Genomic DNA, 130,828 nt, shown 5'->3' on the forward strand with positions numbered 1-130,828 from the left:
AGACACTGAGACATGAGGATCATAAGTTCAAGGCCAGCTAAGTTTACAAGGTGAGCCAGAGGTCAATCTTGGCTACATAGGAAGACCTTATCTTGGAAGAAAAGAAGAACAGAAAGAAGGAAGGAAGGAAGGAAGAAATTTGTTTTTATTTAATTGTCTCTTTCTTATTTAGAAGTGCATGTGTATCTGTTGTTTGCAGCACCGAGCGGTACAATTCTAGAAAGACACTGAATGGGAGGCCTTTGTAACTCTGGCATGGCACATGGGAAAGGCTACTGCCTTAGATAAGATGCAAATCAGTACTGTGTATAATTTTATCTTGTAGGTAGGCATCAAACCACACCTAATCAGATACACACTCATTATCCGTCCTCCAGTAAGCCTTCTCTTCTCACCTTTTTATTATGTCCACTGAGAGTTTTGAGGTCATGCCTGGAGAGCTAAGACCCTGTCCTGCTTGCCTTGCTCCGGCCAGCACCACGCATAAATCCTTATGTGTCAGAGAGGCTCATCAATCATTTCCTTGGATGAACTGAGCTAGGCCATGCCTTTGAAGAACTACACGGAATACCACCTCTGAATCCTACTCTCAAGGAATGCTTTATGGTGGAATCATAAATGCTTAGAAAACTAGATGAAGAAGCTTGGAAGAAAGCCTTGTTACGCCAGATACAAAGTAGTCTCACAGTAAATATCAATTTCTTTTCTTCTCTTCAGAACCCTCCCCAAAGATTTCCATCAAATGATTAAAGTACTTGAGAGTTTACAGGATGAAAACTCACTTTCATCTGGAGAGCCAGTGAGGGCTTCCTGGAGGAGGTGTCACTCAATTTAGTTCAGTATGAACTCTGAACAACATGAACAATAGCACAGATGGGAAGAGTGTGGAGGAAAGAAAAATCCCGACTTAATCTGAGGGACGGTACAAGACTAGGGAAGGTGTGGGGCACAGTTTACAATTCTGAATGTCAGCTGAGCACGGAGGCTCACACTTGGAATCTCAGTATTTTTGAGGCTGAGGTAGGAGGGTTTTAGGGAGTCTGAGGCCACCCTGTGCTAAATAATGAGTTTCAGGACAGTCTGGGCTACAGCACAAGGGCCTGTCCTCTCTCCAAAAAGTCACCAGTTACAGGGAAATGGTCCAATGCAGTCAAAGTCACTGCCCCCATCTTCACATTAACATATGCTTTTCATATTAGCATATGCTCTCATATTGGCATATGCTTTCATAGTAGCACATCATTTCACATTAGCATATCATTTCATATTAGCGTATGTGTTCACATTAGCATATCATTTTGCACTAGCATATCTTTCATATTAGCATAGCTTCTCATTAGCCTTTGCTTTCATATTAGCATATGTGATCATATTAGCATATCATTTTATATTAGCATATTCTTTATATTAGCATATCTTCTCATTAGCATATCCTTTCACATTAGCATGCGCTTTCCATATTAAAATGAAGAAAGTCAATCTCTGGCCTGACCAGTGGATGTGATCACACAGGAACTAGCCAAGCCTCCATCACGGATGTGCAGTTACTTGTAATTTTCTTATTTTTTTTTACATAAATCTATCTATAGGATAAAATTCTAAATGTCTCTGCTAAATCAACAGTGTATGAAATTTAGGTTTTGAGACTTACCAAAGTACCCTCTATAAAAAGTGGTTTTCATTTCCATCCTAGTATGAAAAAAATGTATGCCTCTGGACTTTACATTTGGTATAACCAAATTTAGGGTCTTTGTCAATTTGAAGATTGTGGGTGGTTTTAATTTTACATTTATTTATTTATTTATTTATTTATTTATTTATCTATTTTATGTACATGTTTGTTTATGTATGTGGATTTGTATAAGAGCATGCATGTGGAGGTCAGAAAACAATTTGTGGGAAATTGGTCTCTCCTGCCACGTAGGTCCTAGGAATTGAACTCTGGTCGACAGGTTTGGTGATAAACTTTTATCCACTGAGCTGTTTCACTGGTCCCAGATATGGAAGGATTGATATCTGCCCTACTCAACTTTAACTATAAACTTGACACAGCCTAGAGACACCCAAGAAGGGAGTCTCAATCGCAGAATCACCCAGATCAAATTGGTTTATGGACAGGTGTGAGGGGCGGGGGTGGGGGTGGGGGGGCAGGTGTGTGGGGCGGGGGGGGGGAGGACAGGTGTGAGGGGCAGGGCGGGGGGAGGACAGGTGTGTGTGGGGGAGGGCAGGTGTGAGGGGCAGGGTGGGGGGAGGACAGGTGTGGGGGGGGAGGGCAGGTGTGAGGGGCAGGGGGGGGAAGGACAGGTGTGAAGGGGGAAGGACAGGTGTGAGGGGCGGGGGGAGGACAGGTGTGGGGGGGAGGACAGGTGTGAGGGGTGGGGGAGCATCTTGATTGTTCATTAATGGAGGGGGGCCCAGCCTATTGTGGCCAGCACTGATTTGGGATAATGCAAAGAACTCTAGCTGTTCTGTGAGCCAGCTCATAAGCAGCACCTATGATTCCTACTGTACCTCTCAGGAGGGAAGTAATGCGTGTGGAATAGCAAGCAAGCCTGCCTCCAAGTCCCTGCTTGAGTTCCTTTCCTGACTTCCTTCAGTGATGGAGTCCTACCTGTAAGCTTGTAGTGGTTTGAATATGTTTGGTCCATGGGACGTGTCACTACTAGGAGGTGTAGCCTTGTTGGAATAGTTGTAGCCTTGCTGGAGGAATTGTGTCACTGTATAGGCGGGCTTTGGATGCTGCTCCTATGCTAAGGCTCTGCCCAGTGTTGAAAGAGAGGCTCCTCCCACTGCCTTTGGATCAAGATGTAGAACTCTCAGCTACCCAGCATCATGTCTGCCTGCATGCTGGCATGCTTCCTGCTATGATGATAGACTGAACTTCTGAACCTGAAAGCCAGCCCCAGTTAAATGTTTGCCTTTATAAGAGTTGCCTTGGGCATCGTGTCTGCTCACAGCAGTGGAAACCCTAACTAACACAGAGCTGAAATAAACCCTTTCTTCCCCTGTTGCTTTTGGCCATCGTGTCTTAGCACAGCAATGGAAAGAACCAGGGCAACAGCACATTGTCATTTCTGTTGTCTGCTTTTATTTTCAGGCAGGGGCTACAGGATGGCCTAGAGCTTCCGAGCCCCTCCTTACCTCCTGAGTGTTTTAGGTCGTTTCCTTATTGCTGTATAATGATTCTTTATTTGTTAAGGAAATCATCTATTCGGGATATAGTTGTGGATGTGACACTATGTGCTTGCTGGGTTTTTTGTTTTGTTTTGTTTGTTTTTTGTTTTATTCAAACCAAAAGCCCCCAGCACTCGGGAGGCAGAGGCAGGAAGATTTCTGAGTTCAAGGCCAGCCTGCTCTACAAAGTGAGTTCCAGGATAGCCAGGGCTATACAGAGAAACCCTGTCTTGAAAAAACAAAAACAAACAAACAAACAAAAAGCCCAAATGTTCAATTTACCAAATGATGACTCAGGAGCCAAACACTGGGGTGAAAGCCTGCTGGCTCAGAGAGGCATAGAAAGCACCCAGCTCACCTTCCCCCTCCACTGATGTCCCAGAAGGAAAAAGCCTTTGTCCTTCTCCATGCTGTCTTAAATACCCTTCAACTCGAAGACCCTCCTTTCTTCTTCCTGGGTTTTCCTATGTTCACTCCCTGTCAACTGGTTGCTTGCTCTGCCTCTTGATCGATGGATGTCTATTTATTTAATCCTGTTTACAGAAAGCTCTTGGGTTAAAGGTGTGTTCTAGGGCTGAGCCACACCACAACAAGAAAATATTTTTTCTAGTTTTTAGGGTTCAATGTGATCAAATATCCTACAACATAAACCAAAAGGTAAATACTCTGGGTTGGACTGGTGGCACATGCAAAAATCCTAGCACTCAGGAGGCAGAGGAAGGTCTCTGAGTTTGAGGCCATCCTCGTGTATAGAGTGAGTTCCAAGCCACTCAGGGATACACAATACGACTCTGTCTTGAAGAAATAGAAGGAGGAGGAGGAACAGAAGGAGAAGGGGAAGAGGAGGAGGAGGAGAAGGAGAAAGAGGAGGAGGAAGAGAAGGAGAAGGAGGAGGAGGAGGAGGAGGAGGAGGAGGAGGAGAAGGAGAAGAAGAAGAAGAAGAAGAAGAAGAAGAAGAAAAAGAAGAAGAAGAAGAAGAAGAAGAAGAAGAAGAAGAAGAAGAAGAAGAAGAAGAAGAAGAAGAAGAAGAAGAAGAAGAAGAAGAAGAAGAAGAAGAAGAAGAAGAAGAAGAAGAAGAAGAAGAAGAAATAGTTTTCTGGAGCTGGGGCAACAGCTCAGACAGCTCACAGGAGCGCATGAACCTGGAGATGATCTGTATGTAAAGCCTTTGAGGTGACACACACACACACACACACACACACACACACACACACACACACACTGTAGTCAGCCTGGCTGTAACCGAGAGCTGTAGGTTCAGTGAGGGACCCTGCTCAGAACATGAGGTGGAGGGGGACAGAGGAGATGCTTGATAAAACCTGTTCTCTCTGAGCACGCACACATGCCTGTTTCACAAGCACTCACACACCGGAGAATAAATATGCCTACTCTGCATTGGGCGATAGGAATATGACAGAAGGGCAAGGAGAGAGTCAGATGTCAGGGAATTTTCAGAAATGCTCCGAAGTAGAGATATGGTCCCTTCTCCCTTTACAGCTCCAGGTCCCACCTAAGGCGGTTTCTACAGGCTGAAAGTGACTAATCCCCGCTCCCCCCTCCCCAGTCCCCCCCCCCCCCCCAGTCTTTGGGCAGGACCCAACTTACTGGGGTGGTACTGAAGTTACTGGCTCAGACATCCAGTCATTGTTACCCTTATCAGCCAGGAAAGGGCTGCGTTTCAGGAATGAATCCACAGTCTGGAGCCTGGAGGAGCCTGGAGGAGCCTGGAGGAGCCTGGAGCAGCCTGGAGCCTGGAGGCTGGAGCCTGAAGCTGGCACAGCACCATTCTGTCGCAGCATTATGGACCGCTGTTGAGTCTGACCGAACAAGAGAAAGATTGCCCCATCCTAGAAACGGTGGAGAGGTAGTGGTGGCACCGGAGAAAAATGAGGGATATCCCCAGAGGAAGCCTCAGAGTCCACTGGGGAGGGGGAGCACAAACGGCCTTTCAGGAAGAATAAAGAAGAGTGGCTGAAATCACTGTTATGTTCGGGCCGCAGTACACACGCTCCTCCTGATGAGGGTAACCTCAGTGGGGCCCGAGTGACTTGGTGCTGACCTCTCCTGACCTCGCTGAGTAACCACTGACAGACCTCAGGCAGTCTAGCCTCTTAAACGCTGATTCCCCTCCTCCCTTGGCACTGCCCTGATGCTTTGAAAACAGACACCCTGCCTACTTCTGGCTCTGGCCAGCATCTTTCCTACAGCTCTGCCAAGGGACCCCTCTCCAGGGACTGTGGCATTTCCCCTGTGTTCTCTAAACTAGTCCAGAACTTCTGGGCTCAGTGAGTGCCATCTCTCAGGTAGGACTACTGATGTGGCCACTGTGCATGTGGGTTTTTGTTTGATTGTTTTGTTTTGTTTTTAACTTCCAATTTTAAAAAACCTTTTGAGATTATAATTACATCATCTTTCCTCCTTCCAAAATTTTTCATGTACTACCACTTTCAAATTCATGGTCTTGTTTATGCAAATAATAAATATACTATCATATATTATGATATAATATGTGCTGTGATTATTTATTATAATAAACTACAAAATAATAAATATAATATAATAAATGTAATAAATATTATAATAATAAATATAATAACTTAAAAATAATAACTATAATAATATACATTTAGTATAAGATACTTTTTATTGTATTATATTCCTAAATACATAAATACAACCGTCTTAGTCTGTATAATGTTATACCTCTATACCCAACTTTTTCAGGGCTGACCATTTGGTATTGGATAATCAATTATTGTGCTCTTTCCAAGGGAAGACATCCCCCCTGCTCTCAGCTTTCCTTAGCTACCGACTGTAGCTCTCTATCTAATGTTAAGGCTCCACCCGCCATGGGTATTGGAGTCATTCCTGTCAGGCCATGGTTAGGCAGTCATGCTGGTGAGACAATGCGTGTAGTTCCTAACATTTCTAGGAGACAAAACCTTACCACATTCTCCCTGTTCCTGTCTGTTACTGTCTTCCCACACCCTCTTCCACCATGATCCCTGCGTGCTGGGCACAGGAGTTACCTAGTAGATGTATCAGTTGGAACTGGGCTCTTCAACTCTGTTTCAATTGCTTGTAGTCTTTTGTAACTGATGGTTTTTGTCTGTTGCAAACAAAAGTCCTTAAGGAGCAGGGATGACAACACCTGTCTGTGGACATGAGGGCAAATATTTAGAATGCAGTTAGGAGTTCAGTAAAGTGACAGTTGTAGATTCTCCTTCAAGATCCCTGGCTTCACTAGCCCTGGGTTGGCTAGGTGAATGGGTCTGAAGTCCCGTTAGACAGCTCCTGTTTCCTATCAAGGTGTGTGTTCCCCCGCTGTACCTGAAGGGTTATTGTGCCATGGTGGATATTGTTTTTAGTTCATGGGTGTCGTAGCTGAGTAGGACTGTGGGTTGCTTTCTCCTTTGAAACACCTAATCTGATAAAACTGAACCTCAGGACTCTGAAGTGGTTTACATCTTTCACAGGAGAAACTGAGGTCCCAGGAATGACATAGTTTCCTGGAGCAGAGTAGCTTTCCAGAAGCCAGTCAAGACCCGAGTGTGCTTTTATCAGAGGCAACAGGACACCTGGCCCAGCTGAGGCAGCGTCACATGTTTAGGTGCTGTATTCTTCGGCCCCAAAGTCTTAAAATTAAAAAAAAAAAAAAAGCATCTGTATTCTCTCTTCATTTCAACTATGTATTTCTTTTTGAAAAATTGCCTTCCATTAAATTTTTGACTAAAAGTATATGTGCTTGGCCAGCCATGGGGGGCATGCACATCTAATTCCAGCACTCGGGAGATAATCAAAGTTATGCTAGGCTGTTTGAAACTCACTCTCTCTCTCTCTCTCTTTCTCTCTCTCCTCTCTCTGTCTCTTTGTTTCTCCTAAAGTGTTCAGAAAAGTTAAAATTTATTTAAATTCCACAAACCATAGCCAATTTATTACCACTAACAAGAATAAGTAACTGTGATCAAGCCATATGTTGAACTTCATTCTCTTTATTAAGCAGGGACAGGTGCTAAGGCACCTCCCAGCACTGGGGAGGTAGAAGTAGGCAGATCTCTGAGTTCAAGGTCAGCCTGGTCTATAGAGCAAGAATTCCAGGACAACCAGAGCTGCAAAGAGAAACCCTGTTTCAACATCCCCCACCCCAAAGAATATATTACTACTATACGATAATACAGATTATGTATATAGTAGAGTGTGATATTTCAGACTGTGCATATAATATATACTTATGAAATCAAGGCAGTTAGATGCACTCTGAACTATAATCACTCCACTGTGTTGTAGAGATAAAATATATTTTAAACAAAATAGATACTAAAATGAAGTCTTAAGTATGACAGACTGAAAATACAAGCAAATAATAAAGGAAGCCCGAGTGCCTTTGTTTTGGGGTGTCAGTATGTTTGTGTTGTGAAAATCATACAGATACTGGATTTGCTTGACTCTCATACTTTTATTGCACATGGGGAAGCCAACGTTTTGGATTTAAGTGTGAAGTGAACGCCCAAACTAATGTCATTGTTAGATGAACAACAAAACTAATGTTGCACAGATGGGCAATGCCCCTCAGAAGGGCTCTGTGTACCGCTTTCTGACCGCTTTAGTCATTAGAGGAAAGGGCTGCTTAACAACAGGTTAATGATGGACAAACAAGCTCACTAAGGACGCGATTCTGAGGCTACAAAACAGTCTGAATCCACAGGAGACAAAACCAAGAAACTCTTCAAAACAAGGAGTCCCTCATTTCAAGAGACAGCTCCCCAGGGAGAGAACTGCCACAAGGTGTCCCCACACACAGAGCTTTCACGTGTCACAAATGGATGATGACTGGTGACTTGGTATGTACTAAGGAAGGTGTGGAATGTTTGGTAAGCACCTTTTTACTGACACAGTCCCAAAGAGTATAAAACAAGGACATCTTTGACATACAGGGGCACAGGTGTCAAGGGGACTAGACCCTTTCCCTAAAGTCCCAATTAGGGTCTGCAACTCAGTGGAGGTGTGTGTCCTTACAACGCAGTAGGCAAGAAATAACAGCTGGGGGGACAAATAAGAGCAGGAAAAGAGATGAGTCCCTCCAATTGGATTTCTAAACTGAGGTGCAAGCGAGTCATGGTTTTTCAGTGGAATGTGATGCCTGATGGCGCACACCTATAGTCCCCAGGCCACGAGAGACTGAGCCAGAAGTATTGCTGCCAGTGTGAGTGTGACCAATGCACATGCATGAAAATATTGCAGTGAGCTAAATATGTTATCTCAGCCTATGATCCCAGGACTTGGAAGGTGGAGAGCACGAAGGGAGGAGGAGGAGGAGGAGGAGGAGGAGGAGGGGAGAGAGTTCATAATAAAGTCCATACTTTTGTGATTAGTAAATGCTAATAAGAACCCGGGCCGTGGAGATGGCTCAGTTGGGGACCTGCATTCTGATCACCAGCACCCACATAAAACACAAGGCACACTTACAGTCCAGCGGAGGGGAGCAGAGACAGGAGGAACCATTGAGCTTGCTGACCAGCCAGTCTAGCCAAGACAGTGAGTTCTAGGATCAGTGACAGGCTCTGTCCCAACAAATAGAGTGGAGAATAACATAAGACACCTGACATTGATTTCTGGCCTTCAAAGGGTCACACATGCATGAGCAACTACACATATACACACATGTGCACGTGCACACACACACACACACAAGCCCGTACACACACACACAAGCCCGTACACACACACACAAGCCCGTACACACACACACAGATGCATACATACAGACATGCCTATACATATACACAATTACAATAAAGAATTTTAAAAAGAAACCAAAAGAATGAATCATAGGGTCTCAGCATGACATTGGGGCTCAGAAAATAACACCCCAACATTTAATAGCTGACATGCTAAGTGAAAGGAAAATCAAGGCTTGGGGAGCTGAGAGTCAAGTGATCCCCAGTCTTCCCGAGTTCTCACCTTCCCCCACATAGCAGGAGGCTCCCTCTGAGATCCCCATCCAAGGCTTAGGCAGACTCTTCAAAGAAATGCCTTGGTCTTAGACTCATTCCCTGGTGTCCTGTTAATGAGGGGAAATTAATCACAAAGAGACTGAGACCAAACTGACTTTTCCCTTCTATTCTGGAGCAGCCCCAGGGATGTTCTAAGAGGCTTTGTGACCAGCTTTGTCCCCACACAGCCCATCCTCTCTGTCCTATAACTTGTCACAGCCTTCACAGAGCACAGAGGAGCCATATCCCAGATACTGCCAGACCCCAGACCCAGTCATTCCCTATCAGTCACAGACAAAGCCCTCTAAATTGAGTACAGCCCCATTTCACTCCCCTCTGAGGAGAAGGGGCCAAAGAAGTTTCTGGATGTCCCTGGGTATCAGATAATCCCCTTTACTACTTCTTTTTTTTAAAAATTTAAAATTTATTCATTTTACTTATATGAGTACACTGTAGCTGTCTTCAGACACACCAGAAGAGAGCATCAGATCCCATTACAGATGGTTGTGAGCCACCATGTGGTTGCTGGGAATTGAACTCAGGACCTCTGGAAGAGCAGTCAGTGCTCTCCAGACCCCTTCTACTACTTCTTGCACAAAATAAACACAAATGTTTTTGTTCCTGATAATCTAGTGCCATTTTGTTTCCGAACCTGAGATCTGATTGTCCCTAGCTTCTGGGAGTTGGCTACCTGGTTTTGTAGGAATGCCTAGAAAAGGATCCACTGTCAGCTATGTGCCAGGAGCGCTGGTGCCCACCAGAGTCAGGGTACAGTGTCTGCCCCGCTTGCTTCTCCCACAGGGATCCTCAGAATTGCCACAGGCTGCTCTCTGGGATAATTGTTTTTCTTTTCACTTACCTCACCTCTCTCACGAAAGGCTTTATTGTCAGCACAGCTGTGAGCATTAGGATGAGGACAATTTAGGACATGTTTAGCTGCTGTAATAAAAACCCCTGTCTTTGGATTAACAGCAGCAAGTTCAAGAGGAACATTTGCTATCTTTGGTAGTCTAAAGCTGGGGAGAGAGCACATACTCTGGGCTCATGGGTCTCTTAGAAGTTCAATGTTTAGGTCTTGCCCCCACCATTCTGAGACGATCTTCATTTTCATACGCATAACTGGCTCCTCCCCCACAGTGTCACTCAGCCTGTTGCCTCTAAGCAGTGGCCCTCAGCCTTCCTAATATTACGACTCTTCATGTTCCTTATGTTGTGGTGGCCCCAAGCTATGAAATTATCTTCATTGCTATTTCATAACTGCAATTTTGCTACTGTTATGAGTCATAATGAAAATATCTGAGGTTTTTGATGGTCTTAGGTGACCCCTGTGCAAGACTTGTTTGAACCCCCAAAGGGGTCACGACCCACAGACTGAGAACTGCTGTGCTAGAGGGAAAGGGAATATGGCCAGAACCCAGCTTCCTTTCAAAGCTGTGAGCACCATCCTTCTGCTCATGCTTTATTGGCCGGAACTTGACCACGTGTGCTGATCAAGACTGCAAGGAGCCACGAAACATGATCCGAAGCCGGGAGCTCATAAGCCTGTTTTAAATAGGAAAGCCTGTTAGTTAAGGGCCCGTAGGGACAGTGAGAAGCCCTTCCCTAGGTCTTCTGCACTCCTCCCACATCCGGTTGTGTCCCTGTCAGCTCCACACAAGACTGCCAAGTCTCCAACCGGACCACATCCTGGATGGCTCACGGTGCCAACCTGGATGGTCTCCCAAAACCTCCATGGCTTTCCCTGTCCTTTTGAGGAGGGGCAACATCCATCCTTCCATCCATTCAGTTCCCAAATTCTGCATCATCATGAACTCTCGCTTTATCTCCTGTTCCCTAGCATGTAATAGACAACCTTCCCTTTCTTCCCAGGCCAGGGGCTGCTGTTAAGCACCCCTGACTCACTCTGCTTCCCTTACAGCCACGCGTTTGAAAGTCACACTAGGTCACGTGGCTTTCACTTGCTTTGATGCAGGTTAGTGTCTGAACTCAGAGATGGTGGTCACAATGTGGGTATCCCACATCGTGAGGGTACCTCGATTACACTGGTCTCTCCACATCTGGATCAGGCTATTTTCTCTGCTGTTCTTCCCCCTTCTCATCTGTGCCACAAATTCCACCCATTCTGCAGTTGACTCTAGGACTTCCACAGGGAGACTTGCAGGCTTCCAGCTTCCACAGCCTGGCTTTTATAAACTGTTTGGGTCTTAGTTCCAGGCCCCAGCTCTGTACCCCTGCTATACACACCACCCGGATGCTTTCTCCCGGAGGGACAAGCCTGAGCCAAGTTCCCTGGTGCAGGGTCCACTCACACTGCAGGGTCTGGTGCTGCTTGCTCCTCCCAGACATTCTACGTCCTATGTTAGACAGCTCTACTCTGTGTGGCCTCTCTTACTACAACACGAACTTCGAGAGGGTAAAGTGTTTCTGAGGAGGAGGCAGCACCCAGGGTGGTGACTCGAGTCCATGACCTGGGCTATGTGGTACTTTAACCCCCTCCCTCCCACACACACTGGCTGTCAGCATGACCCAGAGTCATCTCACACCAGTTCCTGCCTCACAGAGAAGCTACCACCCTGCACTATGGGATCAATATCTACAACCTGATCCAGCTTTAAAAATAACTCAGAGGTCTGACCCACTAAAAGCCTTCCCTCTCTAGCTGCATATGTAGCAGAGGACGGCCTAGTCGGTCATCAATGGGAGGAGAGGCCCTTGGTCCTGTGAAGGCTCTATGTCCCAGTATAGAGGAATACCAGGGCCAGGAAGCAGGAGTGGGTGGGTTGGGGAGCAGGAGGGTGGGGGAGAGGATAGGGGATTTTCGGAGGGGAAACTAGGAAAGGGGATAACATTTGAAATGTACATAAAGAAAGTATCTAATTTTAAAAAAGAAAAGAAATAAGTAGGAGAATGATAGAAAAAAAAAAGCCTTTCCAGGATCATCCATATGGGCAAACTCTTCCACACAGAACCTATGTGTATTTAAAGACTTCAGAAAACAGCCCCTCCTGCCACTCCCTGCCACCAGAGCTGTCTGGGGACTTTCCCTGAAAAATCAAGCCTCTTTTGGCTGGCTTTCTGTCTCTCTGCTGGGCTATTAGTGTAATGGGTCCCACTTTTCCTTCTGCTTCTTAAGCAGGCATTGGACAGAACTGTTGAGGTCACAGCCAGGAGCTGCCTGAAGATGAAGGGCAGGGCCCCTGAAAGCTCTCTGGCTGAGCACCCCTTCACCCCGCCTTCCAGCCTCATCTCATAGGATGCAGCTGTCAGCTAAGGCCACCGTGGACCCTTCCGTCATCACCATCTCTCTGCTTTCCAACTCATCTTTCCTCTCAAAGTCAGGGCTAGGTGGGCAGTACCAGATACTGTTTCTTCTGGGATGCTGCCATTGAAGGCATAGTTGGGTACACAGAGGACCTTGCACAGGGGCCAGGGTCAGAGCCTCATCTTCAATCAAAAGGAGACTTTCAGCTTCAGTGTTTGGAACATGAGCAGCTCAGGACTGGATAGGGAGTGGGGACAGAGAAGAGGGCTAGGGGTGGGGTTTATCAACACCTAAGACTGAGGATAGGAAAATGTAGCTCTGATGCTAGAGTGCTTGCCTAGTACACACATAGCCCTGGGTTTGATTCCCCAGCACTGCATAAGACCAGATATGGTGCTACATGCCTGCAATCCCAGCAGGTGGAGATGGAGATGGGAGGGTCAGAAATGGGCTACATGAGACTCTCAAACAGAGGAAGGGAGGGAGGGAGGAAGGGAGGGAGGGAGGGAGGAAGGGAGGGAGGGAGGGAGGGAGGAAGGAAGGGAGGGAGGGAGGAGGCAGGCTGGCAGACCTTGGGTCCTCTTCACTCCAGAATGGGAGAAGAAAATCCAGTAGCCAGACTGTGGGTGGAGTCAGTTTATTCCAAAGAGGAACCTAAGGCAGGTTCTGTGTGTCTGATTCTCCTCCTCACTGAGTCTATGAGGGCGACTGGGGACCAGGACAGCATTTAGAGCCAGGTCCCAGGTGTTCCTCCTGCCAGCAGTGCCTCTGCCTGACAGTGCTAAGAATCCAATTATCATCACTGGGCTCTTTGCTAATTGCAGTAAAAGGAAATGATAGCTCTGTCTTCTAGTTGCTCTCCCTGCCTCCAACCCACCCTCCAAATAACTTCCAGACTGATCTATCCTCTGTCTTTATTGATTTTTGGTTAGCATACAAGCAATGGGTTTTATTGTCACATTTTTGTTTGTTTGTGTTGTTTTTTTTTTCATTTTGTTATGTTTTTTGAGAGGGGTTGTTTGATGGTTTAATTATTTTGAGACAAGATCTGATTCTATAGCCCAGACTGCTCTGGAACTTACTGTGCAACTAGATTGATCTCCTACTCAAGGTAATCTCCCTGCCTCAACCTCTTGAGGGATGTAAAGGTGTATAGCATGAATTTTGCTTTGAAAGCACAGACGTGTTATAGGGACGTGTTTTCATTTGAATCCCAGGTGTGGGGTATGGGGCTGCTTCAGATTGTCCACACAGCTGACTATGATTTGCCTCATGCTCTAGCAGGGCTGTGATTTTGCCAGCCCTGAGAGGGGCATGATGGCTCCTCCTCTTCCTCTTCCTCCGCTGCTGCTGCTGCTGCTGCTGCTGCTACTAATGGTTGCTGGTTTCTGGCTTCAGGCTGCTGTTGTCGACTACTGTTGGTTGTTGTCTGTTACAGTTTATCAAGTAGTAGTGCAGTGTGCAAAGTGACAAGATTAGTGACAAGTGATTAGATGCCCTGATGGAGAAGATCAAACTTGCCCCAAGGAACTCAATGCCCTTAGTCAGCAGGGCCAATTCCACCTTCATTGCGATGTGTTCTACTCCCAAAGGACTTTCTAAAGTGTTGCTCCAGAAGTCAAACTTTATAAGGAGCACACCTGCAACCCCAGCACTCTGGAGCATAGGAGCATATGGCCAGCCTAGACTACGTGTATGTAGTAAGACTCTTAAGACTCTAAGAAATATAAAAGAAAAAAGGAAAGAAGGGGGTATTACTCAAGTGTCACATGCAGGTTGTTGGGCAGCAGAACAAGCTCTTGCTCCTGACCAACAGCTCTGCACTGAGCTCCTCAGCCCCCAAGTCCAGACTTTAGCCTGGCGTTCCATAGCCTTTACCAGCTTATGGGGCAGAATCCAATGGTTTTTAACATATTCAGAGTTGAGCAACTGTCACCATCACTACAATGGATTTTTAGAACACTCTTCTTCCAGAACTCTCTTAACCTTTTAGCAATCATTTGTCTTCTTTTTCTTTTCTTTTCTTTTTTTGTTTTGTTGGGTTTTTGGTTTTTCTTTGTTTTGTGGTGTTTTGTTTTGTGTTTTGTTTGTTTGTTTGTTTGTTTGAGACAAGGTTTCTCTGTGCATCCCTGGCTGTCCTGGAACTCACTCTGTAGATCAGACTGGCCTTGAACTCAGAGATCCACCTGCCTCTGCCTCTCTTTAATCTGCTAGGATTAAAGGCTTGTTGCACCACTGCCTGGCCATTTATCATTTCTTTAACCCACTCACTGGTACTGCTCCAGATATAACCACCAGTTTGTATGTGCACCATGTGTGCCTGATGCCTGCATAGGTCAGAAGAGGGCACAAAATCCTCTGCAACTGCAGTCATGGATGGTTGTGAGCCACCATGTGGTTGCTGGGAACTGAACTTGAATCTGCTGCAAGAACAAGTGTTCTTAACTGCTACTGTCCAGCCCCGGCCCTTTTTAGGGTGGTGACAATCCAGTTTCACAGATGCCACTCTACCTCTGAGCCACTACCCAGCCCTTTGGGTCCCTGTGTTTGCGTCTACTGGACATTGTGTAAATGGAGTCGCACAGCATGTGGTGTTCTGTAGATGGTTTATGTCACTTAGCATGCTTTATTTTGTAGAGGAGTGGGAGGGGGCAGATAGGGAGGATTTTTTTTTTCTCCCTGCAACACAATTTCACATAGCTGAAGCTGGTCACAAATTCCTGATCTATCTGCCGCCACCTCCTAAGTGCTTGGTTTAGAGGCTTGAGCCACCACACCCCATTTGGCAGAATGTTTTCAAGGTTCATAGTGTTGCAGTAATAGCATCCCAGGAGTCCAACCTTTCCATATGAAAGCACATATACCTCATGGCAAATTATAAACAATGCCTACTGCAGAATACCTCACAGGGAAAAGAAAAGATAAAAAGGAAAAGAAAAACTGGCCATGCCATGAACGCCCTCTGATAGGAAAGGAATGTGTGCATGAGTGCACACACTCCCACACACATGCACACTCAAACACACACATCAAATCCTACCAAAGAATCCAAGAATGAGTTAGTATAATGCTCATGGAATTGAAGCGAACTCCTTGAGCCAGAAAAATCAAGGCACAGAATATAACACGCTAACCCAATGGGTGAATTGCAGGTCTGGGAATCACACCTAGGGGCCTTACTCACGGTGGGCAAATGCTTTACCACTGAGCTATATCCCTGGCCCTCTAATCCAATTTTTGATGAGTCAACTAATTTTTAAAAATATATTATTTATATTTATTTCATGTAGATGAGCGTTCTGTCTGCATGTGTGTATATGCATGTAACGCCTGCAGAGGCCAGAAGAGGTTGTTAAATCCCCTGCAAATGGAGTTACATTTGACTGTAAGCTGATGTGTGGGTGCTAGGAATCAAACAGGCCCTCTAGAAAAGCAGCTGGAGCTCTTAACCAGCTGCCTTTCCAGCCCCAAATTATTTTTAAAAACATTCTTCCTTTGTGCCTAAACCTCACGCCCAAATCTGGAGAATCTTAAGCTGGGTTTAAAGACACCAGAGATGAATTCCTTAGGTCAGAAATCAGTCAATAACTCTAGAAGCCACAGGACAATCTCCCTTACATGCATGGACAATTTTTACATCTGTATTTGAAGGTTAGTTTTTACTGTCAACTTGCCTGGATTAAGAATCACCCGGGATTCTCTGCCCAAGCTTAAGGACCTGACGTTTCTAAGGAACCAGCTGGAGCGCCTACAGCAGTGTGTGGAAGATGAAGTCAACAGCGGTGTGGGCCAGGATGGCTTCCTCTTGTCCTCCCCATTCTTCAAGGGATTCCTGGCAGGATACGTGGTGGCCAAACTGAGGGCATCAGCAGTATTGGGCTTTGTGGTGGGCACATGCACTGGTATCAATAAGATGCTTGCCAGACTGTAAACTCCCTTGCTTTCTCACCATTTCCTATAAACCCTGTCCCACTGAGGGCTCTGGGCTTCACCCTCCTATCCTGCTGCATCAGTTGGCGGTGAGTAAGCCCAAGCTTGAGCTTGGAATAAAGAGACCCTAGTGCGTGCGATTGCAGGGGAGTCAGCTCTGAGGTGGTCTTTGGGGGTTCACAAGATGGGCACAACAATACAGCTTAATGATAGAATGGTTGCCTCATGGGCAATTCCCAGCACTGCAGGGGGGGGTACAGGAGAGAGGAGGGGTAGAGGTAGGGGTAAGGAGAGGGAGAGAGAGAGAGAGAGAGAGAGAGAGAGAGAGAGAGAGAGAGAGAGGCAGAGACAAGGCAGGATTGGGATTATAGCTCAGTAGGTGCCACACTTTCCTAGAAGATACAAGGACCTAGATTTAGAGCTGACCACACCCCAAATTAAAAAAAAAAAAGTGTGAGGGCAGAGCCCCCTCCCCCGAGAGCCAGCATTTGCCTGTGCTTCACTTTAGATGCTGAAGGTCAGACCCAAGGTCTGCTCTGCCATGATAAACCTAATCCTCCAAAGCCACAAACCAAGGCTAAATCCTCTGAGGAGTGAGGTAGCCTAGTGGGTCAAGTGCTTGTGGCGCAAACTTGACGACCCGCATCAGATCTCCAGAACCCACCAGATAAACAGGAGCAAGAACTGACTCCTGAAAATGCAAACTGTGGTGCGGTGCCTAGCCATATACACATCAATGTAAGTAAATGAATGAATAAGTAAATAAAAATAAATAAAAAGTCCTCCCTTTAAGTTGCTTCTGTCAGGCATTTTGTTAGACTGATGGTAAAATAACTAATATGGAGTATATACACACAGAGACCCAGGTTCGATCCCTGGCACTGCAATTTAAAACATTGTTTTGTTTTGTTTTTTCAACATAATATTTTTATTGATTCTTTGGGAATTTCACATCATGTACTCTGATCACACTCACTTCCCATTCCTCCCATGTCCGTCCCCACCATTGTGACCTCCCCTCCAAAAGAAAATAAAAGTTAAAAAATAAATACAAATGAAAACAAGACAAACGAACAAAACCCAAGTCCAATCTGTGCTATCTACACACTCCCTGGAGCATGGTCCAACTCTCTGGCTGCCCCTTAGGCAGAGCTCAGTGGTGCCCTCCCACACACACACCTCCACCAGAAGCCATCCGCTGTGGGGCACTAACTTCAGCCTTCTTAAAGAGAGGTGCTCGTTCTGTGTGAATAGTGTTCCTGAAAGCAAAGTGGGCATTTCTAAAAGCCACCAGACTTGCTGCAAGAATTACAGCAACCACACAAAGAAAAACAATACAAGAGCTAGATTCTTCGTGTGCCCAGGACAGCTTGCTTACACCGAGAAGTGGACCAGCTATGCTGCACAGACTAAGCCCAGCTTCTGGAGACAAGCTGAATGTACAAAGTGTCCTAAGTATGTCGAGCCTAGTTGCACATCCAAGTGAGATGCCTGGCTAGCTGCACATCCAAGTGAGATGCCTGGCTATTAAGAGACGTGAATCCTGGTCTCAGTGGCTCACGTCTTTAATCCCAGAGTGTGAGAGGCGGATCTCTGTGAATTCAAGGCTGACTTTGTCTACATAGCAAATTCCAGGTCAGACAAGGGCTATATGGTGAGACTCTGTATCAAAAGACAAAAGAAGAAGAAATGAAGTATCCGAGCCATCTTTCCTGGGTAAGCGTAGCTACCACCCCTCACTAGAGAAGCCTCTCCTCACAGCAATTGGAGATCACCACAGCTGCCCACAGCTGGATGCAAAGCGGAGATCATGGGAGCCCAGCCCCAGTGGACTCATCTATATCAGAGCGGCTGCATCTATGCATCAGGGAACATTGCAGAAGATGGGGTAGATGCAGGCAGTAGGGGCACTGGAAGATTTTTTGTTTGTTTGTTTTTTTGGTTTTCTGAGACAGGGTTTCTCTGTGCAGCCCTGGCTGTCGTGGAACTCACTCTGTAGACCAGGCTGGCCTCGAACTCAAAAATCCGCCCGCCTCTGCCTCCCAAGTGTTAGGATTAAAGGTATGTGCCACCACTGCCTGGCGCACTAGAAGAATTTTAAAAGCCAGAAAATCAGACAGTCTGCTGCAAACAGACAGTCTAGAAATAGCTGCATAAAGGAGACCAGAACAGTGACCAGATCAATGGGCATGTTAACGTGAAAGGAGAAAACTCATGGGTCCCCAACCCTAGACAAAGAGCTCTAGGCAACTAACAGTTACTCAGAGAAAGAAAGTAGCCCCTCATTAGTGTCCTATGCAAACTGATCCACCCTGAATCATATACACACCAACAAAAACAGATTCCACTAGTTGTATTTATGTATAATTGGGCACATGTGCGCATGTGCACACACACACAGAGAGAGAGAGAGAGAGAGAGAGAGATGTTGTAATAATAATCAAAGAAAAAGAAGCTATCCATCTGAGGGGAGAGATGGAAAGGGGTCGAGGGAGGGTAGTGGGAGGGGCTGGGGAAGGGAAGGAAGGGGAAGTGGTATAATTCTAGTTCAGTTTAAACCATATTTTAAAGTTTTGTTTTTGTTTTTGTTTTTTCAAGGCAGGGTTTCTCTGTGTAGCCCTGGCTGTCCTGGAACTTACTTTGTAGACCAGGCTGGCCTCGAACTCAGAAATCTACCTGCCTCTGCCTCCTGAGTGCTGGGATTAAAGGCTTGGGCCACCACTGTCCAGCCATATTTTTTAAAATTTATGAAACAGGAAAGAGAGGGTTGAGCATTTGAACTGGGAGGAGATAAGAAAAGAGAAGCCAGAGATCCAGTTCTAACTGCTTTTGCTATGAAGACAATCAAATCATAAAGTTGTATTCACTTTAAAAAAGAAAGAAAGAAAGAGAGAGAGAGAGAGAGAGAGAGAGAGAGAGAGAGAGAGAGAGAAAGAAAGAAAGAAAGAAAGAAAGAAAGAAAGAAAGAAAGAAAGAAAGAAAGAAAGAAAGAAAGAAAGAAAAAAAAGTAGCCAGGCATGGTGGCGCACGCCTTTAATCCCAGCACTCGGGAGGCAGAGGCAGGCAGATTTCTGAGTTCGAGGCCAGCCTGGTCTACAAAGTGAGTTCCAGGACAGCCAGGGCTATACAGAGAGACCCTGTCTCGAAAACAAACAAACAAACAAAGTAAGAAGGAAGAGGTGTCTAAAAGCAGTCAGTCAGGACATGCTATATGCATGTCCTAAAATATCATGAATAACACACTAATCCATACAAGGAATACATGCTAGCCCTAAATAAAATAAAACCAACAACCAAACAGCCAAAGCCAGCATAGCAATACAATGCCAGTAAGCAGTAGGAGCGTGAGTTCAAAGGCACCCGGGGTTGAATAGCAAGAAGGGTGGCGGCTCACTGTAGACTGTGTGCTTCCCGTGCCCTGGATCTGATCTCCAGCACCAAACGTGGGCAGAGGGAGACACAGGAAGAGCGATGTGTTGACAGAGGAGATTGATGTGTTGGCAAGCCAGGAAAGGCCGCGATGGCTGCCAGCTGTCAGAGGTCAGGGATCAGCTATGCAGAGGATTTTCCCGCAGTGACTCCAGGGAACCAGTCCTGGGGCTTGAGAGCTCACACTCCTGACCTCTGGGACAGTGAGAAGGCAACGTTTTCTTCCAAGCCGTGAGCCTGTGATCATTAGCTACAGCAGCCTAGAAAACGAATACACTCACTGTCCAAATATGGCTGCTGTGTTGCAACCATTATATCCCCATGTCACGGTACTCAAATTAGGAAGACAGAGTGGGAACAAGGAAACGCTTTTTAAAAAATTAGTTAGAAGACCTGTGTTTATGCTCCTTATTGTTTAACATGTTTTTAAAAGTTTAATTTAATCTAAAAATAAATTTTGTTTCATTTTGAGTCTGGGTTTCATATAGCTCAGGCTAGCTTGGAGCTTACCGTGCAAAATGAGAATGGCCTTGACCTCTGGGGTATCCCTGCCTCTGACTCCCAAGCTCTGCAGTCGCACACCCAGCCTCGGTTTGGTTCTTGTCAGTTTTGTGTGTCCAAGTTCACTCACTTATCCAGTCAACCATTCAATGAGTACACCTTGGTTACTGTCTTGGCTAGGGTTTCTGTTGCTGTGGTAAAACATCATGACCAAAAGCAGCTTGGGGAGGGGATGTTTCCTCTTGTGGTTTGTAGTCCAGCATCCCAGGAAGTCAGAGTAGGAACTCCAGGCATCAGCCTGGAGGCAGGAGCTGATGCAGAGGCATCAGTAGAAGCATGCTACGTACTGGCTTGCTCCTCATGGTTTGCTCAGCGTGATTTCTTATAGTATCCAGGACCACCAGCCCAGGGGTGGTACTGTCCTCCATAAGATGGGCCCATCCATACCAATCATTAATCAAGAAAATGCCCAGGCTTGCCCACAGACCAGACAGGGGGCATTTTCTCATTTGAGTTCCCCTCTTCCCAAATTCCCTGTTTCAAGTTGACATTAAAACTAGCCAGCACGCTTTCTTAACAAAAGAAAAACAGATAGATGGCTTGGTGGATAAAGCACTTCCCATGCACATGTGAGGACCACAGTTTGGATCCTTTGCATCAGAGTGAACACTGGTTTGGTGTGGTAGCCTGACTGTATTCTCAGACTTGAGAGATCGAGACAGGATCCTAGGAGCAAGATGGCTAGTTAGACTAGCCAAATTGGCAAGCTATGAACTCAAGCAAGAGGCCTTGCTTCAATATATAAGATGAAGAGGAACTCAGGGAGACACCCAATGTCAGACCCTGAGCTCCATGTGCACATGCACATGTGTGCATGTCCACCTGGACACACATGTGAACACACACACATACATACCACACACATACATACAAGACATTTTTAAAAGAAAGTTTTCTATTGGTGTAGATAACCAAAAATCCAGATTTTCAAAGGCTTGGGGCTCCAGTGTTCTCATGAAAAGATGGTGTTTGCCCCTTGGCTATGCCTTCTCTACTCACATAGCTCCTTCTCCTCAGAGGCATGCTGTCTACCATCCGGCAAAGCCTCATAGCTAGTCTCTGGAATACCAAGGGATAAAAAGGTTTTCCTGCTACATACTAAACTATCTCGTTGGGGCATCTCAACGGGGCCTACTACTGTCCATCTGTGTCTGGAGGCCCAGGCCAGGTTCCATGTTCCCTCCTGGAGCAGACAGGAAGAAATGCTGCAGATTTGCCTCTCACACAGCACAGATGCCTGGTCCACTGTCTGTGAATGTTGTACCACTGTGGACAACAGGAGACTGGTGTGAATAGTTCACTCTCCTTACTCCTGGGAGGTGGGGACCTGAAAGGGAAGGAAGGGCCCCTCCTGCAGGGAGGTTAGCCACATCATAGATCCGTAGCAGTGACTGGGGCCCTTGAAGGTACCAATTGCCCCCTGTTGGGTACGGAACCCTTAACCACTGACGAGGAGAAATGGTGGGCACTAGCCACACTGTCTGCTTCTGTGTTTCATACATACCTCACACATTGGAAGTTGTGAATGAGATGCCAAGTGGCTCACTCATGAAGAATGGTGTTAAATGTGTCTCATTGACACTTGTGGTGAAGCCCTCAATTTACATTGAACAACCATGTGATATTGGTCTACCAAACGTTAACTAACCTTACCAAGGGAAGAGCTAGTGGGCAGAGAGCACACTCCCAAACTTGTAAGCATCCTGCTGGTATGTTTCCAAGAGAAAGACATGGCAGAAATTGTTTGGCCTGGGCTGGGGAAATTTAGCTCAGTGGTGAGATGTCTGTCCAGTAAGCAGGAAGCTTTAGGTTCATCTCTCAGATCTGGGAAGAGAATGCTTTTGACCTCAGGAATGAATGATTTGGGCTAGGGACATGGCTCAGTGGGCACAGTTACTGTCCGAGCTCGGAACTGAACACAGTACCGCAGGCATTCTGAGCATGTGGTCTGTCACTGAGCTGCCCCAGCTCTCTGCAGTTCTACAATCTGTGAGATGCTCACACCCAGATCCCAAACTCTGGCTTTTGTACACAACTGATTTCTCACCATCTGTGACACGCACTGCTGTGCTGTGTGAAGCCAGTCCTAGTACAGGCCAAGAGACAGCTGTGAGGTCCTTGGGGACTTGATGTGAGTTATCTGAGAAGGTGTGGTGGGGTACGGGGGTGTGGTGTTTGTCTTGCCCTAGAGCTGTGGTTCTTAGCCTTCCTCGAGCTGAGACACTTTAATACAGTTCTTCATGGTGCCATGACCTTCAACCATAAAGTGATTTTCATTGCTACTTTATAACTGTAATTTGCTACTGTTATATGAATCATAATGTAAATATCTGTGTTTTCTGATAGTCTTAGGTGACCCCATGAAGAGACCATTCACCTCTCAAAGGCGTCACAACCCACAGGTTGAGAACCACACTGCCCTAGTGAAAGTTCTTATCAAAAGGAAGAGAAGAGCAGTCTAATGGATACCCTAGGACTGGCACAGTGCTGAAGGGCCTTCTGGGACTGTTGGAGGACAAGATTCACAACTGAAGTTCTCTGCCCCAGGCTGTTTCCCCAGACACACAAGTCAACAGCTGAACACACCCTTCAGCTATCTGCTCATTTGGAGACTGGAAAGTTAAACATTGCTCATACTGCGTTTGAGAGACTTCCTACCACTGAGACTCCTTGACCATTTGGGATGCTCAAAAGCTTCCAAGAAAGCATCATGTGACAGGCTGGGTGTTAGAGAGCTGGGACACTGCACCTGGATACTGCCACGCTCTAGTCTTTTTACTACTTGACACTCATTAAACAAATACAGATAGGTGGAGTGGTGGCTCGATTCCCAACAGCAAAACAAAACCCCAAAGCAAAGGATGTGAAGACAAACCTGGTATAAGGAAGTTTCTCTGGGGGAGGGAAGGGCATGAGGACCTGAAGAAGGGGCAGAGGCAGACAGACAGGAGCAGAGGCAGACAGACAGGAGCAGAGCCAGGAGGGCAGAGAAGAGGGGACAGAGGAGGACACACACACACACACACACACACACACACACACGGAGAGAGAGAGAGAGAGAGAGAGAGAGAGAGAGAGAGAGAGAGAGAGAGAGAGAGAGAGAGAGAGAGAGAACAACTAGGAACAGATGGGAACAAAGAGACAGAGAAAGAAAAAGAGAGAGTCAGAAAGACAGAGGGACAAAGAGCAGGGGTAGCAAGCAGTGCTTTTTATAAACCACTTGGTGCATCACCTGTACCTGGAGGTATGGTGGCAGGTGATGATGTAAGCAGTTGCTAGGTCCCTGGGGGAATTCTAGTGCCATGGCCTATAAGCTGACAACTTATATGAACAATGTCTTAGAAAAAACATGAAGGACCAAAGTGTGTGTGTGTGTTTGTGTATGCTTATGTAGAGATTATATTATGTATAGATGACATAAGTAAATTCTTATTGAATGACAAAAACACTAAGAGATTCTGGGTACTTACACTATGAGATGACATTAGAGCTTAAGCCCAGCAAGACTTGAGTATTTATTGCCACCCAAACTAAGCATACAGGCAGTGTCTGTATCATGGAAGCTGCCGAGTTGCACCTTTGGCCGACCTTACATGGTAAAGCTCTTAAAATAACAGTGCCTCTGATCCGAGCCTGGTGGTATGTTGTGGGTTGGTCTTATGCTCTGTGTATCCAGATGCTGATTCCGGGGCAGGACATCTAGTTACAGTCTAGACACAGGCGCTGTAATGGATATTGAAGACTCCCCTGTATCAGTGTGATGTAAAGAAAGTTCCCCAATTATCACTGATTGATTAATAAGAAGGCTGAACAGCCAGTGACGGGGCAGAGGAGATAGAAAGGCTGAACTTCTGATCCCGGTGAGGGAGAGGAGCCAGGAGAAGGATTTGGCCATGAGGCAGGTGGAGGTCAAAAAGCAGGACCATGAGATGGAAAAAAAGGGAAGAAGATTGGCCGTGAGGTCAGGCATGAGAAGGAGCCATCAAGGGAGTTCTCCATGAGCACAGACAGCTACAGCGGAGTGAGCCAAGGAGAGACTAAACACAAGTTACTCAGAGCGAGAGGCTGGCAAGTAGCTAGAGAGCGTAGAGGGTTAGGAATATCTGCTCAGTTATTGTTCTTAAAACGTGTTGAATAAATCAGTAGGTTTCCGACTCGATTATTTGGGAGCTAGCCCGGTTAGAAAAAACTGTCACTTTTAAATTTCATCGTATAATGGTGCATGGTCATAATCCTAGCACTCAGGAGGCTGAGACAGGCAGATGGGGTGTTCAAGGCCTGCTTGAGTTGCATAGCAAGACGCTGTCACAAAACAATTAGACAAAACAGAACAGAATGCCTCTGCCTTGGCTACTCACTGAAGTTCCTTTCTGACACAGATGACACTTCGGAGCTTAAGCATGGCCACTTCCCCAGGACGTGCACCACTATCTGCCTCTCTGCTGATTGGAAGCCTCTGTCTGTGAATTTTGGCCTGGAATGTGAACCACATCAAACTGCTATTCTGACTGTGGAACGGGAGTCACGGGAGCCATTCAGCTGCAGTGACATGATAGTGTGCATAAGAACATAGATGCTCTCTCTAAATAAGACGGAGCACCAATTCCAGTGGCAAGGACACCAGCTGTCACCTGGAAGCTGCAGTGGTGGTGGCCCTCAACCCCATTTGCACACTGAAAACCCCTGGGGAACTTGGGAGAAACAATTACCAGGGCTTCCACTCACCGGGAGAGATGCCCTTTCACCTGTGGGTGCAGCACGGTGACAGAATCTGCTGAAAACCCATGGTTTCCCAATGCTCAGCTTCCTGACCCTGTGACACAAAGAAAAGTAACTCAAGGAATGGGAGACTTGCGCTTCATTTTAGAACATTCCACTCTGGCCACTCAGGATCACCTCTTCCAGTCTGTGGCAGGGCAGAACACTGTGGCAGGGACCACAGTTGGAGAAACCTGCTCACCTTGTTGTGACATGAAAGAAGGGGACACCCCCTCCAAACACACACACTCCTCACACTCTAATGTATGCACATATGCGCGCGCGCGCGCACACACACACACACATACACACATACACACACACACACGTACACACACACACACATACATACACACACGTACACACACATCCTAATGCATGCACACAAACATCCACATCCAATATATGCACACTCACCCACCCACCACTGGCTTCTTTACAATAGGCCCCACTCCCTGAAGGTTCTACTGCCTCCCAGTAGCTCTGTCATCTGGGGGCCGAACCTTAAATACAAAACCTTAAGGGACTTTTAAGATTCAAACCATAACAGGTAGCCTCTCTTAAGGGTGCTGCTGGATCATTCCATGACCCACAAGCACCCCGACTCGCTGACGTGTGAATTATAAACAACAGCAGCAAAACCAGCTGCCCACAGGACAGAGATTTAAGCATGTAGTCTTTGGGGGGAAGTGAAATCTTGAGTGGCCATTTTACTTCGGACGTAGCTCAAGAAGGAAAGAATAGTGAATAGTGCTGTGTCCTCTCCAGGAGTCTGACGACTGTCCGACCATGATCTCTGTCTTGCCTCACTTCTGGGGAAGATATCCTCTCGCAGTAGAGGGCTTTGCTCCAAGATCTCAGAGCTTAGTGGTTGGGACACCATTCCTGCATCATTTGGCTCTCTGATCACTGACAGACACTTTCAGGGTGCTCATGTGTCTGACTGGTAGCTGTGACATAGATGCCTATGACTGGCAGCCTATGGGACAGTTGTTGCAGGATAGCTGATCACAGTGTGAACTCCAAGATTGTATAGTTTACCGGAAAAACCTGTTTCTGGCTGTGGTGTGGCTCAGCCTTAGAATACACCTTTAATTCAAGAGCTTTCTGTTTATTGTAAACAAGATTAAACAAAGTCAGTCATAAGCCAAGAGGCAGAGCAAGCAACCTGTTGACAGGGAGTGGACATAACAAAAAGAAAACAGAGTAAGAAGAGGTCAGGAGGCTGGATAGAGAGACGCACAGGAAGTAGAGTGGAGGGACACTCAGTGATGCACAGGAAGTAGAGTGGAGGGACACTCAGTCTGAGGGTTTTGGAGATGGCATGGAGAAGAAGAGCTTTCCTTTTGGAATGTCGGCTGTGGAGGAAGGTCAGCTGGGTGCTTTCTCTGTCTCTCTGAGTTAACAGGCTTTCACCCCAGCATTGGGCTCTTAAGTCTTCATTATTAAAAATCAAACAAATTGAGATTTTGTTTTAAAACAAGCAGCTCAGAAATAGAGCCCTTGCCTGGCTTGTGTGGACTCGGGGTCAGATTCATAGCACTCAGCAGGCATGGAGGGAGGCTCAAAGAAATACCTTCCATCCACCACATTGGGCTCAAACATTGGTGTTTTCTGTCACAACCAGATGGGTGGACCAGAAGGGAAGATGATGTCCTAGCTCTCTGGTCCTCAGAAGGAGAGGGGACACTGAGCCCCACAGCTGCTGATGGGTGTCTCCTTGATTTCAGCAAGATGACATCTTCGGTCCTACTGCCAGAGTCTCAGTGACCATGACAGGCTTGCGGCCCTGTCAAGCTGGTGGAAACTTGGGGTCTTTGGTAATTATTAGAGTTTTTGAGCAGCTGTAGGAAGAAGGCATACACCGGTAGAAAAAAACCACAAATTTTTCCTGCTCATTTTCAGTGCTCATTTTCTCTTCCCTGTGAATGGAGGTTGGAACCCGAGGCCCTCAGCTCCAGGAAGCATCTACGGTGGCCTCTGTGGAGTCTCCCGGGAGCTGCGCTGTGGAAACCCCGTGTTTCCTTTAAGGGGGGACTGCTCTGTGCTGATGCTTTCACACACCCAGGCTCTTATTTTGCTTTCATTCTTTAAATTTTAGAGTGAAATAACCACAGTACAAATGCTACCATGTTAACTTTTTAAAATTCAGTTATTCATTAGGTGTTTGGTGGTTTGGGGCTTTGTTTTATTTTGAGACAAGAGCTCACATTACTCAGGCTTTGAACTCCAAATTGTCTTAACCCCCCAGTGTTGTACACACCATGCCTGGCGTAACCACTTTTGAGTGCGCAGTCTCTGCAGCCTCATGTTCATCCATTGGGAACTGAGACTACCCACTATCCATTTCCACTTTTAAAAAATATATCTCATTTCCACCTCTCAAGCTTTGTTTTTTTTTTAATATTTATTTACTTATTTATTTATTTATTTATTTAATGTATATGAGTATACCATTGCTCTTTTCAGACATACCAGAAGAGGGCATTGGATACCATTATATGGTAGTGAGCAACCATGTGGTTGCTAGGATTGAACTCAGGACCTCTGGCAGAGCAGTTGGTGCTCTTAACCACTGAGCCATCTCTCCAACTCTCCATTTCCATTCTTCCAGTTTCTGTACTAACGTTCATTTTGATTTAACATCAGGTCTCCTTTCTCCTCTCTTTATTTTTTCTCTTCTGGTTCTGAGAATTGAACTCAGGGCCTGTGTATGTCACCACAAACATCCTACCAGCAGAGCTACCTGGCCACCCTTTCCCTTCCTCATGGTTCCCGGTAGTGGCCCACTTTTTTTCTCAGTGAACTCATCCACTGGTGGCATCCTATAGACGTGGGATCAGACTGTGGGTTTATGTCACCTGGGGTAACATGATGCTTTACCCATGCCGTACCATGTGTCACAAGTCCCTTCCTTCTGAAGGCTGAATAACATCACATGTTTATATGCCATGTTTTTTATTTAAAAGGTTTGTCTTGGTTATTGTTATTGTGTGTATATGTGATATATTCGTGAATCTGTGAGTGGAAGCATGCCTCTGGGGGGGTGTGCACGTGTATGTACATGCAAATGAAGTCAGCTCTGGAAGTCAGTCTTCCCACAGTGGCAGTGATTCCAGGGGCCTAGCCTCAGGTGACCAGGCTTCTGCCCTGTGAACCATCTCACCAGCCCTTGCCACTGTCACTTATAATTTCTTTTTGATGGACTTTCAGACTGCTTCACCTTTTGGTTACTGTGAATAGTACTAACCTGAATAAGGTGGGGGTATCATTACCAATTTAAGGGCCGGAGATAGAATGTAGTTGGTAGAACTCTTGGCTGGCACACATAGAACCCTGGGTTAGGTCACAGCACCACATGAACCTGCATGTGGTAGGTAAATGTAGGGGGATTAGAAGTTCAAGGCCAGCCTGGGCTCCATGAAGTGGTTTTTAAAATGATACCAGCTCTCTCTCCTCTCCGCTCTGTGGGGATGCTTGGTCTTGCGTTCCTAATCCTCCTGCCTCTGTTTCCTAGGTGCTAGAATTACAGACATGTACCACCGTGTCTCACTGTGGTTCAATGTTGTTGTTTCTTTGCTGTTGTTATTGTTTTTTAGGAAGATTCTCATATAGACCAGGCTGGCCTCAAACTCCCCATATATCAAAGAATGGCTTTGAACTCCTGATCCTGCGCCTCACTTCCTAAGTGTTGGGTTGTAGGTCTGTGCTTCTATGCCAGGCTATTCAAAATGATTTGACAGGGTGGGGTGAGCCAGTTCTTGAAATGTAGCCAGGTTGGCCTTGCACGCACTATTAATGAATACCACTATATTTGTAGCGAGGAGAGCCCACATAGCAGAGCTTCCTGAAGGACTCCAACTCGCTGCCGCTGATCAGGTCCCCTGGCACTTTTGCTTGGGACCCGCCATCTTCCCAGGCAGGCTCTGCCATACCTGTGCTATCTGGATGTTTGCACACAGCCCACCAAGACCACCAGGCAGTAGATGCCCCTCTCTTCCAGACAGCCAGACCAATACAACTTGGCACTTGGGACTGGAATCTGCTCAGGGTAGATGCTGACTTCAGACTTGTCACCAGCTGCTTCCTTTCTCACCAGGAGGCTAGAGCCAAGAAACAGGCCAAGGGAGGTCACTGAACCTTGGCAGTTTAACCTTTGCACCACCACAGGCAGCCATCAAGTAAGCCTCGTCAGAAGTGACTTGGCCCCTCCCAGGGTTGGTTCAAGTGTGTCATCGAGGTTTCTCCCTGTTCTTGTCCCCACCCACATTTGATCTTCCCTTCCTAAGTTTCCATTAAACATTTGCCCAGTCTCCCAGAATACTGACCTGGGAAACTTCCCAGAAATCTGAATGATCCTTGACTCAAAATTCATGGGTTAGTTTTCAGCTTGCTTTCATTTCCCTTATTTCTGTCATGTCATTTCACCCCGCTATGGCCTTGCACAGACATATAAGGTATCATTGCCACAATGACAGTGGAGCAAGGCAGAAGAAGGGTTCGAGGTTACAAGGCCAAGGGGCAGAATTTACACCAGGACCACAGTCTGAATGGATGCCTCTGCCCAGACTTTGCATGCACCTGGGAAAAGATCCTCAAGCGTGACAGGCCTAAAGACCCCTCCTGAAGGCATCTTCAAAGCCCACCCCCATAACCTTCCCCAGCAATCCATGGACTGACCAGAGCAGTGCTCACACTCTGCAGGCCTCATCAGCTTCTGTGGTCGGCAAAAAGGAGGGATTTTATTTTTCAGCTGACAAAGTGGAAGCTGTCAGGAAAAGCATGCCTGTCACCCCTGACATCTCTCAAGCCTGTCACCCAAACTACACAGGAGATCCTCTTAGGAGTGACCAACCCACCAAAATAAAAGGCATAACTAAGGCCCTGAGCCCACTGTCTGGCAGGTTGCTGGCATCCTCTCATGCTGACTTCTTCCTTCCTTCCTTCCTTCCTTCCTTCCTTCCTTCCTTCCTTCCTTCCTTCCTTCTCTTTTCTGTATTGTGCTAGCTTTCCTCTCAGGGCTCTTAAGGGGACTCAGGGCCTCATGTATAGCTGGGCATATTCTTACTCCACTCACACTAATTTTAGATTTTGCCCTACTTTTGTTTTTAGGTGTCTTGGGAGGTGTTTTTCAGTGCGGGAGGGAAGATCAAACCCAGGGCCCAGAGCCCTCACCGTGTTAGCACTCTACCACTGGGCAGCAGCCCAGGCCTTTGACATCTTTTAAAAACCACTTTCGAAAGCTGGAGATGTAGCTCAGTTGGCAGATTGCTTTCCTGACATGCGTCCTGGGTTTGATCCCCAGCAACACATAAATTCAGATGTGGTCCCAGCACTCGGGACAGGCAGGAAGATCAGAAGTTCAAAGTTTCCCTCAGCTACAGAATGAATTTGAGACTAACCTGAGCTGCATGAGACCTTGTCACAAGCCAACACACACTGTCATTTATTCACCACAGTCCTCCTGCCTTTCAGCCCATTCAAGCTTGACTGTTCCTTTCTCATACCCAAGGTGCCTTAGACAAAAAGTACCTCAGGCCTCTGATGAAAGCAGTCTGTTTACTGCCACGGTCCAGCTTGGATGACAGCACCATTCGGTTGCCAAAGCTCAGGATCTAAACGGCCCTGCCTTTTACTGTACCCAGGCGGTGCAGGGCACTTCTATTTCCTGTGCTCCCTGCCTCTCTCCGAGCCTGTACGGGTCCTGCAGCCTGTTTCTCAGGGCGGTGTTCCTTGAGTTGAGGGGGGGTATCACGAGAACAATTATGGACCATGAAGGGGAACCCACGTGGCTTTGGCTAAAGCCCACACAGAAGATGGTGTGGGAAGGTATGAGTCCCGACAGTGGACAGCCTACTCTGCAGTGTCTTCCTTCATGTGTGGTCTGAGACACTCTAGGGCGTCTCTCTTCTGCTCAGTGACATTCTCCTGAAAATCAACTTGCAGCTTGCTTCTGATTATAAATGTTCATGAGTACACACAACATTGAAGATCCAAGGAAATACTGTATGAGATTAAAAACAAATCACTAACCATCCTATTGCCTAGAACCTCTGTATTGTCATCCTGTACATGAACAGTTGCTCCTGCATCCACAGGGAACTGACTGTATCCAGAACTTGAGATTCTAAAATTCAGGGGCTTCAGTCTCTCAAAGGTTCACTTTATGTGTGAGTGCTTTGGACATGGAACCAGTGAGGGGAATGCAGTGTGTAACAGAGTGAATGCAAAATCCAATGTCAATGTTTTTCACAGAATGCATTTCAGTTTCTCTCTCTGTGTTCTTGCCTAAAACCACCAAGTCCCTAAAGCAAAGGTGTTCTGTGCTAACTGGTTTCCAAGGGTCCCCTGGGACAGCAGTGGGACTGTGGCTTCTGCTGCAGGAGAACTGGCTGGTGAACGCAAGGGTCACCTAGGGTGAGGGTTGGACAGGCCCTGTTTGTCCTCTGAAAAAGGCCACCTCAGTCATACTGGTGACAAAGCGCCAGCACACTCTCAGTGTGTCCCCGGGAGTGCAGACAGTGTGTGCCCGTGAGTACAGTGTGAACATGTGAATACAGACAGGATGAACATGTGAATACAGACAGTGTGCCCGTGAGTACAGACAGTGTGAACATGTGAATACAGACAGGATGCACCTTTGAGTACAGACAGACAGTGTGTATCTGTGAGTACAGACAGACAGTGTGCATCCATGAGTACAGACAGGCAGCTTTGCCCATTAGCTAATATGGAGGAGATCAGGCCAGCAAGTCTCCCTGGAGTCTTTCTGCTCTTTCACACCATTCTGTCAGTGACTGGAGGAGCAAGTCTGTTGTTCTTTACTTGGCAGCCCTCACAAGTTTACTCAGACTTTTTCTTTTTTTTTCTTTTCTTTTCTTTTCTTTTTCCTTTTCTTTCCTTCTCTTCTCTTTTCTTTTCTTTTTTTTAATATTCATTCATTCATTCATTCATTCATTCATTTATTATATGTAAGTATACTGTAGCTGTCTTCAGACACACCAGAAGAGGGATTCAGATCGAGTTACGGATGGTTGTGAGCCACCATGTGGTTGCTGGGATTTGAACTCAGGACCTTTGGAAGAGCAGTCGGTGCTCCTAATCACTGAGCCCTCTCACCAGCCCCCACTCAGGCTTTTTCTGGCTGGTTTCAGAATAAGTCTGAAATGGACAACGGGCAAGATTATGGGAGGACAGTGGAGAGGAAGGAGCGATTTCCAGACAGAGGTAACATGAGTTTCTACACACCGGAAGGGCAGCATGATGGGGAGGGAGGTGGTAAGAGAGTACGTACTGGGTGGGCACATGGCTCAGCACGCAAAGGCACTTGGCACCTAACTGTGCAAACCTAACAACATGCACACACACACACACACACGCACACACACACCACATGCACACACACATACACGCACACACACACACCACACGCGCACACACCACACACGTGCACACACACACCACACGCACACACACACACACGCACACACACATACATACACACACACACACACACACACCACAGTGGTGATGATGTTGATGGTTTTACTTACTATATACTTCGATTTATTTTTATTTTGTGTGTATGAATGTTTTGTCTGCATGTCTGTTGGAAGAAGGTCTTATCTCCTGGGACTGGAATCCCGGATGCCCAAGAGCCCCACAGGATCAGTAGTATGTGTTCTTAACCCGCTGAGCCATTTCTCTAGCCCCATTAAATATAATATTTTAAGAGATAACATAAGCTAACATTAATTTATGTGTGTTTGTTTGTTTATGTTTTTTGAGACAAGTACTCACATAGTAGCTTAGAATCTGCTATAGCTTGGGTCAGCATCGGACTTGAGACTGCTTGCTGTTCTCCGTGCCCCGCCCAGTGTGAACACAGGTGAGTACAGCCACACCTTCTCTTGTAGTTAACGTTTATTGAGCACCTGGCTCTGCAATACAACTCAAATGCACATTGAGCCATCCTTTAAACAAAGTTGTCTGAGTAAATATTAGTGTAGTGTCCACTTCATCTTTGAGAAAAAACAACATGGCGTTTCCTCCAGGCAGTCAAACAGTTTGTTCAGGATGAGCTAAGAGGAAACCCAGGCTGGATTCAGAAGCGGGGTAGTAGTTTGCTTTCAACCTTCAAAGCAGTGGAGAATGAACCAGGAATGAAACGTTCTTCCCCTGGGAGTTCAGGGCTGAGCCCTGACCCAAAACCCTGCCTGCAGACTCTAATCCCAGATGTAGCCCCTGGGCAGGTTAAGCACTAAAGCAGCAAAACCAGACTAGTGGAGTAGCTGGGGGCCAAGGTCAAGTTTCCACCCGGTTTTCTTCCTCAGTGGCTGTTGACCCGGTAGTTACAGCTGCAACGACCACCCAGGGTGTCTGCACACTGGCCCAGCCCTGCAGGGCAGTCTGGGTGCCGCCACTGCTGGCTGTCTTTAAAGAGCATTTGTTACACAGTTGCTGAAAAAGGCCTGCAGACAAAGTGGAACAATGCCCCACAAAATGGAAACTCAGAAAAAAAGAAAAGAAAAGAAAACCAAAAACCATCAACACCTCTTCACTCCAGCATGGAGGAAGCCCCAGCTTTTGGCCAGGGGCTTAGGACTTGAGTCACTCCCGAGTGTGGAGCCTTTGTCTTCCAGGGAATTCTGCCATTTGTCCTTAAAGGCAAAAATCGGAGCCAGGAGAGTTAGACACATACCGAGGCCAGAAGGAGCAGTTGAGGGTAGGACGGAGTAGCTGAGGATCTGCTGCTGTCTGCATCCTCCCCCACACTTCCTGTGGTTCTCACCTCCTGTGGTCCTCACTTGTGTTAGGAGCCCCTGCCCCCTCTGCTTCACCCTCATTCTCCACACTACCCCTGCAAAGCCACACCCGAATAAGTAGTGCAATTAGGGCTTGAAACCCAGAGTCCAAAGCTTGTGCTTGTAACCACGATAAACCTTTCTTAAAATGTAGAGGATAGCTCAGTCGGTAGAGCGCCTGCTTTGCAAGCATAAGAACGTGAGGCCGCCAAGATGGCTCAGTTTATAAAGGTGCTTGCCACCAAGCCTGAAGACCTGAGTCTGATCCCTGGAGACCACATAGTGGGAGGAGAGAGCTGACTTCCACAAGTTGTTCTCTGACCTCCACCCAAGCACCAAGGCATGCATGACCTCATAAATAGATAAGGGAGAGAGAGAGAGAGAGAGAGAGAGAGAGAGAGAGAGAGAGAGAAATTTATTTTTTTAAAAAGCCAAATGTGATGGCATGTGCTTATAATCTCAGGGCTAGGGAGACGGAGACAGCTAAGTTCCGGAGGCTTGCTGGCCAGCCAGTCTAGCCTAATTGTTGAGGCCAGGGCTGTAAAGAGATCCTTGTCTCAAAAAAATAAATAAACAAACAAAAGAACTAACACATGCTCAAGGTTGACCTCTGGCTTTCGCATGTGCGCACACACACACATGCAAGCTATACTTGCATAATGCTCTCCTAAAACACACATTTAAGCACCTGCACACACATCAATGTGCACATACACACTCACACAAAATATATGGGGATGCGGTCACGATTTTACCTGCTCAGCAGCCTGGGCATCTCAACACATGGTTCAGGCTAGCTTTTAACTATGTAACTATGTAACCCACAGACTTAACACCAAAGCATTAGGCCTCCGGCTTCTTAGGGCCGGGCCAGGCTTTTCTTTATGAGAGCCCCTGGGTACCACATCGCAGGAGCTGTGCACACTTGTCCTTTCTTGCTGTCTTTAAGGCCTGTCACTCATCTGCTCATGAGAAACTTCAGGTGAGCAGCGTTGTTAGGGGTTTCAGAATGAAGACATCCATTCCAGAAGTTCCTGTGACTTAGATCAGTCACATCCATGCCACTGCGACAGCTAAGGCGGTGGTTTACAACCAGAATGTCCCACTCTGGCAGTTGGGGGCCCCGGGGAATCACATCTGTTCACAACCCATTGACTCTCCTGGAGTCATGACCCTGTCCAGCCACAGGGGGGCAGTGCAATGCTGCTTTGAGTCAGAAAAGCAGCCTCAAATGCTCCTGGAAGTCAACCTTCACCACAATCAGAACCAAGAGTGGCCTGTGAGGCAGTGCAGCAAAGGTCACAGCCAGGCTGCACCTCCAGCCCCCAAAGCAGACCAGAACCCCACTGCATTTTCCTGTTGAACTAAATTTAAGTTTTAGAAAAGGATACACAGTTCCTTGGAAAAGTCAGGTTGAAGGCCAGCAATACAGCTCAGAGGACAGAATCGCTTGCTTCATGATGAGCCTGAAAGCCTGAGTTCAATTTACTGTACCCACATAATGCTCAGAGTGGACCACTTCCACAAAGCTGCCTCTGTCCTCTACGTGTGTGCTGTGGCACACAAACGCCCATACTTCCACACAGGCATCATGTACACACACGTTCACACAATAACAATGAGCATCAGAAATTAGAAAAATCAAAAGGAACAGACCAAATATACATTAACAAAAGAGCAATCGTGACTCATACGATGTAGTTGCACTTGAAGAGGAGACCCCTGAGTCTGGCTCATGCCCAGGGCAGGTCAAACTCATCTTCCGGAGGATAAGTCTAAAGGGGGAAGGGAGGAGCCTGTGTCACAACCAGCAGCAGCAGCTTAAGGGAGCCCGGGTTATTTGGCTCTCAGTTTTGAGGGGCTACAGTCCATGGTGGAAGGCACGGTGGCTATGGCACCTGAGTCTGAGGCTGTCACACTGCATCCAGCCTAGACATGGTGGATGCTGGTATTCCATTTCTTCTTCCTGGTGGATTCAGTTGGTATTCCATTTCTTCTTCCTGGTGGATTCAGTTGGTATTCCATTTTTTCTTCCTGGTGGATTCAGTTGACAGGATGGTGCTGCCCAGGCAGGGTGTGTCTCCCTCCTCAGTTAACCTTTTCTGGAAACATCCTTGCAATGGTGCCAGATCCCATCAAGTTGACAAGATCAACTATCAAATAATGCTTATGAGTATATAATGAAGGAAAATTCTGCCCAGCACAAGGAATATGAATATGAAGTGGCTGTGTACGTGCTTGAAAGACCTGCCTCCCCAGGTTGCTGCTACACAAACACCACATCTTAGGCTGGTTTATAAAACAGCTGCTATTGGTATATTGAGATGAAACACTATAGACTTGCATACGTTGACCAATGCTATAGCTGAATTACGCCTTCCCTCCAATTCTTTTTGCTTTGGGGAGGTACTTGGGATCAAACTTAGCATATGCTAGATAAGTGCTCTAACCACTGAGTACACTCTCTCCTACAAGTCCTATTATCCAGAATGTGACTAATTAGTAAATAGAACCTTTAAAGGATTCATGTTAAATTGAGCTAATGGGGGGGGGGCTGGAGAGATGGCTCAGCTCTTAAGAGCACTGACTGCTCTTCCAGGGATCCTGAGTTCAATTCCCAGTAACCACATGGTGGCTCACAACCATCTGTAATGGGATACAATGCCCTCTTCTGGTGGGTCTGAAGGGAGCGACAGTGCACTCACATACATTAAATAAATAAATCTTTTTTAAAAATTGAGCTAATGAACTCTGTTAATATAATAACTTCTGTTTTTAAAAAAAAATGAGGATATGGTGATGACCATATAAGTGAATTAGCACACCCTAGAGTCATCCGAGAGAGAGGAACCTCAGTGGAGACCATGTCTCCCTAGGGTCCATCTGCTCATTGATGGAGGAGGGTCCAGCCCATGGTGGCTGCTGCCATCCCTGGGCTGGTGGTCCTGGGTTCTGTAAGAAGGCAGATGACCAAGCCGTGTGAGGCAGGTCAGCGAGCAGCAGCCCTCCATGGCCTCTGCATCTGCTCCTGCCTCCAGGTTCCTGCCCTGTGTGAGTTCCTGTTTCAATTTCCTCTCTTGGTAAACACCAATGTGGAAATGTAAGCCAAATTAACCCTTTCCTCCCCGGCTTGCTTTTGTTTTTGTTTTCGTTTTTTAAAAGATTTATTTATTTTATGTATATGAGTACACTGTAGTCGTCTTCAGACACACCAGAAAAGGGCATCAGATCCCATTACAGATGGTTATAAGCCATCCTGTGGGTGCTGGAAATTGAACTCGGGACCTCTGGCAGAACAGTCAGTGCTCTTAAGAGCTGAGCCGTCTCTCCAACCCCACCCCCACCCCCAACCCCACTTACTTTTGGTCAAGGTGTTTCATCGAAGCAACAGAAACCCTAAGACAGATACTATCTTAGACAGATATAGGCAAGATTCTGTAAAAATGCAGGGAGAAGATTGCATCTAAAGCCAAGGAGGGAGACATAAGAAAAATCAATGCTACCAACACCTTGATTTTAGATTTAAACCCTCTAGAGCTACAAGAAAGTAAATTTCTGCGGTTTAAGCCACTGCTTTTTATTTTGCCAGTTGGAGGCCTCACTTGGTGTAGCCCACGTTGGCCTGGAACCCACTTACTATGTGGCCGTATACCTGCTTTAATCCTCCTCCTTCAACCTCCGAGTGATGACAGGTGCTGGGACATCTACTTCAGAGTTTTTGCTTGTTTAGGTTTTTGTTTTGTTTTGTTTTGTTTTTTGAGTTTTGGGTTTTTTTTTTTTTTTTTTTTTTTGAGTTTTTTCGAGACAGGGTTTCTCTGTGTAGCTCTGGCTGTCCTGGAGCTAGCTCACTCAGTAGACCAGGCTGGCCTGGAACTCAGAAATCGTCCTGTCTCTGCCTCCCGAGTGCTGGGATTAAAGGCATGCGCCATCACGCCCAGCTGCTTGTTTGTTTTAAACAGGGCTCACTAAGTAGTGATAATTGACCAGGATCTTGTTATGTAGACCAGGCTGGCCTAGAACTCAGAGACTGTCCTGCCTCTACTTCCCAAGTGCTGGGATTAAAGACATGTGCCACCACACTAGGCTGCAGCTGAGGTGGTTGTTTTTGTTGTTCTTGAATAAAAAGATAAATAAATAAAAAAGGAAAGGACATGACCGTTCCTAGGTGTGGTGGAGAAGTTTATTATAGACTTGTGGCATAGGTAGAGGCAGGGACATCTGGGAGAGTCCATAATTGACATGACCAGGCTGAGTGCAGGCCATGTGTGGACAGGTGGGGGGTGCGGGGCGGGGGGTGGGCATAGGGGAAAGAGGGACCCTAGGTGCAGTAGCCAGGAGGCCAAAGAAACAAAAAAGGTAATCAAAATGGCTGGACTATATAGGGAAGAGCTTTTGGGGGAAGGGCAGCCCAACCACTGGGCTCGAGAGTTCAAGGTAGAAGGTGGGGTATTCGAGCCAAACTCTGTAACAGATAGGGACTGAAGGATGCTGGGAGAACCTGGCTGCCAGGTCTGATTCGATATATTAAATAGGTACCTAGTCATTGGTCCTGGGTTTGAAACTTAGCAGTTGTTAGTAATAAAATCTTAACAATGATTCTTCCAGTGTTCTAGAAGTCCTTTATATTAGCCACTTTTACAGAGTTTGATCAAAATCAAGCTGGGTTGTGGCAGATACCTGTAACCTCAGCTCTTAGATGGAGGCAGGAAGACTCAGAATTCTGCTATGTGATGAGTTTGAAGCCAGCCTGGACTACGAGGTACCCTGCCTCAGACACAGACAGACAGACAGACAGACCCAAGACAGACAGACAGACAGACAGACAGACAGACAGACACACACACACACACACACACACACACACACACACACACACACACACGACTCTCACCTGAACCTCAGAACCAGTTTAAGGAGAAAGGGTTTGCTTTCCCAGTTTGACGCCCAGTTTGGAAGGAAGGTTCCGTGGTCTCTTAGCTGAATGTTTCTGAGTGCAGCTGGAGGAGGGGCACCGGTGGCAGGGCATGGTGAGGAGACTGTTCACTTCATGGTGGACAAGAAACAAATAGACAAGAGGTCTGGGGCAAGATACAACCAAGAGTACACCGTAAGTTACTTCTTCTGCCAGGTCCCACATTCTAAAGCTTCCAGAACCCCCCAAAGCAGCACCGTCGGCTGGGTGTCCACCCCCTAAGCACAGCACTTTGGGGGAAAACACTTCAGATATAAACTATAATGTCCCATCACTTCTCCTCAAAATATACCTGCCAAGCCAGGCATCGTGGCACAGGACAGCAACCCCACCCCTGAAGAAGCTGAGTTTAGAAGTTTGAGACCAGCATGGGCTATGTAAGAATGACCGGCCTCAAAGTTAAAACAAAACCAAATCTGCAACCTAAGAAACACAAACACAGGCACACACACTCACACACACATGCACACAGACACACACACACACTCACAGACAAACACACTCACATATGTATGTGCACACACACACATGCATGGATGTATATACTCTCTGAAACACACACATGTACACACTTGTGTGTGCATGCACATGAGCCTAGATGCACATGAATGCACACACACACACACACACACACACACACACGCCGCATACACTGTTCCCTCACACACTCACACAAACACACTCTCCTTATCTCCAGTTAGCATGGAAACAGGCATAACTGAGTATCGTCTCTTGGGACTGAGCCCTTTGGCTGGCTCTGTCAGGCAGGCGCTTTGCCACTTAAGTCGTGGTAATTTCTGTTTGTAAGTCACCCTAACAGGTCACCCGAAATCTCAGTGAAGCTGAGGGAATACCACAGTGTTCTCCTGTGGCTTACAAAAGTGCCAGCTGCTAGCCAAAGCTCCCCTACCCACCCACCCATGCCAACCTCCACACAGGCCTGCTTTTCCTCAGCATGGCAGCTGCATTTCCCAGACAGCTTGTTTATGAGAGACCTGGAAATCACAGGTCAACCTTCTGTTGGTTCCACAGCCTGGCTCTCTCATAAGTGTAGGAGACTGCATGAATACCTGGTGTAAAAATGACTACTGAATGGCTCCATCCCCATACCGAGACTATTTGGGACTTTTCGATCCATAGAGTGACACCAGATTGTTGGCCCTAACTGTAGGAGCCGTTTCTGTCTAGATAATTGATTTCAGCTGCAGCAGGGTATTGGCCACCATGGAATGTAGGTGGCCTCTTCAAGTCACTGGTCATTTCCTCTTTCCTCCTTCCTCTTTCCACTCCCTCCCTTCGTCCCCCTTTCTCCCTTCCTCTTTCCCTCCCTCTCTCCTCTCCTTCCCCTTCCCTTTCTCCTCCCTACGGGGTGAAAGCCAGAGCATTACATAATCTCAGCCGATACTGCCCTCCCTCTGCTATGCCCTCACCCCTTCCCATAGTTCCCTAGTCTAATTCTATCTTGGAAAACAGGTCAGATGAAACTCAGAGACGTAGAAACAAAGTCACGACATGGTTAAGTTGTTTGCTTGGGTTCATGATTACAGGTGGCAGAGAACTGATCTCAGCATCCAGGGCAATGACCCCAGAGGGCTCCTTTCACAAGGCCGCCCTGGTTTTCTTTGTCTATTGGCAATAAACTTGAAGTGCTTGCGGACATCTTTTAGGGAGGCCATGAACGCTATGGGTTGTCTTTTTTGAAATCGATACTCGAGGTTCTGATAATCTAATCAGATAAGTAAGAATGACTCTTCTCAAAGCCTACCACAGGTCATGGCTCCTTTTCATGATATTTCTGCTCTGTTTGACTGTCTTGTTTTGTTTCTGAGACAGATCTCGATGTGACCTTTCTGCCCCCACCTCCCTATGCAGAACTGCAGTCCCGTGTCCACAGCCTCAGCTTCGTTTTCTCTTTCTTTTTCTTTGCAGAATTTCACGCTGCTTTTCCCAAACACAGACTTTGACTCTGCTCCTGCCTAAGCTTAGAATTGAAAAGTAGATTCTTTCAGGAAAGTCAAAGTAAGGCAAAGCACCGCTTTATGTGTTGATGAGCCTTCTCCTTTCTGAGTTCCACTGCCAGCGGGGCAGCCAGGGCCACACTGGGTCACAGGTACCCCTGGGGAAAGCAGGGAGTTTCTAGCTCCCAGTAAGGAGCAGGGAAGGTTTAGAGCAACACACAGCCCTGTTCCACTCAACTCTTTCCGTGAGAATGAACCAAAGACGAGAGGGTTATGGCTTTGGTATTCTGTCACTTAAACCCATACTATTGGGGTAGACCCCGTACAGATGTGACTTAATAATTTCTTTGGGGGTAAAGATGCCTTTGTCCCTTGTACCAACCCACATTTCCATGGGATCGTGACCTAGGGTTTAGAGTGTAACTTTCTCCCACTTGTAGCTCTTTTGAGGAGCGTCTCTCGGCAGAGGTCATGAGTCCACTGGACTTGCTTGCAGAACTTACTGATTCTTGGGTCACTCTGAGCAGGGCAAAGGGGACTGGGTAGATCCATGAACTTGGTTGATGGACTGGCTGTGTCTGGAGTGTCTCTGTCTAGACTTGTGCTTTCTAATCAAGTGGCACACGCCTATGCCTTTCTGCTGCGTGTTTTTCTTACCATTAGACTGACCTCCTTACAGTGAGCTTTCTGTAACTGAGCACCCAAATAATTAGATCTAAGGCAGAACTCTGAGAACATTGGGGACCAGAGCTCTGTGAACATCCAATCCCGGGTGGATTTTCCTTGCAGAATAGATGGCCGCCCTTGGTGGGCATCCTACTGCATTCTCTGACACTTGTGTGTTCTCACACATGGACCCTGGAATAGCAACCACAAACACATAGTGGATTGTGCTCTTCAGGGGCTCTGGTGTACAAAATCTCCCTGGAGCTTGCTGCTGGCTGTAGGCATGAAATATAGCAGGCGTGTCTGTTAAGCCCCATTCTAAAAGGTGGGCACCATTTCCAGCAGTGAACGACATATCAGTGTAACCAGAACTGGAATGCACAGTGGGTGGTGCTTAATTCTGTGCATCAGTTGGTTGGGCTACAGAATGCCCGTCTGTGGTCTAATTCCCTGATGGGTCTCTAAAGGCAGAGCTGGATAAATTGAGTTAGCAGATTTACCTTCTCTAATGTGGGTCGGGGTCTCAATCAGCAGTCAGAGCATTTTTTCCCCTCGCCTCGGAACTCAAATTGAAGATGGGGTGGTGCATACAGCTCTATATCCCAGCACGCTGGAGGCTACAGAGTAAAGCCTCATACAATAAAACAAGAGACTGGGCTCCAGTCCAGCTGGCGGGGGGCTTGCTTACACAGGAAGTGGTTGTCAGACTTCTGCACTGAGCAACCCAGAGCATGGTGGTCCACAGCCGGGACCCCAGCACATGGGAAGGAGGTAGCGGCAGGACGACTGGAAGTTCACAGTCATGCTCACTACATTGCAAGTTCAAGTCCAACCTGGGCTACAAAAGATCCTTTCTCAAAATTAGCAAAGCAAGCCCCGTAAGTGGGTCGTGGCATTTGTACTAGAACTATGATTCTGGGATTCCAGCTTGCCAGCTGTAAGCTTATCTGTTCCTATAATCAATTCCTTATACTAAATAAACCTCTCTGAGCTCTGTGTGTGTGTTGATGTGTATAAAATGTTGTTTTATTAGTTAGATTTCCCCAGAGAATTCTAGGACACCAGGTCTCTCAAGCTGATCTCTTTCGCTGATACTTCCTCTGCTCTCTGGTGGAGATGCTCTGCTGTGAGTGAGTCAGCTCAAGGTCATGTCTTAGCCCAGGCTTCTCCACCAGGACTGGATTTAGGTACTAGGGCATTAGCAGCACTGCCACGGAAAGAAGCCTTCCCACTCATCTTCAGGAAGAGGCCTGCCCAAAATTCTCCGAGAGGGTCTTCATCGTTCTCGGCGCTTCCTGAGAGCAATGAGAAAGAGCAGAGGGACTACCAAGGTGACATTTCTAAGCAGTTCCAGGCAAGGAATTTGACTCTGCTGAAGGACCTGTGTGTGCCACCCCTTTCAAATCTTAACCCTGCCCTGTTTAAAACAGAAGAACAAAACAAAAAAACCAAAATACCCCAAAACAAAATAGATGTGCCATGACTGTTTTTGTTCTATGATGCTGGGCACATGTTAGACAAGTATTCCACCAATAAACTCTATCAGTCTTCTTTAAGTCTGGAACATGCAGCAAGAGGTCCCTTCCAGAACCAACAAGGAATCAAAGGGCAGGCTTCAGCATCCGGTGGCTGTATCCTGTATGTTATATAACATCCAGTTATTCCCCTCCTGAGGCTCCGCAGGCTCCCTTTCAGTTCAGCAACGTGACTGAGCCCTGCTATGTGTAAGACGCTAAGCGAGATGCTGAGGGCAAGACTCAGAGACTCCTGTCCTGGAAAAAAACAGAGGCATTAGGCAATTTCAGTAAAGGGAAATGATGGGCGGTGATAGTGGAAATGTCAAGGGAGAAGGTCAGGGAAATCATTCTCCACACATGAAGTAGCACAGCAGTAAGGCTCGCATCTTAGACACAGGGTACAGGGGAACTGGAGGGGAGGGGCTGGCAGAAGCCTAATGGTGCAGGATACTGGGGACCCTCAAGGAGCCCCAAGCAGCTAGCTACCTGCCACCTGTGACTACCAAGCACTTGAAATGTGGTTGGTCCCAAGTAGGATGTGCTATGAGCATGTAAGAGTGGGTTCCAAGGGTAACTTCAGAAGAGATGGACTAGGATTCTTAGCCATGATACTGACTCGGTGTGGAAATAGTTTGGGTATATCTTTTTGATGTATCTACTAGAAAATAACCTAAGATAGGGTTTCATTATGTAGTCCTCCTTACCTGGAACTTGATGCGTAAACCAGACTGAGCTTGCACTCACAGTCACTCTCCCCAGGGCTGGAATCAGAAGTAGGCCCAAGCCTACTTGGGAAGGGGAAAATTTAAATGACATGTGGCACATATTTGATATACAGTGCTGTTGCAGGCAGTGGCTCATACCTGGGGTTCCACCAGGCAAAGCTCAGGCAAAATTGCAACTAATTTGAAGCCAGCCAGGACTACAGAGCAAAACCTACCCTGTTCTATGAAAACCAACGGAAGGAGTTCCGTGGTGCACAGCAAGGCTCTCTGCGTGCAGCAGGTGGAGGCCGGGAGTCAGGAGTTCAAGGCCAGCCTTGACTACCTGTCTCAAGTTACACAGGAGAGAAAGAAACATCTAGACTTCTCCAAGTGTACTGGAAGTCTTTAAAGTATTTTACACAGAAAAGCCTCTGTCAGGTTTCCCTTTTCCAAAGGGAAAGGCTAATTAGCAGGAAGAGACTAGAGACAGAACACCAGGGAGGGGCTGTGAGATGCCAGATTAGACAGGCTGGTAGCAGGGTAGGACTGGAAGAGAAAACTCTCTAGCTCTGGCTACAAGACTATGTTAGAAAACAAAAAGGAAGCAAATCCACAGCACATATAGGCTGAGAGAGTGGGTAGCAGGGTCAAGGCCAGCCTGTTTCAGGGAGACTTTTTCACTCCTCAGAATAATCACTAACTCTTACTCCGGAGGAACGGATAGGATGGATCATAGAATTCCCATCTTTGTCAATCAAAATGGTTAACCAGTCAGGAGTTCACAAGGACCACACTGAGCTGGGTGGTGGTGGCGCACGCCTTTAATCCCAGCACTTGGGAGGCAGAGGCAAGCAGATTTCTGAGTTCGAGGCCAGCCTGGTCTACAGAGTGAGTTCCAGGACAGCCAGGGCTACACAGAGAAACCCTGTCTCACAAACAAACAAACAAACAAACAAAAAAGAGAGAAACCCTGTCCTGAAAAACCAACAAAACAAAACAAAACAAAACAAGAAACCAAGGATCACACTGGGACAGCTGAGTAACAAAACCCTTATAACTTAAGAGAATGATATATGTCTCCACAAATCCATATCGACAGGAATAACTAAGGAGACTAAACTAGTCTTTCCTATAGAATCCCCAAAAATATACAACAAAAGAATTAGAATACCACAATAATTTGCCTCAAACAAGATTCATACAAGGATGGTAAAAATAACAAATCAAGAGGTTGGGGTAAGGAATCGTGGTGAATCCTAGCATTCCAGAGGCACAGAAGAATTGCGACCCCCTGGGCTATTTGAGTTCCAGGCTAGCCTGGGCTACAATAAGACTTTGTCTCAAAAAGTGAGCCAGGTGTTCAAGCAGGGGCCTTTGCAGATTTTCTCAAGAGCAGTGAGACTTTTGGGCCAACTAAAATAGTGACCTTATTAAAAGAAAAAAGTCATACCCTACTTACAACGCTCCTAAGTGACTAGCAAGTGTCTCTGCAGAGGTGGCCTGGCCTCTCACACTGCTTAAGGACCAGTTTATCTGTTATATCTAGAGTATCTCTTCCTGGTCTGAGTGAGTACAACTTGAACAAGTCCCTCCAGATGACAGGTCAGCCTTCTCTTGTTGGTCATAGCAGTTACATCATCTTAAAGCAATCTGGCCTCAGGTTCTGATCTGAATGAGGTCAGTATGAAGGTGAGATGGAGAATGGGTTTTAACACATACAACAGACTCACTGTGTATACCAAAGAAAAGTCTTTATTGTAAACAAGGTATAAAGTTCAACAAAAAATATTGTGCAAATTGTAACTCGTGATTTTTTATAATTTTTAAGAAAACTCTTCTTTCAAGGGTTCAAGTTTGCATGTCAGAAACCTCTGAGATATGGAAATAGTTTAAATGGGAAAGTGTGGTGAGGTTTTCACTGTGGATTTTGAATAATTTACCTTTGCGACCAAGTGTATCATCTGTCCACTTTACAACAGAAAAGAAATACTGTTAGCAAAAGTCATTGCTCTTGCGGGGGATACAGGTCAGCGATGAGAGCTCTTACAGAAGACATGCAAGGCCCTGGATTCGATGCCCCAAACTGCAGGTGTGATCACATCATGACACTTTAAAAAAGTCTCGGAGTTTCCCAGATGCCCAGACACTGTGGTGCTAAGAACATGACCACATTAACATCCTTTTCAAGGTAGAAGCGAATGTTCTAATAACAATTTTCCTACCTATCTACTCTGACATCCTGAAAAACTCCTATAAATAAAAAGACACTGTCCATCTGTAACGGTCATTAAACTTTCTAATTTGAAAAAAAAAAACAAAAAAACAAAAAAACCACAGTGTATGCTTGACGTTAAGTGTCCTTTGCTGATGACATAAAGCCAACTTTCTCAAGGAGTTATCTCAAATTCTTGACATCTCTTCTTTATAATACATATTTTCATCTCCAGATTTTTTTCTAAACAAAGTGCAGTGTATTTTAAGCCTACAGAAAACACATTGGTATACAATTTTCAAATCTACACAAAAAACTGCAAGCAAACTAAAATCTAAAGTAGAGTAAAATGCCTAAACTTTCAAAACAAAATGCCAAAGAAGAATTTTAGCTGCATTTCCAAGCAATTAAATTAATGAGGGTTCCAATCCTTTGGCTCCCCCACAGCAATGTACAGCTGTTCAACTTCAAATACCAACAATAGTGGAAAAATGAGTTTTAGATATACTTAGCTACATCCACGGATTTGACTGGAAAGACTAGGAATAAGAAACAAGATAACTCTAGGAGAAGATGACATCTCTGTGTAACACAAACTCATTTTCTAGCTCCATTTCTGTACCGTAATTTCCAGCCTCTATATTCTTGAAACCAATCCTTTGAAAGAATCACACTGCAAAGCTGGTCTCAAGTATAAATGGCAAAAACAAAGTCCCCAATGTGTATGTGATTCAAAACCTGTGCTGCGCTCACCTCAGCCGAAACTTTCCAGACTAAAATAAGGGAGGAATAAAAGGGTTCTCCTCTCTCTCTGTGGTAAGAACTGAGCCCTGTCCTCTGTGACCTGCCTGTGGCTGAAGCACTTCTTGTCATTTCACCCAGGCGGGGCCTCCCCCAGGCCAGGGCTTCTACTTTAGGCCCTTTTGGAGGGCCACAGCCTTGCAGAAGCACTTGACACCATCACTGGCTCCTGACTCTGACCAAAGTTTATTCTGCGTCTCCATCTTCTGGCCGTCACTGTGCGGAAGCAGGGGTCGGAGGCAGAGCAATGTCATTTAACTTGCTAACTTCCATTTGCCAGTTTGGCAGCTTCTTGGCTGATAGGTGGCGTCGGGCATGCTTGGTTAAATGGTCGCTCCTCATAAACCGACGGTCACACATGGGACAGGCAAACTTCTTCTCACCTGTGTGTGTCCGCCGGTGTCTGGACAGTTCATCGGAGCGAGCAAACCTCCTTTCACAGCCTTTCCAGCTGCAGCTGAAAGGTTTTTCCCCTGAAGCAAAGAAAGCCAGATGGTTACTATACATTGACGCACAGAGTTTAAAATTGAAAGCTGGTCAGTTCATAAATTATCAAAGCTTGGCGCCATGGTTCACACCTTTAATCCCAGCACTCTGGAGATAGAGGCAGAAAGAAATCTGAGTTCAAGATCAGCCTGGTCTACAGACTGAGTTCCAGGGTAGCCAGGGCTGCACAAAGAAACCCCGCCTGAATAAATAATGTAATAAATACATATATATCATGTATATATTACCAGATGTGCTGCTTCCTCTGCCTCCAATTCCCAAGTGCTGGGATTACAAGGGTGTGGCACCAGGCCTAGGGACAAACTGACTAATTTTAAAGACAATGAGTCATCTACCTCACCCTCCCTTGCATTTGTGTCCACAGTCTAACTCCACATACACACCCACTTCAAAGACAGAGCCCACTCGGTCAGTACCTGTGTGTGTCCTCACGTGGGCCTTCAGATGGGAACTTTTAAAGTAAGTCTTGCCACACCCTGGGTGGCTACAGATGTGACTTCTTACTCTGGACGAGTCAATCTGAGGAGTGACCCTTGCTGCTGAAGGAGAGAATCCAGGAGCAGGGGCAATGGGAGACAGTCTGGTGCCACTGGGGCTCACCACTGGAGGCCTTGGGCTCTGCACAACGGGCTGGGGTACCACAAACACGACGGTGCCCTCAGGCACCTGAGTGCCCATGAACAACACAGGTGAGCAGACAGCTGGTGGCTGGCTAGGAGGAGTGCTGGGGACAACTGTGCTAACAAGAGAGTTGTTGGCAGGAAGGGGAACCATCTGGCAGATGACAGGCAGGGGTGGCACTCCCCCAGTGGATACTGTAGGTGAAGACACCAGTACTGACTTCTGCACTGGGGACGAAGGAGCTGGCTGAGACCTACAAATTACTGTCTCTGAGGAAGGCACAGCAAAGTCATATAGTGCAGCGCCCGCCTTCTCATCACCATCGGACACTGTGCTGGGCTCAGGCTTGGATCTGTTTGGTGACACTGCAGCACAGGGTATGTTCTTTCGAGTAGCCTCAACATTTCCGTGGGTTCTTCTCCGGAAAGAATTGTCCTGATAGTTGAGGATGCTAGCTGCTTTCACGGGGCAGGACTGGTGGTTGCACAGTTGGGCATCAGCTGTGTGACGGATGACACTGGTGGCTTGAGCCTTAGGAAGAGGAGGGGCAGCTAAAGGATTCTTTTCCTCCTCTTTGAAAGGAGTGGCGCCTGGAGGCTTGGCAGCATCGGAGAAAGATTTGAAGTGGCCAGTAGATGGCGCTGATGCAGTCAGATTTGACCCTTGGGAGGGTTCGAAGTCAGAGGGGCTGTAAGGTGGCGTTAAACACTACAAATACAAACACAAGCAAGGAGAGGAATTAGAGGTCCATTATGTAAACTCTTAAAAAATGCTGTCACTTCTACCCACTGAAAATACTTACAAATGCTGGGACTGTCTGAAGGTCAGGCGTCCCTGGAAGCAAGCTGTCATCCTCGGAGGTATCAGACACTGGTGTGACAGGCCTGTTTTCAAGGTATTTCTTGAAATGAGACTTCCAGTCGCAGCTCATGGACATGAGCGCTTCCACCGCTTCAAAGTCACTCTGCTCAGCTTTGTCCCAGGGATGCATCCCCTCTCTGGGCTTTTCAGAAATTAGTTCCATTTTCCCCTCCTACAAAAACAAAAGTTGAAGCTAATCAGTTATCTGGTTATCCAAACCGCAGGAATGCCCAATGCTTGCTATTTTATTTCAAGGTTAAAGGCCACCTTATTACCAGTAAGGGAATTAAGACGAATGTCTTAAAATGTAATTTGACTTAAACTACTTCCAGGTTAAAGTGGTATCTAGTTACCTAAAGTCTGAAATTGGTAACTTCATCACATACGGTGGAGATTGAGTAAAATAAGTGGACACACACAAATACAGCCAGGCATGGTGGGATACATGTATAATCTCAGGAATGTGGAGGCCAAGAAGTTGGAAGTTGCATCTCAAAATGCAAAACACACAAAGCAACCAAAGAGGAAAAAAATATTTTATTTTGGTCAAGTCTCAATCTCTTAATATCTATGATTTTTATCAGATTTATTAAACACAATGCTTTTCTGTACCATAAGGGACCAGACAGGCATAAAATATGTTCTTGGGATATGCAAAAACAAACAAACAAAAAACCCCGAGTACAAGTTGGTTTTAATTTAATTAAAACATGATTTGATAACCGATCATGCTCTGTGTGCAACACCTTCGACCTAATGTCTCACATTAAAAGTTCCATGACCTGAATTTCAAAAGAATCACCAACCATCTCTACTTTCCTCTTAAAAAGAACTTCCAAATTCTTCTGGTTAAAGTAGAGGTTGCAAAAATTATGAAAAGCCTCATAAAGTGGGGGAGCCTGGAATATAAGGCTCCAGGCCAACTCTGGCTATATAACTAGTTCAGGGCCAGCCTGAACTCATAAAGACAAAGCAAAAACCTAATACATAAATAAAATGGCAATGATAATCTTAACGCTTTTCTAAAAATGCCTATCTTCCTGCTGAGTGTGGGAAAACAAGACACGGTTCTTGAAACATCACTAACAATGTAATTGCATAATCGTTCGCGCCTTTATGTAAGCTGCAATGGATGAAGACTGTAAGTGTAAAAAGCCTATAGTCACCAACTCAAAGAAAGAGGGGTGGGAAAAAAGGCAGCCAGGGGTGAAGAATGTGAGCCGGGAGGGGAAGCCGGGAGGGAGCGAAGAGCTGGTGCGAGGCAGGAAAGGGAAGCCGGGTGGAGGCAGAAGCGAGGCGGGGCGGGGCGGGGCGGGGCGCGGGAGGCCGGCGGGGGAGATCCTCGCTGGCGGGGACCGACCGATGGGGCCGCCCTAACCTCAATGAGGCTGGCGGGTGAGTCACCGGGAACACTGCCCGCCGCGCGCACGTCCCCGCGCCCCGCCCCTGCCATTGGCCGGCCGGCCCGCGGCCCGCGTCCGGATTGGCTGGGCGGGCAGGGTGGGGGCGCGAGGAGGAGGGGGCGAGGCATGTGAACAAAGCGTGATCAGCGACTGCTCCGGGCGGCGCAGGAAACGTGAACTGGGAATTGCCGCGCCGTCACCTTTCCCCTACTTCCTGAGCACGGGCCCCCGCCCCCGCTCGGCCGGGGAGGGGCCGCGGGCGCCGCCGCCAACCGCTCGCCAGTGCGCGCCGGGCGGCGCGAGGGCTGGGCGGTGTCGGCTCCCGAGTCGCCCGCCCCTTCCACCTCCTCCGAGCCGCGGTTCCCTTAGGAACCGACAGCAGGGCCGGGCCTCGTTCCCGCCCCTGGCGGAGGCCGGGGCTGGGTCACTCGGGGACGAGAAGCTCCCCGGGTGCACCCGTTCGCCGCCCATCCCTGGCCTCCGCCTCGGCTGCGGGAGGTGGGGCCGGGTCCCCGCGGAAGCCCGACCGCCGCCCTCCTCCTGCTCGCCGCCTCCGGGGAGCGGCCGGAGCCTGGGGCACTCCGCCCACTCGGCCCGCGGGACCTCAGCCTACCCGCATCTGCAGCATTCGTCCGACTGCTGTTTCCGGCAGCCTGAGCCCCCGCAAGCAGTCTCTGCAGGCTCCCAGACGTGCGGCGCCCACAGCACGGGCTCCAGGCGCGCGGCCCCACGGTTCCCGCCTCGACACGCGGCCCCCGCGTCTCGCGGTCCCGACTCCCCCGCCAAGCTGTCGGGCTCCAAGGCAGGACCCTGCCCCCTGCCAAGAGTAATCTATAGGCAGCCACCTGCCTCCGCCTCGGATGGGGAGTCCCCTCCCGACGTCTGCGGGGGCGCCGCGGCTCCCCTGGCGGCCGCAGAGTCCGCGTGCCTTCCATACCCCGCGCGAAGCCGGCCATCCCCTCCCCCAGCCCCGGGCTAGCCCAGCCCCGCGGTCTCCACCTGGCAGGGTTTCCCCCTCCCCCGAAGAGCAGGCGCCCTCCTCTCGGCTAGGCAGACCGTGAGTAGTCCTTGTCACCCCGGGTCGCATTCCTGGTGCAGACAGGGGCATCTCCCGCCAGAGCCAGGTGCAGGGCGCCCCCTCCATCTAAACCGCGCTTCCAGGGAGACAGCCCCTCCAGCTCACTCGTCTCCTGGGGTCTCCCTGAGAGTCCTCCTTGTCTCCTGGATACCCAGGATCGCTCTCCCCTGGTCCAGGTCCCAGGCTTCTTCCGACCCTTTTTTTTTTTTTTTTTTTTTTTTTTTTTTTTTGCACATGCCCTCGATGATATTCCAGCCTGCAGGGAGGAAATCCCTTGCAAGACCCCGCTGCAGCCTGGGTTCTCAGGCGTGGCTTATTTAGGGGCTCATGCTTCGCGCTCCGGCTGGCTCCCCTACACTGACCGGCAGGAAAGGACCAGCATCCTCAGGTAACTTACCGAAGCTTGCTGGAGAGAAGCGCCGAAGTTGAGCATGGTTGGCTGCCTGGCCGCAGGTCGCGAGCTGCCTGGCTGCTGGCTGCTTAGTTAGCCACAGACGGGAGCACTGAGACACTAGACGTCGACGCCACCGCGCTCCGCGCTGTCTGCCCCCCTCCCCGTGCAGGTAGCCGCTCTGCCTGCCCCGCGCCGCGGGCGGGGTAGAGGGCGGGGCCTAGTGTCGACCAATCAGCGGCAAAGGTGTGTGAGGCCTCAGCCAATGAGCTGGCAGAGCCACGCGTGATCAGCGGCTGCCCGGCTGCAAGAGGCTCTGTCAGTGGAGCGTGTACACAACCCGAGGCACCGTGTTCCCTCGGTCCAGCCCCGGGGAACTCCGGGGACCACCTGACTCCGTGACGCCCCTCGCCCAACCCTAGCCTTCAGTCCTCCGCCCATGCCCGGGGGCGGCGCCGGCGGCGGGGCATAGCTGGGAGGCGCGGTGGCGGCGACTAGGCTTTGCGGAGAGCCGGCCCCACGTGGGGGGTGGGAAGGGAAGCCCGCTCCGCCCAGTCCCCTTCGCGCCCACAGCGTCTGGGCCCGCCAGGGAGTGGGCGGGACCCCGAGCAGGAGGCGGAGGCGGAGGCTGCGAGCGCGGCTCCGAGCCACCAGACGTTCTTTGGCAGCGTGGTTCTCGTGGGTCTTGCGTGGAAGCAAGGGATGGATGAACCACTGAGCGGCATTTCTGAGCATTTGCCGGGTTTTGTCACTCTAAGCCGGAGGACTGGGGAGAACCAGGGCGAGATGGTGGCGGCGGGAGCCCTGTCACGGAACAGACACCTGCTCGCACTCACCGCCCACGCCCAAGGCGGCAGGCGCTGGCTCGTCCTCCCATCTGCAGCACAGGCACTAGCAGCAGGGCCCGCCTCTGCGCGTCCCTCCCGTCCTTCTGGGCGGTTGGAGTGGGGACTAAGGGAAGCCGGTACCAAAGAGCTAGTGGCGTGGCAGGGAGCCCCAGACCCGACGCTCGGTGGCAGAATCGAGTTTGAGTTTGATGTAGTTGAAGTTTAAAATACAATGTTCGAGCTATTTCCAAGGTGGACTCCACTTCCCCCACCCGCGGGACCACAGTCTTCGCCGACGCCCTACCAAGAAACCGCTTGAGGGGATGGGGTGAGGAAAGCATGCTTGCAGGTGGGATTCCTGACCCGGTCAAACATCGAGTTCCTGTCCCTGCCCCCTCCACCGCTCCAGGGATTGAGGGCAAGCTGAGCTTCTTAGGGAAGCCAGCTTGTGGGTGCAGCAGCCCGGCTGAGGCTGTAGCCTCCTAGTCTGAGAGCTCTTGGCTCCTCGTTGGCGCCCTATTGCCCCGCCCCCTCGCCCGTTTGTGCGGGTTCACGGCAGCTGTTGGAGCCGGAGGGAGTGATAACGGGGCTTAAAGCAAACTAGAGATTTTTATCTTCTCCCTGGGACAGGCAGATCATGAGACAAAAGTCACTGCCCTCCTGTGGGCTTTTTCAGCCTGCTGGGCTAAAAGGGCTAAAGCAGGTGCCCTTTCTCAGTCACCACAGACTAGGTAAAGGAGGGAATTTGTTTTAGAGGCCTCCAGCTCTACCAACATCTATCTGATGGTTCCTTCTGGTATACCTAAAGCCAGCCAGCAACAAATGTAATGATAATAACGTGGGCCAGAGAAGCCCTGGGTGGGGGTGGGAGTGGGGGAAGATGACTGAATGGCCTCCTGTCACTGCCTGCTCTGAATCCGCTGGAGGAGCGCCAACTCAGCAACCCAGGCAGCTCTTCCTGCCTCTCTCCACCCGGTGCCCTGCTTCTGTCTGCAGGAGTGTCCTTCCCTGCAGGCTTCCTTCCGCTTGGGCTGGCCCATCCTGTTGATCTGAGTCTGAAGGGCTGGAGCAGCTGGCCTGGGCACCTGCTGCAGCGCAGGAAGCTCTTGTGTGTGCCCAGTGGCAGGCCTGCCTGCCTGCCTTCCTGTCAGGGAGCCGCCTCCGGGAGAGGTCACAGCCAGACCCACCAAGCCTGAACCCTGTGTCTGGCGTGGTGCCCCCACACCCACTCTGCAGGCTGAGTTGTAAGGAGCGTTTGGGACTTGGAGTGATCACAGCAGGAAAGAGGAGAGAAAGGGGTAGGAGAAACTGGGTAGTGGTGACCTGGAGATTCAGAGAAAGCCTTCCCCAGGCACTTCAGACCTAATATCGCCAAATCTAAAACTCCTCTTTCTTTGTGGTCTTAAGGGGTGATCATTGCCAGTCTAGCCACAGTTGCCTCCCTCCCTCAAAAACTTAAGTGAGATCTAGTTAGTCCCCAGCTCTAGACAGCTTTGCCTCAGAAACACCTACTTACTGTTTGTTTTACAAGGTACTCTGTCTGCCTGTCTTCACCCCCCTCCCCCCATTTTGTCTTCAGTAACAGGGTCTCACTATGCAGCCCTGGCTGGCTGACAAATTCTGTGTAGCCCTGGCTACCTAGACAACCCTCCTGCCACAGCCTCCCAAGTACTGGGCTAATGGGCACCAGGCAGGCACTTGGCTCAGTGTTTCACCTCTAGCTTGCACGAAGCTATTTCTGTCTGTAATCCCAGGACATCCACCCACATCACAACTTGTTTTCCAGAGCCCAGATGCCATGCTTAAACTTAAGATCACAACAATCCCTACTTAAATAAATTACCTTTGTCTATTGTTATCGGGAGATAAAAGGCTACCCCTTTATGAGCTAGGGGTCTCCAGCTACTCATTCAACTTTTCAGCCTTTTAGTAAGTTCTTCCCTTGCCCAGAGCCATCATACAGTGCATACATCTCCATGCCACACCCCCATTCAATAAGCACTGTCCTTCAGGCCTCTGTTCACTGATGCATTCAACCAATGTTATTGAGCATCTGCGTATTCTAGGCCGGCCAGTAGACTGGTCTCGAGCTCTTGAATCTTCTGCCTTTATCTGCCAACTACTGGGATCACAAGGGTGTGCCACATGGGAGGCTAAGACAAGATTGTCATAAATGAGACCAGCCTGGGCTACATAGTTTCAGGTGGAGACTGACTACTGAAGAATTTACAGGCTATGGAATGACACAAGACTTGGTGCAAAGAGAGGCTAGACTCTCTTGGAAGAGATGCTTTTTTTTTTTTTTTCTGAAGGCCCCTTTTCTCTCTGGTTTCAGTGTTTCCTTGCCATGTTGGTGAAGCCTTCCTTGATAGCTCCAGGCTGAATTATTTGCCTGCCTCTCCTCCAAAGCAATGTTATAAGTAAGGAGATATATATATATATATATATATATATATATATATATATATATATGTTATTGCAAAACCCTTTTATAGTATTGAATCCTGCCCACACCCCACTCAGATCTAAACTCCTATAAGACAGTGGTCATTTCATAATGTCCCTTCATATATACACTCAAGCTGGCCTGGAACTCTCAGCAAGCCTCCTGCCTCAGCTCCTGAAGTGCTGTGATCACCGACATGAGCTGTTGTGCCCAGTTCCATAGTTATCTTTCTTATTTACTATTTGTTCTTTAATAGGTACTTGATACATTTTTCCCAATGAATTAAATAAAATACTAGATTGTTTCTGAAGACCCCATGGGATTGCAGACAATGTGGGCCAATATGTGAGTGGAAGTACGAGTCCTTCCAAACCCTTCTCTTAGATTGTGCTGTTACAAGGCCCTTCATAGATGTAGTCATCTTGGGCATGAATAAGAGAGGAGACTTAATTTGGCTGTAGGAAGTGATACCTCAGATGCTGACCCTTATTGCTAATGGTGTTGGTTTCCCTTCAGTCAGAATATTGAAGATAGAGACTCCCCAGTTCAGATACTGATCTTAGAACACATTGTACCTACCAGCGAGCTTCTCTTTGCTCTGTACAGTCACCAAGTCTCATCCTTGTTCATCCCTTTTTGGCTGTACCACATGTCAGGCATTAGTGAACACTGGAGAACCATCATAAAAACATTCCCTGTGTTGAAGGAACTTCTAGGATAGTGGGAGAAGCTGGTAACTGTAGCCATTGCTACATTCTGGAAGATACTAAGAGAGCTGGTGCGCAGGTGATTTTGGAGGTGCTTAGAGCAGTGTCAGAAGGGCTTCCCTGAGTTAATTCTCAAAGCCTGTGGAGCAGGGACTGCCAGCTACTCAGTATATGCTTTAACAATAGGATCCACACACTTGAGAGGCAGAAGGAGGATGTGTACGTCACTGAAGGGATGTAAGAGAATGTTGCTCCCAGGGTCGGCAAGGATAAGTGTTAGCAGGGATGGCTGCATAGGTTGCCGTTCTAGCCCAGTATGGAGGATGGACTTGAGGAGTGGGAGCTAACACCAGTGTGGAGGCAAAGGTGACAAAATGAAGCCTAAAGAAAGGAAGGAGAAGCAGGTTGGAGAGGCTGGGGCAAAGATGTAACTTGCTTACTGGATATGGGGTGAGGAAACATACTCACTAGATCTAACGAGAGAGACATCGTTACCGGAAGAAGGGACCACAGAAAAGTCATGGGTTGTGGAGGACAGAAAGCCATGGTCAAATTGGCTTTATTAAAAAAGAAGAAGTCCGGGCATGGTGGTGTACGCCTTTAATTCCAGCACTTGGGAGGCAGAGGCAGGCGGATTTCTGAGTTCGAGACCAGCCTGGTCTACAAAGTGAGTTCCAGGACAGCCAGGGCTACAGAGAGAAACCCTGTCTCGGAAAGAAGAAGGAGGAGGAGGAGGAGGAGGAAGAAGAAGAAGAGGAGGAGGAAGAGGAAGATGAGGAGGAGGAGGAAGAAGAAGGAGGAGGAGGAGGAAGAAGAAGAAGGAGAAGAAGGAAGAAGAAGAAGAAGAGAAGAAGAGAAGAAGAAGGAGAAGAAGAGAAGAAGAAGAAGAGGAGGAGGAGGAGAGGAGGAGGAGGAGAAGAGGAGGAGGAGGAGGAGAAGGAGAAGAAGGAGAAGGAGAAGAAGAAGAAGAAGAAGAAGAAGAAGAAGAAGAAGAAGAAGAAGAAGAAGAAGAAGAAAAGAAGAAGAAGAAGAGGAGGAGGAGAAGAGGAGGAGGAGGAGGAGGAGGAGGAGGAGGAGGAGAAGAAGAAGAAGAAGAAGAAGAAGAAGAAGAAGAAGAAGAAGAAGAAGAAGAAGAAGAAGAAGAAGAAGAAGAAGAAGAGGAGGAGGAGGAGGAGGAGGAGGAGGAGGAGGAGGAGGAGGAGGAGAAGAGGAGGAGGAGGAGGAGGAGGAGGAGGAGGAGGAGAAGAAGAAGAAGAAGAAGAAGAAGAAGAAGAAGAAGAAGAAGAAGAAGAAGAAGAAGAAGAAGAAGAAGAAGAAGAAGAAGAAGAAGAAGAAGAAGAAGAAGAAGGTGGGAGAAGAAGAAGAAGAAGAAGAAGGTGGTTTGTCATTTTTAAAAACTATGTTTATGGGAGGGGGCAGTGGCCACAAGAGGGCAATGGATTCCTTGGAGCTGGAGTTAGGGACAGTTGTTTGTCACCTGTCACTGGTTTTAGGAAATGAACTCAAATCCTCTGCAAAAGCTACATGCACATCCTTAACCTCCAAGCTCTCTCTGTAGTCTGATAGGTTAGTATAAGGCATGCAGGGCTAAGGTCTATGTGGCACATGGGAACAGAGATGTCTAGAGGTAGTCTTCTCTCAGATCCGGAGTTAGGAGATGATAACTGGTGGGCTGGAGAAAAAAAAATACAAAAATCCTCAGAACATAGCAGCATCTGAAATTAAACCAAGAAATCCCAAAGGAGAAGGAAAACCCAGAGGAAAGCAGATGCAGGCACAGGGAGATGGTGGCTGAAGGTGCCGGGCCAGGAACTCCGCTCCTAGGTCTTGCTTGGTTTGCTGGTCTAGTGGGACTAAGTAGAGACCAGAGCCAAAGAGTAGCTCATGGAGAAACCGAAAATGTCATAAGGACTAGGGGAAAGAGCTTCGCCTTGACCAGTGAATGTTAGTTTCATCACCATGGTATATTAATTGCTTTTCTCACACCCGTGATCAAATACCTGATCAAAACAATGTAAGCGATCCTTTATTTTGCCTTCATTTGATACTGTCCATCACAGCAGGGACTGGTGGCCCCAGACGGGAACACAGGGTGACTGGTCACACTGTCCAAAGTCAGGATGCAGGGAAAAATGGACGAATGTTCTCAGCTACCTTTCTCTCTCTACTCAGCACCAGCCCAGTGCCGCAGGGCTCCCCACATTCACAGTGGGTCACCTCTCTTCACATAAACCTTCCAGGAAGCACGGTATAGACACACGCAAAGATGTGTTTCCAAGGCAACTGTAAGTCTACTCAAGTTGACAATGAAGATTAATGATCATAATTTGGAATTCTGTGCACACCTTTAGTCCCAGCATTTAGGAGGCAGATCTCTTGAGTTTGTGGCTGGCCTAATCTACATGTGAGTTCTAAGACATCCAAGACTACATAGTGAGAACTTGTCTCAACAAAAAGTAAAAGAAAAGATAGCTATCATATGTGGTTTTAAACCTATTTGATACTATTTCCATTTATTCTTTGTAAATGTCATACATCTATATAGCATATTTTGTTCATATCCATCTACCCTTGCCCCCTTGAGAGCTCAGTGCCCTTCACCCTCCCAACTTCATGCAGTTTTTTGTTACTATTGTTTCCTCTCAGAGGCCAGCATGTTTATGGACGTAGAACTATTCACTGGGGCATGGGCAGACTACAGCTCTGTTCCGAAAAAACAGTGGTGCTCTCTTCTGTTCACAGCTCTCCTCCTCTAGTCAGCTCTTTCATTCTTTATGAAGTGAAAAAAATAGTTAGATAGTTAGTAGATCAGGCTGGCTCCAAACTGAGAGATTCTCCTGCCTCTTCCTCCTGAATGTTGATATTTAAAACCCAGCCAAGCCAGTGGTGGTGCATACTTTCAGTTCCAGCACTTGGGAGGCAGAGGCAGGCAAATCTCTTAGTTTGAGGCCAGCCTGGTCTACAGAGTGAGTTCCAGGGCAACTAGGGCTACATAGAGAAACCTTGTCTCAGAAAAGGGGGAAAATGAAAACCAGCCAAGAAAAAACTTTAAACAAGGCATGGTAATTCTAGCACTTAGGAGGCTGAACAGTTACAGGCCAACTTATACTATATGAGTTTGAGGCCTGTCTGGACTACATCGTGAGCCTCTGCCATCTCTCCACCTCCATTCTAAGTGTCACTTGTTGGGTTTTCTTTTCTTTTTCTTTTTCTTTTTGTGGGGGTGTTTTTTATGAAATAGGGTTTCTCCTTGTAGCCCCTGGCTATTCAGGAACTTACTGTGTAGACCAGGAGGGCCTCAAACTCACAGAGATCCACCTTCCTCAGCCTCCTGACTGCTGGGAATAAAGGTGTGCCCCACCACCATCTGATTCTTTTTTTTTTCTTAATTTAGGTCGTCATACAGAATAATAGGTCTTACTATGGCATCCTCATGAACCTGCCATTATCTATCACTTGCTTACACTGTGAGTCAAAGGTGGTGCTGAGGACTCCCTAGCCAAGGTCTGCATAAGACTTGGAAGTTTCCTCATCCTGTTGGAAATCAGCCTTTAGACACGAATACTTGGGGTAGCCTACAGCACAGTGAGAGCCTGTGTGAAGGTGAGCAGTCATTTGGAGGAGCAGAAGCCATTGCAGTGGTCCAAGTGTACCTACACCAGAGCAAGGTTATCTGGGAGCCTCCATCCTGTCTCTCGGGACCAGCTAGTACCACGTGGAGAGGAGCCAAGCGTCCCAGCCCAGCTCTGGCCCAGAGAGTCATGAACAGTGGTAGACAGCAGCCCAGGTGTGATCCTGGCCTCTTCCTATAGCTCCTGCAGGGGTAGCATGGTTTAGGGAAAGGGGAAGAAGAGGTCCCATTTCTGGAGAAACTGGAGTGTGTGTATGTGTGTGTGCACAAGAGCCTCTGCCTCTGACTGCTGCCTGCGCTTTGAGCTGTGCCTGTGCCTCTGCCTCTGCCTCTGCCTCTGCCTCTGCCTCTGCCTCTGCCTCTGCCTCTTCCTCTGCCTCTGCCTCTGCCTCTGCCTCTGCCTCTGCCTCTGCCTCTGCCTCTGCCTCTGCCTCTGCCTGTACCTCTGCCTCTGCCTCTGCCTCTGCCTCTGCCTCTGCCTCTGCCTCTGCCTCTGCCTCTGCCTCTGCCTCTGCCTCTGCCTCTGCCTGTGCCTGTGCCTGTGCCTGTGCCTGTGCCTGTACCTCTGCCTCTGCCTCTGCCTGTGCCTGTGCCTGTACCTCTGCCTCTGCCTCTGCCTCTGCCTCTGCTTCTGCCTCTGCTTCTACCTCTGCCTCTGCCTCTACCTGTACCTGTGCCTGTGCCTGTGCCTGTACCTCTGCCTCTGCCTGTGCCTGTGCCTGTACCTCTGCCTCTGCCTCTGCCTCTGCCTCTGCCTCTGCTTCTACCTCTGCCTCTGCCTCTACCTGTACCTGTGCCTCTGCCTCTGCCTCTGCCTCTGCCCCTGCCCCTGCCCCTGCCCCTGCCCCTGCCCCTGCCCCTGCCCCTGCCCCTGCCCCTGCCCCTGCCCCTGCCTCTGCTTCTGCCTCTGCCTCTGCCTCTACCTCTACCTGTACCTGTGCCTCTGCCTGTGCCTGTACCTCTGCCTCTGCCTGCTTCCTGTGCCTGTGCTTCTACCTCTGCCTGTACCTTTGCCTGTGTCTGTGCCTGCTGCTTCTGAGACCACCCCTGTTGCTTGGCTCACTGAGCTTGGAGGCCTAATTTGACCCTCCACTAAAATTTAATTAAAAACTTTAATCAAAAATTATTTTGAATGTCTGTTTCTCTTTTTCTCTCCATCTCTCTGTGTGTATCTGTGTGTATGTGTGAGAGAGAAGTGTGAATGTAGTATATGCACACATGTACATGTATGTACACACATGCATGAATGTGGAGGCCAGAGAAGGACATCAAGTATTCTGTACTGTCACTGTAAATTTGTTCTGTTAAAACAGGGCCCCTGTCATACCATACCATACCAACACACAGATCTCCAGTGCACACAGACTTTTACTTGTGTTCTCAAGATTTGAACTCAAGTCCTTATGTTTGTACAGCAAGCACTCTTACCCACTCCCCACCCCACCCCCAGCCATCCCCTCAATTGGTTTTTATTTTATTTTAGAGACAGGGTCTCATGAAGCCCTAGGTGGCCTCAAACTTTCTATGAAGCTAAAGAAAGACAACCTTAAACTTCTGACCCCCCTCTGCCCACTTCCTGAGAACTGGGGTTACAGGCATGACCACCACACTCAGATTTATGCACGGCTGGGGAGCCAATGCAAGGCTTCAAGCACACTGGGCAAGCACTACCATTTGACCTACTTCACCAACCTGCAGGAGGGCTTTTTTGGCAAAGCAATTTCATCTGTCCACTCTCCGGCCTGCTCTTCACCTTCCTGAGAAGTGAGAAGCCAGCTAAGTGGCTTTTCAAGGTTCCATGAAGCAGTAAACTATGTTCATCACTCTTGGAGCTTTACAAAATGAAGCTGTGCTGTCGAAGTCTGAAAGTCCTGGGAAGGCCGAGCTAAGAGGGTCCTGTGCAGCTTCAAGGGTTGCCAGGATCACAGAGTGGCTTCCAGCTTCTCGTCCTGCCTCAGTCTTCTAAGTTTCAGAATTATACCTGTGTGTATTGTGCCTTTTAATGCAATGGAATTGACGTTTAAAAAAAAAAACTTGTTTATTTTTGTTTCCAGTGCAATGGTGAACATTATGAGGGCATCAGATCCCCTGGAACAGGAGTTACAGACAGTTGGGAGCTGCCATGTGGTTGCTGGGAATTGCACTGGGGTCCTCTGGAGGATCTTGCCAATGCTCTTAACTACTGAACCAACCCACTATTGGCATTTTAGTATGCATATTTTCAGTCTCTGCTCTGGCTTCTCACTTCCTTCTTTCTGCATACTAGACAAATATGGAACCATAAAAAAATTACGCAGCTGCTTAGCAGATAAAGATACTTGCTATTCAAGCCAGACAACCTAAGTTTGATCCTAGAACCTGCCGTGGAAGAAGAGAATTGACTCCTGAAAGTTGTCCTCCAGTTTCCACAAGCTTTCTGTGACACACACGCACACACACACACACACACACACACACACGCCCCTAAACCTTAATAAATTACTCTTTGTAACCTGTTCTTTCCCTTTCCGGTGCTGGGGATGGAACCTAGGACCCTGAACATGGCAGGCAAACACTGTACCGCTGAGCCACACCTCCGGTCCTGTTGGTTATGTCTAACACCTAAGTCACGGTGAGCATCTCCCTGCACATCAGACATTACGAAGGTAGAACTGTTAGGATTTGTGTCACAGGATGAGTTTCCAGTTTCTTGGCGTGATCCACCTGTTCTTACGTGTTCCGACTTCAGTATCCTGATATCTTGCCTGATGTCCAGGGGTATTCTATTCAGAGGCCAAATGTCTGCCTTCTCTTTTGTGCCCAGTGAGTCACCAGTGGAAACTATGGATGTGATCTCTGCCCAACAGTGGTATTTTAAGCATGTGCTCTACACTGAGCCATGCCCCCAACTCCTAAATAAGAACACTGAGATACATATGCACTTTCATTATTGTTGTTGTGTTTTATTATTATGAACCACACTCACTTTTGCTAGATAAACCTCCTACCATAGAGCTATATGCCCTGCCCTCTTACGTGACATCTTTGCTTGAAATCTTTGGAATGTTGATGCTTCAGAGAAAGGGAAGAGGTTACCCATGCTCCCCTTTGGCGTTCTTCAGCTTCCACGCCAAGAAGCCATGCTATGGCAGTTTGCCTGCCATGTTCAGGGTCCTAGGTTTCATCCCCAGCACTGGAAAGGGAAAGAACAGGTTACAAATAGTAATTTATTAAGGTTTAGGGGCGTGCGCGCGCGCGCGCGCGCGTGTGTGTGTGTGTGTGTGTGTGTGTGTGTGTGTGTGTGTGTGTGTGTGTGTACCACAGAGAGCTTGTGGAAATTGAAGGACAACTTTCAGGAGTCAATTCTGCTATGCCACAGAGTGCAGTCTTCCAGGAAATCACTCTGGACATGAGCACACACCCTTATGGCTGTCTAGCACTTACAGCTGCTGCTCTCAGCACCAATGAGTGCAGAGTGGCTCACACCAAAGGCAAGTGAGACCCACAAGCTTGGAAAGGAAGCCACTTTACCAGGAGGCAGTCATCAAATGATCCAAATATCAAATGGCCATTCAATACTCCAGAGATTCTTTACAAACACAAGGTTCCAGTGAGGCTTTGCAAGCACAGCAGTGAAGAGGCAGAGCAGGCTTCAAGGTGTGGTGGCCTCCATACAGTACTGAAATTCATGATTTCTGTTAGCAAAGGCACAAGGCCTGCCGATGCTACTGTAGGCTTGTTTCCTATCATTACAGGGAAGAAAATGTTGAGGTTTGGTTAAAGTTTAATGAAAATAAAGATACTAATTTTCTTCCTGTCAGCTTCAGAGGCCCCTAAATTCTATCCACAGATCCCTGTAAAGTCTTGAGACCCCTTATCATTCCACTTAGCTTCTAAAAAATTAAAATATAAGCTCAAAAATTACAAAAATGTTAAGGAAAACATGTTTCATTTTATGTGTAGGGGTGTTTTTCCTGCATTCACGTTTGTGTATCATGTGTGCAGCACCTGTGGAGGCTAGACAGGAGTGTTAGGTCCCCTGGGACTGGAGTTTCCAATAGTTGTGAGCCACCATGTTGGAGCTGGACCCTTAGTCTGGTTCCCTAGAAGCAGCCAATGCTCTTAGTCATTAAGCCATCTCTCCCCACAGGATACCCTGAGTGACATTCCTCAGCCTTAAGAACAGAGACTGAACACAGCAGCGCTCACTCAGAGGTAGGGCTCCCTCATTTCTGTTCATGCTGTCCACAAAGACCCAGCTGTCCTTGTCTGTAAACAGCAGACATTGATTGCTTATGTTTTGAAATGCTGGGATGCTCACCATCAAGGTACCAACAAACTCAGAGTGTGGTAAGGACCATTCTCTATGATAGTTCCTTCTCTTCTTCTCATGGTATTGCAGCCATCAACCTGCATTCCCTTCCCAACAAACCCCTTCCTACTGCTGTCACTTCAGGAGATATGATTCTAACATAAATTTGGGGGTTCACAAACATTCAGACACAACACCCTAACTCAGAGTTGCTTTGAAGGTGGAGAGGGATTAAGGCTAAAGAAGCAGTGTGTTTGGTTTCAGGAAGACAGCACGAACTCATGAGAACCGAGACCCACTTTCCGTGCACCTTTTTGGTCCATCCAAGACTAACAAACTCTTGGGGCTGAGAATGAATGACTCTTCCTGGTTGTTTATAGTTGGGAGTGAAGAAAAACGGGGGAAGGAGATATAAACAAAGCGTGATGTGAGAGGCATAGTCTGCAGACCTTCCTGTGAGGGTCCCTTAGGTTCTCTCAGGCTACTCTGTTTCCTTGGTGATAAACTGGGAATGACACTAGGAAATCAGGGGTGTTGGGAAGGGTTTAAAACAGTCAATCATAATTTTTTTTTTTTTTTGGTAAAAACAGAAGCATGGTTTCTCGAGCCTCTATGTACTCTAAATATCTTGTGGGTCTTGCAAAAACAGATGGTCCCTCCTCTGCCCGTGATTTTGTTTTCTGTGCTAGAGGTGATCCCTAGGCCTTGTGCATTCTAGGCAAGGGCTGGACCGATCAACTATACAAAGGCCCTGGGAGCTTTTGAGATAGGATCTGTGATGGGTTTGCATATGCTCAGCCCAGGGAGTGGCACTTTTAGTAGGTGTGATCCTGTTGGAGTAGGTGTGTCGCTGTGGGTGTGGGCTTTAAGACCCTCATCCTAGCTGCCTGGAAGTGAGTATTCTGCTAGCAGCCTTCAGATGAAGATGTAGAACTCTCAGCTCATCCTGTACCATGCCTGCCTGGACACCACCAAGCGCCTCCTGTCTTAATAATACTGGACTGAATCTCTGAACCTGTAAGCCAGCCCCAACTAAATGTTTTTATGAGTTGCCTTGGTCATGTTGTCTGTTCACAGCAGTAAAACCCTAACTAAGACAGGGTCTCACTATATTCAGACTGGCTCGGACTTTGAGATTCTCCTGCCTCTGCTGGCCAAGTTGCTGGGATTACAGATGTGCTCAACCAAGTCCAGCTTTGAAGCAGAGTCTCATATAATAGGTCCAGATCAGGTCCCATGATTCTGCATTTTGATCCCACAGTGTCCTAGGCAATCCCTGAGCTGCTATAGCAGGGGTTCAAAGTACTCTACAACTGTTACCGTCAGTATGGTTAGTGTTCTGCCCGGTCCTCTGGCCTGATGGTGCTTACTGAGTAAGAGGGAGGCAGAACTTTCCGTGAGGCAGGATTCTGCTCTGTAGACCACGCTGCTCTTGCATCCATCTCTCTCCTTTTCTGCCTACCACTGCCAGGCCATGCTGAAGACTGGCTACAGACAAGCCAAATAATCCTCTGGCCAAGCCAATCAAGCACAGAGAGTGAGGGCAAAGACTGAGTGAGATCATTTCTGGAAGTAGGGGAGACCGAAATACTTGTATGCAGAAAAAGAAAAAAAAACAGTTTGCAGTTTTCTTTTGTTTGTTTTGTTTTGAGACAGAGTTTTGCTATGTAGCCTTGGCTGGTCTGTCCTTAACTTTGGGGTCCCAGCCTCAAACAGATACATGCTAATCATCTCGTGTCAGTCTCCCAAATACTGGGATTACAGACATGCACGACCGCACCCAGAACTATTTTGTATTTGTAATAGGAATTGTGTCACACCTCTTCGCCTTGCAGGTCAGCTGGTTCCCTCCAGCCCCTTGCTGGTGGCTCTCTTAGACTCCCTGTATGACTAATTTGCTCCCAGTTCTTCTCCGATTCTCTCTAGGAATGTCACATTAGAAGGAGAGAACAATTCAGCCAAGAGTGCAGAACTCTCCAGCACTGCTGGGAAAGGCATCAACCGGTGCCGTGTCTCAGGGGAGCAGTGTGGCCCTTTCAACACCCACCCCCAACCTACCACCAAGTGGTTGAGAGCAAACAGAGTCTAGGTGTGACTGAAGTGATCAGCTTGCAGATTCACATGGCTTGGGTCGGCAAGGAGAATCACATGAAGTTTGACCAGAGACTGTGCAGGGGAGTGGTGGTAGCGATGCATGCCCAGTGAGTGCCTTGCAGCCTGAGGCAGACACTGGCTTCCCATGTTGTACATGACCGAGTCCCCATCTGCTAAGAAACTGACCAAGTAACAGCATCAGAGTCCTCACCCCAAGGCCGACTGTAATTAGTATCTGCTATTGGTGAGTTCTCCAGGAGGTTTCCACCACAGCCTTGCAGGAGAATTCAGGGGACCTAGCCTGGAAGGTGGAGGAGGAACAGGTTGGAGAGAGAGAGAGGTAACCAGTCAGGCTGATCTGTTTTGATGCAAAACCTAGTACAGCAAGCCTTGGGGTCTGATAATCTCTGCTACTGGGGAGGCTGAGGCAAGGACCAAAACTTGGAGGCCGAGGCCTATGTGTGAATCAAGGCCAGCCTGGGAAATTTCCTGAGACTCTGACTAAAAGTTAAAAAAAAAAAAAAAATTAAAGACAGGCCCAGTGTGATGGCTCAGTGGGTAAGAGCCCTTGCCACCAAGCCTAACACCATGAACTAGGTCAAATTATTTGCTATTACAAATACAATCACATGGGCTGGAGAGATGGCTCAGCGATTAAGAGGAACAGCTGCTCTTCCAGAGGCCCCTGGTTCAATTCCCAGCACCCACATGGCAGCTCACAACTGTCTGTAACTCCTGATCCAGGGCATCTGATGCCCTCATACAGACAGATACACATTTGGGTAGAACACTAAAGTACATAAAAGTAAATAATTTTAAAAAGACAAGTACCGGGTAGGAGAGAACCAAGCCCTGAAGGCTTGGCTTGTCCATGATCACAGTGGCATTGCTGCTTTTTCGCATGCACAGAGGAAATAAATACATAGAAATAAAATTAAAGAAAGAGAAAGAGAGCATGAAAGGGCAGAGTGTGCAGCTGGTGGCAAAGTGTGAAGCGGGTGGCAGAGTGTGAAGCTGGTGACAGAGTGTGCAGCCAGTGGCAGAGTGTGGAGCCAGTGGCAGAGTGTGCAGTCTGTGGCAGAGCCGGTGGCAGAGTGTGCAGCCAGTGGCAGAGTGTGAAGCCGGTGGCAGAGTGTGGAACCAGTGGCAGAGTGTGCAGTCGGTGGCAGAGCATGAAGCCGATGGCAGAGTGTGAAACCAGTGGCAGAGTGTGCAGCCAGTGGTAGAGTATGCAGCCAGTGGCAGAGTGTGCAGCCGGTGGCAGTGTGCAGCCGGTGGCAGTGTGCAGCCGGTGACAGAGTGTATAGCCGGTGGCAGAGTGTGCAGCCGGTGACAGAGTGTGAAGCCGGTGGCAGAGTGTGCAGCCGGTGGCAGAGTGTTAAGCTGGTGGCAGAGTGTGCAGCTGGTGGCAGAGTGTGCAGCCGGTGACAGAGTGTTACAGTACTGCAGTTTGCCATCAGGCCTGAGGTTTCTACAATAGGCTCTTCTCATTGGATTAATCATGTTTTACAAAAGAGAAGTCTATTTTGTTTTTCTGAGTGAGACAGAGTCTCTCTTCATACCCCTGACCAGCTTGGAACCCACCATGTAGAGCAAACTTGCCTTGTGTTCAGGAGAGCTCCTCCTGTCTCTGCCTCCTGAGTGCTGGGACTATCAGCATGAATCACTAAGGCCCCTACAAAGAGGGAAAAATGCCTTCTCACCAGCACCCTGGCTGGTTGGGGACCCAACACTCCTACCCAGATGGAATAAAAAGACCCTTCCCCGCAACCCTGGCCGAGGGAGAGTGACTGAAGGCGAAGGTGTTCTCAGCACAGCCCTGTATGGTTTTCAGTGCTAGTCATTAGCTGGGACTTAGAGTGGTTAACTTCTGCTGTTCCAAGGTAGATTCCAAGCCTTAGAGGATGCATTGAAACTTCAGCTGGGGAGTGGTCTGCTACAGGAGCCAGGCCAGCTCCCTGGCATGTTTGGCCACTAGGCCCACTGACTGGTGTGTTGTCTGCAGGCTTAGCACACTTGGTAGCTGCTAAGTGGGTTTTCTCCCTTCTCCTCTCCCCCACCTTTGCCCACTGCCCAGAACTAGGGTCTGAGTGCACTGACCTGTGCCTTTCAGGCATTTGGGCTTTGCACACTGTCAGAAGGGCAGAGGAGAAACAAGATTCTTGTGAGGAAACAGCTGGGAGACAAGGGCTTCTGTGGAGGGTGGTGACGTGGGAAAGTGGAACCCACTGCAAATGTTAGAATGACCATTGTATTGCAACCTTACTACCTGAGCTCCCTCCACAATCCCTCGTTAGATCAGTTTAGTCCAGATATCAGGAGTTAGTAAAAATGTTCAGATACTGCTGGACAAGATGATCAAAACCCTCTGATCTCTGCACTCAGGAAAACAGAGATCAAGGCCTGAGTTCAAGGCCAGCCTGGGCTATATAGGGAGTTCAAGGTCAGTCTAGGCTACACCAGTTCCTGTCTCAAAAACAAAACGGAACAAAATAACAAGAAGAATAACAAGAAACTCAAACAGACAGCACCCCTCAGATATGCAGACAAGACAAGATATGCAGTCCAGACAAGACAGCAGCTGGGGGTTAGAAGCTGGGGTCGTGGGTAAAATGAAGCCAACAAGGTGAAAGTGAAGTTGCCTGAGGTTATTCATCTATTTCCTTCTAGTTTTCTTACCTACAACTTGAAGGAATTGCCTTGTGAAAGTGTTTGACCACAAGCAACGAAGTTTTTACCTAGAAGGCCATTCTTTTTTTGCCCCAGGATAGTTTCTTAGTTCTGAAATCTCAAGAATCCATTAAGTGGTGGCTGAAAGTCAAGGCGATGGTTCCTATGTCTGACTTGAGAATTGCTCTGCAGTTTCAGGAGCCCCACAAACTATTCCAGGAAGATTGTAGTTAAAGTGCTCTAGTAATAGGACTTTGTCCAAGAAGAAATATCTCAGGGCTGGAGAGGTAGCTCAGTGGTTAGACGTGTACTCTTGCAGAGTGTAGCAATAATTAGTTAAACTGCTTTGTGCTCTAGGTGGGTGGCCCTCTCAGCCACCCGCCAGAGTCCTGTGGATTTGAGAATGAAAGAAACACACACACACACACACACACACCTGTTAATTTTAATATGCCTTGACTAGCTCAAAGGCTGGGCAGTTCTAATCCTCCCCGCTGCTAGCAAACATTCCCCTCCAGTACTCCTGAGTTAACGTCTTTTACAATCTATATTTTATCTCTGCTACCCAAACACAATTGGGGAAGTGGCCCGTGTGCCCACTTTCCCTGACTCCCACATGTCCGCAGGCCATCTTGGTGATGGGGATGAAGAAATCCTCCTGTCCTCTTTTCCTTGGTCCCTAGCCGGTGCAAATCTCCAGGTCCTGCCTCAGTATACCTGCCCAGACATTGGCTGTACAGCAGTTCTTTATGGCCAATCAAATCCAGCTGGGGGCAGACCAAGGCCTTTGGGGGCCGAATTGAAGCAAGACAGCATTAGAACCAATCCCTAACAGCAGAGGACCAGAGTTCAGACAGCAGCCCCCACTCTCAGGGTTCACACTGCCTGTAACTCTAGGTCCAGGGGACCTGCACACACAGGCACATACCTCCCCATAGACACACACAACTAAAAATGAGACTTTGGAAAAGGCAAAAAGAATTCTTTTCCCCCTCTGTTTCACAGGACTACGGAGAGACAGCTGGCCTTTCTCTTCTGCTAACTGGCTAAGGAGCACCCGGTGCCTGCTCAATGCTCCTTCCTGCTTTCCACTTTAAGATAATTGCTACCAGGCAGGGGCACTGAGTATGAACTGCTTTAAAAAATAATGTTCTTCTTTTTAATCAGTGAGGGAAAAGTTTGATTAGAACTTCTTGCTGAACTGTGAAACTCAGAGACACTGACATATATGTTCTGACGTTTAGCAAATCTATGTGATAACTCCTAAAGAACGAGTCAGTCAGTCCTTAGTTTTCAGCACCGAGCCTTGAACCTCGTGTATGCCATGTAGGCACTTACCAAGCTACATTTCCAGCCTCAGTTAATATTTCCTGAAAAAAAATTATTTTTTAACATCTTCTGCTTTATATAGACTTGTGAAACTGTCCCCCGAGAGGCAGATTTTATCCAGGTGCCACAGTCCTGGATTCCACCTGGAATCCCAGCCCTCGGGGGACTGAAACAGGAGGACTGTGACTCTGAGGCTGCACAGTGAGTTCCAGGATAGCCTGGGCTACATCGTGGAACCCTGTTGCTGAAAACAAAGTTATTTGTATATCTGTTTTGCAAAACACTTAAGAACTTCTCAGTGTTAAGTTTCTTCATTGGATATTTCCTTCGACAAGCATATGAATATGACGTGCATATCTTTCTCAGTGCCCTCGGTGCACTTCGGCTGCATATCTCCATCAGTGTCTGAGAGTCAGTCAGCCCTCCAGTAGGACTTCCCAGCTTCCTCAGGGAGTTTATAGGCTATTTATGTTTCATTGACTGATTTGTTAGAACAGTACTGAAATCTACAGAGACCCAGTCCTAACAGGAGCAAAAGTGGTGGCAGCCCAGGACTGGTGTTTTAATAGGGAGTGATTTTAGGAGTGATTTATTTCTAAACTCATATTTTTGGCTTTTTGTTTGTCTGTTGTTTTCTGAGACAGGGTCTCATACAAGCCAGGCTAGTCGATAACTCACTATGTAGCTGGAGTTGTCAACGCCTTGAACCTTCAGCTGCTACCTCCCAAGTGCTGGGATTGCAGGGAAGGCATCAGTATTCATGAATATAGTCAATTTCCTGCCTTCATGGAGTTAAACACTTGATTAATTATGAATATACATATGCTTATGCTATATGTCCTCATAGACAGCAGAAAGCAGTGAGTACCCACTGTAAAGCGTATACTAACTGTGATGGTCTGGATAGGCTCGGCCGAGGGAGTGGCACTTGTAGAAGGTTTGGCCCTCTTGGAGTAGGTGTGGCCCTGTTGGAGTAGGTGTGTCACTATGGGTGTGGGCTTTAAGGCCCTCATTTTAGCTGCCTGGGAGTCAGTCTTCCACTAGCAGCCTTCAGATGAAGATGTAGAACTCTCAGCTCCTCCTGCACCATGCCACTCTGGTTGCTGCTATGCTCCCACCTTGATGATAATGGACTGAACCTGTAAGCCAGCCCCAATTAAATGTTGTCCTTATAAGAGCTGCCTTGGTCATGGTGTCTGTTCACAGCAGGAAAACCCTAACTGAGACACTGTCTAATACGAATTAGTATACCTTGTATTAAAAACAATGGAACTATGCCCTGTACCTGGAATGGTGGGCAAATTAACCAAGTTTTAGTTCCCAAACTTAAGTAACTAAAGTTTTCAGAGTCGTTTTAGCTGCAGTCCGATGACTGTGCCCTCAGAGGGAGACTGCTAATTTTTTTAGGTACAGTGATTTTAATGATCTCCGCTGAGCCAGGCCTCTGCTCCACACATGAGCTCGCAGCATCACAGCGGCCCTATGAGCATGCGCAGTACTGCCTCGGCTTTGTAACTTGGCTCTTGTGGGGACCCTGCATTGCAAGCACCTGTTGCAATCCCTGGCGTGCTCTGTGACAGGTCTTCACATGCAGAAAGCCCTTTGCTTTATTTCGGTCCGAGAAAGCATCTCTGCGTGTGAATAGGGAGACAAGTCTGCAGATGTATTTCCAGCCCAAGTCCCAGAGTCCTGACGGGAACTCCTCTGGCTGGGAAACAAAACACATCTCATCTCGCCCCATCCTCCGGGGTCTCTGCCTTAACTCCTCTAACCTCGGGCGCCCAGCACCTCTAGAGAGTCACTCATTTGCAGTGCACCTTTCGGGTGCTCCTGGCTCCTGAGCTGCATCCTCAGCCCTGTGTTTATTCTATTTTGGTTGTAATTGTTCTAAAGTTTTTCTCTGCATCAAGAGGAGGAAGTCCATCTGAGGCTTCTGTCGATGTCCGATGTCAGCTCTGTCGCCGTGAAACTACTAAACACATACATAGCATTGTCTCTGTGTAGAGCCCCGGTCCTCCAAGTCTGTGTGAGGAGCCACCTGCCCTGGGCATGTTCATCTGAATCACTTTTCAGCAGGCTGTAAACCTAGAATGGTAGGTTTTCCCGGACCTGAACATCAATTAGTAAAGTAAATTAGGGCCAATTAAATGAAGGTTAAACACAGGCCAAGAAAGAAATCACTTCCAAAAAGTATTTACGTAATCCTCCCAAAGGGAGGCTCTTCTCCCAGTCACCTGTGTACAGGTGAGGTCCCTAAACCTACTAAGAGGAGTATGGTGGTCCCAGTCCCTGCAGGGCCTGTCTGCCTCGACTGCAATTCCCTGGGGGGCAGGGGGCGGAGTCAGCGCTTCTGGAAACTGACCCTCCTGGAGGCAAGGCCTTAAAGATAAGGCAGAGCCTGATTCTTATTCTCTGTAGCTCATATTTAGTCGCCTCTCCCTTAAGAAGGGAAGAAGTAAGATGTGGCTGGAGGCCACACCTCAAGAAGGCAGGCGGACAGTGTCCAGTGGAATAAAGCGATCAATCGTCTGTTTTCTCCTTTTTTAAATCGAAAGAGGCATCTGAGTTGGGGCTGTTCCAGCTTGGCCCCTTGCCATTTCTCGTTTATCTAAAGGATGGCACAGCCAGGCGCCAGGTCACTCCTGTCATCTCAGCACTGGAGAGGCTATGGCAAGAGGATTTCTATGAGCTTGAGGCCAGCCTGGGCTACACCATAAGACCTTCTAGGTCCACAGTATTGTCAGCCCCAAATCGCAGGTCCATCCTCTGGACATATTTAAGGTCCCCAGGCTCCTCAGTTGTTGGGGGCGGAGGGCTCGAAGATCTGGGATACAGCAAGAAAACTGGGTATCCACAGAGGGTTATCAATACTTTCCTGGCATGTACCGAGGCCTGGGTTCCAACCCAGCAGCAGTTGGCAAGGAGGGACTGAGAATGAAAGTGGGCAAAGACTCTATTTTCACAATAAGATAGAGTGCTCCCCTTCTGTCCCCCTTTCCTTCTCTTATCTTGAAGTACTTGGTGTGGATTCCATGGCCTTAAGCATACTAGGCAAGTGTCCTACCATTGAATTTATATCCTAGCCCCCAAATAGCAAATGAAGGTTTTGTTTTTCTGTTTTGGAGTCTTATTATAGAGTACAAGGAGGCCTTGAACTTGCAATACTCTAGCCTTAGCCTCCCAAATCCTGAGATTACAGATTTGTACCAACAAGCCTGGCTCCAAAATCAGGCTCCTCCTTTTCCTCCTCCTCCTCCTCCTCTTCTTCCTCCTCCTCTTTTTCCTCCTCCTCTTCTTCATCCTCTTCATCCTCTTCTTTCTCCTCTTCCTTCTCCTCCCCCTCTTTGTCTTCTTCTTCGTGATATAGGGTTTTTCTGTGTGTAGCCCTGGGTATCCTGAAACTTGCTCTGTAAACCAGGCTGACTTCAAATTCAGAGATCTGCCTTGCCTCTGCCTCTTAAATGCTGGAATAAAAGGTGTGTATCACTACTGCCCAGGTCAAAATCGGGTTTCTAAACTCCACTGTTGGGTCTCGGCTGGAAGCTTCCTCTTTGGAGCTCACAGCTACTCCCAAATCTCCCAAGCCTCAATGAGAGTTGCTGAGCCTAGGAGACCGTAAACTTGAGACATACAGATATAGACAGACCCCTCCTACAAATCCAGAGGTCATTGATCTGGGTGGGAAACCTGGCAGGTCAGTACTATTCTTGTGACTCCTCAGGGGTCTTGATACTGGATCACATATGGAGCCAATGGGATAGGTGGTTGGAGGCCCTTTATGTTGGACCTCTACCAAGAACAGACTCTTGCTACTCTGGACTCAGTGATCAAACTGCTTACACATGGTATGTATCCCTGGAACACTGAGGCTGGCAGTTGTCTTTCAGTCATTTGGCAAGTAAATGTGTAGTGTGCTGTGTCCCTGGACTGTACCTAGGATTGGGCCCTCCCCACAGAGCAGACGCCTGCTTCCAGGAGCTTACTGTCTGGTGAAGGTGTGTCAGGCCCCTTCACTGTACCCAGCCTCCTCCATTTCTTTCAGTGTCAAGAGAGCTGAGCTCCCTAGACCACTAGTCTCTTTCACCGCAAGTTTGCCGTCTGTGCTGCGTAGTTTTTGTGTCAACTTGACACAGGCTAGAGTAATTTTGGAAGAGGGAACCACAGTTCAGGAAAATGCCTTCACCTGGCCTGTGGTCCATTTTCTTGATTGTTGATTCATGTGGGTGGGCCCAGTCCACAAGGGGTGGGGCCACCTCTGGGCTGGTCCCAGATGCTAGAAGAGAACGGGCTGAATAAGCCGTGCAGAGGAAGCCAGTAAGCGGCACCCTCCATGGCCTCCACATCACTTCCTGCCCTGACTCCCTTCCATGATGGTCTGTGATGTGGAAGTGAGATGAATCCTTTCCTTCCCAGGTTTCTCGTGGTCGTGGTATCTTACCATAGCACTAGAGAGCAAAGTGAGACACCCATTTCTAGATACACTCTCTGCCTGGTTTGCCCTTACACCCAGTCAGTTACCCACACCTTTTGTCTTAGTTCATACTCAGTAGTAAACTGTTCAATACATGTATTTCTTAACTCATCAAACGTATCCAGAGTGCTTTCTATTTGCCAGGCTTGGTTGTCATCACCAGGGCTTTGAAGAAGGTAAGGCAGGTAGGAGTCCGAGGTACAAAAGTTACGGAGACATTTGCGCCAAGGATCATGCAGTACTGTCACAGGGCCAGCCACGGGTCCTCCCCAACTTGAGCACCCTAGGGATTTGAAGGATGTAAATCTCTCTGTTTGCCTGTGATCTTCCTTCCCAGCTGGGTGACACAGCCGGACTCGATTCTGTCCCTTCCTCTTTGCTGTGTCACACTCACAAGCATTCTGCCTCGTCTGGTGTTTTTTCATAAGTGTGCCCCTGCCCAGCTGCCTGGGAATCCCCGGGCACTTTTTAAATGCAGCCTTCCTAGTCCCACCTAGTAAGTTCACTTCTGGGAAAATGGAATTCAATGGCAGCTATCACTGACAAAGTTTTTTTAGGGAGGGAGGGGGGACATGGAGCAGAGCCGCAGACACTGCTAACTCTGACCAATAAGGGAAGAAGAAGATAGGGGCAAGAAAGGCCTTCCCATGAGAGGACTGGAAGAGTAGACACTGAAGGGGCTGTCTTCAGGGGCACGTGTTTATCGCTGTAGGAAAGTGACTGGCACCTTCGCTGGGCCTGTCGCTGGGCTTTCTTAGCCCTCCCCAGGTCGTCTGCACTGCTTGCTCAGGGAGCTGTAGGTGGTACTGTCAATAGCCTTACAGAGGGGTGCAGGTCTCTGTGGAGTGAGTGGTTAGATGGGTGTGTCTAAGGGCAAATGAGGCCCGTGGGAGGGCCTCTACACCTGCTCAGCTTGGCCTCCAAGGCAGGTACCTGACATTTTCACTTGCTTCATATGGTACCCCGCAAAGATGCCCACATACTTTGGGGTGTCAGATGCATGCTCTTTAGTGGTGATCACCACGGAATGGGACGAATCAATTGTGTGAGTCACCAGTAAGCCCGGTTTTCAGGGTGGAGCATACCTCTGATTTCCCAACTCCTCATTCCCTTGGCAGCGTGAGCGTGAGAGCCGTCTGGCTGGCCCTCCACGCCCAGCAACTCACCGGAGAGCTCGAGGTGGGTGCACAGCTGCTTTCTCAGCTTGCTCTGAAAGTCTGGTAAGAGTTGTGACAGCAAGACAGAGGACAGAAAACTCAAAGCCTGGCCTAGGAGGTAATGTGGGGTAGCCTCAACACCTAGGTCCTGTGTAGCTTCGGCAGCTCAGTCCCTGTCTCAGTGTCTCTACACAGCACACTATTGAGGGAGGACTTCCTCAGCAGGTTGATCAAGCTGAGTTAATTATAACTTGTTCTGTTGTGAGCGCAGAAGGCTGCCATCTTCCCTATGTACCAGTATCACCTGTTGATCTTGTTAAAACAGATGCCCACCCTGTGCCCTTAAGAAAGGGAGATGACAGACCCAGAGTGTTATCAGCTTGTAACTTGTCCATCTCTCCTGTCTGTGCCTCAGGCCCACCTCAGATGGTATTTCTACCCACACTGGGCCCAGCCCTTCAAGAGCGAGCCTCAGCGTCCCTGGCTCCTTCTCCAACCCTGCCCTTCCTCCAGGGCCTTCACCACCACTGCACCAAATCCCATTCCTATGAGTATCCAACAGGACTGTGCGGCTCTGAACCCCAACTGACCGGGCAAGAAGTGTGCCCCGGGCCTTAACCAGAGCAACTCATGGGAGCTTGATTTCCACTTGAATCAAAAGAAATGGTCACAGACACACACCTCAGGCTGAGGCAGGAGGGTTGCTGTGAGTTTAAGGCAGTCTGAATAATATTGTGAGTTCCAAGCAAGCCTGGATTGCAGACTAAGCATACAAAACAAACAAAAAACAGCAACACAAAAAACCCCAAAACAACAACAAAAAAACCCAAACAACAACAACAAAAATTTAAGAAAGAAAGGGATGTGGGGGGAGTTAGGGAGAAGAAAAAAGGCCACGGTTCACCACGTCTTCTGATGGCAGATCCAGCAATCTGGGCATACACAGTAAAAGTCACCCTTTCCTTTGGTAAGCCAGGTCCTACACACAGCCACGACCTGCACAACTGTGAGTGGCAGCCGTCCGTACCTATGCTTCCTACCCAGCGCATTCAGCCTTCTTACCGTAGGTACCCGGCCTGCAACTTCCTCTTAGTAAGGTCAAGGACAGACCAGTTGTAAGTCGTAAAGCATCAAGATCTTCCAGGGAGGGATTGGAGTTCTTTGGCTCTGTGTGCATTTTTTGCCCTGCCCCAGAGCGATGGGCAGCCAGGCTTTTCTGCCCACCGTGTGAACAGGCTCTGCTGGGGTACCTCTTCGCTGCTTTTGTTATATTGTTACTATGTATTTTACAGCTCTGCCTACTAGACCGCCGACACATTTAGAGCAGAGTCCCTCATTTGGTCATCTTTGGAGTGGCAGTGACCAGCACCACACCTGGCACGGAGAGTAGGCAGTAAATATTTGGAAAATGACTGAAAGAAGCCATGGAGAGCTCACGTCTGGTTTGGTGTGTATGTGTGTGTGTGTGTGTGTGTGTGTGTGTGTGTTTATCACACTGAATGCTAGTGACCACCCTGGATGAGCTTGGTCTGAGGTGCCCTGGTCCCTGGTGGTTATCATCTGGTTACAAAATATGTTAAGGATGATGAACATGTCACACAGGAGCCCCCCCCCCCACTTGCCTTGACCTGTCTCAAGCTCAGAGAGTCACTCACCAACTAAGAGTTGCCATATCACATGGAGTCACTGTCCACCTTGGGGTAGCCTCTAAGAACCTCCTGTCCTAGGCTCACGAAAGCATCATCAGTATGAGTCTATGGGCAAATCCTTACCAGAGAAAACCAATATTTACAGTGGAAACTGACTGGTAAATACTTGATATCAAGTTTATGCAAATTGAGTAAGCACCAATTAAGTTCATACACTATAGCTCCAATAAACAAACAAACAAATGCCACCACTTTCCAGTGGCGTTGTATAGGCCTTATCGCTGGAGACTGCCTGCGCCCCATCTAGGGCAGTTAGGAAGCTCCAGGTCCTCTAACAACAACAGTGAATGGAAGCATGTTAGCAGGCAAAGCCATGGTGCAACGGATGTGGGTGACCAGAGGTGACCAGAGACACCCTGACCCACTTCTTCACAAACCGTGTGACTTGGGACAAGTGGACATGTTTGAGCCTCCATTTCTTCATCTGTGAAAAGAGTTGGGGGAGTAATTGTTAGCTCACGCGGACGCTGAGAACATGAAATCAAGTTGCACCATGAGAAACAAATGTAAGGGAGGGAAGTTGCTGTACCCAACCGGGTGAGCAGCAGGCGCTGTTCCTGAGGGTGTTTGTGGTTAAATGTGGTAACACAGACATGGAGGCCAGCAGGTTCCAGCTTGTCCTTCATCTTCTCCTTCTGATTACTAAAACTGCAACTATAGCATCCCCAGGCCCACCTTCAGACTCTGGGTGTCATATGCACATAGTCAGAACTTGCACAGGTCACAGGCCACCAAGGTTGCATGCCTCTTCATTCCAGGCTAACCCACAATCTAACAGTGGAACATTTAAAGAAATGTTTGTAGAATGAATGGGTGTGAAAACAGATATCTTACTCTCTTAGGAGTGGAAAGGGGCCGGGCGTGGTGGCACACGCCTTTAATCCCAGCAGTTGGGAGGCAGAGTTAGGCGGATTTCTGAGTTCAAGGCCAGCCTGGTCTACAGATTGAGTTCCAGGACAGCTGGGGCTACACAGAGAAACCCTGTCTCGGTAAAAATAAATAAATAAATAAATAAATAAATAAATAAATAAATAAATAAAATAAAAATAAAAGGAGTGGAAAGGGACCAAAATCACCAAGTGGACACTGACAGGGTTTTAAATACCAGAGTGATGCTAGATCTCTGGCCACGGGCATTTATGGGCACCCTGTAGCTGTTGCTTGTATGTTGAAGAGTCTGTACATTTTAAACAATTCATTAAAACACTTTAAAATATTAGTGCAAGGCCAAAATGTTTCTCAGTGGTACAGTATATGTTAAGTTTCCCCAAGGACCCTGGTTCAAACCCCAGCACTTCCTCAATTAAAAAAAAAAAAAAAAGCCGTATCCCCTTATCCTGTGTCCCTTGTCACAGGAAAACATCCTGACCTGCCTTAGCACCTTGCCTGTTCTTAGTGACCTCACCTGGCCCCCAGAGGTTTTTCTGTTGCTGTCACTCACTTTCCGGGCTTGGAGGCAGTCATGGAAAATAGGTAAACTCAAAACCAAGGCTTGACAGAACCAACTTTGAAAAGAGAGATGGTGTGTGCTTGGTTTTGGGTGTCCCTGTCTGTCAATTATGTGGGTCACCCATGTACCTGGTCCCCTGAAGAGAGCCCTAGTCAACCATCATGTCCTTGCCTGCGCAGTGGCTTCTGTCTCCCCTCACCTTCTGATACTTACTCATCGTTTAAGACCTAACCCAGGTGCCGTCCTTTCCGGGAGGTCTCTGTGAGTCACCACACTGCATGGTGAGGCATTACTCCACCTGTGACATTGGTTCCAGAATGGGCATGATTTTGTTTTCCAGAGGGACACCTGGCAGGATCTGGAGACATTTTTAACTGATGTGGTAGTAGGGCACCGATACACACTAGCTACTAGTAGAAGAGGCCAGACATCCCACACCAAGGAATTATCCAACCCCAGCTGTCCACACTACCACTCTTAAGACCTCTCTGCTTGTGGGGAGAGGCTGGTCCTTTGGGTCTCACTGCAGTGGCCTTGTTGGTTCAGCCTCTGTCCCACAGTCTGTGCACACAGCTCAGAGCTGTATGCCCCTTTCCCAGATGTACCTCTCTAAACTTTGGAGCCGTCTCTCAAGCTGTGCCCAAGTACTGTGGATCGCATTATGAGCTAAGAGGAACACATCAAAGGCTTCTAAAGGAATAGAGAAAAAGGTCATTGAAAAAAAACCTAGGGAACTGATTACCAGGTTAAACCAGAACAAACTTGCTGGCATCCTCCCTTTTAGACTGGGAAACATTAATCTTATATAGTTCATCCCATATGTGGCTTAGCCATTTTGGCCAGGGTTGGGGGTCAGAAGAGGAGAGTCATAGAAAATAAGTTCCTAATCCTGTCTTCCCCCTGCACGTTCCCTGCTTCATGCCTTATGGTGTCCCACCTTCCTTCCCTCACCCTGCCACAGTTTCTGGACTACAGACTTGCTTCTCTGAGGCCTTAGTCATTTTTGTTGAGTGGGACTCAACAAGTGGGCTACACATTGGCTTAATATATAACTGTACTTGAACCTCTGGGGAGGTCTAAAGAAAACAGTGTGACACGGGTAGGAAATGGAACACGATTTCTTGGTGGTAACAGGCATAAGAAAGCACAAGGCCTCTAAACCAACAGTGGCCACAGCTTCTAGAAGCGATCAGGAGCTCAAGGCCTGAAGCCCAGCTGGTGGCCACCTGTGTGGTCATGTGCCCTAGTGTGTCAGGCAGCCTCACACACACCACCCACGAGCCCTGGTCACTTACTCACCGCATGTTCTGGGTAGTAGAGGATAAACATTTCAAAGCTGGACTTAGAACTTGGCTGAGCCTTGCTTTTAATCATGTGAAAGCCAGAATACTCCAGAAAAATGGACAGCTTAGAAGGGTCAAATGTGGACAAGTCTGATAAGAGAGATCTGACTCCACAGGGCCATGTTCCCGAGTGGAAGAACTTCCTGGAAGCTCAGGGCCGTATGCCCCTCTCCCAGATGTGCCTATCTAAACTTTGGAGCTGTCTCTCAAGCTGTGCCCAAGTACTGTAGCTCGAATTACGAAGGAGTGAATGGAAATGGGGGTGTGAATGTTGTCCTTCCGAGTCATGGTGGTCAGAGCTGTGGACAAAACTCTTGCCCTAAAGTTCTGGGTGCTGGCTTTAGGCATTAAGGATTGATTTAGGCAAAAGAAGAATTCAAGGTACTCCCTCCTAGGAGCACCCCGCCCCCCAGTTTTTGGAGTTCTTATAACAACTTAACATTTTTTTCTCCACTTACAAAAAAGAAACCAGAGATGTAAAATTTCTTTGCTATTTCATAACTGTATACATATCCATATTAATATTTCTCTGTGGGAGGAAAGGTATGGAAATTTGATCAATGTTTGTGGACTCTGATTATTTGGCATTTATCTGAAAGGGGGGGGCATGGGTGTTCACCATTTCCCCAGGGCAGTAATCACTCAGTCTTTGAAGTGTTATGACTTTTCAGGGCGACTTTAGGGCGGGGGTGATGGCAATGAGACCTAGGGCTGTACACAGGACAGGTGGTCCCCCCATACAGGACAGGTGAATCCACTCATTCATAAAGGAGCCACACCTATCCAGCCCCAGTCCTTGTCACTGTAAACTTACTGTGTTTCACATTCTAATCCGGGTTTAAGAGCTCACACCTGTAATCCCAACACTTGAGAGTATGAGACAGGAGGATTGCTGTGAGTTTGGGGTCAGCCTGAACTACACAGTACTAGTTCTAGGCTAGTCTGGGCAATGGAGTGAGATACTATCTCAAAAGAAAAGAATAGGGGGCTGGAGAGATAGCTCAGTGGTTAATAGCCCTTGCAGGGGACTCTGGTTTGGTTCCCAGAACCCACATATCAGCTCATAACAATCCAAACTCGAGTTCTAGGGTACCTCATACTCTTTTCTGGCCTCCTCCGTGAGCCTTGCACACACATGGTGCACACACATACAATCAGACAGACACTACTGCACATTCCTCAGTTACAGAGCTAGTTTGAGCTTAGTCTGGACTACATGAGAGACTCTGTCTCAAAAGAGATAAGGCAAACCTCACCCGTCCACATTGTACAGGGGTTAACTTAAATGTATAAGATCTTATCAACATGATTTTAAGCACAAAAACTAATGAAGTCTTCCCTAAGTGAATGGGGGGGAGGGGGAGAGAAATAGGCAAACCAACAACCCTGCTCGTAAGCAGGTAAGCTGGCACAGCCTGTGTTCCCAGCACTCAGTCGGATGAAGTAGGAAGATTGTGGTTGGTGAGGTCAACTTGAGCTGTATAACAAACAAGACTGTGTATAACTAAATAATAACAAATTTACAACAGCTCATATCTGCTTAGTATGTGCCAGGAACTGATGGAAAGAACCAATCCTTGGGTCTCAGCTGGGACTCCAGGTGTGCACACTCACTTCCTCCTGGGATATTACAGTTATAGTTGTATCAACTCAGGAATACAACATGACTATTTAGTTAAAAAGAAAAACAAACAAAAGAACAGGACAACACTAAGACCTAAGACGGGGAGGGGAGAGGGAGGAAGATCAGGACAAAGTAAAATTATACATATATGGAAAATGCCGCAGTGGGCCCCAACAGTTTGTAAACTGACGTAAATAATTAATTAAGCATAACAGCATCGATTTTAGCTCCCTCGACTTTATGGTCCTCTTAGCACCTTTGCTCAGAAGTTATCTTTTCTCATCACCGAGGGAACAGATGGGTTCTCCACTTTAAAGGCCTGGATTTAAAGCTGGTTCTAATTTTATTGGCATTTGAGTTAATCATTGTAAACTCCCTGAGTCTGAATTTCCTAATTCATAAACTAAGAAATGCACACACACATTGCAATAAGAATCTAGTAAGATCATGGTGAGGACATGTCAGAATTATTACATCATATTCTATAGCAAACCTATTGGATCATTTAATTAGAGGATTTTAGAGGCTGTTTGGTCTAAACTGTTATATTGTGGAGACACAGAGACTAAGTTGTAGCTCAGTAGTAGGAGTTACACGCACCACTGGGTGCATGAAGAGAGCAGAGGAGGATTCTGGGTAGGAATCGTCTATCATTAACTGCCTTCCCTTTCCTCCCCTATGCTGGCTTTCTTTTCCTTTAAACATGAGTGCTGGGGACTCAAATCCAGGACCTTCTGTCACAGCAAGCGTTCTTATAACTGTAACCACCTCCTCAGCCTCCTTGTGGTGGTTTGAATATGCTTGGCCCAGGGAGTGGTGCTCTTAGGAGGTGTGGCCCTGTTGGAGTAGGTGTGTCACTGTGGGCATGGGCTTTGAGATCCTCCTCCTAGCTGTCTGGAAGTCAGTATTCTGTTAGCAGCCTTCAGATGAAGATGTACAACTCTTAGTTCCTCCTGCACCATGGCCTGTCTGTATGCTGCCATGCTCCCACCTTGATGATAATGGACTGAACCTCTGAACCTGTAAGCCAGACCCAATTAAATGTTGTCCTTATAAGAGTTGCCTTAGTCATGGTGCCTGCTCACAGCAGTAAAACCCTGACTAAGACACTCCTGAATTAGTTCTTTTCTGTCTTCTTTCATTGCCACCACTATAGATCAAAAGCAAGTGCTATTCCACACAGGAACTTCTGTTAAATGGCTGCTTCAAGGTTGATCCCCAACTCTTACCCCATTCTCCCCACAACCGTCAGAGTCATTTTTTTATTTCTTTCTCTCTTTCTCTCTTTCTCTCTTTCTCTCTTTCTCTCTTTCTCCCTTTCTCTCTTTCTCTCTTTCTCTCTTTCTCTCTTTCTCTCTTTCTCTCTTTCTCTCTTTCTCTCTTTCTCTCCTCTCCTCTCCTCTCCTCTCCTCTCTTCTCCTCCCCTCTCCTTTCCTCTCCTCTCCTCTCCTCTCCTCTCCTCTCCTCTCCTCTCCTCTCCTCTCCTCTCCTCTCCTCTCCTCTCCTCTTCTCTCCTCTTCTCTTCTTTAAGTTTTTGAGACAGAGTTTCCTCTGTAGCCCTAGCTGTCCTGGAACTTGCTCTATAGACTAGGCTAGCCTCAATCTCAAAGAGATACACCTGCCTCTGGCTCCCAAATGCTGGGAATAAAGGTGTATGCTACCACTGTCTGGCTCAGAGTTCTCTTTTTAAAATCTTGCGTGCATGGTCAACCATACATACATGCGCTGTTCAGCTTTGGGCTGACCCCAAGATACACTGGGAAAATCTTAAAGGAATCTGACCTGAAAACAATAAAACATCAAAAAAGCCCAAGTGTAGGTAAAATTAGGAGCTCAGAAAGGAAAACAGAAGGTGGACTGGCAAAGCTTATAGTGCATCCCAGAGCGAGACTCAGAATAGATCTTCAGAGCCAGCTTTGCCCAGCTCTGGCTTTCAGACCACAGAGGCTGGGGTGGGGGAGGGGCCAGTAGTAAGGATCCCCATGCCATTTGAGACCTCAAGGCTTATGCTTGCGACCTTCATCTAAGGAGGTTTCTGCTAAGCAGGTGAGAGAGTGCATCAGACAGACTTAGAATCCTCTGCCTCCTGAGTGGTTTTAAATTCTCAGCCTACTTTTCCCTTTCAGAGTCATTTCTCTGATTTTAGGCAGAGTGCCCAATGGCACCTAATTCCTCTTCCTTTTCAGGAAGTGCACATCTCATCCCTCAACTGTCTGAGCTTCGGTCCAGGGGAGCAGGAGCAGAGACAGAGCATCCACACAGGAGGCCCAGCCTTCCAAGCGGGCGGGCGGGCGGGTGTGCTGGCCGGGGCTGGGCAGAGTGCTTTCCTAGCATGAATGAAGCCTTTGTTCTGACCCCCAGTTCTGTATAAGTCAGTTCCTCAGGTTGTCCTCAGCACGCCCTACAGCTGCTTCTAACACTCTGCCTGGACAAGAGATTCAGCATAGAGCAGAACCAGACCTTGAAATGGTCTCCCTAAGCCTCATGCTCAAGAAGAGAGACCCAATAATACCCAGAGTCTAATATCTATGCAAATAACGGAGAGCTTTCATTTATGCAGTGAGGCAGGGAGGTGCACATCTGTAATTCCAACGCTCGGGAGTCGGAGGCAGAGAATCAGGTCCAGGCCTGTCTCTGCTTCATAATGAGTCCAGAGCCTCATGGTCTACGTAAGGACTTGTCTCGAAAAACAAGCAAAATCCCCAAAGAAAGTGACTTTTTTTTTTTTTGCAAGTTATTTAATTGCAAGGGAAGACACACATAACAGTCATCTACAATGGAAATAGAAATAACCATACTATTGGTGTGTGGTAGAGGATTTGAGCAAGATGTGAATTATCACATTTCAGAAGGCACAGAGTTTAGAACTCGTGACTGGTGGGGCTTAGCCTGGTGCCATTGCCCTCTAAGATGTGGGTGGGGCATAAATGACAGGCACCTCTGCTGGTCACTGTGCCAGGTGGGGGTTGCTTCCAGAAAACAGGACTCATTGGGATGGTGTGGTGGCTCCTGGGCGTGTCTGAGGCACGGTGGATTTCCTAAAAGGAGTCAGAGGCTGGGGAGATGGCTCTGTCTGTGAAGTGCTTCCTAAGTGGTTATGGAGACCTGAGTTCACATCCCCAGAACCTCTTCAAAGACAGTGCAGCGCACATCTGCAAACGCAGGGCGCTGTGATGAGATGGAAGAGGAAGGCAGGTAATGCCCCAGAAGCTTGTGAGCTGTTGCTTAGTGTGCATAACGACAGTGAGCCACAAGGAAGAGTGTGTGTGTGTGTGTGTGTGTGTGTGTGTGTGTGTGTGTGTGTGTGGTACTTTTAGACCGAGTCTTAACTATTTAGCCTTGGCTAAGTTGGAATCTTCTATATAGAGTAGGCTAGCCTTGAACTTGCAGCAGTCCTCTTGCCTCTGCCTTCTGTGTCCTGGTATTGCAGGTGTGTGCCATCATCCACAGCTTTTATTTTAATTTCTTCATAAAATATATTTTGATTATGTTTTTCCTTCCCCAATTCCTCCCAGTTCTTTCCCACTTCCAACTTAATGTTTTCTCTTTCTCTCTCTCTCAAAACAAACCCACAAAACCAAAATCAAAACAAAGAATCCCAGTAAGACAAAAACTGCCAAAACAAAACATAAAGACCCCCCAAACACACGCACACTCACATACGCACGCACATATGCACACACAAGCAACAGAGTTCATTTTGTGTTGGTCAACTATTCCTGGGCATGGGACTTGCCCTGAAGTGTGATTACTATACCCAGTGACTCTCCATTGGAAAAAAAAAACTGGTTTCCCCTTTACCCACAGGTATCAATTGCAAATAACTTCTTGGTTAGGGTTAGGATCCCATGTCCACTTCTCCCTCTCAGTGCTGGGCTCCTGGGGCTTGAACCCGTGTAGGTCCCTGTGTCCTGCCACAGTATCTGTGAGTTCGCATGTGCATCAATCCTGTTGTGTCTGGAAGACACTGTTCCCTTGCAGTCATCCATTGTCTCTGGCTCTCAAAATCTTTCTGCCTCGTCTTCCTTAGAGCTCCTTGGGCCTCGAGGGAAGGGATTAATGAAGCCATCTAATTTAGGACTGAGTACCCCAAAGTCTTTTACTCTGCAGATTGTCCAGTTGTGAGTCTCTATGTTAATTCCCAACTATTGCAAAAGACATTTCTCTGATAAGGTGTAACAATACGTCACCAGGAGCCATTTTCTGGCTGTGTTCCTTTATCAGAAAAATAGTAGTAGGTTTTCCCCTCAGCCTGTGACCTATCTAGTCTCAAGTTCTTGGCCCCTTTAGCAGTGTCAAATATGGGTTCCATCTCATGCGGTGTCTCTTAAATCAATACAATGGTTGGTTCCTCCCAGGGCATTCGTGCCGCTACTGCCCCAGCATATCTTGCAGTCAGGTCACTGTTGTAGGTTGCAGGGTTTGTAGCTGGGTGATATTAAAGGATGAAACTCAAATAGATGAGAAGCATTTAAAGAAATGTTCAATATTCTTAGCCACTGTTATTAAATAATAAATTTATTAATAACAAATTGATATTTTGATCTTAGCCAAATCAGAAAGGCCAGGATCCATAATACAAATGGCAGCTAATGCTGGTGAGGATGCAGGGAAAGGGGGGCACTTATCCATTGCTGGTGGGAGTGCAAACTGATTCAGGCACTATCAATATGGAAGGTCCTCATAAGCCGAGAATGAATCTACCTCAAGATCCACTATCCTACTCTTGGGCATCTACACAGAGGACTCTCATGCTACTATAAAGATTTTTATTCATCTATGATCATTTACACAGAGGAGTGTGCATGCTACTATAAAGATTCATATTTACCCGTAATCGTTACTGCTCTAGTCATAATAGCAGGAAGTTGGAAACAGCTGAGATGCCCATCAACTGGTAAAGGAGTAATTAAACTGTGCTACCTTTGCACAATGAAACATTAGTCATCTGTTAACAAAAGTGAAGTTGGGACATTGCAGGCAAATGGAAGGTGTTAGAAAAATATCATCCTGAGTGAAGTCGCCCCTAAGGACACATAGTGCATTTTTTTTTCTCGTCTGTGGAAGTTGCTTTTAGATTGTTGGTATATGTGACAGCATTATGGAAGTTAGAGCACAGGAAATGTCGAAGTGAAGAAAACTATCGTCCAGAATCCCACTAACACAATTCCATGGCATGCAGTCTTTCCCCCAGGTCTTCCCTGTGGTTGTTGTCATGAGTATTTTAGATGGCTCATAGTCTCTACAACCTTGATATTTGGTAGCAACATATGAAGGCTGTGCTTTGTGTAAAAGGAGCAGACTTGGCACACAGGGAAGTCAAGTTGATATTTTTGTGAGAAAACACTGACTTGTATGAAATTCCATCAGGCAGATACCATCAGCCAGTTTCCAATGAGTGGAAACTTCCACCCACTATTGACTACAGGTGATTTCTGTGCCCCAGGTGTCACATGGCTATGTTCCTCCTGCCTGCCTAACTGTGGGATGTCATCTCTGTCACAGGCAGGTGGAGTGTGCAGAGCACAGAAGGTACAGTGGGTGGACAGGAAGGAGCTGGAGGCCATGCCAACAGGTCTGGATCAGTGGCTCTCAACCAATGGTAGGTCCACCCACCTACTGAGTGGGCATTTGTCAATTACTGGAAATAGTATTGGTTGTCACAGCTTGGGGTAGGGAAAGGTTGTTGATGATACCTACTGAATAAAGGACAAGCACCCTGGGAAACTGCAAAGTATACTGGGATACATGAGCCAGGACCTACACAAATACATTTTATCTGCAGGTTTTTCTTTTAAATATTTAATTGGAAAGAACTTGGCTTTGGACATTCTAGGTTGGCTATTGTGATCAGAGAGTGGGGGTCACGCTGGGGTAAAGGTTATCGGGTACTTAGACCAGATGACTGTGCTCTGATCCAACTGGAGTTCCTCTTGCAGTGTAGGGCTATCTTCTGTCCATCCTGAGCCAGACAGCTGCTTATCAGAGCAAGGAGCAGGACCTGGCGTGAGGATGTCTCTGGTCACATTACTGGCAACAGTCCCTTCTCTTGTGTCTGAGAACATCTGAGGAGCATAGCTTAGGAGAGAGGGGAAAGAGGCACAGAGGTGGGCCCCGTGACAGACACGGCCGGGCACCCAGGGATTCTGGCCTTGGGAGAAGGTGGCAGAGAAAGGGTACTAGCTGTGTGGGAACTGTTACTGTTGTAGTTCCTGAGGCCATCTAGACTCTGTGCTGAGGGCTGAGTGGCACCGAGGCAGACTCTTGATTCATGATTTCTCATCTGTCACATTGTCTTGTGTTTTTGTGGGCCATTTCTAGTCTTCTTCTGTCATAGTTTCAGCTGTCAACTTGATATGAATCTAAATCACCCAGGAAGAGAGAACTTCAACTGAATTGCTCTGGTCACACTGGTCTGTGGCCATGTCTGTGAGGTGTTTTAAAATGCAGTTGATATAAGAGGGCCCAACCCACTGTGGGCAAGGCCATCCCTAGGCAGGTGGACCTGGGATGTGTAAGAAAGATAGCTGAGGGGCTGGAGAGATGACTCAGCACTTAAGAGCCTGACTGACCTTCCAGAGAACCCAAGTTCAATTCCCAGCACCCACATATCTGCTAACAACTGTTTATAACTTTAATTCTACAGGATCTGACACATTCTTCTGGTTTCTGTGGGCACCAGGCATACACGTGGTACATAGACATACATACAGACAAAACACCCATTGAAATAAAATAAAAATAAATCTTTTTAAACTTATTTTTAAAGAAAGATAGATAGCAAGTCAGAGAGAGCAAGCATTCCTTGGAGGCTTCTGCTTCAGCTCTTACTTTAGCTCTCCTTGATGATGATGGTGATGGTGATGGTGATGATGATGGTGGTAATGGTGGTGGTCGTGATAAAATAAAGCATTCCTCACCACATTGCTTTTGGTCATGACATTTACCACAACAACAGAAAGAAAACTAGAATGCCCCTAATCCTTAAGTGGGCAGAAAGATATTTGAATGCAGTGATGTATAAATAGTGAGGAGGAGGAGGAAGAAGAAGAGGAAGAAGAGGAGAAAGAGGAGGAGGAGGAGAAGGGAAGCTAAGAACAATGCGTGTGGTTGGAGATGTTGGGCACTGAGAAAACAGGAGTGTGGGAAGGAAAGCAAACAGCAGAAGAAGGGGAATGTGTCAGCCATTCAGTCTTGGAGAATGAGCTGCAGCCATAACAGAGGATCTCAGAACCCATCCCTGAGGTGTGGAGGGCAAGTCACCCTAGTACATTTTGCACCAGCTTGGAGCTGTCTGCAGCTAGGAAACTTCCTGTTGCACAGACTGACTGGGAAACTATCTGGGATCTGTCAGGAATTCCTTGAAGTTGTTGACAGATCTGTGTGTTGGCAATTTGAGCTTTTTCTAGGAGGAAGAGGAGACCGAGCCACCTCTTAATCTGTATTGCTATAATAAAAACCCAAGGCCGGGTGGTTTATAGAAAACAATCATCTATTTCTTACAGTTCTGGGGGATAGAAAGTCCAATTTCAAGGGTTGAGTCTTCCTGCAAGGGCTGCTTTCTGCCTCTAGGTTGGCACCTGGCAGTGTGTCTTCTCCTCTAGAGGGAAGAAAGCCAGGGGGAAAGAATGTTTAATACACAAAGCCATCTTTGATAGTGGACCAATTCTGTTCACAGTGGAAGCCCTCTGGTGGCTAACCCCCTCCTAACAGCACCTCAAAGTTAAGTCCTAGCACCAGGTCAAACCTAGTATCCTTAGCAGCAGGTGTGTGGAAGCCTCAGACTCCGCTGCTTACTGTTCGAGTTGGTAGTGAGACCTGGGAGAGTGGAGCAGATAAATGAGGCAGACTAGAGTCTCATGCCAGAGCCAAGTTTATTCAGAGCATCAGACAATTTATATTCTAAGGGCTAAGAAGAGTCACATGCATAAAGCATGCAATCAAAAGGGCAAGCCACACATGGAAAAACAAACAAACAAACACACAAACAAACAAATGTGTTTTTTCATAGAGGCATATAAACAAATAACAATAGTCAGGTGTAATGAATAATCTCAAGTAAACGCATTCTTATCTGCTATATCTGGGAGAGGCACAAAAGCACAATCCAAGAACAATTCCATGCTTTAAAGAAATTCAGGTCACAAGACTCTTGTTCTGTTTTCTTGTCATTTTCCCAGAAGTACTCAGAATAGTCCTCACATGGCTTCACTCTTGGACCATGTTCCAACACCCACCTTCTTTAGTTTCCCTCACTTACCCATACAGTCTGCTCAGACATGGAAACCATCAGTGGATTAGGCCAATGATTAGTAAGAACTCCAGGATCTAATTCTCCCTGGACATACGTACAGACACACCCAGAAGTACACTTACTCTCCCAGATGTCTCCCAGTCAATCAGGTTAACAACCCTTACCCTGTTTCACTTCTACCTCCAAAATTTACACCAAGCTAAGTCCAAATCAGGTGTCTGCCCCTGGCCAACTGTGCATTCTCAGGCTGAGTCTTGCCTCTCTACTCTCCCTCTGCTTTTCTGATGTAATATCAGGATGAGAGCACTGCTTGTGAGGTTACAGAAGGCTTCAGTGAGAAGACACACCGGGCATTTGGCCCCAGGTTTGAGGTCCGTAACAACACAGTCTGAGCAATCACTGCCTAGCCTCAAACATAGTAATGTTAATAATATTTACAATCACAATTTTCCAAATGTTTGAAGCCAATGATGGTGTGCTCTTTCCTGGAGTTTGAAGGTCTTCAGGTTTTCCCTAACATTTTCTGCTAGGGTGGCTTTCTAACAGCAGTCTCTCTAGATGGCGAGTCTGTTCCTGAAGTGACTCAAGCAGAATATAACGGATATTTGGCTGTGATGTTTGAAGAGAAGTGAACATTAAAGTTAGGATTAATTTATGTGCATGAGTATTTTGCGCACATGGATGTGGACCACATGTGAGCCTGGTGCCCTCGGAGGTCAGAAGAGGATGTCAGATCCCCTGGAACTAGAATTATAGAAGTTTGTGAACCACCCTGTGGCTGTGTGCACTGAACCCTAATCCTCTGCAGGAGCAACAGTGTTCTTAGTGACTGAGCCATCTCTCCAGCCTGAACTTTTGAATGCTGCTTGTGGTGGTTTGAATAAGAATGGCCCTCATAGGCTCATATAGTTGAATACTTAGTCACCAGGGAGGGGCACTATTAGGAGATGTGGCCTTGTTGAAGTAGATGTGTCCTTGTTGGAGGAAGTGTGTCACTGGGGGTGGGCTTTGATGTTTCAGAGGTCAAAGACAGGCCTAGAGCCTCCTCTCTTTTCTTGCTGACTGTGGATCCAGATGTAGAGCTCTCAGCTCCTTTCCAACACCATGTCTTTCATGCATGCTGCCATCCCTCCTGCCATGATGATAACGGACTAACCCTCTGAACTTTATGCCAGCCCCAATTAATTGTTTCAGTATATCACTCAATCATATAGTCTTACCTTCCATGATGTGTGTGTATCTATAACTATATCTATCTATATCTATGATTCTCGCTAATAATGAGGAACACAGGTGATTTTGGGAACAGGCCAGAGCACATGCTGATGAAATATACCAGACCAATTTAACACATCCACCTGGGTTTGAGGCAATGCTCAACCAGGATCACCAATGGAATTATAATACCCCACGTGGCATTTTAGCTAGAGATCAGTTTACAACTTGCCTTAGTCAATCTCTTTAAGACTGTCCTTAAACCAGTGAATTATAAAAAGCTCCAAGAGGTCATCCAGGACAAACAGGAAACCCCATCTCAATTTTTAGAACACCTTACAAAGGCCCTCTTACAGTGTATGAATCTAGACCCCAAAAATCCAGAGGGTAAACAACTCCTGACGATCCCTTTCTTTCCCCAGAGCTCCCTGACATTAGGGCCAAGCTTCAGGCCTTAGAGAGAGGACCCTTAACTCCACCGGCAGAAAGGAGTCTTAGAGCTTGCCTTTAAGGTGTACTGTGGGAGAGATAAAAAGGCCAGCAAGAGAACATACCAAATGGCAACTTGACCTTTCCCACATGCCCACAGACAGTCAAATGTGCCAGGTACTCCCTGGTCTTGGAGGATACTTTTCTCTGGGCTGGTGAAGACATTCTCCACTACCAACAAAGGGGCTCAGACAGTCTCTGCTCTCCTCCTCCGTGAGATCATCCCTTGATTTGGAATCCCAGCCTCCCTCCAGTCTGGCAGTGGTCCTAAGTTCACCTTCCAAGTTTCCCAAACCCTATCTAAAGCCTTCAGCATCCCTTTGTATTTCATATCCCATATCACCCCCAGTCCTCAGGGACGACAGAACAGACTAACTCTTCCTTAAGAACCACCCTTGTCAAACTGTTACAGGAACTTCACCTCAAATGGGACAAGTTCCTACCACTGGCCCTTTTCAGGGTTCTCCTCAAGGGACCTCGTTCCATCTCACCCTTTGAGCTCATGTATGGACGACTGTTTCTGACTGTCTGTCTTTCACCCAAACCCTCTCCGTTCCCTGATCACGTACTCACTCTCTTACTCTGTTATCTCTGCTCCCTCCCTCCTATGCAACTTTACTGACTGCTGTCTGTCCCAGCCACTGCTAACTCCTATCTGCCACTAATCAACATTGAAGAGCCGGTCTTTCTGTGTCTTCTGGACCATTGTCCTTCACCCCTTTCTCCTAAATGGCAAGGCCCCTTCAAAGTGATTCTTGTGACCCCCACATCTGCTAAGCTTGAGTGACCCTCATTGGATCCCCCACTTCAGAATAACTTCCCTTCCAACAGGACCACTCTCCCTTAAGCTTTAGAGGATGTTGGGACTAACACCTTGTCTCCAGTTCCAGAAGAATGAGGCTTCACTCTGGCAGCCATGCTCGACCCAATTAGATTAGATATGGGTTTTTCCTCCTCTCTCTTGTTTGTTTCTGTCCTGGGTAACCCTTACATACGGAGATTCAAAGTTCAGGAAACCCTCATTTATAACAAACAGTTTCTCTGAATAGGGTTTGAAAGTCGCTCTATAGCCAGATGCCAGGAGCCTACTGAAACTTACATCACCCCATATCCACCTTTCCTTCTGTGTTCAGGTACTTTTTGTTTGCTCCCTCTTTGACTAGACAGAAAGTTACGGTAAAGGATGGACAGACAGATATGGACTGCCCATACTGGTCTTGCCAATTCCATTCACCGATAGTAAAGAGAAATTACCTTCTCTGTCTACAATGCAAGACCCTCTTCTCTATCTGGGACCCAAGGAATCCCAGGTGGAAAAGGCTGTTGATGGTAAACGCTACAGCCAGTACAAACCCAGGTTCCCAATAAGCACAATTAATACCCAGAGAAAATATGTTCCGATTGCCCAACCGCTAGCGATAGGGAAAGTAGGTGATTACTTCTTGGACATTTGCTCTCTTACTATACTATAAGCCTGTCATTTTGTCTCTTGCTGCAGGCTCTGACCTCAACCTATTAGCTCCTTAATTTAATGTCATGTAACCTGGCCACTTAGGAGATTGCTGGCTGTATGTGCCTCCCGGGACTAGTTCACAACTGCCACTTACAGCTTCTCCAGTGACCCTGTCCAGTAACCTCACCTCACTGTTCACCAACTGCCCCAACCCTGGCGTGGCCCTGGTGTTGCTCACTACCTTTTCCCTATCACCCTCTCTGGCATGGCAAACTGTTTTAAGGCATCTGAGACATGTTCCGAGGGAGACTGCAACAAAATAATAACTTTCAATACCTCATCTCTGTCCCAGAGCCCTACAGTCTAGAACATTTCAATTCCCTGTGGTACCCAGGTCTACCATTGCCTACCTGCTAGTCAGCCAAGAGTTTGCTCACTGGTGTTTTTCTTCTCCAAGTAGGGGGTGACACATGGAGAAGAGGCCCTACCTGTCCCAGTCCTGGACTCCATAGCCGCCTGGCATGATAAAAGGGCAGTTCGAATCTTGCCCCTACTGGCTGTTGCAGGAATGACCACGGGTGTCACCACTGACAGTAGGACTGGCCACCTCCCTAACCTTGTATGGTCAGTTTTCTTCCTAGTTTATCCAGGATCTGTAGCAAGTCACCCAAACTATACTCACTCTCCAAGGATAGATCAATTCCCGGGCAGCGATGGTACTTCAAACTGATGGGAACTAGACCTTCTCACAGAGGAAAAAGGTGGCCTTTGCCTCTTCCTCCAAGAGGGATACTGCTTCTATGTCAACCAGTTGGCATAGTAAAAGAAACAAGAGCCAACAGCTCCAGACAGACCTCCAGAAGCATAAGGAAAAACTCAGTGCCTCCAGCCCCTGGGCCTTTGGCAACCCCATATGGAAGTGGATTCTGCCTTCCTGACCTCGCTTCCTCTCATCTTTCTGCTTTTGCTATTCACACTCTGCATTATCAATTTCTTCTCTGCATTTCTCCAATGACAAATGGAAAAATTTCCAGCCAAGTAATTAATCTGTTGCTTTTACAGGACTGCCAACTGCTGGCCACGGAGCTGGAGGCTAACAACTGTCAAGTGTGCCCTGACAGTGAAGACCAACTGCACCCCAGAAATGATGACACCCTCAGACAGCAGGAAGTAGCCTAAGGAACCAATGTTCCCATCCCTGCCTCACCATCTCTCCCCTTCTAGTTCCTTCTCTTTATAAGAAACCAAAGGGAGCAGCCTGAGGGGCCTGGTGACAGCAGGACACATCATCACTAGCTGCCAGGAGGTGACACATTCCTCCTGTCACTTGTCCCACAGCCCCTGATAAAAGCCCTTTTCCCTTCATCTCTTCCAGAGGCAGCCTGTGTATCCCCTCCCTTCCCCCTGAATAAACCTCCCATGTGAAACCTGCTGCATGGTGCGACTTTATGGACCCTGCCTCACAGATCCAACACACACGCACCACAGTGCATATACATCTAACACACACACACACACACACACACACATACACACACACACACACACATACACACACACACACACACATGTAACTGAACTTAGTAATCTTTTTCTAACAATAGCATTATATGGTTGTAGTCCTTCAGTTCTGTGTGGCTCCTTTGTATGATTGTCTTGGCCCTCTTATATTTATGCTTCATCTGCAGAACTGATACTGGGACTGGGGGAGGTGAAGAGACATGCCAAGGCCACAGGGCTGGTGAATGTTAAGCTGAACACTTGAACCCAAGTTTCAGGCACCTTGCCTTTCACAAAGTCCTTGTGCCTCTTCAGTGAGGACAGAACAAGGAACTTCATTTGGACGAGTTGTACCATTTCCAGAGGAACCCAGGCCTCTTGTCTTGGTTGATGTTCTATTGCTGTGAAGACACCATGATTACAGGAATGGCTTACAGTTTAGAGGTTTGGCCCATCATCATCATGGGGGTAAGCACAGCAGATGAGTGTGTCTGGACCACAGGCTTTGCCAGAGCTTTCAAGAAAGATAAACTAACTGGGCCCTTTCTGCCCAAGAGAAAGCTCCTTTAACTGTTCTTTTTTGTTCTCCAGACCCAGAGGGCTCTCCCCAGCCACCCCACCCCCATCTGTTTGTGCTGAGATCAAGTAAACAACTTCCATCCAGGAAGGGTTAGGAGCAAATTGGGAATTCTCTTTCAGAAGCACAAGTTGATTGGGAACAATTCCGGATGACTAGTTATGACTTCAAGGGGAATTCACAGAGTTATACAGTTTTGGAAGAGAGGCCCTGCTTATAAACTGGGTCATCTCACAGCTCTGCGTCTAATAATTTAATTAGCTCCATACATAGCGAGACCTTATCAGTTTCAGCGCGGCATGGCAAATTGATGGTTTTGCAATCAGCGTGTGGAAGGCTTGGCAGTCTTTCCTGTGAATAGCAGTTGCCTCCTGTGGCGGTGCCATAGAGGTTGGGTGTACTCCGGGCTCCCCTGGGGTTCCCCAGCAAATCCTCTTAGAGTCACTCCACATACACCACTCACCTGTTTTCCACTTGATCTCAAGTCAGAAAATTCTTCATTTCAGCCAAGACTAGTATGTGTAATTGTGTACATATGCATGTGTGTTCATGTGCATAGAGCTGTGCATGTGTGTGCCTGTGGATGCCTGGAGGACAACCAGGCACTGTTCTCAGATACTGTCTGTCCACCAGTGGCCCTGAGATTGCCCAGTGGGTCAGCCCAGCTGGCCAGCGAGCCCTGGAAACCTTCCTGTTCCTGCTTTCCTAGTATTGGGGTGACAGCGAGAGTCCCTCTTCCCACCCCCAGTTTATTCAGATCAATTTGGGGTATTGTTTGTTTGTTTTTATACCTGTTTTGTGGGGAGGGGACACATGTGCCACAGTGTGCATGTGGAGGTCTGAGATCAGGTTGCCCTGATTTTTCCTCTCCTTCTGCCATGTGGGTTCTGGGCATTGAACTCAGGTTGTCAAGTTTGAGGGTAAGTGCCAGAGGAGCCATCTTGCTGCCTCTTAGGATTTTAGAAGCTAATACCGCTGACTTACTTGGAGGAGCGGAGTCTGAACAGACACCGCAGAGAGACTGGCAAGTCCCCCTGACCTACCTCCCACCACGGCCCTCTGTTCTTGCTCAGCGTTGCTCATCCAGACTTTCTCTGCTCTGAACAATTCTATTTGCCGTTTGTGCTGGAATAGTTTAAATATTGCCATGACATAACTACGTCAGGATTTATCACCACTAAAAATGTACTACAAATATAATGTGACACTGTTGTTACACTGAACCAGGCATTCCTTCTCATTTAATATCCCGTCTAAGGATATTTAATTCCTTCTCATTTAGTATCCCGTATGTCCCTTTAAAAATGTGTTTTATTTTTATTTTTATTTTTTTATTTTGCTGGCTTATTTGAAGAGAACCCAATGAGCTTCACGTATAAAACTTCTTGAGTCCTATTAAACAGCACAGTCCTCAACTGTGGTGGGTCATTTTGATTATTGTCCCAACTGGATGGAGAAACACTCAGGAGTCTAGTAAAGATCACTGCTGTGTGTTTCTGTGAAGAAGTTTCTAGAAAGGATTAGCTGGAGGGGAACCACTGCTACCCACTCACTCTCCCCTGCCCTGACTGAGTATATGCAATATCATGCCATAGATCTCATAGGCTGGGGCCAAGGGATAAAGGTAGGCTCTCTCTCTCTCTCTCTCTCTCTCTCCTGTGTGTGTGTGTGTGTGTGTGTGTGTGTTTCTGCCTGTCTCTCACTTGGTCCTCTTCTTTGTCTATGTCTCTGTCTCTCTGATGTGTGTGTATCTGTCTTTCTTGCTCTCTGTATCTCTCTGTCTCTTGCTCCATCTCTTCTCTATGTCTGTCTCTCTGTCTCTTCGTCTCTCGCTGCTTCCTTCCTGATCTACCAGCCAGACCTGCCCATGCTTAAAGTTGCCGTCAGGGCTTATGTGGACATAAGCCATTTTGGATCAGGGTTGTCCAGACAAACAGATTTATTAGACACTAGACAAATAAACTTAAGATGCTGTTAGTTGTGATTTCCTATTTATAGCACCTGATTTCGCTTTCTAATTTTTCAGTGTCATCTGACAGCTCTTCCCTCCTGTCTAGAAATGATTGGTCCACTCAGGAGAGAGCAGTTATATAGTGACATTCTCTAGGCTGGTGAGCTAGTATGCTGTATTTGTTTATTTGATTCTTTCTTTGTTTAGTGACAGGGTGTTAGTGCTGGCCTTACCTTTAAGTCTTCCCACCTTTGCCACCCAAATACTACAATTTACAGCTTTGCCCCATCGCACCTGGCTTCAGTTGGAGTCTTGCACTATGTCATTGTGACTGAGCTGGGTTTGTTTTGCCCAATGTGTAGTACACGCCAACACTGAAATGAATGACAAGAGCAGACCTCCCAGGGATAGAGCAGCCTGCCTCCCAGGGATAGAGCAGCCTGCCTCCCAGGGATGGATGGAGCAGACCTGCCTCCCAGGGATGGATGGAGCAGACCTGCCTCCCAGGGATAGAGAGAGAGCTGTGGCTATTTCTGAGACAGGGGGGGGGGGCGCTGAGGTTACCAAGGCCAGCAGAGGTACATCGTCTAAATGTTCTGTCCAGGCTTTCCTTGGCTTCAGCCCACCATGACTCTAGACTGGCTCCATTAGGAAATCAAACGTTTGTTCATTTACTGGCTAGTTTTGTGTCAACTTGACACAGCTGGAGTTATCACAGAGAAAGGAGCTTCAGTTGGGGAAATGCCTCCATGAGATCCAGCTGTAAGGCATTTTCTCAATTAGTGATCAAGGGGGAAAGGCCCCCTGTGGGTGGGACCAGCTCTGGGCTGGTAGTCTTGGGTTCTATAGGAGAGCAGGCTGAGCAAGCCAGGGGAAGCAAGCCAGTAATGAACATCCCTCCATGGCCTCTGCATCAGCTCCTGCTTCCTGACCTGCTTGAGATCCAGTCCTGACTTCCTTTGGTGATGAACAGCAGTATGGAAGTGTAAGCCGAATAAACCCTTTCCTCCCCAACTTGCATCTTGGTCATGATGTTTGTGCAGGAATAGAAACCCTGACTAAGACATGTGGCTTTAGTCTACTTGGTCTTATTTTGTTTTCAGGAAGACTCTCACTATGGTACTTGGTGTTTGCCTTGAACTCATCCTCCTCCTGTCTCAGCCCTCTAAGTGGTGGAATTACTGGCATGGACTATCATGCCGACTGCAGAAGTCAAACATTTTCAAAGTGTTATATAGCTTCTCTTTTAATTTTTCTTGTCTTTTCTCATTTCATGGTTTTAAGCGATTTTTAATTTTTTTATCATTAGGTATTTTCTTTATTTACATTTCAAATGCTATCCCTTTTCCTCATTTCCCCTCCAACCCCCCCCCAACCCATACCCCCTCCCCATGCTCACTAACCCACCCACTCCTGCTTCTCTAAGTGATTTTTAATATACATATTAACAATATCATGTGTATGAGTGTTTGCCTACATGTGTGTATGTGTGTTCTGGTGCCCTTAGAAGCCAAAAGAGGGCATCAGATCTTCTGGAACTGGAGTTACAGGTGGTTGTGAGCTGCCACATGGGTGCTGGGAACTGAACCCAGGTCTTCTGCAAGAGGAGCATCTGTTCTTAGTGGCCAGGCCATCTCTCCAGGCCGTTCTTTCATGATTTTAGATTGATAGATAAGTTATCTTTACATTGAGTTTAAACACTTGGGCCCATGTTCTCATCTGTGGGTCAAGAGCATGTGCATGTCTGTCTTTGTGCAACATGTGTTCTGGGTTCAGCTCTCAGATCTGCCCAACCCACTTGTAATATGCTTCTTCTTGTTAGCCTGTTTTCAAATGGAAAAGTCTGTGAGACTGAGACTCCGGAGTTCCTACTCTTGGCCACGATGTCCCAGTGTCCTCCAGGCAATGCCGGGAGCTCTCCTGAGCTGCAGTTGCCTGTTTCCTAGGAATGTCCACTCCGTTATAGATGCCTAATCTAGGGGTCATCGGGGACACAGAGCCAATGTTGAGTCAGGCAGTGTGCCCGGCTTGTCAAGTCCTAATCATTAAAACGTGTTGAATGAATAAACCTAGTGACTTGCTTGTTCTGATCATTAATTTGCTGTTTTGTTTTTTTCTTTAATAGCATAAGAAAAGGACCTTTGTAGGGCTGTTATCAGATTCGGTAAGATGCTAGCACAGTTGCTGGCACAGGGCAGGTATTTCATAAGGGGAGTTATCATCATGTGATGGGCTCTAACAGCTATTTCCAGTTACCCTGTAGCTAGCATGGGTAATCTGAATGATGGAATCCAAAATTTGGATGTTGAAATCCTAACTCCTGTGGGGACATTATTAGGAGGTAGAAACTTTGGTGAACATGAAATCAACAGCCCAGCCCTCAGCCTTGCTTTAGCTACCAATTGAGGCTATTTTATTATAGCAGCCCCACAAATCAACACCTGCACTTTCTAAATTTACTCTTACTGTCAGGCAGTGGTAGTGCATGCCTTTAATCCCAACATGGAGAAGGCAGAGGCAGGGAGATCTCTGAGTTTAACAGAAGTCTGGTCTACAGAGCAAGTTCCAGAGCTGCATGGAGAAACCACAATTTCATGTTTGTATGTGTCTGTATGCATGTAATGTGTCTCAGTGTGTCTGAATGTGTTTGTGTCTGTGTGTGTTTGTGTGTATGCCTCTGTGTGTGTGTGTGTCTGTGTGTTTGCCTCTCTCGGTGTGTCTGTATGTGTTTGTGTCTTTGTATATGTCTGTGTGTTTGCCTTTCTTGGTGTATCTGTGTGTGTGTGTCTGTGTGTCTGTGTGTGTGTCTCTGTGTGTCTGTGTGTATGTGTTTGTATCTGTGTGTGTTTGTGTGTATATGTTTGTGTCTGTATGTGTATGTCTATGTGTTTGTCTTTCTCGGTGTGTCTGGGTGTATGCGTTTGTGTCTGTGTGTGTGTCTCTCTAGTTTGTGTGTGTCTCTGTTTATGTTCTTTCCTTACTGTGTGGTCCAGGGTCATTAGGTTGGATAGCAAGCACCTTTCCCTTTGGGCATCTAGCCAGCACAAGATATGCCTTTTCTGAACCTTTCTAAGTAGCATCACCCTCCTGACTCTGTTCTCTTGAGGAGAGTTCACTGAAAGCCTGCTCCACGAACTCTTGATATGAACTGAAGTGCATGGTTCTAGCCAAAGAAAACAAGAAAGGCTCCAATAGCTCTTTGTGGTAACTCAACCCTGTACTTTCAGAACTAGGAACATCGAAGCAGGAGGATCAGGAGTTCAAGGTCATCTTCAGCTACCTCGTGAATTGGCAGTCAGCCTAGGCTATGCCAGGTACTGTCTCAAAAATAAAACAAAACAACAAAACAGAACAAAAGCCAGGCACAGTGGCTTTCACCAGTAATCCTAGCACTCAAGAGGCTGAAGTAGGAGGAAGTGAGCTTGAAGGCAGCCTAGGCTACAAAGTGAGTTCCAGGTCAGCCAGGGTCACAGTAAGACCCTCCCTCAAAGGTGGGGGACACAGATGTGGTGGTGTACTCATGTAACCTCAGAATTTGGAAGTAGAGAAGAATCAAGAGTATAAGACCATCTCAGCTACACCACACACAGTGACTTTGAGGCTAGCCTGGACTACAGGATGTCTTGTCAAAAGATAAAAACTACAGCTGTTTTTAATGTGAAAATCTGGAATAAAGAAAGCAATTGAATTCAAGGAGTCTCAAATGCCTTACTGGGGGACCCTTTTCCAAGTTACACTCACTATGTAGCCACATGGGGACTAGTTTAGGCAAATATTAAACATATGCCCGCCCCCCTTCTGATCTCCCCTAAGCAATGTTATATGCCTGGTCACCAGATTCTAAGAGATGGTACTGATTAAAGTGTGCAAAGCAGATATAAAAGACAGGCTTGCTGTGCAGAGAAGCCCAACACAGGGTGGAAAAGATAAACATGCTTGCAGTTTGGGAACCAAGGCTCATCTTCCCCAAAGCTGTCGCCTTCCCAGGAGCTGGGAGCCTAATGTTCTAGGACTGTCTGGCTTTAATTATTTCAATTTATCTGTTTGAAATTAACTTTTTCTCTGTGGGATGCCCAATTTTTTTGGCTTTCATCCACAAGATATGAGCTCAAAAACATTAGAGAATATCATGAGAGATAATGGAAGTCTGCTCCAAGGCAGTCAGCCCTCCATGAAGGGCCTTGTTTGTGACAATGATTTCCCGTTACGGAGAAAACCATCAAGGAAATCTGCACGTGTGCGCCTCATTTGCTGTGAGGGAGTCTGTTTGGGGCCTCCCTGATCAGTTTTGCTATTCTGGATTAACAGCTATATCTACATTGGTATTTTCAAACTCATTTTCTTCAAATCATTTTACCTCTTTTAATGCAAAAAAAAAAGTTTTAATGGAATTTCATAGTACCTCATAAGTAGCAAACAACTATAACTTTAAAAAATAATTCTAAAAATGCAATAAAAATCAAATAGTGTGCTAAATTTAAAAATAAAAGAAGACAATGAAAAGCAAATAGTATGCCTAGTATGTTTTCAACAATGCACATCAGGAGACTGGGGAGGCATCGTGGCTGGTAAAGTGTGTGCTGTGCTGCTGTGCATGCATGAGGACCTGAATTTGGGCCTTAGGATCCGTGTATAAAGTCAGGCACAGCAGCTCAGGGGAGGTGGAGACAGGTGGATCCCGGGGAGGTGGAGACAGGTGGATCCCGGAGCTCATTGGCCAGCCAGCTAGCTGTGCTGGGTAGCTTTTATGTCCAAAGGAACAAAAAACTCCAGTCATTTGGAACGAGGGAATCTCATTTGGAAAAAAAAATGCCTAGTGTGGTCTCTGGGGAAGCCTGGGGCATTTTCTTAATTGATAATTGATGTGGCTCAGCCCCCTGTGGGTAGTGCCACCCATAGGCTCATGATCCTAAATGCTATAAGAAAGCAGGTCACACCAGAAGGAGCAAGCCAGTAAGCAGCCTCTGCCTCAGTTCCTGCCTCCAGGTTCCTATTTTGCGTGCCTGTCCTGACTGCCCTAGAGGATGGGCTACAAGTTGTAATTTAAAATAAGTCTTTCCCCTCCAAGCTGTAGGTTTGGTTTGGTTTTGTGTGTTTTGAGACAGGATCTTTCTACATAGCCCTGGCTGTCCTGGAACTCACTATATACACCAGGCTGGTCTCAAACTGACAGAGACCCATCTACTTCTGCCTCCTGAGTGCTGAGATTAAAGGTTTGTGCCACCACAACTGTGTCCCCAAAGTTGCTTTTAAGTCATAGTATATTGCAGGAAATATTAAAAAGGAACTGCCCCCGGCCGCTTGGCCGGCCATGCACTGGTGGGCAATGGCTGACCTGTTTTTATCTCATGGAGACTCTGACTCAGAGCTCCACAGTCTCTCCACCCAGCTTACTAGGTTCCCACTGGTGGGTCCTTACCATGCCAGCCCCATGCTTCAAACCCCCCACGGCCTTTGTGGTGTACCTCAGGAATGAAGAAATACTTATTAATTGTGTTAGAAGATATAGTTCTTTGGTGTAAAAGGAAAGTTTTTCATTTAATATCTTTTTTTCTTATTTAATTTTCAAATTTTTGAATTTTCAGTTAGGCAAGTTACAGAAGATAGAGTGACAGTGTTGCAAAGATCCATGTCCTAACACTAGAAACATACATGTTCATGTTCTGCTACATGCCAAGAAGGAATCAAGTTTATTGATAGAATTAAGTGTGCAATCGGCTGACCTTAAAGTAAGATTATCCTGAGAAAGCACTTGTCAATGAAGAAAGGAGGAGACCAGTACCAGAGAGAAAGGGGGATGTGATGTAGGTGTGGGGAAGGAGAGGAGAGGGAGAGGCTATGTACAAGGGTGTTGAGCATAGTCACCTTTCAGGTTTAGCTTCACTAATGCCACAGTGGAGTCCAAACAAGAGAAGCTTCAGCCCCAGCAGGAGTGAAGTCTCCATTTTTAAGTTAGTGAGGGGGCAGGAGGCCCCGGACTGTGAGGAAGCAGGCTTGGTGGCCATGTGACTTATCTGCATCCTGCAGTCAGATTGCCTCCGATTCCCCAGTGGCCAGGAGTGAGAGCTGTAGGGGAGAAAGCATGGAGAAAGGTACAGATGGAGCCCTGAGGCTATAGCACTTAGTGGGTCTGTCCTGGTTAGAACACTGATGGCTTTGAAGATGGAAGGAGTGGCCAAGAGCCAAAGAATGCAGGCTCCGCTGGAAGCTGAAAGAAGCAATGGCAGGTTCTCCCTGGTGGCTCCAGAAGGAATGCAGCCCTGTGTCTTGATCTTGCCCCACAGGAAATCTTCTAGCCTTCTGACCTTCAGCAATCTAATGGGATAGATAAACTAATGTGTTTGTTTTGTTTTTGAGACAGTGTCTCATCTCGCAGCTTTGAACTTGCTTTGTGGAGCAGACTGCCCTCAAAGAGACCAGCCTGTTTCTGCCTCCCAAGTGCTGGGGTTAAAGGTATAAACCATCACACCAAGCAAAATAAACTGATTTTTATAGGTCATAAACACAATTACTTAGATTGGCAATTTGACACAAGTAAATATACAACAACTTAATAAAACAACAGTAGTAATTCCCTTGCTATCTCCTTTGACCTGATGTTTGCTGAGATCAGACACATGCATGATGGTTGGAAAGACTATAAGTAGAACCCAACAGACAGTGAACGACACTCTTGTATTGGTTCACCTTGCAACTACTGATTGGTTCACTGGTCTTCACTGGTCGTTACTGGTCACTACTTCATAAAAAGAAACATGCCAAAGAGCTCCTCATGGTATTCTGTCTGCTTCTTGCCACTTCTGCCAGTCAGCAGAGCCTTGGGGTTTCTGCTGGATTGAACTGCTTCTACTAATCTGTGTTTGGTGTTTTAGACTGGACTGCTGATTTCCTGACAGTGAAGATCGGAATCATTCCAGAGAACTGCTAAGTAGGTCCACATCCCCCTTGTCCTGTTAACCATCTTTCTCCCCTACCTTTAATCAGTAGGCTGGAAGGGAGGTTGAAGCGTTTAAGAACCCTTATTAAAGTAGGTTCTTGGAATTCAGTATTTGAGGATCCATTCTGGTAAACAGCTCTGTTTTTATTTTTGTTTTTTGTTTTTTTTTTCCATAGCACCTATAACCTTCTGGCTTAGTGTTTGGTTATTTTTGTTGCATTGAAGGCTTGCCAGTCCTCTCCTGGCACAGGAGGGATGTAAAACCATGCTTGGAACATAGTAGGTATGCCATACATATCCGTAGAAGGACTGGGCAGTGCAGGCAGAGAGTGACTTCTGAACAAACCCTCTGACCACATGGAGACAACCTGGAGGACCAGATTCTGTGACTCTAACATCAGCTACCTTTATGAAAACTTGACTCAAGCTGGTTCCTTCTGGTGACAAGATGGCTAACCAGAGACAGAATTATTTTGTCCATGTCTGTATGGAAAGAATATGCTGTAGATATAGCTCAGTGGTTAAAAGCACTTGTCACTGCAGAGGATCAAGATTTGGTTCCCATCACCCACATGATGGCTCACAACTATGCATAACTCCAGTTCCAAGTGATACAAAGCACTTCTCTGACCTCTGAGGGCACCAGGCATGCATATGATGTGCATATGCACATGTATGGGAACAACTCATACATATAAAATAAATAAACCTTTAAAATGATCTTTAAAAGGGCAGGTTATTCTGCCCTTCACTTGCTATAGCACTCAGGAGAGAGGCCCCGTACCTCACCTGGGCAGCACAGTAGAGCTAATCTTGGTAGCAAGAGAACAGATGATCAGGGCAGTGCTGGAGATCTGGCTCTGGTGGCCGAAGTGCAGGAGAGCTGGCAGCTGACCAACTCAGCTACCACTCAGGCCCAGATCCGGGGCTTTGAGTTGGCCTACCTCAGCATCTAACCCATCTATGAGCTGCAGGAGCACATGAAGGGTCTGGTCCCGCAGAACCAAAGCTGCAGGATCTCTATGACACAACAGGATGTCTGAGAAGAGTCCTGGTGAGGATTGACAATACAGCAGAAGCCAGACACCTTGAACCAGAGCAATAATTCATTGCAATGAATTAACAATGAATGGACAAAAGGGAATATTGTGGGACACACCATAGCTTCCAAAATGAGATTTTTTTTTCTTTTTCTTTTCTTTTCTCTTCTTTTGGGGGGAGGTTGAAAGGAAAGGGCAGAGGGTAGATATGGAGAGATAGGGAGATCAGTGGGAATTGGGTGCATGCTGTGAAATTTACAAAGAATCAATAAAAAGTTTATATGTGTGTGTGTGTACATACATATGTGTACATATATTATACACACTCACACACACACACACACACACATGCAAGGGGGGAACATCTTATTAAATCAACTCAAGTTTTGTGTCCTCGCTATTGGGTGGGAAGGTTGATCACTATATACATAAAAAGAATGGCTTAAATCAATCAAGATGCACTTTCTCCTTAATGTGGAGACTCACACCTGTAATCCTAATTCTTAGACAGCTGAGGTAGAGAATTGCCAAGAGTTTGAGACCAACTGGGGCTACATAATAAGTTCTAGGCCAGCTACAGGTAAGATATTCATTTCCCACATCAGTCCCCTAAATGTTCTGGGGCTGGGGAATGTAGATGAGTTGGTAGAGTGCTTGCCTGGCATGCATGAAACCCTGGGCTTGATCCTCAGCACCAAATAAAACCAGGCACGGGGGGCACACATCTATAATCCTGGCACTGAAGAGGTAGAGGCAGGAGAATCAGATGTTCAAGGTCACCCTCAGCTACACAGAGTTCCAGGCCACTCTAGGCACCATACAAACCTGTGTTAAGTAAAATGAAGAGTAATGTTTAAATCCATCTTCTCCCTGATAGCAAGGTTGGATGTGGACAGATGTGCAGTGAAGGTCGAAGGGCTGTGATGGTGGACAGCCTGCCCCATTCCCTTCCCGTCCCCACACATCCTCCACACACTGCTGTTTCAGAAAATAGCAAATAATTTAGAGCATGAAAGTCAAGATCTAGCTTCCACTCTTCCTTCCACCCTTGTGAAAACCAAACAAAACCCAACAACAACAACAACAACAAAACCCCCAAAAGTTTTTCCTTTCCCAGCCCCTGCTCCTGGAATGATGTCTCTTAAGACTAATTACTTATTAGTAAATTCGTTGGCCATTCTCTGACTAGTTCATTACTTACTTAACCGTTCAATCTATTCTATGGCTACCACTTGGTTAGTTACCTCTCCTTCAGTCCCAAGCTGCTTCTTCCTTAGCCTCTTCCTCAGCATCTCTCTCAAAGCCTCGATTGAAACTCCCTTATCTCTCACTGTGTCTCCTTTTGTTCTTACTATTTCCCAGAACCCTCTCTCTTTCTGCCAGTGTCCCACCCCCCTATTTCCTACCTCAGCTCATTGGCCATGGGCTTTTTTATTGACAGTTGATGCTTATAAGAGATCCTCTCTGGGGCTGGTGAGATGGCTCAGAGGGTAAGAGAGCTGACTGCTCTTCCAAAAGTCCTGAGTTCAAATCTCAGCAACCACATGGTGGCTCACAACCATCTGAAATGAGATCTGATGCCCTCTTCTGGTGTGTCTGAAGACAGCTACAGTGTACTTACATATAATAATAAATACATCTTTATTAAAAAAAAAAAGAGAGATCCTCTCTACACACCCTAGTTGTCAAAGGAAGCCCAATGACAGCATTTTACCGAGTATCTATTGAGGGCAGAGCAACAATGAGGGACTTAAGACAGGAATTGCATAGACTTGAGAACTCTGGAGTTGGACTTGAGTTAGAAGCTGGAGGAAGGAAACCCAGGGGCATGATGTCTAGACAAGGTAGGAGCCAGGGACAGGGTCCAGTAACTCAGCCATTCAATAGTGAATGTACTATGTGCCAGAGGAGCTGACATACAGCAGTGACTAGCTAGGACAAACTCTGCCCTTAGGAAAACCTGCCTTTAGGCGTGGGAATATGGCTGTTACCAGAGCACGAGAGGAGCAGAGAATTGTCTCCCGAGTCTACGGACCCCAGGTGCACTTCCCCCCCCCCCTCTGTCTCTCTCTCTGTCTCTGTCTTTCTTACACACACACACACACACACACACACACACACACACACACACACACATCTTGTTCCTGACCTTGGGTAAACAGGCCACCCTTGACTTGTTCATTGGCTACAGTATTGATGTGTCCTGGAATTTGGCCTGTGGCCTTCACAATTCACCATCTAGCCAGACTTCTGCAAAACCTTGTCCAAGCCAAGCTCCTCTTGATGTGGAGAAAACAAGAGGGAGTGGACGGGGAGGGGGAAGAAGGAAAAAAGGAAAGAAAAGGAGCCTGGAAACATGGTCACCCATGACACTATTCTTGTATCACATATGCACTAATAATATGTATTACTAACGGTGTTGGGGACCTATGTGTATGTGTGTGCATGTTTGCACGTGACATGGGAGTTTCAGTGACTGTGGAGACCAGAGTTGATGTCAGGTGTCTTCCTTGTGTCCTCTCCATCTTGTGTAGTGAGGTAAGGTCTGCCATTTGGATTATGAGCCCTGTGGGTCTGCTAGTTCTGCCCTGGTACCCTGCATCCTTACCTCAGAGAACTGAGATTATAGGCAGATGTCCACACTATCTCAGATCTATCCTGGTAAGAAAAATCCCTCCCTCCCCATTGGGCTGTGTCCTCTTCTGAATGTGGAGTCTACAGGGTGAGGAAGTCAAACCCATCTATAGTCCTTGTATTCTCCTTTAGATCCACAAATTCTCTTCCAAAAGCTTCTCTGACCAGGACCTGTGCAGGGCCTCATTTCTGGAGCAGTCTTCTGAAGGGGCCACTGCAGTAGTGAGGCTTGGGTGGTCATGGGGTGCTGGCTGGGGTGTGTGCTGGAGTTGGCATTGCCCACTTGTCATCTATTTGTGTCTCCTGAGGCTTACATGCCCTGCCAGAAACAGCAGGAGGGGAGTTGCTTAGGGGGACCCCTGCTGAGTTTCTCACTCCAGTATAAGATCCAATAAGATGGAAGATCTTGGTTTGCCCTTGGCCTTCCAGGGCATTGTGAAGTTACTTGTCAAGATGGAGACAAAATATACTCCAGTGAACATTTAGCGGGTTTCGTGCTTGGTCAATACACAGACATTTGGAATGTGGGCTTTTATTTTGTTCACCATGCAATGGGAAGGGCAGACCAAGCGCAAAGAGAGGGATGACAGCTTTGCTGCACCTGAGATAGGAGGCACAACTACAGTCTGTGCACCAGCACTCACCGGCTAACCTCGTCAGGGACTCTTGGGACTGTCCCTACCCTCACCCTTGACCTCCTCCTGCTGCCTGCTCAGACAAGCTGACCTCACGCCATAGGGAAGAAGTGCAGAAGATGAAAATATACCAACTCCAAAAGGGAATCAGGGGCTGAGGATGTAGGTCGGTTGGGAATGTGTTTGCCTAGTGTGCTCAAAACCCAAGGTTCCATTGCTGGCACCCTGGGTATACACAGCTGTAATCTTAGCACTGGGGAGGTAGGTATAAGGTCACCTCGGCTACATAGCAAGTTCAAAGCCAGTGTGGGGTACACATGAGACCATGTCTTAAAAAGCCAAACAACAGTCAACGTGATTTAATAAAATGTGATGTAATCTCATAGGAGACATTAAAATGCATCTAAAGTGGTTCTTTGGTGTGAACATCACACTTCACTGTTGTCTACGCAGTGTGGGTGTTTAGGTTTATCAAGACTGAAATCCATGAAGAATCTGGGAAGCCTTTTGTTTCATTCTTCTGTGCAAGATCTAGAACATTCTCACTGATGTTGGTCCCCTTTACAAAGTGACTGCTTCTTATGACAATGACCACCCTGAAGCTGCAGCAGCTTTTGGTCCTTGTGCTTCAGTGTCTCTGTCCATCTCACCTCCAGGAGAGAACTGGAGGGAGATCCCGGCATTCGCCTGCTGTGAACTCCTCCTGTTACTTCCTGCCCTCAGGGTGGACGGGCCTGCTGTGGTAACCATAACAAATGAGCACAAAGCTGGTGGCTTAATGCAGCCGAAACTTAGCCCCTCCTGGCCGGAACCAAGGGTCAGCTTGATTCCCAACTCAGTCCCAAGGCTCCAGTGAGGCTCCTTCCAGCTTCTTCCTCTTTCCTGCTGGCGGTGGCGGTCGGTCGTCCCTTGGCTTGCAGCAAGGTGCTCCACCTCTACGGCAACTTTGACATGGCTTTCTCAGGAGTGTGCCAAGTCTCGTCACAAAGCCACCTGCCATTCACCTCAGGACCCTCCCTTGATCCAGATGATTTCATCTCAAGATCTTTAACTTAATTACATCACGGAGAGACTCCTGTACCCCTAGGGGGAAAAGGTGTGTACTTTAAGCATTGGTGAGCCGCAATACTCGACAAAAGCAATTTAAGTAAAGGTTTATTCTCACTCACAGTTTAAGGTGCAGTCAATCCCAGCAGGGAAGACTTGGTGGCAGAAACATGAGTGGCTGGCCATGTTGCACCTGCAGTGAAGAGGCAGAGACATGAGTGCTGGTGTTGATGCCTCCCACATTCAGGAAGAATCTTCCTTCTCCAGTTAAAACCTTTCAGAAACATTCTCATAGACATGTCCGGAGGTGAGATTCTAAATTAAAGCAAACCACCACTCCACATCAGGACACACAGATCCAATGGGTTGGAACTTGTCTCAAATGTAACACACACACACACACCAGTCCTGGATGCAATATTCCTTAATTTTCATCACTACTGACTCCTCAACCTCTGCCTGGGTGGGAAACCCACTCTCCCAGAGCAGCACAGGAAGTCATTCTAGAACCTCTTCCTTACCCAGTTGGTCACCAAGGGCTGTCAATCATTCTTGGCAGTTCTGGAATCGTTCCTTCCTATCTGGTTCCCATTACCACGTCACCAGCCTTCCTGTCCTTTCTCAACTCCCACAGGGTCTTTGTACAGACTCTTCACTTCTCTGGAATGCTCATTTCATCCCTCAACCGATACACGTTGCCCTGCTATTGTCAAAGTTCCCAGCCAAGAGCCACCACCTCAGAAAGAGCTTCTCTTCCACCTGCTTCTCCAATACCACGTCTCTCTGGTTTTCTCTTACTGTAGCTCTTCATACCATCTGATAACTTCTCCTGTGTCTGTTATGTTTCTCCTTTCTCCTGGACCATGCTAGGGATTTGACCCAGGGCCTCACTGGTACTAGATGAGCATCACTCCAACTCTCCATATGCTTTTCTTGTTGCCTGCGATCCTAGTATTTGCTTTAATTCCCATTTTCTTTCTGTCTCCCTGGTTTCTAGTACATTCTATGACTTCAAAACAGTACCTGGTCCACCTCCTCAGTCCTCAGACTCTCCTGCTGGCATGATCCAAGGCACTACTATGTAGGGTAGGCTCGGTTGGGCACAGCAAGGTAGGAACTTCTGGAAGCTTCACAAAGCTGTTTGCTTCTGGCCTTTGAAATGGCTCCTGGTTGTGCCCTTGGGGCATATTTTCTAGAGTTATTCGGCTTCTGACTCACTGAGGTAACCCTAATCCCCTGTGCTTATGTGGGCTTGGATTCCACCTCTTCACACCCTTGCCAGCTCCCCTAGACCTGCTGCCAGAAGCTACATTTCATATAGCAAAAGCCATGGGCACTGAACTAGAGTCGGAGATGTCCCACAGCCAGGAGGTGAGTTTCAAAGGCTGTGGAGAACTGAAAGCCTTAAGATGGTTGGCTAAGATTTCACTTTAACAGTGACCTTGGGGCAGGGTTTTAAAGGAATGCCTGGGAAGATTAGGAGTGGCTGAGAGTGGAGCTGGGTGTCCAGACATGGTGATCGTGGTCACCCAGGTTTCTGCTGGGTCCCCTCACTGTCTCTCACATGCCATCTCCCATCTGATAGCACCTGCATCATCGGTAAAAATGGGGTTTCTCAGTCTTGTCCTTATGGGCATTTAGGATAAGGCAAAGCTTTGTTGGGCTGGGAATGGGGGACAGATATGACCTGTGCATTCTAAGATGTTAGCAGTTCCCTCAGCTTCTGCCTGCTGGATGCCAGCTGTAAAATGTGTTCTGGGGTTGCCCTAGGGGAGCCCTGGGACCCTGAGTTGAGAACCACTGGGCGTGGGAAGCACTCCAGCAAACACACATAGGACAAGTGCCTGGGAATTGTTTTGTTTTTGTGAGGAGTAGAAGAGGAAAGGGAGCCCACGTAAACTTGAGAAATGCTAACTTAAAAAATTAAACACTGGCTGGAGCTAAAGTTAAGAGAGCTTGCTGCTCTTCCAAAGGACTCTCAAGTGTGTTTCCCAGCACCCATGCTGGGTAGCTCACCACCCTAGCCCCAGGGACCTGACCCATTTTTACCGATTCCTTCAAGTACCCTTGCACAGTAGCCTGGGATACTGAGCTTTCCCTCAAAACAAACACTGGACATCCTATTAAAATTATGAACTCAGTGATAAATACCATGGAGTACCAAATGACACTCCAGTTTCCTGAACACATCTCCACACAGACTCCTCTGTCAATGGGGCCCTGCTGCATCATGAAGAAGAGTAGCTGCTTAGAAACCTAAGTGGAAGCACGGGACCCTTCCCCACCCACCAAAGTGTACTTGACCTATGTTCTTGAAGAGGCTAAAACCACATAGCACCTGGCCCCTGATCCCATTTCCATTGCCAAACCATCTCTCCCTCTGTCCCCTGTCCTTGTCCTGAGTTACAGACGTAGACCCATCTTTCCCTGTCCTCTTAGACTGTGGACTTCCACTTGCCTTTCATCTCATTTCATTTCCCATTACCTCCCTGCTTTTGATCCTATTTGGCTTGGCTTGGCTTCCCCCTGGAGCAGTGGTTCTCAATGTTGCCAATACCAAAACCCTTTAATACAGTTTCTCATGGTATGATGACTCCTAACCATAAAATTATTTTGTAGCTATTTTATATCTGTAATTTTACTAGTGGTATGATAGTAACATAAATATCTGATATTCAGGATATCTGATATGTGACCTCCCACCAAAGGGGTCGTGACTCAAAGGTTGAGAACCACTACCCCAGTTGAGTCTGCACAAAGCCCTCATGGGGATGGGCAAGTAACAAAACCTTAAAAATAAAAATAAATAGATAAATGGATAGATAGATAGATAGATAGATAAATAGATAGATAACACAAACCTTCTATTTGCATTTCAGGACACAAGGAACCTGTGAGGAATTTTAATCCAGCAATATGACTGTTCTGGCAAGGAATAACATCCAAAGATATGGTCCCAAGATGTTATTCAGGGCAACATATCCTGGATTACAGTATGATCTGGCTGGAATACAGACAGGCCCTTAGTACATACCTTGAAGGTAAAGTTAGTTTTGTAGAAGGAAGCAGCCATGTTCGAATGTGACATCTAATTGAGGGGCAGACAAAGTGAGGAATCAGAGAAAGATTTGACAGAATGAGTCAGAGGCAGGATACACCCAACTCACAGAACAGACAGGAAAGAGTGGCTGCTTAAGAGAGCAATGCAGAGTGAGTCGGGGGGAGGACAGTTCAGTGAGCACAGTTCAGTTGAGTTCAGGAAATGCAGAGAGGAATTTGGTGCAGTTCAGTTGAGTGAGTGCAGTGGAGTTGAGCTTGTTCCTGAGTTCACGCAGTTCAGTGCAGGGCAGCAGAGGCTGTTGAAGCCAGAGAATAAGAAGGAGCCAGGAGATTAGAAAAGATTGCCAGAGTTAGTTTGAGGCAGAGCAGAGCAATTCAATGAGAATCCAAGAGAAGCCAGATTGAATCAGTTAACTTGGAGAGGAGTTTGAGCCAGAACAGCTGAGGAAAAGAGCCCACAAAATATACACCCAGAGTGCTCCTCCTTCAGAGCCCCTCTACTCTCAGGGTAGGTTCCTTGTCACTTTTTCTTAATAAAGCTATGTTTGCTTTGGGGTGTGTGTGGGTGGGGTGGGGAGCCTCCAACTTCCAGTAAAGTAGGAGAAGATGCCAGGGAACTTAGGGGTCTGGCATCGATGTTGTGGAAATTACCAGGCTTGAGGACATGAGTGAAGCTCTATTATCACTCAAGAGGGTTCCAGAGAAAGGCACTATGGGGGATGTGGGGCAACAGTTCTGAAGAGGAGAGAGTTGAGAACAAATAAGAGAGGTTTGGTTTTGTTTAAGGCGATCTGTGTAGCCCCAGCTGGCCTTAAACTCAAGATCCACCTGCCTCAGCCTCACAGAGAGTTAAGAATATAAGACCTGTTTCACTATGCTGGACGTTAGGAATTTCCTAGGCAGGAAAGAAGGGATAACAGTCCAGGCATATGTACACAAGCTTTGGAGATGAAAAGCCAACAGCCCCAGGTACTGGAGAGGCTGGGGTGTAGCTTCGTGGGTAGAGCACTCGGTATGCATTGAGCCTCATGTTTGAGCCTAAGCACTGCATAAACCAGATACAACAGCACATGCCTGTAATTCTAGCACTTGGGAGAGAGCGGCAAGATGATCTGCAATTCAAGAGCAGCCTTGGCTCTATGTCAGCTGTGTAAAAACAGAAAGAAAGACAAACCGTAGAGCGTGTGGAGGACACTCTGGACACCAGAGTGTTGTGAATGGGTCATCAGATCAGTGAAACTAGAAAGAGCATCCTTGGCCACCAAGAGAAGGGAGTCCTGAAAAAGGTTGACATATGCATTTTGTTGTTTCAAAGACTTTATTAGGGTTAGAGAAATGGCTCAGCACTTAAGGGTGCTTGCAGTTTTTCCAGAGGACCAGAGTTCAGTTTCCAGTACCCACATTAGACAGGTCCTAACTGTCTACAGCTGCAGGAATCTGACACGCTCCTAATCCTGCACATGTGACACATATATGAAAATAAATCTTTTAAGAGGGCTTATTACTATTTTCTAAATAATCTACAATTTAGAGTTTGCTTTATTTAAAACTCAAGTTATTTTAGATACATTTTAAAATTATTTCAAGGTGATACTGACCTTCAAGGTGAATTTTTTTTCAAGACAAGGTTTCTCTGTGTAGCCCTGGATGTCCCTGGAACTAACTCTGTAGACCTAGACGACCTCAAACTTAGAGTTCTACCTGCCTTTGCCCTTCCCCCACCCCCCAGTGCTGGGATTAAAGGCATGGGATGCCACCATCCAGCCGACTTTGACTTTTTTTTTATTATGCTATAGCCTTGTTCTATTACAGCCAGAGAGGAGTATATGTTTATTAAGGATTTCTTTATGGCCTAAAGTGTGTCCAGTTTAGCACTGGCTCTCAGGCATTTACATTCTCTATTTTTAGAGGGAAAGGATACACTCTGCTTCCACCATATTATTTATGTGTTTAGCAAGTCTTTCATGGTTTGCCCACTCATGCATATGTGTGTGTCTATTTTCTGCTCACACACTAGAAATCTTTAACCTAATTCCTTTACCACTAGCGAATTTTTCAGTTTCTCCTTTTGTTCCTAAAGCTTGTTTGTTGGTTTGAATTTTGTTAGATTTGTTGCTTTAAAGAATTTATTGGGCTGGAGAGATGGCTCAGCAGTTAAGAGCAATGACTGCTCTTCCGAAGGTTCTGAGTTCAAATCCCAGCAACCACATGTTGGCTCACAACCATCCGTAATGAGATCTGACGTCCTCTTCTGGAGATAGCTACAGTGAACTTACAAATAATAATACATAAATCTTTTTTTTTAAAAGAATTTATTGTACTGGGGGGGGGGGGGATTCGAGACAGGGTTTCACTGTATAGCCCTGGCTATCCTGGAACACACTTTGTAGACCAGGCTGGCCTTGAACTCAGAAATCCGCCTGCCTCTGAGTTTATTGTATTTTATTGTATATTTTATTTACTTTGTGTGTGTGTGCCGGCATCTCATGGCTTAGGTGTGGAAGTCAATAGACAACTTGCAAAAATTGGTTCTTGCCCATGGTTCAACCTCAGGTCAGCAGGCTGCAGCCTGAGCCGTCCTGCTGTTCTTTAAGAGAGGGTCTGACTCCATACCCTGACTAATCCGGCACTTTCTGTACAGCTGCCTCTGCTTTGCAGTTGCTGGGACGCAGCTGGCCTCTCCTGTAAGTTTTTATAGCAGTTTTAACTTGGGAGCACCATGATGCTGCTTGTACCCTAGAAAACTCAGATAATTGTGTAGAGGAGGATTGGGCTGCATATGCAACAGGCTGATTAAGAAGCCATGCTGGACGGGTATGGGCAAGCCCAAGCTTCAGCGTATGGGAAGGTAAGCAGGTTGAGAAGAGAGGTGAAAGAGCCCTGGGCTTCAGGAGCTTACACAACTGGGCACGATGATGCTGTTACCCTGGGTTTGGCTTAATGGTGGCATGTGTCATTGAACTTTCTCACGATACAGCGGTGGCTTGTTTCAGTTCTCTCTCTCTCTCTCTCTCTCTCTCTCTCTCTCTCTCTCTCTCACATAGGGCTGAATCTGCTTGTTGTCCATTGTCTCCCTCAGCTGACAGTCCCTGGCACATGGTAGGGGTGGGAAGATAATTTTAGAATAACCAGATGAAGTGCCACTGGAGTAGCTGAGACCACTAGGGAAGGTGGCCAGTGAACAGTAGAGACACAGGTCAGAGATAGCTCAAGATAGTGAGTGCTAGGGAGAGGAAGTGTAATTCAAACCAGGGCTGGTGGCAGCCCAACACTAGATAAGGGATCAGGACGGCCCTGGGAAGAGGAGAGATGAGCTTCCTGCCAGGAGATCCCCTCTGCCTCCAGCATCAGGACCCACACCAGGACATCTGGGGATCCTCTCTCATTCTGTCAGTTACTTTTTGTTGTCTTTATTCATTTAAAGTTCCTCTTCATCTCTGTCTAGGGTCTAATCCACTTGCACCACTCTGCCTGTTTCCCTTTCCCCATCAACTCTTCTTCAGGTTATATGTCTTCATCTATTCTATTTCTTCTTGGGTATTTATCCTCGAGATTGGAAGGCAGACCACCCGAGGGGTCCCTTGACTCCTGGGATCTCCATGTGAACCACGATGGGGCTGCTTTTACAACGGCCATCATGAAGTTATCTCTCAATAACAGTAAAGTCTTCACTATCTTCATCCAAAATTCTGTGGGGGAGTCATCTGGAGTGTTCTAAATCCTGCCAACTCCTCAGAATTATCCAGATGCAAACTTTGCTTGTGGCAGCTCAGATCGTGGCAGTGGTAGTGTGCAGCAGATTGTTCATATCACAGCCGATTCGGAAAAAGAAATCAACGGAACCAAGAAACACCTTCACCCCTTCAAAGGCCTCCCCTTCATGACCTACTTCTGCAGAGGACCCACCTCCTAAAGGTTCCACAGCCTCCAAAAATAAAGCCCCCAACTAGGGGCCAAGTGTTCACACTGAGAACCTGGAATGGACAACTCCAGTCACATCATGGCAGAAGTGAAAGGTACATTCTAAAACATATGCCCTGAAGCTAGCCTCAGTCCCAGTGTCAGCGGTGACCTGGAGTTCCTGTCTGGAAGCCAGACTCCAGGCATGGATCTGTGACGTTCACTCTGAAGGGATTAAGGAACCTCCTGAGAAAGTATGAGAAGCTGTTCATTTCAAAGGTGATTTCCAGATTCGGAAGTTATAGCACGCTATGAGCAGCTGTGAGTGGAAAGGCAGCCATGCTGGCTATTTTAAGAGTTACTGATCAGCGGGGAGCCAGACAGAATGGATTTTAGAGTAAGTTGAACACCAGGGTTATGTTCAAAGAAGTAGGACATCTTCACAATGGTTGAGGACCTTCTAACAAAGCTGTATGAAGCATGCATCTACAGACCAGGAGGCTGGCTTACCACCGCCATCACCACCTCCTTCACCAGCGACCCACCATCTGGTTAGCTTATCTCTTCCTAAAAATTCAACATGATTTCTAGGCTCCTCTCCATCTGTCTGGAATATTGCTTTCTTTTCTGACTCTCCAAAGACCTTGACCTCCACAAGTCCAAAGACCTCCACAGCATCCTGTAGAATTAATTATTAATTGGCAAATCCTGGCAATGTGTTTGTTACCCTCCTCAAAGGTTTATGTTCCCGAATGAAACACACACACACACACACACACACACACACACACACACACACACACACTTTATATTTTAATATGCCTTAAGCAGCATAATAGCTGGGCCACTGCCTACCTTCATGTTGTTAGAATCTACCTGCCCCCCACCCCCCAGTCCCAAGTTACTACTTACCAATTCTGTGTTCCATCTTGGTTGTTCCCAACACAGTTGAGCAGCCATCTGAGCCACCTCTCCTGGCCCCCTTCACATGGCGGCCATGCCTCTCTGTTCTGCACACTCTCCCAGCATGCCTCACCTCTCCTAAAGCATGGCGGATCCCTCCTCCTCCTCCTCTTCTTCTTCTTCCTCCCCCCACTGCCTGCCCCCCCCCCCCAGTCCCACCTCTGTCTGCCCTCCAGCTATTAGCTGTTGGCATTTTTATTTACCAGTCAGAACCAACTGGGGGCAGTTTCCCAGAAGCTCCATGCAGACCCTCTCGTGTAAACAGTTTTGGGGGAACATAATTAGCATTATCTGTAATACAAGCAGCTACAGCATGCCCCCATTGTCATCAATGTCTCTGTCTAATGGCTTTCTCCTTTTCCACCCCTAATGGGGGCTAGCTAGGAAGTTGGTGTAGTCCCATGGCTGCCTCCCCATTGACGGCAGCTGGGCTTCTGCTGACGGTCATGTACATCTGTTACCTCTACTACCTTTTGTTCAGATTCAGCTTGACGCCATGAGCTATGTCCAACATGGGCGGTGTACACTCCAAGGTAGCTGTGAATGCAGCCAAGCACAAGATCATAAACTTCTTTAAAATGTGGTAGGGGATGGGGTGGGGATGACTTGATTCTGAGGCTCCTGAGCATGAATTCCGTAGACAACAGGGTGTTTCAACAGCAAAGGCTCAGCACACCACATTCTCTCTTCCACTCTTCCTGCTTCGAGCTCACTGGTGTGCCACATCCGATCCAAGTGGAGCAGGTTGTCCTTGTCCTTTCTGTGGTGTTTGTCTACATTTCCTCCTCCCTGGGGCTCTGCTTCTCCTCGACCCTCTGAAGTAGGGTGAGTATGTAATTTATCATCCCAACTGGGTCACTGTTTAAAGTGAAAAGGGACACTAATTAATAACCATGTCAAGCTCACCCCCATAAACCGAGACTCTCCCAGGGGAACTCAGATGTGTGGCCGTTCTCCGCCTTCCCTTCTCTGCCTACTCACCTGATTCCTTTACAGGACTCTCTTCCACCATCCACTCATGTTTATCCCAGGACCCCTCTGCTGTCATGACATGCCACCTCTCTGCATGATCTTACCCAGCTATGGCTCCCACCTGTTCTGAGATTATAATGTAATTTCTATACTCCCTGTGATGGTTTAAATAGGTATGGCCCCTATAGGCTCATGTGTTTGAATGCATGGCCTATAGGAAGTGGCACTATTAGGATGTGTGGCCTTGTTGGAGGAAGTGTGTCACTGTGGGAGTGGGCTTTGAGGTCTCCTATGCTCAAGCTATGCCCAGGGTGGCACACAGTGTCCTTCTGCTGCCTGTGGATCAAGATGTAGAACTCAGCTCCTTCTACAGCAATATCTTAGCCTGCAGACCGTCATGCTTTCCACCATGACAATAATGGACTAAACCTCTGAAATTATAAGCCACCCTCCAATTAAATGTTTTCCTTTATAAGAATTGCCTTGGTCATGGTGTCTCCTCACAGCAGTAAAAACCCTAAGACACTCCATGCTTGTGCAAATTGAATGGCTGAATCAGCTAATGTCTTTAGCTGGCTGTCCTGATGATAACTTAAATCTACATTCTAAAACCAAAGTCATTTTCTTCAGCCTCAACTATGCTTCTACATGCTGAAGAACAGAGGCTAAATGGGAAAGGCAGAAAGGAAGGATCTCCAGAGATCCGGCCGCTGCAGCCAACAGCCAGGCCACCCCATGCTAGCCACGCATACTAGTAATACGCACAATTACTGAACATGCCAAGACTTAGCTTCCTGTAAAATGGAGATACAATCTTACCTGGTGGACAGGATTATATGGGGCAGTAGAATAATAGCAGGTATTTATAAGATGTTTGGCATGTCAGTGCAGTTTCCATGTAATATTTAATCTGCGAACAGCCAACATGGTAGGTATTGCTACGGTGCCTTGTTATGTCACTTGCCCTGGCTCAATAGTAGGCTGAAGTTTAAATCCCTGAAGCCAGGATCTAGGAACATCTTGGGAAGCGCCTGAGTGCTTTGTGTGTGAGGTGTTTTGTGCCCAGGTCACCAAAGCAGACACCTCAGGGACAACAGGTTTCTCTCATCTGTGTGCATCCTCAGACCTCAAACCCTATCAGTACCTGAGTATGCCAGATATTGCAGTTTATCATTATACAGTCCTCGCTCTTCAACCAAACTCCTTTCTGTTTAGAAGCCAACTGCTAACTGACCAGATGTGCTCAAAAGGCCCAGACCTTTGACTCTGGTTGAAAGCCTTTCTTTTCCAACCTCTACCCTGTTCATTTTCTTGGCACATTGCTCCCCTGCCATGAATAAGACCTAGCCCATGAGAGACTCTCCAGAGTCAACACGAGCCCTCCTAACTGAGGTCACTGTCCCAAGCAAGTGTCCAGCCAGCCTCACAGCTGGTCACAGATACACAGTCAGCTCAGTCAAGACCAGGAAAGCCAATGAACCAAGTGCAGCTTGAAGAGCTGCTCCACACAAAGGTGAGCTGCCGTCCTCAGCCTCTAAACTGCAGTGCGTGCCAGCAGCCGAAGTTAGGAGATGTGATTAGGAAATACCTTAGCTGTTGTGCCTGCCTGTTGCAGTCTGGGCTGGGTGTTCCCAGGTTCTTGGCATTTTACTCAAGGAACTGAAATAAAAGCACACACAAACTACAGAGTAGCAAGGAAAGTATTCAAAAGTGAAGTGATGTTACAGGTAAGAGAAGACTGTTAGGATTAACACTAGTCCACAAGAGTGAGTACTTCAGCACCCCAGTGGGATTCTTTCGTGGGATTCTAGAGGAGTTTGATTGCTAAAGAACATAGCCTATGTGGCTCTGCTTTGATTGGCACACTTAGATTATATAAGCCTTCATTCACTAAGGCTTCATTCACGTAGCCTTCCGTGGTGCATCTGATTTCATTTTTTAACATTTTAAATTATTTATTTTAATTTTTTGTACATGGGTGTGTATGTCTATGTTACCACACGCGCACAGTTCCTGTGGAGGCCAAAAAATACAGCAGATCCCCTAAAACTGGAGTTAAAGACGGTTGTTAGCTGTGTTGGTGCTGGAAATCGATCCTGAGTCCTCTGGAAGAACAGTCGGTGCTCTTAATCATTAACATACTTCTACAGCCCAAATACACCTGATTTTAATCATATTCCTGCCTAATCTATTCTCAGGCATAGATGGTAAATAGGGATTCTTTCTAAAACTTCATTGACAGGACATGGTTTACCTTATTGAGCATGTACCCCAAAACACTCCAGGCTATATCACACCCTACCTTCTTACCCCCATGTGCTCTGAATACATTTTAATAGAATTTTTGTGAATGGGGAAGGTATATGGTTTGGAGAAGGTATTATTAACAACTTGATGTAGGTGGGGGATCCTGTTGCTAACTGGCTGCCAGGTACCTTGCTCAAAGAGGGGCCCATGTACATAACACATGCCGAAGAGGGTTCTAGGCTGCATTATTAGAAGAGCAATGTATACATAGACCAAACCAAGTGGAGTCCCAGAATGCTAAGTTATCCCCTACACTTGTCTGCCTCAGACTGCTATAACAAGATACCATACACTGAGTAACACCCCCCCCCCCACACACACACACACAGCCACAAATTGTATATCACAGTCCTAGAACAAAGAAATCCAAGAAATTACCAGGGCTGGTTTCTGGGGAGGCCTTTGTATTTTTATTTGTAGACAGACATCTTCTCACTCAGACCTTCCTCACATGCCCTGCCCCATTTTTTTTGGATAGAGATGGATCTGTTGTCCCTTCCTTCTTGTATAATTATACCAATCTTGTTGGATTGTAGCTCTTCCTGTTATTGCTTTACCTATTCATTACCTCCTTAAAAGCCGTGTCTCTAAATATGGTCACATTTGGGGTTATGGATTCTGCATGCAAATATGAGCAGAGAGAGGACTCCATCCATAACAGGCAGAATGCATAACAATCTACCTCCAAGTACAGTATAGCCAGAAACAGCAGGTGGCACGGAGCTGCTAAGATCACCTCAAAGAGGCGCAATGGCAGAAGAGACCCTTGAGCTGAAGACAAGTTCAACAACAGCAGAGAGGAGCAAAAGACTGAGGGAAAGGACCACAAGAAGAACTGGACAACAGATAAGGAGGAGGCACTGGGCTACACCACACACCCTTACAAAGGGACGAGTGACCACCAGAGACAAACACATCAATAAGTCAAGGATAAAGAGCCCTTTCCATTTTCAGCCCAGAGACAGCCCAGGGCTAGGCTCATTAGGCTTATTCTGAAGCAGAGTCTTGCTAAGTATCGCAGGCTGGCTTGAGCTTTCAGCCCTCCTGCCTCTGCGGATTGTAGGAATGCAACACCATGGCCAGGCCATTGTAGGTTTTTGGTATTGTCAAGGACAAAGTCAGAACTGTGGTAGGACCAGAGGGCAGACACCGAGGACCAGGGAATGATGGGAGATGCAGGAAAGTGCTGGCAGATAGCAGAAGCATTGGGAAGTCTGGGTGGGATGGGAGAAAATAAAAAAGGAAGCCCGATCAAGACATAATCCGGAGGGCTTGGTGCATCTTTAAAAGCTAGAAGGACAATCTAGAAGTGATGGGGGGCAGAAGGTCTAGGGAGCCAGAGCAGGAAATGATGGCAGTTAGTCCTCATTAGCATTCTCTATGAGCCAGGCCTGTGTCACACGCTCACTGTGACTGATCTTTCCATGAGGTTCCCACAGAAAGAGAGCACAGTCCTGGCCAGCTTGACATCTCCGGATGGGTTCTGAGAAACATGTTGTGTGACCATCACAGTGTTTTTACACAAACTGGGATGACTCTAGTGACCTTAGAACACGGTTGTGTGGAACTACTCTCATGTATAATTGAGAGAGGACATTATATGACACATGGCTGTTTTCTCCCACTTGACACACTTGAGGAAGCAAAGCACTGAGAGGTAAAGAAGTTTACCCATGCTCACACAGACAATGAGTGGCAAAAGTGGGTTTGAACCCTGGCAACCTGCCTCCCCAGGATATGCAGAGTGCATTTAGATTCTGGCCTGCTTCTCAAATGAAATGAAAAGGAGGGGATCGGGTAGTAGCTCAGTAGATAGGAAGAAAATTTTGATGCATATCCTGTGGTATCCATGACCTTGATTTATCTTCTCCCCCCTCAACAAGTGACTAGGTGTTAAGCTAGGAGGGTATGGGAGAGTCGTGAGCGCTAAGAAGAGCAAGCGGCTAAAAGCTAGACTATGTCCCAGGCAATGCAGACACCTGGGATTCCTCTTGTAGTGGTGCTGTCCAACATGATGCTCCCATGGTGTGGGGGTGCTCCCATGGTGTGGGGGTGCTCCCATGGTGTGGGGGTGCTCCCATGGTGTGGGGGTGCTCCCATGGTGTGGGAGGCAGGGGGAGGGGAGACGCCTAATGGAGCCGGTGCTAGGAAGAGCAGATGGGATGGAGGATGGAAGCCAGGGTAGCAGCTGTCTGGAAGACTAGCTCTCCACCAAGACTTCACTGAAAGTCCAGAGGGTAGAATCCCACTCCATAGTGGCGACTCAAGTCTCCAGAGAAGGCTTGGCTCCGAACTGTGGTCACTGTCCCCTGACTGTGGCTAGTGCTGAGGGGCTCAGAATCCCAGGTAACACAGAGTTCCAGGAAATGGAAAGGAGGAACCGGCTGGTAGGATCCACACAGGGCAGCTGAGGGGACTGGTGTGGTGTGGTGCAGGGCTCTGAGGAGAAAAGGCGGAGATGGGGACACCAGCCAAGATGGAGAGGGCCTCAGAGCTGTGCAGTGCTCTCGAGAGGGTTAGGAAGGGTGTGATGAGCAAAGCCTTGGTAAATCCCTCTTGTGTTCCTGCTGCCTAAACTGAGGGAAATGCTGCTCTCAGAACTTCCCTTCATGTTTGCAGCAGAGGCCCCTAAGGGCTGAAATGGGAAGTCCTCGTGAGCTGCGTGAGTGGCACTATCATGTAGCAAGCACAGTAAGGAGGACCTACCCTAGAGGACCACGGGACTGGGTTGCCTGAAGGATATGAGGTGTCTTCCTTGGCTAAGGAACTCTTCAGGAAAGTGAACAGAGGGAACACGGCAGTGAGCAAAAGCAAGCGAAACCTAAGGACTTCCTGCAGCGCTTTCTGACGATAGGTAAGACGTGGTGAGCAGTGACATTTCCCTAAGGGCAGTGATTGCAGATGAGCCAAAGCTGGGGAGAGGATGGGTGAGGGGACTTCGGCAGAAACTATGCATGGAAAGACCGTTCGAGCCTTCAATCTGCCAGTGTTTCAAGACTCTCCAAGAAGTGGAATTCAATAAAGAACATTTCAATATTTGAGGAGGGTTCATTCCACGACCCCTGAGCGTACCAAAGCCTGAGGGTGCTCAGGTTGTTCTATAAAGCTGGGTATGCGCATGTAACGGATGAACTTCCTCCACTTAGATCACCCACCGCTGGAGTCCTTCTTAGAAGGAGAACAAAATACTCCCGGGAGCAAATATGGAGATAAAGTGTAGAGCAGAGACTGAAGGATAGGCCACCCAGAGACTGTCCCACCTGGGGATCCATCCCATATACAATCACCAAACCCAGACACTATTGTAGATGCCAAGAAGTGCATGCTGAAAGGAGCCTGATATGGCTGTCTCCTGAGAGGCCCTGTGAGAGCCTTACAAATACAGAGATGGATGCTCACAGCCAACCATCTGATGGAGACCCGGGTCCCCAATAGACGAGTTAGAGAAAGGACCGAAGGAGTTGAAGGGGTTTGCAACCCCACAGGAAGAACAATATCAACCAACCAGAACCCCCAAAGCTCCCAGGAACTAAGCCATCAACAAAGGAGTATACATGTCTCCAGTTGCATACGTTGCAGAGGATGGCCTTGTCATGCATCAATGGGAGGAGAGGCCCTTGGTCCTATGAAGGCTCTATGTCCCAGTGTATGGGAACTGAGGGGGAGAAGGTGGGTGGGTGGGTGGGTGGGTGGGTGGGTGGAGGAACACCCTCATAGAAGCAGGGGGAGGGAAGATGGGATAGAGGGTTTGGGGTGGGGACCAGGAAAAGGAATAACATTTGAAATGTAAATAAAGAAAATATCCAACAAAAAATAAATAAAACGTCTCTAGATTACCTTGAATACTTAAACAGTGCAGATGTCATGTGAGCGCCTTTTATTCTGTGATGAAAGATGAATAAAGGTTCATACTTTTTTAAAAAAAGATCAGCATTAATATTTTTCAGTTATTTTGTACTCAAAGCTGAATAGCCCCTGGGGAACCTTAGACACACGTAGAGTTCAACTGTACTTGGGCAACATGTGTGACCACAGGTCTCTTTCATTCCTGACCGGCCTTGAGGAATGAACATGCTCCTCAGAAGTGTCCTATGGTATAAGGCATTCAGCTTTGAGGTCACAAGATGGGACTGTCAGCATAGGCTCTGCACCTAAGAGCTGTGTGGCCTTAGACAAGTTGGTAATGTCTGTTTCTCCTCTCAGAGTGAAGGCTGGGAATGAAGCTCAGGTATAGACCCATCTGGTACTACACACAGGTAAAGCCCATCTGGTAAATGGGAGAAATAACAGTATAGTCCTTGTCAGAGTTCAATACACCGTTGAAACACTGAGGGCAATTGCTTGCACTGGACACCCCCATTAAAGGTGTGGGTTGGGAGATCCCGAAGTCTTTCCATAGTTATGCGACATGTTGTCGAGCTCTGTTCTTATTACTTAGAAATAAATCTCAGATGATGCTCAGAGACTGTGACGAAAAGAGACAGGGACCAGTGAGACACAGCCCGAGGACAGAGACAAGGCCCATTTCATTCCGAATGCTCAAGGAAGCGCAGAAGAAGGGTATCTTGGGGATAGAGAGGGATGGGAGGGATGCGCACCCAGCGTACCCTGCCTCCAGGCTGTGTGAGCAGGCACACAAGAAAGCTCCCAAGCAGGCATGCAGGGACTGAACTTGGCCCAGGGCCCAGCGTTGCCTTCCGGGGGTGACCGCTGCGAGGAAGGGCCATGTAGAAAACCTCCTGGGGCCGCCTCGGGCTGACGTCAGCGCCTCGGGACCGCTGGGGCTTCCAGAGCTGCAGCTAGGGAATAGGACGTCTCCGCCCTCCTCTTTCCCCCGCCCCGCCCGCCTTCCGCCCGCCTGGTCGTGCAACCTCCTTAAAGTGAGGACTGGTGGCTGGTGGCTGTACTGGGGAAGGAAGGGTTTCATTGAGGTCACCCAATAGAGGCCACGCCCACACTGGGACCTGTGCTGTTCAGATTCCTGCCTTCCAGCGTTGAAACTGTCCCAGAAACCTTGTGTGTCTACCTTCAGGTCTATCACACTTTCCTAATTCTTCTGACACCAGGGAAGTATGGGCGGCCACAGGCATTGAACCCCAAGATAACTCATTCAGAATGCAACCCATAAGGCTCAGCATCAATGCTTTAGGTAAAGAAGCACAAGATTCTCTGTTCACAGCCGGGCATGGTGGCGCACGCCTTTAATCCCAGCAGAGGCAGGCGGATTTCTGAGTTCGAGGCCAGCCTGGTCTACAAAGTGAGTTCCAGGACTATACAGAGAAACCCTGTCTCGAAAAACCAAAAAAAAAAAAAAAAAAAAAAAAACCCCAAAAAAAAGATTCTCCGTTCACATGTCCAGTTGTCCAATTAGCTTCCGAACACCGGGATAAAGGAGGAACCATATAACATCTTAGATTAAAGGAACACTAATCTCACATTTCTCAAGCTCACAGTTTCCCTAGTTCAGTCTCCCAAGTAGTGATATGTCAGGCCGGTGCCACCAGTCCTGCCTTTTTGTCTTTTCTAAGAGGTTGGAGGCCGCATCATCCTGGTAAGTAAACCTCTCCGGCTGCTTCGGCTACTGCCTCTGTGACTTCGCCAGAGCTCTGCTGGAGAATTCAGATAGGACCTTTGGACCACTTGGCCCGGCACCTCCTAGTCTCTTTCTCCTGCCAGGGTGGGGCCTCCCAGGGCTCAAGGCCTCAAGCTAGGCTCTTCCTTTTTCTTGGCAACTGCTAGAAGTCTCCACAGCTCCTGGCCCAGCAAGCCCTCCACTGGCTGCCTAAGAGGGTGTTTTGATTGGCTTTGGCTGGGATGACGTCACCCTCCCCAGATTTTGGGAGTGTTCCCACTTTCCACAGCCCCACCTCTATCCAAGGAGCTCCCTTATGGTCATCTTTTCTCTATGGGCCAGTTGTCCCAGTGGGTGGGCCTGAGCGTTGGAATTCCCCATCCCTCTGGAAAGGCAATCTTTTCTCCTCACCCAACACTCCTTCCACAGTGACTTGCCCTAGCTTTACACAAAGTGTAGAGTCACACATCTTATTAGGCCTCTCCTCTTACTTGAAACAATCATGGGCTGAGGAGATACTCAGAGAATACAGAACTTGTTTTACAAGCAGGAGGTTCCGCGTTGGGATCCCTATCAGCCTCATAAAAGGCTGGCTCTGCTGGATATCTATCTATAACCTATCTATTCAGGGTCTATCTATTCAGGGACCGAGTGATCCACTGAGGATCACCGCAAGCTTGCTCACAACTTCCGCAAACCTGCGCACCAGAGCTCCTGTGCATGCGCACACAAATCACATTGCCTGCTACTCCTTTGACACGTTCTCGTTTAATCTTCATAGACTGTGACAGGAAAATTGACACCCTCAGGTCACAGAGGAAGAAATGAACACTGAGCGAGGCTCTGAAACTGCTCAAGCCGAGCAACTGACACGATGGCCTCAGGAGCCACCCCTAGGTGTCTGATTCCAAGGTGGGGAGCTGAGGGCTCTCGAACAGAGAGTCCTGTAGGTTGTAGCTACATGTGTCGGTTGTGCCAGCCACACAGCCATCTATCCTGGAAGGACCAAGGGCAAAACCCATTAGCCTTACCTGGGAACTGTCCCCAGAACCTGACACTTTACCCCAGCCCTCAGCTAAGCCACCTTTACTTCCTGCTTGAGCTAACTATGACTGGACACACCCTGTGTGGTCATTCTCCAGCAGCGAATAGACCCCTAAAATGTCCAGTTTGATCAGGTCTCTCCTGTGGTCAGAGCCCTCCAATAGTTCCTGCTTGGCTGAGTGACCAAGCCAAGGTACAGCAGCCTAGAAGGTACCCCGCCACTGCCCCTCACTCTCACCACCATGATCTTTGACGGTATTCCTTATTTCTCCCCTCCCTCAGCTCCACTCCATTTACACAGATCTCCTTGCTCCTCCTTAATCACACAGCAAGTTTCTGCCTCTGGGCATTTGCACTTGCTGGTCCAGCGCCTGGAAATCTTTCGACACATAGCATCCCAGCTTAGTCCCTCAGTCCCTCTGTTCTGTCCAAATGACACATTTCACTGAGTCAGTCCATGCTCCCTTTATCTCTATCATCTCAAACCTTCTCCACTCCTTCCAACATGTGTCACCACCATGTGACTTATAATAAATTATCAAGTAATAAGTAGTCTGTTCGCCAGTTAGAATGGACAAGAGACGTTCTGCACGTTCAGCCTTTTTTCGGAGCTGGATTTCCATGTGTGCAATACGACTTGTCACATAGTAGGTGCTTAATAAATATATCTGGAGGAGGTAGAGAGAATAGTGGTAGCTAGTTATTCAGAGGTGAGGCTGAACACACACAGTCTGGACGCAAATCTGAAGCAAATCGATCTGGCCAGGCCTTGAGAAAGTTAAACTTTCGGTCAGGACGGCCTTTGGCCTTTCTATGTGTCTTCTTTGTGCTTCAGGACCAAGTGTTGACTATAGTCTCTAGTGGCGTATCAGCTGAGAAGCTGGGGTTTAGAGCCACAGAGGTTTACAGAACTATGCTCCTCGATGTGCTGTGTGCATTTTGTTTGGCTTCTTTGTTGCTGTTTTCTGTGACAGGGTCTCACACTGTATCAGGCTAACCTTTAGCTCTGTGTAGTGCAGACTGGGCTCAGACCTATAGCAATCCTATTGCCTCTGCCTCCTGGGTGCTGGAGGCACGAGACACGGTGCCCGAATGGGGTGATGCTCTTAAGAGCCATGTCTGAGGACATGGGACAAAAGGCAAGAGTGATGGAAGCTATGCTTCATCCCAGGTGACTTCAGTGACCCCGCAAGGATCTCAGGAGCCAAATGGTCCCTTCTTATAAGCTCTCTGCCTACACCACTCTCCTGCACTTCCAGCCCCCATAACCATGAAACAATATATTTCTGATGTTCTACCAGGCATGTCTGCCTTTGACATTGTGACACACTGTGTCATCTACAAAGTTTATGCATGAGGACTGCACATTCCAGTTGCAAAACAAACAAGCAAACTCCTGTTTTAAGTAAGTTTACAGTCCTCTGTTGGGCTGAATCCAGGACCGCATGTGAGCCACAGGTTAAGTGTGCCCGCAGTTTAGTCTGGCACTGTGTGTAACAGTGTATGACAGAAGCTCTCACACTCCAGGCACTTCTTAAGCTCAGTGCCTCTGCGTTCATGTCTGTGAACTGGGGGTGCTTTTGATGGCCCACAGCTGAGGCAATTGTATGATTGTGGATGTGACACATGGAGGTCAGAGGACAACCTGTTAGAATTTCCCCCCTCTTAGCATCATGTGGGTTCAGGGAGTTGAGCTCAGGTCATGAGGTTTGGTTTGGAGCACCCTCGCCCACTGAGCCTTCTCCTCAGCTTTGACAGGTGCATGTCAATCTCATAGCGCCGTGGATGGGGTCCAATGGAGTCTTGTACCTCACTTGCCACCAGTGATGGGCAATGCCAGGTACCAAGTGGATGAGATCAAGAACTCCCTGAGATGAGCCTCCCGAAACGACTGTGTGTGTGTATGTGTGTTGGAGTGGCGAGGTCCTAACTAGGTTAACTAGAATGGGGGAACCTGCCCACTATGAGTAGCACCATTCCTTGGGCCAGTGTCCTTGATGTATAAAAAGGAGAAACTGGACTGATGAAATGGCTCACTTAAAGGTACTGGTTACCAAGCCTGATGACCTGAGTTTGATCCATAGGCTTCACAGAACAGAAGGAGAAAACCACTTTCCATACACGTTGACCTCTAACCTCCATGTGCACACCATGGTGTACCTTGTGCGCGCGCGCGCACACACACACACACACACACACACACACACACACACACACACAGAGATAAATGTAATTTAATTTATTTTTTAAAGGAGAAAGTAAATTGACCATAGGCATTCAGTGCTCTTTGCTTCCTGGCTGTGGGTGCCACGTGACCAGTGCCTCGAACTCCTCCCCTGGACATCCCCATCATGGAGGACCACACCTTTGACCTGTAAGCCAGAATAAAGCCTTTCTCCCTTAAATCGCTTTTGTTGAGATTGTTGTCACAGGAAAAGGAAGTAGGTTGTGCCTCCTTTCCTGTCATTGTCCTGGATGAGAGGAGCCAGGTGTAGCGTCAGCGACGAATGCCAGGGCCCCACAGGGGAGGGTACGGCACAGTCTCCCTGAGAGCTTTGTTGACCTTGATCGTGAACCCTGCCCTGTAACTTGCAGCCCATAGACATGGAAGGGAAATGCTGGGTCAGTCCTTGCAGATATTGGAAATTATTTTTTCAGTTAAAAATTTTAAGCTTGGCATGGTGATGTAATTACTAGCCAGTGATCACAGCACTTGGGAGCAGAGACAGGAGGACTGCTGTGTGTTCCAGGCCAGTCTTTGCAACAGCATGAAACTCTGTCTCAACATCAACAACAAAAAGAAATTAAAAGTAAAGAAGGAAGAAAGACATAACCTGAGCTGAACTCTGAGGAGTAGCTCTGAGCACCCTCGCTTGCTCAGAGGGAAGGGGAGCAGGAGAGGACACATTGCCTAGCTCTGAAGATGATGTGGGCCCCAAGCACTATAAATCCAATGTGTATTGTTTATAGCCAATCGACTGCCTCCTTGCCCATTCCAAAACCTGTGTGCGTTTAAACGAGATGGGTAGACTGTAAAGTCCACTGCAGGCCCTGGTGCTAGGGATGCTGGGAAGGACTTGTGTTATGGATGTGGAATATTCCTCTACCGGGTTAGTGCCAAAGGCTTGGTCACTAACACAGGTGAAGCTTGGGGAAAAGTGTTGCACAGAGAGGGCCTCACGTGGTACCAACTAGGAAGCAGAAAGCTTGGGCTGCCTGTACTGCTGGCCTATAACCCATAAAAGTCCATCCCTAGTGGCTCACCTCCACCAGCCATGCCTCCTGCTCCAACCTTCCAAACCAGTGCCACCATCTGGGGACCAAGGGTTCAAACACATGGCCTGTGGGGAACATTTTGGATCCAAACCCGAACAGTAACTTTTAAATTTTTGGAAAAACTCAACAGCGGGGAAAAAAATCTCTCAGGATCAAAGCCTCTTGGAGTCTTTTGGTTTTGACTATTTTCTTTTGTTGTTGTTGTTTTGTTTTGTTTTTGAGACAGGGTTTCTCTGTATAGCCCTGCCTGTCCTAGAACTCACTTTGTAGACCAGGCTGGCCTCAAACTCAGAAATCCGCCTGTCTCTGCCTCTCAAGTGCTGGGATTAAAGGCGTGCACCACCACTGCCTGGCTGGTTTTGACTATTTTCTAAATCTGAACACAGGTATGTCATGTACGTGCACATGCGTGTGTGTGTGTGTGTGTGTGTGTGTGTGTGTGTGTGTAGCAAGCAGGATGAGGGAGTCATGTTTGTGGTCAAACTGGAGCATGTCTGATCTTGCCTAGGAACACCATGGTCAGAACTTAGTACAGAGTGTGTTGCAGGTCAACAGATAAGACATCACTTAATGGAGTGATGGTCGCATGATAAGCAATCAGCAATCTTCAGACATGGAAAGACAAGGTTTCTGTCATGGGAAGAACAGATA

The 130,828-nt window shown here is 47.4% G+C and overlaps 1 protein-coding gene and 2 long non-coding RNA genes across 12 annotated transcripts; 1 reads left to right on the plus strand and 2 right to left on the minus strand.

Annotated features, from left to right (window-relative positions):
• Positions 1-42,513: 42,513 nt before the first annotated feature.
• On the minus strand, positions 42,514-51,761 carry Klf10 (Kruppel-like factor 10). 3 transcript variants are annotated; one of them, NM_001289471.1, is made up of 5 exons: positions 51,609-51,761; positions 48,672-48,902; positions 47,665-48,577; positions 47,125-47,214; positions 42,514-43,274 (listed from the first exon to the last, which is right to left on the minus strand). In NM_001289471.1, the coding sequence occupies exons 1-5, from the start codon at positions 51,642-51,644 to the stop codon at positions 43,240-43,242; spliced, it is 1,305 nt and encodes a 434-aa protein (NP_001276400.1). In that variant the 5' UTR covers positions 51,645-51,761; the 3' UTR covers positions 42,514-43,239. The 3 variants fall into 3 exon arrangements, with proteins under 3 accessions (NP_001276400.1, NP_038720.1, NP_001344606.1); NM_013692.3 differs by lacking the exon at positions 42,514-43,274 and having other exon boundaries at positions 45,456-47,214; NM_001357677.1 differs by lacking the exons at positions 42,514-43,274; positions 51,609-51,761 and adding an exon at positions 50,747-50,950 and having other exon boundaries at positions 45,456-47,214.
• Positions 49,797-94,189, plus strand: Gm35248. Of its 8 annotated transcripts, none has more exons than XR_001781639.2 (6): positions 51,017-51,190; positions 51,467-51,599; positions 61,744-61,824; positions 63,343-63,407; positions 86,857-86,953; positions 93,825-94,189. It is a non-coding gene; the product is annotated as a predicted gene, 35248 (long non-coding RNA). The 8 variants fall into 8 exon arrangements; XR_001781641.1 differs by lacking the exons at positions 51,017-51,190; positions 51,467-51,599 and adding exons at positions 56,986-57,867; positions 58,977-59,185; XR_001781640.2 differs by lacking the exons at positions 51,017-51,190; positions 51,467-51,599 and adding an exon at positions 56,986-59,185.
• Positions 94,190-108,391: 14,202 nt separating this feature from the next.
• Positions 108,392-117,131, minus strand: Gm41306. Its single transcript, XR_875178.1, has 3 exons — positions 116,956-117,131; positions 109,206-109,276; positions 108,392-109,119 (listed from the first exon to the last, which is right to left on the minus strand). It is a non-coding gene; the product is annotated as a predicted gene, 41306 (long non-coding RNA).
• Between the last annotated feature and the right edge of the window lie 13,697 nt (positions 117,132-130,828).

The sequence above is a fragment of the Mus musculus genome, chromosome 15 (assembly GCF_000001635.26).
Source record: "Mus musculus strain C57BL/6J chromosome 15, GRCm38.p6 C57BL/6J".
NCBI classification, from domain to species: Eukaryota; Metazoa; Chordata; class Mammalia; order Rodentia; family Muridae; genus Mus; species Mus musculus.

Bases quoted from the DNA above. Each gene is read 5' to 3' on its own strand.
- Klf10 (NM_013692.3), bottom strand. From the start codon at position 51,644: ATGCTCAACTTCGGCGCTTCTCTCCAGCAAGCTTCG. The intron at 48,903-51,608 runs GTAAGTTACCTG...TTGTTTTTGTAG, and splicing joins CTTCTCTCCAGCAAGCTTCG to GAGGGGAAAATGGAACTAAT. The intron at 47,215-47,664 runs GTACTGACCGAG...TCTTTGCTTCAG, and splicing joins CCACGTGAGGACACACACAG to GGGAAAAACCTTTCAGCTGC.